At 44.0% G+C, this 144,179-nt stretch overlaps 1 protein-coding gene across 4 annotated transcripts; it reads left to right on the top strand.

Annotated features, from left to right (window-relative positions):
• Positions 1-27,190: 27,190 nt before the first annotated feature.
• LOC139537851 (glutamate receptor 1-like) lies at positions 27,191-140,308 on the top strand. 4 transcript variants are annotated; one of them, XM_071339694.1, is made up of 16 exons: positions 27,198-27,705; positions 27,903-28,037; positions 56,558-56,797; positions 81,191-81,378; positions 82,877-82,930; positions 97,689-97,847; positions 97,949-98,116; positions 98,982-99,086; positions 102,894-103,004; positions 104,651-104,857; positions 107,428-107,936; positions 126,591-126,789; positions 126,936-127,183; positions 131,884-131,998; positions 133,597-133,731; positions 137,155-140,308. In XM_071339694.1, exons 1-16 carry the CDS (start codon positions 27,621-27,623, stop codon positions 137,299-137,301), a joined length of 2,805 nt encoding a protein of 934 aa, XP_071195795.1. In that variant the 5' UTR covers positions 27,198-27,620; the 3' UTR covers positions 137,302-140,308. The 4 variants fall into 4 exon arrangements, 3 of the variants coding, with proteins under 3 accessions (XP_071195796.1, XP_071195795.1, XP_071195794.1); XM_071339693.1 differs by lacking the exon at positions 131,884-131,998 and adding an exon at positions 131,202-131,316 and having other exon boundaries at positions 27,200-27,705; XM_071339695.1 differs by lacking the exon at positions 137,155-140,308 and having other exon boundaries at positions 27,191-27,705; positions 133,597-133,740.
• Positions 140,309-144,179: the final 3,871 nt, after the last annotated feature.

Raw genomic sequence — 144,179 nt, 5'->3', positions numbered from 1 at the left:
CACACAGGACACCGGATAAGACAGGAGAAGTACTCCAGATATAACCAACTGACCCTAGCCCCCCGACACATAAACTACTGCAGCATAAATACTGGAGGCTGAGACAGGAGGGGTCAGGAGACACTGTGGCCCCATCCGATGATACCCCCGGACATGGCCAAACAGGAAGGATTGAACCCCACCCACTTTGCCAAAGCACAGCCCCCGCACCACTAGAGGGATATCTGGTGGTCTTCCCTAGCTGGCCGTCCCCTCCCCCCTCTCTCCTCTCTCTCTCTCCTCTTTGAGGTCTTCCCTGGCTGGCTGTCCGCTCCGCTCTCCCCTCTCTCTCTCCTCTCTCTCTCTGAGGTCGTCCCTAGCTGGCCGTCCCCTCCCCCCTCTCTCCTCTCTCTCTCTCCTCTTTGAGGTCTTCCCTGGCTGGCTGTCCCCTCCGCTCTCCCCTCTCTCTCTCCTCTCTCGCTCTCTGAGGTCGTCCCTGGCTGGCCGTCCCCTCCCCCCTCTCTCTTCTCTCTCTCTCCTCTTTGAGGTCTTCCCTGGCTGGCTGTCGCCTCTGCTCTCCCCTCTCTCTCTCCTCTCTCGCTCTCTGAGGTCTTCCCTGGCTGTCCGTCCCCTCCCCCCTCTCTTCTCTCTCCTCTTTGAGGTCTTCCCTGGCTGGCTGTCCCCTCTGCTCTCCCCCCTCTCTTCTCTCTCTCTCGCTCTCTGAGGTCTTCCCTGGCTGGCCGTCCCCTCCCCCCTCTCTCTTCTCTCTCTCTCCTCTTTGACGTCTTCCCTGGCTGGCTGTCCCCTCTGCTCTCCCCTCTCTCTCTCCTCTCTCGCTCTCTGAGGTCTTCCCTGGCTGTCCGTCCCCTCCCCCCTCTCTTCTCTCTCCTCTTTGAGGTCTTCCCTGGCTGCCTGTCCCCTCCGCTCTCCCCTCTCTCTCTCCTCTCTCTCTCTCTGAGGTCTTCCCTGGCTGCCTGTCCCCTCCGCTCTTCCCTCTCTCTCTGAGGTCGTCCCTGGCTGGCCGTCCCCTCCCCCCTCTCTCTTCTCTCTCTCTCCTCTCTGAGGTCTTCCCTGGCTGGCCGTCCCCTCCCTCCTCTCTCTCTGAGGTCTTCCCTGGCCGGCCATCTCTCTCTGAGGTCTTCCCTGGACGGCCGTCCCCTCCCCTCCCTCCTCTCTCTCTGAGGTCTTCCCTGGCTGGCCGTCCCCTCCCTCCTCTCTCTCTGAGGTCTTCCCTGGCTGTCCGTCCCCTCCCCCCTCTCTTCTCTCTCCTCTTTGAGGTCTTCCCTGGCTGCCTGTCCCCTCCGCTCTCCCCTCTCTCTCTCCTCTCTCTCTCTCTGAGGTCTTCCCTGGCTGCCTGTCCCATCCACTCTTCCCTCTCTCTCTGAGGTCTTCCCTGGCCGGCCGTCCCCTCCCCTCCCTCCTCTCTCTCTGAGGTCTTACCTGGCTGGCCGTCCCCTCCCTCCTCTCTCTCTGAGGTCTTACCTGGCTGGCCGTCCCCTCCCTCCTCTCTCTCTGAGGTCTTCCCTGGCCGGCCGTCCCCTCCCCTCCTCTCTCTCTGAGGTCTTCCCTGGCCAGCCGTCCCCTCCCCCTCTCTCTCTGAGGTCTTCCCTGGCCAGCCGTCCCCTCCCCCTCTCTCTCTGAGGTCTTCCCTGGCTGGCCGCCCCTTTGAACAGACTGCATGCCAGAACTGAACTCCGTCTGCCGTATGTAGAGGAAAGCGAGCTCAACAGACTGGAAAACTGCAAATTATTTTTGGCAGGGAAATGAAGTGTGAGCTACAGAATTGTGTAAACATTGCAATTAGTTACCTTTTGAGTTCCACTCCATTGAACACGTGACTGGAAGTCATATTGCACATTTTCAAAACAGATCAAAGCGTTTTCAGTCACAGATGTTTACTTCTCATTGTCCATATGAGTTGACACTATGACACAATGTAAAACATCATTACAGTTATAAGTTAAATCTAACAATAAGAATTTCAATCACGCTCATAAAATACACAAGTACTGAAAAGTGAGCGCATATTGAATAGTCAGTATTTAAAAAAGAGCACAAATAATTTTAATAACACCTTTATTAAATAGTTGCTTCCCAAACTATTAACGCTGTGCCATCAGCAATTAGATTTAGATTGGACGGCTGACAAAGTGCATTGTTTAAATATTAATTTAAGAATTAATTTTAATGTTTGATGGTGACACAAAGTGTGCACTTCACAGGACAACCCTGCTGACTGGCTTATCCTCACTGTGCACTGACTACACTTCCTGCCCTGCTGTCTCCACAAGAACCTCCAATATACAACCTGCAATATATAACATCTAATATATAACCTGCAATATATAACATCTAATATATAACCTGCAATATATAACATCTAATATACAACCTGCAATATACAACCTGCAATATACAACCTGCAATATGCAACCTGCAATATACAACCTCCAATATACAACCTCCAATATATAACCTGCAATATATAGCATCTAATATATAACCTGCAATATACAACCTGCAATATATAACATCTAATATACAACCTGCAATATACAACCTGCAATATACAACCTCCAATATACAACCTCCAATATATAACATCTAATATACAACCTACAATATATAACCTGCAATATTTAACCTCCAATATATAACCTCCAATATACAACCTCCAATATACAACATCCAATATATAACCTGCAATATATAACCTCCAATATATAACCTGCAATATATTACATCCAATATATAACCTGCAATATACAACCTCCAATATATAACCTGCAATATACAACCTCCAATATATAACCTGCAATATACAACCTCCAATATATAACCTGCAATATATAACCTGCAATATATAACATCCAATATACCCCTCCAATATACAACATCCAATATATAACCTCCAATAGATAACCTGCAATATATAACATCCAATATATAACCTGCAATATACAACCTCCAATATACAACCTGCAATATACAACCTCCAGCCCACGCAATCTCTAGCTTAAACAGACAGATTTTGATGGGAATGTTTTTATTATGCTAATGCGAACTTTACTTTGACTTAGTATACCTGTATATTGGAGGCGGTATATTGGATATTATATATTGGATGTTGTATATTTACAATCCACTGCATCCGCCAATGGTGGTCTTCCGCATCTGTAACAAGATTCAGGAAACTAGGCGTATGTCGCAAGTCATGACTTCACAGGAGAGCCGTTTGAACGTTAAAAAGAAATTGGGATCAAAATGCGTTTTTTTGGCAGAAATATCTCCTTGAACAAGTGAACTTTCATGTGCCTTAAAAACAAACTTGTATGCCATCTGTAAATACAAATACAATTGTTAAATTACGATGGTTAAGCCACAGAAAAAGCCAACAACCTTCCCACTAGCCACGATTGGCTGAGATAATGAGTGGACTGGACATGCCGAGAGATGAGTTCGGATTGGTCTGCCATATAAAAGGCTTCTGTCTATTTGACCTCATCAGTCTGTGTTGGTAATTCTGTCGAACGCAGCTTTTTAAAAAATGTATTGTGTAGTGGAGCTGCATAAGTTTTGCTCTCCACTTTCTGAAGGATCAAGTTTTGAATGAAAGCTAGTTTGTTAGCTAAAGAGATGGAGAAAACACCTGTCTCTGGATTACATCTTCGAACTAAGGGCAACCGTGGTATATGGCATTCCTGACAGGGAGATGCGTCCATCATGCATGATGATGTATACAGATAAGATAGTCTAGCGTTAGCTAGCTACATTTTCAGATGTTACACGTTTCTAATTTTAATTTAATTTCAAGCTAAACATTTACTGATAGCTAGCTATTGAGAGCCTAACATTAGCTAGCTAACATTGAACCTGGTTGGTTAGCTCCCAGCAATGTGACATTGTTGGCACTGTTCATTGTTGTTTAACTAGCTAACATTAGCTGGCTGGCTCGTTAGCTAACGTTACGTGACGTGTGTGAACTTACACTTTATTTACATAGCTAGGTTTATTGTTTACCTAGCTAGCTATATGTCTTAAGCTAAATTGTACTGTTAGCTAGCTAGCTAACGTTAGCTGGCTGGTTCCCTAGCTGACGTTATTATTCGTATTCCAGAGCCGTTTTCTTTTCTAGTTAGAGCCTAATGTTAGCTAGCTAACATTGAACCTGGTTGGTTAGCTCCCAGCACTGTGGCATTGTGGGCACTGTTCATTGTTGTTTAACTAGTTAACGTTAGCTGGCTGGCTCTTTAGCTAAAGTTACATGACGTGTGTACAACACCTGCATAATGAAATTGTTGCCAGCAGAGCTGGTTAGGCTATTTTCCTATTATCCAATCATGTTAATGTTGCTGGACCCCAGAAAGAGTAGCTGCTGCCTTGGGGATCCTTAATAAATGCAAATACAAATGCACTAATACACACCTGTTTTGCTGTAGAACGCCCACAAGCCTCATGAGATTCGGTACCAGTTTAAATTACTTCTGGCCGTACAACACCAGTCAACATTTTGGACACAGCTACTCATTCTTTGGAAAAACAGAGAGTCAAAAAATAAATCAAAAGGACGTTGTATAAACGTATAACAGATGTATAAATCTGTTATTCAATGAGTTTCTATGAGCTCCTTAGCAGTAAGGCCAAATTCAATGTTTCAATCAATTTATTAAAATATTTTTATACCTAAATGGTTCCTAAAATTCTAAATCAAATAACTAAATGATCCTTTGCATGACCATCTTAAACTCTCAGCGGGAAACCTCCAACACATTATTAATTGTCATATTACAAATTATTCATCACATTATTTTATGAATTATTAATCCATTTGCAACCACAGCATAAGCCTGGAATGGAGAGATGTGAGGTTGACTCTGGGTGTGTTTACATATCCGCTTCCTATAACATTTTTACGGGTCATGGCAAATTTGTAAAATATTTTGTATCTTTTGTTTTGTTTTTGTACACTCCCTTTGCTAAAGAGCTCAGCATGCATTTTTGTATCGAGGCCATCAGTTGAATATATCTGGAAATTGGTTCTTTTTGCTGGTGTGTATAAGGAACTCCGTTACGTCTCTGTGCTGTTGCTCAGAGTGAAGCATCCTGAAGAAGAGAAGGCTCTGTGGTTAGATGAGTGATTTACTGATGGAGCAGAAGAAAACAAGGATTGTCTGAGGAACCCAGGGGAGGATTGGCCATCTGGCAATTCTGACAAATGCCAAACAGTCTGGACCATTTTTTTGTTGAGTGGTCAGAGGGTTTAGAGATTGAGGTAGTCACCTCATACAAGTACTTGGGAGTATGGCTCGACGGTACACTGTCCTTCTCTCAGCACATATCAAAGCTGCAGTTAAATCTAGACTTGGTTTCCTCAAACGAAATCGTTCCTCTTTCACCCCAGCTGCCAAACTAATCCTGATTCAGATAACCATCCTACCCATGCTAGATTACGGAGACATCATTTATAGATCGGTAGGTAAGGGTGCTCTCGAGCAGCTAGATGTTCTTTTCCATTCGGCCATCAGATTTGCCACCAATGCACTCTATACTCCTCTGTAACTGGCCATCTCTGTATACCCGTCGCAAGACCTACTGGATGATGCTTATTTATAAAACCCTCTTATGCCTCACTCCCCCCTTTCTGAGATACCTACTGCAGCCCTCATCCTCCACATACAACACCCGTTCTGCCAGACACATTCTGTTAAAGGTCCCCAAAGCACACACATCCCTGGGTCTCCTCTTTTCAGTTCGCTGCAGCTAGTGACTGGAACGAGCTGCAACAAACACTCAAACTGGACAGTTTTATCTCAATCTCTTCATTCAAAGACTCAATCGTGGACACTCTTACTGACAGGCTGTTTTGCATGATGTATTGTTGTCTCTACCTTCTTGCCCTTTCTGCTGTTGTCTGTGCCCAATAATGTTTGTACCATGTTTTGTGCTGCTACCATGTTGTGTTGCTACCATGTTGTTGTCATGTTGTGTTGCTACCATGCTGTGTTGTCATGTGTTGCTGCCTTGCTATGATGTTGTCTTAGGTCTCTCTTTATGTAGTGTTGTGTTGTCTCTCTTGTCGTGATGTGTGTTTTGTCCTATCTTTATTATAATTATTTTTTCATTTTTAATCCCAGCCCCCGTCCCCGCAGGAGGCCTTTTGTCTTTTGATAGGCCGTCATTGTAAATTAGAATTTGTTCTTAACCTACTTGCCTAGTTAAATAAAGATTAAATAAAAAATAAAGACAGAGACACATTTTTTTTTATATATATATAAAGAGAAACAGGTGACATGGCCCACGGGCATGTTAAGTTTTATTTTATTATTTTTGTGCAACTTCTCTCTTATATTAATCTATAATGAGACTTTGGCTGGTCAGTGGGCATTGGTCGGCCCCCCTAGCAAGATGGGCAGGCCTTGTTTTCTGTTAGGCTTAGTTGAGGTCAAAGTGCAACGCGACATCAGCAAAGAGACCTGCTCCCACTCGGAAAGGGTGCCTGTAAATGCAGAAAAAAGTGCATTCTATCTTGTCACCTCACTCAAAACATCCTATGTTTTGGTCGGCTAAAACTATGATTTGGTCAAACAGTAAAGTGCATTATCCTTATGATTCCTGCAATGAAAGCTTCTGCCTAGTCTCCCAGTCTCTGCCGCTGAAACAAATCCCCACAGCATGATGCTGCCATCACCATACTTCACCGTAGGGATGGTGCCAGGTTTCCTCCAGACGTGACGCTTGGCATTCAGGCCAAAGAGTTCAGTCTTGGTTTCATCAGACCAGAGAATCTTGTTTCTCATGATCTGAGAGTCTTTAGGTGCCTTTTGGCAAACTACAAGCAGGTTTTCGTGCCTTTTACTAAGGAGTGGCTTCCATCTGGCCACTCTACCATAAAGGCCTGATTGGTGGAATGCTGCAGAGATGATTGTCCTTCTGGAAGGTTCTCCCATCTCCACAGAGGAACTCTAGAGCTCTGTCAGAGTGACCATTGGGTTCTTGGTCACCTCCCTTACCAAAGCCCTACTCCCCGAATGCTCAGTTTGGCCAGGCGACCAGCTCTAGGAAGAGTCTTGGTGGTTCCAAACTTCTTCCATTTAAGAATGATGGAGGCCACCGTGTTCTTCGGGATCTTCAATGCTGCAGATATTTTTTGGTACCCTTCTCGGAGCTCTACGGGCAATTCCTTCGACCTCATAGCTTGGTTTTTGCTCTTACATGCACTGTCAACTGTTGGACCTTATATTGACAGGTATGTGCCTTTCCAAATCACATCCAATCAATTAAAGGTGGACTCCAATCAAGTTTTAGAAATATCTCAAGGAAGATCAATGGAAACAGGATACACCTGAGCTCAATTTCGAGTCTCATCGCAAAAGGTCTGAATACCTATGTAAATAAGGTATTTCTGTTTTTAATATTTAATACCTTGCAAAAGTTTCTAAAACCTGTTTTCGCTTTGTCATTATGCGGTATTGTGTGTAGATTGCTTAGGACTTTTTTTTATTTCATGCATTTTTTAGCTGTAACGTAACAAAATGTAGAAAAAGTCAAGGGGTCTGAATACTTTCTGATGGCACAGTATATCCTAAGTCTTTAGCTTGGCGTTCATAACATATAAGGCTTAAGCAGACAGACATGCAGACAGGCAGACAGGCAGACAGGCAGAGAACAAGAAGAAGCACAGAGTGACAGCAGAGAAGATGCTGAGACAGACAGAGAACATGAAGAAGCACAGAGTGACAGCAGAGAAGATGCTGAGACAGACAGAAAACATGAAGAAACACAGAGTGACAGCAGAGAAGATGCTGAGACAGACAGAAAACATGAAGAAGAACAGAGTGACAGCAGAGAAGATGCTGAGACAGACAGAGAACATGAAGAAGCACAGAGTGACAGCAGAGAAGATGCTGAGACAGACAGAAAACATGAAGAAGCACAGAGTGACAGCAGAGAAGATGCTGAGACAGACAGAGAACATGAAGAAGAACAGAGTGACAGCAGAGAAGACAGCACAACACGGACGTTAACTAAATGTTTAAAGCAGAGGTGCAGTTATAGTGGTGAGTTGTATCTCCAGACAGAGGCATTTTACTCATTTAGCAGACATACAGGAGTAATTAGTGTTTAGTGCCTTGCTCAAGGGCACATCGACAGACGTTTCACCCAGTTGGCGATTTAAACCAGCAACCTTTTGGTTTCTGGCCCAATGCTTTTAACCACTAGGCTACCTATCGCCCTAAACAGTGATGTTTTTACATATTGTATTTGTTTTAAACATGAGTTGGTTAAAAAAGAGGATGAGGACCATGTCTCACCAGTACGGTGAAGGTGGCTAGTGTGGAAAAAATGCCAGGGCCAAATTCTTGTCCCAGTCCGCCCCTATCTGAATCACTCTTCTCTCTACTTTCAAGGTCCCCCCTCTTGTGCTGCAGCTAACCATCCCCTAAGCTACATATTTCAGCCTCGCTTTATTCTCTGCAAAATGGCTGACATGGGGAGGAACTTCAGAGTCAGCACTACAGCTTTTGGTTATAATAGGCAAAGGAATCAGTTCAAAAGCTACCACTACAGAGGCTGTCCTAAATATCCCTGTTGTTTGTCTAGTAACACACACACACACACATGCGTGTACACGCGTACACAAAAACACATGCATATTTGTGTACACAAGTACACAAAAACACACGCATATGCGTGTACACGCATACACACTAAAACATGTTTTCCATCTGCTCTTGTTTTTTCTTCTGTGATCCATCACTGAAACTAGCTTCCATTGAATTACAGTCATTTAGTTTTTATATGACTGATATCTTACCTCCAGCATAAAACTGCTGACTCCATTACCGTATTAATTAGGTGTTCCCACTGGACGCAGACAGTCAATTCACATCTATTCCATGTTGGTTCCACGTCATTCATTGAAATGACGTGGAAACATTGTTGATTCAATCAGTGTGTGCCCAGTAGGTCCATGATGGTGCGATGAGCTCCGGGGCAAAAAAACAGTACATTATGTAAAATAGGCAGAAACTGCTTCTCCAATAGAAATACCCCCATCACACTTGTAGGTGATGTCATGGAGACGTTGGCTAGCTAAGCTCATACCGCAGAAACACGTCATCGGGTCTAACGGTTCGTCTTGCGCAAAATTATCAAATCAAAAGGTACAAACTTTGATATTAAAGTTGTTTTTTGACGAAAATGGAAACGTGTCAGTGTGTCACATTCACGAGGTTGAAGTAATAACATGTTCAACTACTTATTAAGACATTGGCTCAAATCTAGGTTGTGCATTTAGATTTGGAGAAAATTAACAACTAAGAAATATTTTTTTCACTTCTCTCATTGACTTCTCAAACCCCAAACCCCGGCCTGGTCTGCTTGTTCTGTTTCGCAAACGTTCCCGTAAGTTTTGCAATGTTGCGCCTCTGGGTTTAGGAAAAACTCTGTGTCTGGGGTGACTCAGTTCTGGCTGCCAGATTCACTTAGTGCAGTATGTTTCTTCTTGTCACAGCCTGGTCTCATAGACTAGATATACTGTAACATAGTCAAATTCAATCCGGGGCACTCAAATTAGTAGGATGTAACGTTTGGTATGGTTACATAAGACAGAATGTTATTTAATCAAAAGCTAAATCAGGGTGGATGGGTGGGTGTACAGTATAACATGAACGCCTAGCAACCGTAAGGTTGTGTGTTTGAATCTCATCACGGGGACAACTTTAGCATTTTATCAACTTTGCAACTACTTACTACTTTTTAGCTACTTTGCAACTACTTAGCATGTTAGCTAACCCTTCCCCTAACCCTAACCTTAACCCCTAGCCTAGCTAACGTTAGCATTAGTGTCCTAGCTAACATTAGCAGCAACAAATTGGAATTGTTAACATATCATACATATTGCAAATTTGTAACATATCATATGAAATGGAGGGAGACAGATTTACTTTACTATGCTACGTCTACCCTCTAGTCCTGGTTGCTTGCCAAGCATCTCATAGAAAATACAAAGCTGAAAGAACAGAACCCTCTCAAAAAAGTTTCCTTACCTACCGCCTGTTGTGTTTGCAAAACTGCAGGTTCTGATCTGATTGTATGGGCTTCATTAGCAAGTCATCACAGCAGCAGCTGTCTGTCATGATGTCTCTATCTAATTTTGATCCTCCTCCTCCGCCTCCGCCTCCGCCTCCTCTACCTCTACACACGGCAGTTTTTCTGTGTGTCACATAGCCCAGGGTGCACCATGTTTATGCTCCAGCGCTGCACAGTCTGTTTGTAGTGCTATAAAGCTGAGAGTCATTACACCCCCCCCCCTGCCCCAGAGAAACTATAAAATAGCTTCAAAGAGTTCCACAGTTGCCATGACAACCTAAATAAAAGGAATTATATATGATTTAAGGACAAAAAAAGCAGATGAGCTGTAATTTCAAAGTAACCCATGGAGTCCTATCTATGCCAGGAGTTAATGTAATCTTGGTTTAGAATTCCACACAAGTGTTGTTTTTTTTTACCCGCAAATCAGCATGCTTTTACTTAATCAGGTTCCCTCTTATTATGGGGGAGGCCATGAATCATAGCCTTCCTTCTCATGGACATAGAATCAAAATATAGATTAACAAAGAGACCGAGAGTGGTTTTCCTGGCATTTCATTTTGCGCTTAAATTTTGTCTGTGCATGGCAGCACAACAGCTGTGACATCTATTGGTGGAACTTTCATTACTGAAAGTGTTCGCATTACCGCAATATAATGACTGACTCATACTGCCATCACAATCACTTTCATTGTATGAAGGAATAACTCTAAATAGCAGGTTGAACGTTGTGTATTTCCTACAGGCGCCCCCCCCAAAAAAAAAATACTCGAAGAAATATCAGAAAACATGTTACACCCGAGAAGCCAAGATCTGCCACTCATTGGCTGACTCAGTGATACTGTCTCATGAGGTGACTTGCTGTGCTCCTCTACTTCCTGTCTTCCATGACGGTGACAAAGCCTTCCCAGTCTTCTTCAATCAGCAGAGTCATTTGACATCTCTACACTTCACCGGTAAGGACACTGTCTTCCCCTCAGGCAGGAACAAGGAGGACGGAGGTCAAAATGTTCTGTCTTCCCCTCAGGCAGGAACAAGGAGGTCGGAGGTCAAAATGTTCTGGGGGTGTACATTAAGTAGTTCAAGGGAAATGTAACTTTAAAAAAAAGAAAATCTTATTTATTTCACCTTTTATTTAACTAGGCAAGTCAGTTAAATAACACATTCTTATTTACAATGACGGCCTACATCGGCCAAACCCGGACGACGCTGGGACAATTGTGCGCCGCCCTATGGGACTCCCAATCACGGCCGGTTGTGATAAAGCCTGGATGAACATGCACAGGATAAAGTTTTATTGTCTTCAGACCCCTAGACTTTTTCCACATTTTGATACGTTACAGGATGAAATTGTTTTTTCCCCCTCATCCATCTAAACACAATACCCCATAATGATAAGGCAAAAACAGGTTTTATTGTTAATAAATGTATAAAAGTAAAAACACTGAAATATCACATTTACATAAGTATTCAGACCCTTTACTCAGTACTTTGTTGAAGGACCTTTGGCAGCAATTACAGCCTCGAGTCTTCTTGGATATGACGCTACGAGCTTTGCACACCTGTATTTGGGGAGTTTCTCCCATTCTCCTCTGCAGATCCTCTCAAGCTCTGTCAGGTTGGATGGGGAGCATCACTGCAAAGCTATTTTCAGGTCTCTCTGGAGATGTTCAATCGGGTTCAAGTCCGGGCTCTGGCTGGGCCACTCAAGGACATTCAGAAACTTGTCCCAAAGCCACTCCTGCGTTGTCTTGGCTGTGTGCTTAGGGTCATGTCCGGTTGGAAGGTGAACCTTCGCCCCAGTCTGAGGTCCTGAGCGCTCTGGAGCAGGTTTTCATCAACGATCTCTTTGTACTTTGCTCCGTTCATCTTTCCCTCGATCCTGACTAGTCTCCCAGTCCCTGCCGCTGAAAAACATCCCCACAGCATGATGCTGCCACCACAATACTTCCCCGTAGGGATGGTACCAGGTTTCCTGCAGACGTGACGCTTGGCATTCAGGCCAAAGAGTTCAATCTTGGATTCATCAGACCAGAGAATCATGGTCTGAGAGTCCTTTTGGCAAACTCCAAGTGGGCTGTCATGCGCCTTTTACTGAGGAATGGCTTCTGTCTGGCCACTCTACCATACAGGCCTAATTGGTGGAGTGCTGCAGAGGTGGTTGTCCTTCTGGAAGGTTCTCCCATCTTCACAGAGGAACTCTGTAGCTCTGTTAGAGTGACCATCGGGTTCTTGGTCACCTCCCTGATCAAGGCTCTTCTCCCCCGATTGCTCAGTTTGGACAGGTGGCCAGCTTTAGGAAGAGTCTTGGTGGTTCCAAACTTCTTCCATTTAAGAATGATGGAGGCCACTGGTTCTTGGGGACCTTCAATGCTGCAGAAATGTTTGGGTACCTTTCCCCAGATCTGTGCCTCGACACAATCCTGCCTCGGAGCTCAACGGACAATTCTTCTGACCTCATGGCTTGATTTTTGCTCTGACATGCACTGTCAACTGTGGGACCTTATATAGACAGCTGTGTGCCTTTCCAAATCATGTCCAATCAATTGAATTTTCCACAGGTGGACTCCAATCAAGTTGTAGAAACATCTCAAGGAGGATCAATGGAAACAGGATGCACCTGAGCTCAATTTCGAGTCTCATAGCAAAGGGTCTGAACACATGTGATACTTTTTTATTTTATAAATTTGCAAACAATTCTAAAAAACATGTTTACGCTTTGTCGTTATAGGGTATTGTGTGTAGATTGATGAGGAAAACATTTAATTTAATACATTTTAGATTAAGGCTGTAATGTAACCAAATGTGGAAAAAGTGAAGGGTTCCGAATACTGTCAGAATGCACTGTATTGCAGGTATGTACTGGAGTGATAGTGGTAGGTATGTACTGTAGTGATAGAGGTAGGTATGTACTGGAGTGATAGAGGTAGGTATGTACTGTAGTGATAGTGGTAGGTATGTACTGGAGTGATAGTGGTAGGTATGTACTGGAGTGATAGTGGTAGGTATGTACTGGAGTGATAGTGGTAGGTATGTACTGGAGTGATAGTGGTAGGTATGTACTGTAGTGATAGAGGTAGGTATGTACTGGAGTGATAGAGGTAGGTATGTACTGGAGTGATAGTGGTAGGTATGTACTGGAGTGATAGAGGTAGGTATGTACTGGAGTGATAGAGGTAGGTATGTACTGGAGTGATAGTGGTAGGTATGTACTGGAGTGATAGAGGTAGGTATGTACTGGAGTGATAGAGGTAGGTATGTACTGGAGTGATAGAGGTAGGTATGTACTGGAGTGATTGAGGTAGGTATGTACTGTAGTGATAGAGGTAGGTATGTACTGGAGTGATAGTGGTAGCTATGTACTGGAGTGATAGTGGTAGGTATGTACTGGAGTGATAGTGGTAGGTATGTACTGGAGTGATAGTGGTAGGTATGTACTGGAGTGATAGTGGTAGGTATGTACTGGAGTGATAGAGGTAGTTATGTACTGGAGTGATACAGATAGGTATGTACTGGAGTGATAGTGGTAGGTATGTACTGTAGCGATAGAGGTAGGTATGTACTGGAGTGATAGTGGTAGGTATGTACTGGAGTGATAGAGGTAGGTATGTACTGGAGTGATAGAGGTATGTATGTACTGGAGTGATAGTGGTAGGTATGTACTGTAGCGATAGAGGTAGGTATGTACTGGAGCGATAGTGGTAGGTATGTACTGGAGTGATAGTGGTAGGTATGTACTGGAGTGATAGAGGTAGGTATGTACTGGAGTGATAGAGGTAGGTATGTACTGTAGTGATAGTGGTAGGTATGTACTGTAGCGATAGAGGTAGGTATGTACTGGAGTGATAGTGGTAGGTATGTACTGGAGTGATAGAGGTAGGTATGTACTGGAGTGATAGAGGTAGGTATGTACTGGAGTGATAGTGGTAGGTATGTACTGGAGTGATTGAGGTAGGTATGTACTGTAGTGATAGAGGTAATTATGTACTGGAGTGATAGTGGTAGGTATGTACTGGAGTGATAGTGGTAGGTATGTACTGGAGTGATAGTGGTAGGTATGTACTGGATTGATAGTGGTAGGTATGTACTGGAGTGATAGTGGTAGGTATGTACTGGAGTGATAGTGGTAGGTATGTACTGGAGTGATAGTGGTAGGTATGTACTGGAGTGATAGTGGTAGGTATGTACTGGAGTGATAGAGGTAGGTATGTACTGGAGTGATAGTGGTAGGTATGTACTGGAGTGATAGTGGTAGGTATGTACTCATGTAAACCGATAGTGGCTGGTAGCAGGATAAATACTAACGGTACTAATAATCACTATAATCACTATAGTAGCAGTGTATGTTGTGAGTGGGTGTGCCCACGGAGGTGTGTGTGTGTGTGTGTGTGTGTGTGTGTGTGTGTGTGTGTGTGTGTGTGTGTGTGTGTGTGTGTGTGTGTGTGTGTGTGTGTGTGTGTGTGTGTGTGTGTGTGTGTGTGTGTGTGTGTGTAGAGACCTGAGGAAGAGCATGGAGTCAGTTCATAGAGTCAGTTCAGGTAGTCTGTTCAGGTAGTCAGTTCATAGAGTCAGTTCAGGTAGTCTGTTCAGGTAGTCTGTTCAGGTAGTTGTTCAGGTAGTCAGTTCATAGAGTCCGTTCAGGTAGTCCGTTCAGGTAGTCCGTTCAGGTAGTCAGTGGGAAAGAGCGTGGGCAGTGGTAGTTAGCTATTCAACAGTCTTATGGCTTGGGGAAATAAGCTGTCTCGGAGCCTGGTGGTCCAAGACCCAATGCTCCAGTAATGCCGGACGGGAGAAGAGAAAACAGTCCATGGCTTGGTTGACTGGAGTCTGAAAATTTTTCAGGCATCAATGTCCTGGATGGCTGGGAGCTCGCCACCATTGATGGGTTGGGCTGTCCGCACCACCCTATGTAGGGCCTTGCGGTCGAGGGCAGTGCAGTTGCCATACCAGGCGGTGATACAACCAGTCGAAATGCTTTCACCACCTGTAAAGTGTCTTGAGGATCTGAGAGGCTGTGACAAATCAAAGGGAGAAGACGCTTTGTCGTGCCTTCTTTACAACTATGCTGTTGTGAGAGGACCATGTTATGTCCTCAGTGATGTGGACACTAAGGAACTTGAAGCTCTTGACTCTCTCCCCTGCGGCCCCGTCGATGTGGATGGGTGTGTGCAACCCCATGTTTCCTGTAGTCCACGATCAGCTCCTTGGTCTTACTGAAGTTGAGAGGGAGAAACTGTTGTCCTGGCACCACACGGCCAGGTCTCTGACCTCCTCCCTGTAGGCCGTCTCATCGCCGTCGGTGATCAGTCCTACCACCGTCGTTCCCGTCAGCAAACTTGATGATGGTGTCGGAGTCGTGTGTGGCCACGCAGTCATGGGTGAACAGGGAGTACAGGAGGTGGCTAATCACACATCTCTGGGGGGCCCACGTGTTCATGGTCAGTGTGGCGGAGGGGTAGTTGCCTACCCTCACCACCTGGTGTCGGCCCATCAGGAAGTCCAGCATTTGGTATTTGGTATTTTATTAGGATCCCCGTTAGTTGTTGCGATAGCAGCAGCTACTCTTCCTGGGGTCCACACAAAACATGAAACATGTCAAAATACAGAATATTAATAGACAAGAACATTTTAAGGACAGAACTACAATCATTTAAAACAAGGCAAATATAACTAAAAGGTTCTGTACTGACTCAATACTGAGATGAAACACAGAGGCCAACTATTCTAGGCCTACAGTATATTTCCATTTCCATATACTAAACTTACATTCAGTAGCATCTATCAGTACATACACTTACAATAGGTCAAATAGGGGTGAGGCGTTGTGCCGTGAGGTGTTGCTGTATCTGTTTTATAAAGCCAGGTTTGTTGTTCACTTGAGCAATATGAGATGGAAGGGAGTTCCATGTAGTCATGGCTCTATATACTACTGTATGTTTCCTTGAATTTGTTCTGGATTTGGGGACTGTGAAAAGACCCCTGGTGGCATGTCTGGTGGGGTATGTGTGTGTGTGTGTGTGTGTCAATGCTGTGTGTAAATTGACTGTGCAAAACATTTTGAATTTTCAACACATGAATGTTTCTTCTAAAACAAGAAGCAATGCAGTCAATCTCTCCTCTACGTTTAGCCAAGAAAGACTGGCATGCATGGTATTGATGTTAGCCCTCTGGTTACAGTGAAGAACAAGACGTGTCTGTTCTGGGACAGCTGCGGTTTTTCTAGGTCCTTCTTTGTAGCACCTGACCAAATGACTGGGCAATAATCAAGATAAGATAAAACTAGAGCCTGCAGGACTTGCTTTGTGGAGTGTGGTGTCAAAAACAGCAGAGCATCTCTTTATCACGGATATACCTCTCCCCATCTTTACAATCGTTGAATCAATATATTTTGACCATGACAGCTCTCAATTCAAATGTAACACCAAGTAATTTAGTCTTCTCCACTTGCTCAACAGCCACATTATTTATTATCAGATTCAGCTGAGGTCTAGAACTTAGGGTATGATTTGTAGCAAATACAATGGTTGTAGTTTTAGAGATGTTCAGGAGTCAGGACCAGTTTATTACTGGTCACCAATTCAATTCTAAAACTGACTGCAACTCTTTGTTTAGGGTTGCAGTGATTTCACTAGCTGTGGTTGCTGACGTGTATAATGTTGAGTCATCAGCATACATAGACACACAGGCTTTGTTTAATTCTAGTGGTAGGTCATTAGTAAAAATAGAAAAGAGTAGAGAGCCAAGAGAGCTTCCCTGCGGTGTTGAAGAGAGCTTCCCTGCGGTGTTGAAGAGAGCTTCCCTGAGGTACAACACAGGGGAGTTGCAGAGGGAGGTGTTCAGTCCCAGGGACCTGAGCAGGATCCAGTTGCAGAGGGAGGTGTTCAGTCCCAGGGTACTGAACAGGATCTAGTTGCAGAGGGAGGTGTTCAGTCCCAGGGTACTGAACAAGATCTAGTTGCAGAGGGAGGTGTTCAGTCCCAGGGTACTGAATAGGATCTAGTTGCAGAGGGAGGTGTTCAGTCCCAGGGTACTGAATAGGATCTAGTTGCAGAGGGAGGTGTTCAGTCCCAGGGTACTGAACAGGATCCAGTTGCAGAGGGAGGTGTTCAGTCCCAGGGTACTGAACAGGATCTAGTTGCAGAGGGAGGTGTTCAGTCCCAGGGTACTGAATAGGATCTAGTTGCAGAGGGAGGTAATTCAGTCCCAGGGTACTGAACAGGATCTAGTTGCAGAGGGAGGTGTTCAGTCCCAGGGTACTGAACAGGATCTAGTTGCAGAGGGAGGTGTTCAGTCCCAGGGTACTGAACAGGATCTAGTTGCAGAGGGAGGTGTTCAGTCCCAGGGTCCTGAGCAGGATCCAGTTGCAGAGGGAGGTAATTCAGTCCCAGGGTCCTGAGCAGGACCCAGTTGCAGAGGGAGGTGTTCAGTCCCAGGGTACTGAATAGGACCCAGTTGCAGAGGGAGGTGTTCAGTCCCAGGGTCCTGAGCAGGACCCAGTTGTAGAGGGGGGTGTTCAGTCCCAGGATCCACTAGCGTAGCACACACCCCTGCAGCCCCCGCAAGGCAGGGGGTGCCCACAAGCTTTGGTTGGGGTCTCCCTGGAAGTCAGGCCCCCCAGATACCATGAAAGACATTTTTACAATTACAATATTTTCTCTCAGCCTCATGGTAAAATGTCTAGAATAGCAGGACATTAGCTCAGAGATTCTTGAAAGTCGGGACAATACTTGTTCGGCAGGGTAACTTTATTGTCATAGTTTAATGTTTTGTTTGTTGCATTTAGGGTATTTATAACGGAAAAGATTTGTTTTTGGATTTTCAAAATACTTTCAATATTATACATTTTTATGTCGTCGGCTCTATGCCTGGAAATGCCCTTGTCCAAATCTTCCCAATTTCAAACTCTCCAAAAAGTGTTTACATTTTTTTTTAAACTGGCAATAATGGATTTTAACTGAAAAATATTTTATGTAGTTTCTTGCAATAGCCCTCTGTGACTATAAAGAATATTTCCCTTAAAACTGTGATTCCTAAAAAATTTCTCCGGAGATTTGGTCAACTCCGTCGAATTTGTCAAAAATCCTAAATGAATCAGGAATGAGCAGGGCCAGCTATACCATAAGGACCCCTTATTCATGTCCTCTACATGTAGTACAACAAGACCACTCATGGTCTGTCAAGTTTTCTACTTTTGATAGATTTAAACAAACAATAATCACCATGGTCACAACCGTAAACTGTCAACTCCCTCTGCCTCATAGATTCAGATATAATTGAACCAAAATTCATATACTGTTACATTTAATTATGTTTTAGAGTCATAAAACAACTGAGGAAAAACACAATTGCTACACTCTATACCACTTGAATGACATTGAAAAATGACATTTTTGTCAACTCTGAAAGAACTGATTGAATGGTTTTGTTTTTATTGGAGATTTTAAAATGAATAATTGTCCATATTTTACAATGTTTTGTATTTAACTTTTATTTTTTAGAGGAAAAATTGTGTCTGTTTTGAGTATCTGTTGTCAGCTATGTCATTGGCTTGTCAAGGCCGTTACTGATGGAGTCATTTTTGTTGTTGTTACTATTTGGAAAAAAATATTTGATCACTGATCTGCAACATATTTTAACAATAGAAGTAGGTTATTTGTTGTGCTAGACCTACAAGATAACGATTGCTTTATGAAACTTGTTTTATGTTCTAAAATGTAGAAAAACATGGCAAAATGTTCACGAAATTAGCCCTGTAGACATGTAATAGTGATGTAGGTTCATGCTCTACAACATCCGCAGAGTACGACCCTGCCTCACACAGGAAGCGGCGCAGGTCCTAATCCAGGCACTTGTCATCTCCCGTCTGGATTACTGCAACTCGCTGTTGGCTGGGCTCCCTGCCTGTGCCATTAAACCCCTACAACTCATCCAGAACGCCGCAGCCCGTCTGGTGTTCAACCTTCCCAAGTTCTCTCACGTCACCCCGCTCCTCCGCTCTCTCCACTGGCTTCCAGTTGAAGCTCGCATCCGCTACAAGACCATGGTGCTTGCCTACGGAGCTGTGAGGGGAACGGCACCTCAGTACCTCCAGGCTCTGATCAGGCCCTACACCCAAACAAGGGCACTGCGTTCATCCACCTCTGGCCTGCTCGCCTCCCTACCACTGAGGAAGTACAGTTCCCGCTCAGCCCAGTCAAAACTGTTCGCTGCTCTGGCCCCCCAATGGTGGAACAAACTCCCTCACGACGCCAGGACAGCGGAGTCAATCACCACCTTCCGGAGACACCTGAAACCCCACCTCTTTAAGGAATACCTAGGATAGGATAAAGTAATCCTTCTCACCCCCCCCCCCCCTTAAAAGATTTAGATGCACTATTGTAAAGTGGCTGTTCCACTGGATGTCATAAGGTGAATGCACCAATTTGTAAGTCGCTCTGGATAAGAGCGTCTGCTAAATGACTTAAATGTAAAAAAAAAAAAAAAAAAGAAGTGTGGATATTTGTATTACATATTTGAATAATTTAAAGTTATAAATAAACAAACGAGTCCTTTAAAAACTCGTTGGACAATAATTGTAAAAATTAAATGTATTTTATGGTGGACGGAGTTGACATGAATCCAGTTAGTTGTATTTTATGAAGAATCATTTTTTTTAATTAGGAGGTGGTTCCTTTACGTGTGATAGTTGATATTTTGCTCTATTAAAAATATAAATATCATTAAAAAAAAAATGTATTAAGACAAATATGTGTGGAAAGAAGTCTCCCATCTTTCAATAATCTCTGAGCTCTAAACCAGCAACTTTTTCTCTCAGCCTCATGGCAAAAATGTGTAAAATAGCATGAGATTAGCTATATACTGCACATTTATCGCTCTGCCCCATAGAATAAAAAAACATATATCAATTTGGGGGGCTTGGTCGGACATTGCGGGGGTCCCGCGAATCTGCGCAATGCCACTGCCAGGGTCCCGAGCATGGTGACAAGTTTGGAGGGCACTATGGTACTGAACGCTTCGCTGTTTTCGATGAACAGCATTCATCGTAACAGAGATCAGCTCTCAGATCCTCTCTCACGTTGGGCTCCTAAAGGACTCTGATGACGGGTAGCATTTTCTGTTTCTTTCATGGTGTTTCTCTGACCTTTAGTGTTGACCCACTGATCTGACACAATGTGGATAAGCAATGCCGACAGAGGAGGATTACTATTCTCAAGCACTCTGTGAATGCTGGTTACTATTGGGTTGTTGCATATGATTTCAATCACTTTCTGACTGCACTCCCTTTTAATTTGAACGAAACCTTCCATACATGTTTGCCCATTGTAAAAGTGGTCAGGAAGTGACTTTTTGGACCTGAATGCAAAAACATTCAGGAGATGGAGGTGCTCCATTTTGACCCACAGTTGACCCATTTTGCATACCCCACCCTACCATGAGACATTCATGTCCTCATCATTGAAAAAGATAAACGACTGAGTTTGATATCATTTTAAAGTTTATGAACAGGTTTGTCAAACTATTTGAAAATGTTTTTATACAAATGTTATACAAACCTTACAAATGAAAGCATCCCGACTCGTTGTATCGCCATCTTTCATATTCATATGGAACGACCCTATTGGCCACTGAGAACTATGTAACTGCTGAGAGTGTAGAGAGTCAGTTGTGAAGTGAAGCATTACAAACAATGCTATAACAAAACTCACATTATCACGCTTGTAAAAGTGAAACCAACCTATAGGTCATTGTTAATGGTTCTGCTGATGTTTTATTTATGTAACCTTTATTTAACTAGCCAAGTCAGTTAAGAAACAAATTCTTATTTACTATGATGGCCAAATCCAGACGATGCTGGGCCAATTGTGCGCCGCCCTATGGGACTCCCGATCACGGCCGGTTGTGACACAGCCTGGGAACGAACCAGGGTCTGTAGTGACGCCTCAGACCGCTGCACCACTCGGGAGGCCTGATAATATAAGCTTGGGGAAACCTCTGTGACTTAAACTGCAGGGGGCTGCCATAATCAACATCCACATCTTCAGCACCCGGGCAAACAGTGGGTTAACTGCCTTGCTCAGGGGCAGAATGACATATTTTTACCTTGTCAGCTCAGGGATTCAATCAAGCAACCTTTCGGTGACTAGCCCAACGCTCTAACCACAAGGCTACCTGTCGCTACACAGAGCTGTAACCCTGTGTAACGTATGTCTCTTTATGCCAGGTCTTGGATGACGTCAACAGACAGACCAATCTATCCACTGCTTGTGAGTTAGTATTCTTAGGGAACACAAGACATGATACATTGAAATACATCACCATACTTCCATTGTTGGGTAACACACGTGTACATCAGAGGAGGCTGGTGGGAGGTGCTATAGAAGGACAGCTCATTGTAATGGCTAGAATGGAATCAATGGAAAGAGAGTCAAGCAAGTTGTTTCCATGTGTTTGATGTGTTTGGTACGATTCCATTCAAGCCCTTAAAATTAGTATTTCCTCCTATAGCTCCTCCCACCAGCCTCCTCTGGTGTACAGGTCTCCAGAGTATGTAAAGTTCTCTGGTGTGAGGTAAATAAACAGTCTTCAAGCACTGGGAGGAGTGCTGATTTGATAGTTGCGTTTCTTCTGTTTCACATAGTATTTTTCTGACTAAATCAATCCACTCTCATTGTAGCAGTACACTCAGTACAAAAACCATAGTCAGACCTATCCTCAGTTATTCATTATACTGTAGTTTGTGTATAAATGGCCTGAACTTAAAACTCTCAGAAGCACAATCAAAGGTTCTCTCTCTCCTTCTCACATCAAGGACTGAACAAGAAAAGCTGATGTAGCTCGTCCTTCACAGACATATTTGACAGTTTGATTCTTACACACCATCATCCCATCATGCCATCTTCGGGAAACAATTCTGTGCGTCTCATTTTGAGACAAACACTTCCTCTTGCCTCCAGCAAGAAAAAGATGTGACAGTTGAGATACCGAAACAAAATGGATCTGAAAGGAGGAAGGTTTTTTTTTGTGTTTTGTTTTTGCACCACACACTACTTTGTGTAATAATGACGAGAATGACCCGTTGTGTTTTCTGTACGGGGCGAATTCACTGAGACCTCCCACTAGGCACAGTGGGAGGTCGCCAGTTCAACATCTAGTTTTGATTTACATTTGGTTGAGTTATCAACAAACGTGAATTCAACGTGAAATCAACCAAAACAAATTATGTCATTGGATTTTAGGTTAAAAGTTGGGTGAATTTAAAAATATATATTTTTTAAAGTCCGTTACATTGATGATTTTTTTTCCAAATCCAATCAGTTTTCCACGTTGTTTCAACATCATCGCATTGCATTTTGGGGGTTGAAATAACGTTGATTCAACCAGGATTTGCCCAGTGGGTTCCTGCCTCACTGTCTGCTTTTCAAAGGTTTAAAGCTTTTAACAGTATAATGGAGCTGAAAGTGTGACCTCTGAGCACCAGTGGATGAGTCTTGCTCTTTCACCTTTCTCATAGGCCAGGGAAAACAGCCAGGGGGTCTGAGGATGAGGATGGGCGGGAGATAAAAATGCTTTTAATGCGCTGTGAACAACAACAACAAAAAAAGCACAATCAATATGACAAATGGTTGAAGAATAATGGATGTCAGCTGTTCAGATGGTTTGTTTCATTATTCATCTGTTTAATATTTCATCCATTGGCCTCTTTTCATAAATGGGCACCGCATGGAAGTACTGTCGTGCCCCGGGACTTGACAAATTACTGCACATGATGTACAAAATGGGCCTGCCTGTCTGTGACTATTTTGTCGTGGCCGATCGCCAGCCTCAGATTCAACCAGTCTTCCCATGAGTGATTGCAGCGGTCAACTGGTACGATTAATGCATGTGCTATTGAACCTGCAACAAAGAAACTTGTGCTTACTTACTTATGACTTACTTTCAGTCTTTTGGATGGTTATGTTAATAAACAAGTGTCCTGACTCTCTATGGTCACTAAAGATCCCTTGGCACTTATCGTAAGAGTAGGGGTGTTAATGTCCTGGCTAAATTCCCAATCTGGCCCTCATACCATCACGGTCACCTAATTATCCCCAGCTTCCAATTGGCTCATTCATCTCCTCTCCTCTGTAACTATTCCCCAGGCCGTTGCTGTAAATGAGAATGTGTTCTCAGTCAACTTACCTGCTCTTCAGACTAAGAGGTCAGTAGGATTTACCCAGGAGACAGTTCAAATCCTGGATAGTTCATTGAGCAGCAAACACATTATCATATAATGCATTACCATCCCATGATCTTTAGCATAGAGGGTGAAGCGGCAGGTAGCCTAGTGGTTAGAGCGTTGGACTAATAACCAAAAGGTTTCAAGATTGAATCCCCGAGCTGACAAGGTAAAAATCTGTCGTTCTGCCCCCTGAACAAGGCAGTTAACCCACTGTTCCTAGGCCGTCATTGAAAATAAGAATTTGTTCTTAACTGACTTGCCTAGTTAAATAAAGGTCAAATAAATGGTGATGCTTACTGTATGTTGTTGCCAGTTTTGAGGGCTAAACACATGGTCTGATGTTGAAATCTTACACACCTGTCCTATATCCTAGGTTCCTATTGGACTATTTTCTTGTTGATTTTGCTTGCTATAGGAGGCTTTTCAGTGCTAACTAAATGACACAAAAAGTAAGCCAAAACTCAATTATTCAATTTAGAGTATTAATGTATTATTTATGAATATCAATTATATATTTGTTTTGTTTTTCAACAGACTCTCAACAACTAGATAAGGCATATTCCTGGCACTTGCTTCAGAAGCCCAATTACCATGAGAGAGCACAAGTGAATTCCCTCTAAAACAGCCACGACATAGAAAATGTCCAATTCCACCCTGGTGTTACTACTTATGTGTAAAGTGAATATTTAATCAGTAAAAGCCTGTAATTGTAAACTAAGAAGACACTGTTAAGTAAAATGGCATTTCCAAAGCAACATTTATTTTTTTTTCCCTACAGTATGTAATCTAATAATCTCACAGTGGATAGCGCTCATGCATCCTGCTCTCTTAATTACTTAACAACAAGCTCAGCGTTCTATCTGTTGCACGGCTATGAAAGAGGGTGTTCCGCTATCCAGGAACACATCTTATCCAAGTGAATATTACAGATCTTGAACAGATCTTGAACAGTAGTAAGTTTTTAAGTTCCTCGGCGTACACATCACGGACAAACTGAATTGGTCCACCCACACAGACAGCGTTGTGAAGAAGGCGCAGCAGCGCCTCTTCAACCTCAGGAGGCTGAAGAAATTCGGCTTGTCACCAAAAGCACTCACAAACTTCTACAGATGCACAATCGAGAGCATCCTGTCGGGCTGTATCACCGCCTGGTATGGCAACTGCTCCGCCCACAACCGTAAGGCTCTCCAGAGGGTAGTGAGGTCTGCACAACGCATCACTGGGGGCAAACTACCTGCCCTCCAGGACACCTACACCACCCGATGTCACAGGAAGGCCATAAAGATCATCAAGGACAACAACCACCCGAGCCACTGCCTGTTCACCCCGCTATCATCCAGAAGGCGAGGTCAGTACAGGTGCATCAAAGCAGGGACCGAGAGACTGAAAAACAGCTTCTATCTCAAGGCCATCAGACTGTTAAACAGCCACCACTAACATCGAGTGGCTGCTGCCAACATACTGACTCAACTCCAGCTCACTTTAATAATGGAAATTGATGGAAATTTATCAAAAATGTATCACTAGCCACTTTAAACAATGCCACTTAATATAATGTATATGTATATACTGTATTCTATATCATCTACTGCATCTTGCCATCTTTATGTAATACATGTATCACTAGCCACTCTAAACTATGCACTTTTATGTTTACATACCCTACATTACTCATCTCATATGTATATACTGTACTCTATACCATCTACTGCATCTTGCCTATGCCGTTCTGTACCATCACTCATTCATATATCTTTATGTACATATTCTTTATCCCTTTACACTTGTGTGTATAAGGTAGTAGTTGTGGAATTGTTAGGTTAGATTACTCTTTGGTTATTACTGCATTGTCGGAACTAGAAGCACAAGCATTTCGCTACACTCGCATTAACATCTGCTAACCATGTGTATGTGACAAATAAAATGTGATTTGATTTGATACTATTGGTTTAAAGGGAGTGTTTGTAATATCATTAGTTCTAGTTTCCATGAAACAAATCAAGTTTCTTTAAAAAAAAAATCAATTAAAACAACATTTCTTTGGGGATTTAAAACATCCATTATCAACTAAGAAAATACAAAGTGATAGTCACTTGTGCGTGTGTGTTTTCCCAATTACAGGCATCATACTGTTATCATGTGCATAACTCAAGATGACAGTATAGCCCGGTGAGGTACAGTCAAGGCATTGGTTCTGCGAGCTAACACAAGTCTTCAAGTATGACTTAATTAAGGTTATACTCTTCCTGCAGGAGTTGTTCACCAAACCATCTGTGCTACATATGAAGTGACAGTGATACCTTGCATTCCTCCTCTTACTCATCTCATCACTCATTCTATACTGTCCAGTACCATGGTGACATTCCTGTGGAGGTGACATGTACACACCCACCCCTACGTATTCTCTCTAAACACATCCACAAGTGAAAACATATTCCTTCTTACCAAATACTGTTTGTGTTCTAACAAATAAACTGGAATGTTCATCTTGCTGAAATGTATATCTTCTTCGCATTTTTGAATTTAACAATGGCTGACTCTCTGGTTGTGAAACTCTGTGATTCATTGTTGTGGTGAAAATGCCATCTTCACTCTCTATTACTGTCACCTATTTACTGATGACTCATGATTCACAATATGCAACAAATCTGAATCTAGAATTCAAGGTGAGGAAATGTGTTTGAATGACACTGCATCTTGCATAACGTGTTAGGAATACCACAACACAACATGCCATGGATGTAAACACAACAGAATGGGCTTTTACAGTCATGTCTGAGATCTAGAGAAAATAATGGGCCCACAGCTAGCGAGATTGATTCCAACAGTGTTTAAATTCCTCAGGTTTGTAAATGCATTATGTCATTCTGCATTTAATAGATGCTGTGAATGCACAAGGCCTTCATCCTTTATTCATTGTCTGGTTTTCAACTGTTGAAAACCAGGAAGTTTGGGATTTAACATTAGTCCATTTATGAGCTCGTGCTGTGAGGTTGCTATAGAATTGTGCCGTAGATGCACGTGACAACGTTGTTTTAAAATGTTGTTTTACTGCTAGCATGGTGACAGTACACACTCAGCACTGTGGATAAACATATGTAAGAGATTAGTATTAGTATTTGTTATCCAAGTAGGTCTATCACAAAGCCAGTAGCCCATGAAATGTTTCTCCCATTTGCAAAAACCTATAGCGCCAATAAATATTCTGCTGTCCAAAAAGAGCAGTCTCTAAAAATCACTTTTGTATCCGTGTCGCTCTCCTGATCTAAAGGTCATAAGACTACAGACACGAGAACAGTGGTAGAGCCAAACGAGGCAGTAATGAGGCTATTATCAGGCCAACACGTCGCCTGTTATGGCGTTCATTCATTTCCGATGTCCTGGATTAGAGCGCGCGCAAAGAGTTGATCTCGAGTCGGCTGCATATCAAGACAAAGCCGCAGTCTTGTTGTCTGATTTCTGATGTATAGGCAGAATTTAAACGCTGTGCCGTATATATGTTATTAGGTGACAGAACAGTTGTGAGGGTCAGGCCTATTTATATACTGTATCTTTCGAGAGATGTATGACTGTAAAATATCGCATGTGAAAATACTCCGTATTTATTATTTTACAGTCGGTCTACACCTTGATGTCCATCGCAAAACAGCCTCGTTAGGCTATACATTTGTGTTCTGTAACCTAATAATAACATGTATGTGTCATAAAATAGTTAACTATATATGTCATTGTTTTCACTAAACTTGTGTACATACGACGTAATTAACGAGTTAACTATATGTGTCATTATTTTCACTATACTTGTCAACATAAAATGTAATTAACCGGTCGATTTAGGTTGCCATTTACGACCAATCATAGACCGGTAATGAGCTGCTTGCACAATCATTATGCCATGAACGTCTTGGCAACTCCACTACTGGTTTATTAACACAGTCTGGGCAAGGGATTTGGGCATTCCCAGTTCTGTAACGATTTATCTAAGCGTAATTCTCATAACGATACTGTGTGAATACGGTGACAGAATGTTCAGAAACCCATCACGAGCTCCCATTTAATGCTGACATAATCGAAGCTCCGCAGTTCATATCTAAAGCAGGTAGGGCTCCGTCTGCTTGTGTATTGACACCGTCATTATCTTTAGCTCTGCGCGCACCGCAGACAGCGAGAGAGAGAGCGCCAGGGAAGGGAGAGAGCGGTTGTGACTCAAGCTCTGCGAATTCAGTTAGTCTACTACAACCATGAATGCATTGTGAGTGGCTTGTGGGCAACAGAAGCAGACCTTTATTTGGAATTTGTTTATTTTTTCGTCGCCAATGCAAAAGGAAATATGCAGCGAAGACTTACCTTGGTCTTTGTTAGTTTTTGTGTTGGGTTTTGCTCTGGTTCAAGTTTCCCAAGTAATATAAATATAGGTGAGTATTATCAACACGGCATGCTTATTATATCACTACTGCGTCCTGTCAGTTTGACATCTAAACTGCTGCGTAATTCCAAAGTTGCAAGACAGTCCCCATTCGTCTTATTTTGTAATAGGCTACGTTAAAATATTCGTTGTTTGATGACAGTTGATGTGAACCCTTTTCAATGATGGCCTTTGTCTTGCACACAGGGGGATTGTTCCCAAACGGCTCCCACGAATATGAGGTTTTTCGGTTTGCACTCTCTCATCACCAGGATATCCCCAAACTGGTACCACAAGTGGACATGGTCGACACAGCAAGCAGCTTTGCTATGACATATGCATGTGAGTTTAGCCTTTATCTCCCTTAATAATGAACAGCACATGTACAGATGCCATATCTTCATTTGATCATCCTGTTGTTGCAGGAATTTTCCTGCATAGCTGGAAACGCTAACGTGTAGTGTATTCGAGGTTAAACCAGGTTAGAAGCCTTTTGCATAATCATTTCCAATTTCAAATTTCAGACTTGATTTGCCCAAACCCCTACAAAAAAATGTCCATTAATTATAATCTACATAACAATGCACATTAACTGTTGCTGCAGGATCATTTTCCTGTTGTGTGAAACTGGCTCAAATTAAGATATGGCATCTGTCATTTTTTTTTAAATGTGTATTTATTAGGGATCCCTATCAGCTACTCTTCCTGGGGTCCAAACACATTGAGGCACTTACATCACACATAAAACCAAAAATAAAACAGTACAGTACATATAACATTATTATACCACAACATATCTACAATACAACATGTATAATACCACCATACAACAATATTACAATGTACGTGTGTGTAGAGTGTGTGTGCTAGCGTGTGTGTGTAGAGTGTGTGTGTAGAGTGTGTGTGTAGAGTGTGTGTGTAGAGTGTGTGTGTAGAGTGTGTGTGTAGTGTGTGTGTGTAGTGTGTGTGTGCGTTTGTGTCTCTTCATAGTCCTTGTTGTTCCATAAGGTGTAGTTTTATCCATTTTTTAAAATCAGATTTGTACTGCTTTCACGAGTTAATTGATTTGAAATAGAGTTTGTAGTCATGGCTCTGTGTAGTACTGTGCGTTTCCCAGAGTCTGTTCTGGACTTGGGGATTGTGAAGAGACCTCTGGTGGCATGTGTTGTGGGAGTATGCATGGGTGTCTGAGCTGTGTGCTAGACAGCTCTATGTTTTTCAACATGTCAAGTGCCTCTCACAAAGACATGTAGTGATGCAGTCAATCTCTCCTCTACTTTGAGCCAGGAGATATTGACATGCATGTCATCGATGTTGGCTCTCCGTGTACACTTACGGGATAGCCGCGCTGCTCTTTTCTGGGACAACTGTAATTTGCCTAAGTCCCTCTGTGCCACTTGACCATATAACTGGTCAGTAGTCCACGTGCAACAGAACTAGGGCCTGTAGGACTTGTTTTGTTGATAGAGATGTCAAGAAAGCAGAACATCACTCTCCCCATCTTAGCTACTGTTGCATCAATATGTTTAGACCATGTCAGTTTATTTAACTAGGCAAGTCAGTTAAGAACAAATTCTTATTTACAATGACAGCCTAGGAACAGTGGGTTAACAGCCTTGTTCAGGGGCAGAACAACAGACTTTTACCTTGTCAGCTCGGGGATTCGATCTAGCAACCTTTTGGTTACTCGCCCAACACTCTAACCACTAGGCTACCTGCCGCCCCAATCCAGGGTTACTCCAAGCAGTTTAGTCTCCTCAACTTCGTCAATTTACACATTATTCATTACCAGATTTAGTTGAGATTTAGGGTTTAGTGAATGGTTTGTTCTTTGTAATTGACTAACTGACTGCAGTTCTTTGTAATTGCACTGAATAGTGTTTTCACTTTGATGACAGTTAGTGTTTGAGGTGTTCAAATGCCATCTCCATTGCATTAACATCTGTTGCTTTACTAAATGTCAATGAGAGTGTCAGTAACCTCTTCTCTAACATTCTGTCATAATGATTTTTTCGAGGTACAGTAGGAAATTATCCGGTCTAGGCACTCATTTCCACGAATCTGCAGTTTTCTAAAAGATTAGAACATTTTAAGGCACCATCTGTTGGCGTCATGCAGTTACTTTTTGACTTTCATGTCGCGTCTATAAGATAGCGCTTTTCAAAACGCATCCCCGTTGGCCAATAATGGTTCATTTAGGCGCCAAAAAACAACGGAGATATTATTTTATTGATCATAGCAGTCATGAAACGTGTGAATCAACAGGGGGAGTTGAGCTGTATCAGCGTCATTTTGTGGAAATGATGTGAAATAGCACATTTAGGGAACCATATTTATGCCAATATGACGTTTATCTGGAAATACTTGACGTATCAAATTGACTACATTTCCTATGTGTCTCAATTGAGTAACATAGAATAAACACATTTCAGGCACTCCCTGAGTTCCCGCAAGCTTCCAATAATTGTAACCTTTTCAATGAGAAAGTGGAAGATGGAATGTGGGAGGAAACATTAAAATTGCACACAGACAGCAAACCCAACGGTACGGACATTTTCCTGTGGACTCGTAATTTCAATTGACATGTGAAAGAGGCGGCTTGCAGTTGAAGACTTGGTATTCTGATCCTGGGTCCTCACCTCTCATCTCCTGGAGATATTATATTATGATTGGATGAGTTTTATGACTTGCTTTAGACACAGTGACCAGTCAGTGTTGATTTGGTTTTTGAATGTATCCTGATTGGCTGATCTCTCTCTCTTCGGAAATTCACTTTTTGTGCAACCTACTTAGAGTTAAAGAAACTTTAAGGGAAAAGATAAGGGGGAAATTAACTGAAGGTATTTTATGCAACCGGGCCCTGGGCTCTTATTAAAAGAGCTCAGTGATTCAGTGTTGTTCCTGCCAATGCCTCCTCATTCTAGACATTAGTATGAGCCGCTTATGACATCAGGATTTGCATTAGGAAGGAATAGCAGCGTTTCATCAGTTGATTTAAAAAGACACAGACAATCTGGAAATGACCTGAGCGATTGTAACGGTGTTCCTCCTCCCCTTCATACGAAGAGGAGGAGTAGTGATTCGACCAAAATGCAGCGGGTTTTGAATACATAATGATTTATTAAATCAATCGACGAGACACGAAAACAAACACTGGGAAGGATTACAAAATAACAAAAAACGAATGTAGACTGACCTACACCATGAGTACTTACATAAAACACGAAGCACGTAGGAACAGGTACAGACTATAACAAACGAACGAACAAACAAACGCTACAGTCCCGTGTGGTACGCAGACAGACACGGAAGACAATCACCCACAAACAAACAGTGAGAACAACCTACCTTAATATGACTCTCAATTAGAGGAAAACGCAAAACACCTGCCTCTAATTAAGAGCCATACCAGGCAACCCAAAACCAACATAGAAACAGCAAACATAGACTGCCCACCCAAAACTCACGCCCTGACCATCACACACATACAAAACAACAGAAAACAGGTCAGGAACGTGACAGCGATTCAGTTTGTTTTCTCATTTTCTTCTTCAGTCAACACAACGGATCATAGTCGTGAGCAACATCATACTTCCTTGGCTGTATCAGACAGGGGGGGGGGGGGGGGCAACCTATTCATGGGTTTCACAGATTCGTCACTCCATTGATATGGACGTTATCAGTACGACTGACTCCCATTGTGACTGTGTTGCCCCATGCATTGTGACTGTGCTGCCACAGGCATTGTGACTGTGCTGCCACAGGCATTGTGACTGTGCTGCCCCAGGCATTCTGACTGTGCTGCTCCAGGCATTGTGACTGTGCTGCCCCAGGCATTGTGACTGTGCTGCCCAGGCATTGTGACTGTGTTGCCCCAGGCATTCTGACTGTGTTTCCCCAGTTATTCTCAATGGGGGCCAATGATGATTTTGACTTAAGAACACTAAAGTGGCTTGGCAATACAATCATATTTCTAAAGTAAGCAAATAATTCACAGAAACCCTTTTTTTGTCATCAGTAAGATATTGTCATATTTACTTTAGACAGATGGCTATGTTACCATAATATAGAAACCATCATCATTTTAAAAAACTAATTGAGTTGCCCAGGGTGAGGGGGAGGAATGACAAGGTACGGAGAGCCATATTAACAGTTACAATAATAACCATATATAGTAGAACAATAATAACATCCAATGAATATATTAGGACCATTAACTAGGCTACCAAGGACTCAGAGACACCATTTGGATGCCTACCAAGTTGAAGGATTCATGTGGAATGTATGAGGTTATTCAGGCTAATGTGTCTGCATGCGTCACACACACAGTCACAGCCGTCTACATCCAGGGTCTCAGAAAATGCAGACACAGCTTCCTGCTTCTCCCAGGCAGCACAGCATCACTCACCTGGTAGAGAGCTCCGAGACACATGGCAAATTCAGTTAGTGGACAACGGACAGTTTCTTGTGCCACAAATGACCTGAGGTGTCCCACATAGCTACAAGTCGGTACCAATAATCCTTAAAGACTTAAACATTTCCATGAACACTTGATGGCTCCAGTGCGGACTTTCTAGCCACCTAAATGCCACCCATAAGGAGGTGTATAGGTTGAAGCAGAGAGGAAGAGGTGACGCGAGAGACAAAGCAAGAGGTTTTACTCCGCCCAAAATCTGTTCACAAAAAAATAAGCCCACAAAGTGAGTAATTTTTGCATGGAGGTCAATGAGAGAGTGTCGAATTTGGCCAACAAAAATGGAATTGCTAATTTTCTACGTGAGGCTTATTTTGGTCGAAAATAAGTTTTGTAATGGTTTGGTTGTTACGAATGCACTGATTTAAGTGGACACACGTAGCATTTCGGCAACTTTGAAATACAAACTTTATATTGGAGTTGTGGCTGTTGTCATAGAGATAGATAGAAGACTCATCATGGATATAATCCATTTTAGCATGTACATTGCCATTGAGGGCTTCCACCATTTAAAAGTAGTCAACTGGGTGGGGATTCTTATAAGTTGGGAGCAATCAGCCAATGAAGAAGAAGAACATTTACTACTTTAAAATGGAGATAGCCTCAATGGCACTGGCTATGCTGTCACAGATGCTATAATGGAACTGTTGTTTACATGCGTATCTGCCCTCTCATTGGCTAGAATCGTCCCACCTGAGCAGCAGTAAAATAACAATAGCGAGTCTATATACAGGGGGGTACCGGTACAGAGTCAATATGCGGGGGCAGCAGTTCATTGAGGTAAGATTTACATGCAGAGACTAGTAACAACAGAGAGTAGCAGTGGTGTAAAGAGGGGGAGAGGGGGGGGGAATGCAAATAATCTGGGTTGCCATTTGATTAGGTGTTCAGGAGTCTTATGGCTTGGGGGTAGAAGCTGTTTAGAAGCCTCTTGGACCTAGACTTGGCACTTTGGCGCTTTGGTTGAAGCCATAATGTCATGCTCTGTATCCTGACATCAAGCCTATAGAGGGCAGTGTTGGGGCTAACACTAAATAAGTGCTGATAGTTACAGTGTATTCTAGTCCAGTAAAACCAAGTGCTGCTTGTCTCACTCTCATACAGAGAGAGAGAGAGGGGGAGGGAGGGAGGGAGAGAAAGGAAGGGAAGGAGGGAGAGAAAGGAAGGAAGGGAGGGAGAGAGAGAGAGAGAGAAATGGAGGGAGGGAGGGAGAGAGAGAAATTGAGGGAGGGAGAGGGAGGGAGGGAGGGAGAGAGAGAAAGGGAGGGAGGGAGGGAGAGAGAGAGAGAGAAATGGAGGGAGGGAGGGAGAGAGAGAAATTGAGGGAGGGAGAGGGAGGGAGGGAGGGAGAGAGAGAAAGGGAGGGAGGGAGAGAGAGAAATGGAGGGAGGGAAGGAGAGAGAGAGAGAGAAATGGAGGGAGGGAGGGAGGGAGGGAGGGAGGGAGGGAGGGAGGGAGAGAAATTGAGGGAGGGAGAGGGAGGGAGGGAGGGAGGGAGAGAGAGAAAGGGAGGGAGGGAGAGAGAGAAATGGAGGGAGGGAAGGAGAGAGAGAGAGAGAAATTGAGGGAGGGAGGGAGGGAGGGAGGGAGGGAGGGAAATGGAGGGAGGGAGAAATGGATGGAGGGAGGGAGAGAGAGAAATAGAGGGAGGGAGGGAGAGAGAGAGAGAGAGAGAGAAAGGGAGGGAGGGAGGGAGGGAAATGGCGGGAGGGAGGGAGAGAGAGAGAGAAATGGAGGGAGGTTAGGGAGAGAGTGGCACAGCAGTTCAACAGGGACATGATTATCTTTCTAGACAAACCCGACATTCCCCCAAGCCAATTTAAAGTTAATGTAATGCCATCTTACCCTTCTGCAATCACCCAGTTTGCTCCCTCATTTCTGTTTTTAAGGGTGTCACATTTTACTGTTTATTCAAAAGACTGGTTTCCCTTTGCCAGAGAAGGTTGAGAAACCTGTTTCAATGATTGAATGTAATACTGTAGTTCAGTAATCAATGGTGTCTAGAATTATCAATCGTTTCAGAGGCACACACAGATAAAGATGGATAGTGTAGAACGGAATATGGTTTATCAGTCTTGGAGTATTTTTTTGTGGAATTACACATTGTACTGGAAGATAATTCTCATTGAATGAAGAAGTTTCCTAAGAAACAACTGACTGTGGTTTTAATGGGAATCTGGGCATGCACTCTTAATGTGTGCATCAGCTGGTGTTTTATCACTGGATGAACTGATAAACAGACATGTCACTGTAGGTGTTTTATCACTGGATGAACTGCTAAACAGACATGTCACTGTTGGTGTTTTATCACTGGATGAACTGCTGAACAGACATGTCACTGTAGGTGTTTTATCACTGGATGAACTGCTGAACAGACATGTCACTGTAGGTGTTTTATCACTGGATGAACTGCTGAACAGACATGTCACTGTAGGTGTCTTATCACTGGATGAACTGCTGAACAGACATGTCACTGTAGGTGTTTTATCACTGGATGAACTGCTGAACAGACATGTCACTGTAGGTGTTTTATCACTGGATGAACTGCTATACAGACATGTCACTGTAGGTGTTTTGTCACTGGATGAACTGCTATACAGACATTACACTGTAGGTGTTTTATCACTGGATGAACTGCTAAACAGACATGTCACTGTAGGTGTTTTATCACTGGATGAACTGCTGAACAGACATGTCACTGTAGGTGTCTTATCACTGGATGAACTGCTAAACAGACATGTCACTGTAGGTGTTTTATCACTGGATGAACTGCTATACAGACATGTCACTGTTGGTGTTTTATCACTGGATGAACTGCTAAACAGACATGTCACTGTAGGTGTTTTATCACTGGATGAACTGCTGAACAGACATGTCACTGTAGGTGTCTTATCACTGGATGAACTGCTAAACAGACATGTCACTGTAGGTGTTTTATCACTGGATGAACTGCTATAAAGACATGTCACTGTTGGTGTTTTATCACTGGATGAACTGCTATACAGACATGTCACTGTAGGTGTTTTATCACTGGATGAACTGCTATACAGACATGTCACTGTTGGTGTTTTATCACTGGATGAACTGCTATACAGACATGTCACTGTAGGTGTTTTATCACTGGATGAACTGCTAAACAGACATGTCACTGTTGGTGTTTTATCACTGGATGAACTGCTATACAGACATGTCACTTTTGGTGTTTTATCACTGGATGAACTGCTAAACAGACATGTCACTGTAGGTGTTTTATCACTGGATGAACTGCTATACAGACATGTCACTGTTGGTGTTTTATCACTGGATGAACTGCTAAACAGACATGTCACTGTAGGTGTTTTATCACTGCACTGGATGAACTGCTGAACAGACATGTCACTGTTGGTGTTTTATCACTGGATGATCTGCTATACAGACATGTCACTGTAGGTGTTTTATCACTGGATGAACTGCTAAACAGACATGTCACTGTAGGTGTTTTATCACTGGATGAACTGCTATACAGACATGTCACTGTTGGTGTTTTATCACTGGATGAACTGCTAAACAGACATGTCACTGTAGGTGTTTTATCACTGCACTGGATGAACTGCTGAACAGACATGTCACTGTTGGTGTTTTATCACTGGATGATCTGCTATACAGACATGTCACTGTAGGTGTTTTATCACTGGATGAACTGCTAAACAGACATGTCACTGTAGGTGTTTTATCACTGGATGAACTGCTAAACAGACATGTCACTGTAGGTGTTTTATCACTGGATGAACTGCTAAACAGACATGTCACTAGGTGTTTTATCACTGGATGAACTGCTATACAGACATGTCACTGTAGGTGTTTTATCACTGGATGAACTGCTAAACAGACATGTCACTGTAGGTGTTTTATCACTGGATGAACTGCTATACAAACATGTCACTGTAGGTGTTTTATCACTGGATGAACTGCTAAACAGACATGTCACCGTAGGTGTTTTATCACTGGATGAACTGCTATACAGACATGTCACTGTAGGTGTTTTATAACTGGATGAACTGCTAAACAGACATGTCACTGTAGGTGTTTTATCACTGGATGAACTGCTATACAGACATGTCACTGTAGGTGTTTTATCACTGCACTGGATGAACTGCTAAACAGACATGTCACTGTAGGTGTTTTATCACTGGATGAACTGCTATACAGACATGTCACTGTAGGTGTTTTATCACTGGATGAACTGCTAAACAGACATGTCACTGTTGGTGTTTTATCACTGGATGAACTGCTGAACAGACATGTCACTGTAGGTGTTTTATCACTGCACTGGATGAACTGCTGAACAGACATGTCACTGTTGGTGTTTTATCACTGGATGAACTGCTGAACAGACATGTCACTGTTGGTGTTTTATCACTGGATGAACTGCTGAACAGACATGTCACTGTAGGTGTTTTATCACAGGATGAACTGCTATACAGACATGTCACTGTTGGTGTTTTATCACTGGATGAACTGCTATACAGACATGTCACTGTTGGTGTTTTATCACTGGATGAACTGCTGAACAGACATGTCACTGTAGGTGTTTTATCACTGCACTGGATGAACTGCTGAACAGACATGTCACTGTTGGTGTTTTATCACTGGATGAACTGCTGAACAGACATGTCACTGTAGGTGTTTTATCACTGGATGAACTGCTATACAGACATGTCACTGTAGGTGTTTTATCACTGGAAGAACTGCTGAACAGACATGTCACTGTAGGTGTTTTATCACTGCACTGGATGAACTGCTATACAGACATGTCACTGTAGGTGTTTTATCACTGGATGAACTGCTAAACAGACATGTCACTGTTGGTGTTTTATCACTGGATGAACTGCTATACAGACATGTCACTTTTGGTGTTTTATCACTGGATGAACTGCTAAACAGACATGTCACTGTAGGTGTTTTATCACTGGATGAACTGCTATACAGACATGTCACTGTTGGTGTTTTATCACTGGATGAACTGCTAAACAGACATGTCACTGTAGGTGTTTTATCACTGCACTGGATGAACTGCTGAACAGACATGTCACTGTTGGTGTTTTATCACTGGATGATCTGCTATACAGACATGTCACTGTAGGTGTTTTATCACTGGATGAACTGCTAAACAGACATGTCACTGTAGGTGTTTTATCACTGGATGAACTGCTATACAGACATGTCACTGTTGGTGTTTTATCACTGGATGAACTGCTAAACAGACATGTCACTGTAGGTGTTTTATCACTGCACTGGATGAACTGCTGAACAGACATGTCACTGTTGGTGTTTTATCACTGGATGATCTGCTATACAGACATGTCACTGTAGGTGTTTTATCACTGGATGAACTGCTAAACAGACATGTCACTGTAGGTGTTTTATCACTGGATGAACTGCTAAACAGACATGTCACTGTAGGTGTTTTATCACTGGATGAACTGCTAAACAGACATGTCACTAGGTGTTTTATCACTGGATGAACTGCTATACAGACATGTCACTGTAGGTGTTTTATCACTGGATGAACTGCTAAACAGACATGTCACTGTAGGTGTTTTATCACTGGATGAACTGCTATACAAACATGTCACTGTAGGTGTTTTATCACTGGATGAACTGCTAAACAGACATGTCACTGTTGGTGTTTTATCACTGGATGAACTGCTATACAGACATGTCACTGTTGGTGTTTTATCACTGGATGAACTGCTAAACAGACATGTCACCGTAGGTGTTTTATCACTGGATGAACTGCTATACAGACATGTCACTGTAGGTGTTTTATCACTGCACTGGATGAACTGCTAAACAGACATGTCACTGTAGGTGTTTTATCACTGGATGAACTGCTATACAGACATGTCACTGTAGGTGTTTTATCACTGGATGAACTGCTAAACAGACATGTCACTGTTGGTGTTTTATCACTGGATGAACTGCTGAACAGACATGTCACTGTAGGTGTTTTATCACTGCACTGGATGAACTGCTGAACAGACATGTCACTGTTGGTGTTTTGTCACTGGATGAACTGCTGAACAGACATGTCACTGTTGGTGTTTTATCACTGGATGAACTGCTGAACAGACATGTCACTGTAGGTGTTTTATCACTGGATGAACTGCTATACAGACATGTCACTGTTGGTGTTTTATCACTGGATGAACTGCTATACAGACATGTCACTGTTGGTGTTTTATCACTGGATGAACTGCTGAACAGACATGTCACTGTAGGTGTTTTATCACTGCACTGGATGAACTGCTGAACAGACATGTCACTGTTGGTGTTTTATCACTGGATGAACTGCTGAACAGACATGTCACTGTTGGTGTTTTATCACTGGATGAACTGCTGAACAGACATGTCACTGTAGGTGTTTTATCACTGGATGAACTGCTATACAGACATGTCACTGTTGGTGTTTTATCACTGGATGAACTGCTATACAGACATGTCACTGTTGGTGTTTTATCACTGGATGAACTGCTAAACAGACATGTCACTGTAGGTGTTTTATCACTGGATGAACTGCTATACAGACATGTCACTGTAGGTGTTTTATCACTGGAAGAACTGCTGAACAGACATGTCACTGTAGGTGTTTTATCACTGGATGAACTGCTATACAGACATGTCACTGTTGGTGTTTTATCACTGGATGAACTGCTATACAGACATGTCACTGTTGGTGTTTTATCACTGGATGAACTGCTAAACAGACATGTCACTGTAGGTGTTTTATCACTGGATGAACTGCTAAACAGACATGTCACTGTAGGTGTATTATCACTGGATGAACTGCTGAACAGACATGTCACTGTTGGTGTTTTATCACTGGATGAACTGCTAAACAGACATGTCACTGTAGGTGTTTTATCACTGGATGAACTGCTGAACAGACATGTCACTGTTGGTGTTTTATCACTGGATGAACTGCTATACAGACATGTCACTGTAGGTGTTTTATCACTGGATGAACTGCTATACAGACATGTCACTGTTGGTGTTTTATCACTGCACTGGATGAACTGCTAAACAGACATGTCACTGTAGGTGTTTTATCACTGCACTGGATGAACTGCTGAACAGACTTGTCACTGTTGGTGTTTTATCACTGGATGAACTGCTGAACAGACATGTCACTGTTGGTGTTTTATCACTGGATGAACTGCTGAACAGACATGTCACTGTAGGTGTTTTATCACTGGATGAACTGCTGAACAGACATGTCACTGTTGGTGTTTTATCACTGGATGAACTGCTGAACAGACATGTCACTGTAGGTGTTTTATCACTGGATGAACTGCTAAACAGATATGTCACTGTTGGTGTTTTATCACTGGATGAACTGCTGAACAGACATGTCACTGTAGGTGTTTTATCACTGCACTGGATGAACTGCTGAACAGACATGTCACTGTTGGTGTTTTATCACTGGATGAACTGCTGAACAGACATGTCACTGTAGGTGTTTTATCACTGGATGAACTGCTGAACAGACATGTCACTGTAGGTGTTTTATCACTGGATGAACTGCTATACAGACATGTCACTGTTGGTGTTTTATCACTGGATGAACTGCTATACAGACATGTCACTGTAGGTGTTTTATCACTGGATGAACTGCTATACAGACATGTCACTGTAGGTGTTTTATCACTGGATGAACTGCTGAACAGACATCTCACTGTTGGTGTTTTATCACTGGATGAACTGCTATACAGACATGTCACTGTAGGTGTTTTGTCACTGGATGAACTGCTATACAGACATGTCACTGTAGGTGTTTTATCACTGGATGAACTGCTAAACAGACATGTCACTGTAGGTGTTTTGTCACTGGATGAACTGCTATACAGACATGTCACTGTAGGTGTTTTGTCACTGGATGAACTGCTAAACAGACATGTCACTGTAGGTGTTTTGTCACTGGATGAACTGCTAAACAGACATGTCACTGTAGGTGTTTTATCACTGGATGAACTGCTAAACAGACCTGTCACTGTAGGTGTTTTATCACTGGATGAACTGCTAAACAGACATGTCACTGTTGGTGTTTTATCACTGCACTGGATGAACTGCTAAACAGACATGTCACTGTAGGTGTTTTATCACTGGATGAACTGCTAAACAGACCTGTCACTGTAGGTGTTTTATCACTGGATGAACTGCTAAACAGACATGTCACTGTAGGTGTTTTATCACTGGATGAACTGCTGAACAGACATGCCATTGGATTATTTATGCAAATTGAGGTATTAGTCACAATGCCCTCCAGTGAAAAACAACATTACCATAATCTGCCATTGAGGATATTTACAATTAAGACAACAAACTCATACATTTCCTATGTGCTGTTGGTAGTGAGGCATGTTTCATTTAGATTCCAACTTTCTATGTTAGCACCAATATTGTCCTTATCGGCAATTTACAGATTGGTTGAGCGAAGAATGGAAATAATTGCCGGGGTATTTTCTAGTCATTTGTTTTGTGTTTGCATAAAAATACATCATGTCACACAATGTTGGGCAATCCCCCAAAACAGACTGAGCTTGGTGTGATCCGTTTGCTTCTTGTGAGATAAGTTGACTTTGATGAGTGACAGTGGAGCGGCTAACTGAGTGTCTCCACCTTGGCAAGAAACCATTCCAGTTGGATTATCCCCAATTAGATATACATGGTGTAGTGCTATCACTAAGTTGAAGACAATTCTTTCGGCTGTAGGAGAAACTGACCTGTAGCCTACAGCGTGTGTGTGTGTGTGTGTGTGTGTGTGTGTGTGTGTGTGTGTGTGTGTGTGTGTGTGTGTGTGTGTGTGTGTGTGTGTGTGTGTGTGTGTGTGTGTGTGTGTGTGTGTGTGTGTGTGTGTGTGTGTGTGAAATCCAGAACTAAGCCTGTGTGATTGCCCTGATATACTGTAGCTTGAGATGGTTGCATATAAGTGATGTCGCTGTCTCTATGGAGCTTGTGCCTTTTATGTGAATCGTTTAGCGGGGCCTTGCCTCAACAAACCCATTCAATCTATTATTCATTGTATCATAACTAAACAGATTTTTTTCTTCAGTTAAGAGTAGTGAATATGTGGAATTAACTCTGGTGTAGAGTGAAAGGGGAGTTCAGTTGTCAAAAAAATCAATTTAAGTAGGAAGGGGATTGCCAGTGTTTAGCAGAAGCAGTACACGTGTTCTCCTGTGGTTGTAATCACACAAAGGAATTCTATTTTTAGGCCTGTAATGCTTTAGATTAACATGTCGAGGAGATTAGCAGGTATCCAGATGATAGCCAGCCTCAAAAGGCTGGTTGTGGCAAGACATTCCCACTGGGCACACACTGGACCAATGATAGTATACCTAGTTTCACGTTGAAACGATGGTGTCCTCTGGGAAAATCAGATGTCAATGTAGCTTACATAAACCCAACCTCACTCCAAATGTACTTTCAACATACAGCTTGTGTAAGAAAAGTTAGGCGTTACTTTTCAACTTTTCAATATTATTAAGGTAGTCCGTACAAAGGAGTATGGAAGCTGATCAGTTTTTAAAGTTGTTCAACACAGCTGACGGTTCCCCGGGCGCCGAAGACGCGGATGTCGATTAAGGCAGCCCCCCGTACCTCTGATTCAGAGGGGTTGGGTTCTGCCAGTCACGTTCTGTTAAAGGTCCCCAAAGCACACACATCCCTGGGTCGCTCCTCTTTTCAGTTCGCTGCAGATAGCGACTGGAACGAGCAGCAACAAACACTCAAACTGGACAGTTTTATCTCAGTCTCTTCATTCAAAGACTCAATCATGGACACTCTTACTGACAGTTGTGGCTGCTTTGCGTGATGTATTGTTGTCTCTACCTTCTTGCCCTTTGTGCTGTTGTCTGTGCCCAATAATGTTTGTACAATGTTTTGTGCTGCTACCATGTTGTGTTGCTACCATGTTGTTGTTATGTTGTGTTGCTACCATGTTGTTGTTATGTTGTGTTGCTACCATGCTGTGTTGTCATGTGTTGCTGCCTTACTATGTTGTTATCTTAAGTCTTTCTTTATGTAGTGTTGTCTCTCTTGTCGTGATGTGTATTTTGTCCTATATTTCTATTGTATTTATAGTCTTTTTTAATAATCCCACCCCCCCCCGTCCCCGTCCCCACAGGAGGCCTTTTGCCTTTTGGTAGGCCGTCATTGTGAATTAGAATTTGTTCTTAACTGATTTGCCTAGTTAAATAAAGGTTAAATAAAAAAAATAAAAAAATGTAATGCAGAAGACACATTTCAGTTGAAAGCATTCAGTTGTACAACTGACTAGGTATCCCCCTTTCCCTTTCCCGTGTTTCCAAAGCTAAGCAGTGTATGTAGAGGTACTGTAGGTATCTGGATGATAGAGGTATTCTCACTGCAGTGCATTACCCCTCTTTATACCAGTAGGAGTCAGTGTTCAGGAAGGAATCGTTGGACTCTGGCTTCAGTCTTTATTTAGGTTCACGACATGATGTTGGAACAATGACGTTGATTTAAACATACCATTTTAATATCAACATTGAAACAAGGTAAATAACATATGTTTAATCAAATATGAAATTGAACATATTTTCAGTCACCCAAAATACTGTATATTGAATATAGGATTAAAAAGATTTTTGACGTTTCTATGTGAAATGTTCAATGCAATTTATACATAGTTCTGAAGATTATGTTGACATTAGATAGATGTAACAATCCGTTAGTCAGGTTAAATCAATCTATTTAAGTTGAAGATTTACCCTAATTTCAATGTTTAAAATGCAGGTTGAAATGAGATGAAAACAGTACTGGTTGATAACTTTTGTTTTCCTCGTTGATTCCAATACGTTGACAAATCACGTTGAAACAATGTAAATTCAACCACTGTGTTCCAAGTGGGTTGTCAGTTGGTAGAAAATGACAAGAATGTGATTCTGTGGGAGCAGCATTCTTGATCAGGAGCCAGAGCCTGTGGTGTTGTCCAGCGGGGGCCTGTGGTGTTGACCAGCGGGAGCCTGTGGTGTTGTCCAGTGGGGGCCTGTGGTGTTGTCCAGCGGGAACCTGTGGTGTTGTCCAGCCAGAGCCTGTGGTGTTGACCAGCGGGAGCCTGTGGTGTTGTCCAGCGGGAGCCTGTGGTGTTGTCCAGCGGGAGCCTGTGGTGTTGTCCAGCGGGGGCCTGTGGTGTTGTCCAGCGGGAGGCTGTGGTGTTGTCCAGCGGGAGCCTGTGGTGTTGTCCAGCGGGACCCTGTGGTGTTGTCCAGCGGGAGCCTGTGGTGTTGTCCAGCGGGAGCCTGTGGTGTTGTCCAGCGGGAGCCTGTGGTGTTGTCCAGCGGGAGCCTGTGGTGTTGTCCAGCGGGAGCCTGTGGTGTTGTCCAGCGGGAGCCTGTGGTGTTGTCCAGCGGGAGCCTGTGGTGTTGTCCAGCGGGAGCCTGTGGTGTTGTCCAGCGGGAGCCTGTGGTGTTGTCCAGCGTGAGCCTGTGGTGTTGTCCAGCGGGAGCCTGTGGTGTTGTCCAGCGGGAGCCTGTGGTGTTGTCCAGCCGGAGCCTGTGGTGTTGTCCAGCTGGGGCCTGTGGTGTTGTCCAGCGGGAGCCTGTGGTGTTGTCCAGTGGGAGCCTGTGGTGTTGTCCAGCCGGAGCCTGTGGTGTTGTCCAGCGGGGGCCTGTGGTGTTGTCCAGCGGGGGCCTGTGGTGTTGTCCAGCGGGAGCCTGTGGTGTTGTCCAGCCGGAGCCTGTGGTGTTGTCCAGCGGGAGCCTGTGGTGTTGTCCAGCCGGAGCCTGTGGTGTTGTCCAGCTGGGGCCTGTGGTGTTGACCAGCGGGGGCCTGTGGTGTTGTTCAGTGGGGGCCTGTGGTGTTGACCAGCTGGGGCCTGTGGTGTTGTTCAGCGGGAGCCTGTGGTGTTGTCCAGCTGGGGAGAGCACTGAGCTCTAGGCATGGCACGACCCGTCCCTCAAGGGTAAAGGCATTGAAGGCTACATGTTGTTGCCCTCTACAGTGCACATGTGCTGCACTCCAGGTATAGATATTGTGTGGCCTTAACCTCCTGGCCTGCTCTTATAGTTTGGGTGATTTGTATTCTTGTCAGTCTCAGACTACTGTCTCTCTATTGTGTGCCATAGATTCCCGTAGCACACGCTCCAGTGCTCTAGCAGGTATATTGCACTGGTCATCCCCAAAGCCAACACTTCCTTTGGCCGCCTTTCCTTCCAGTTCTCTGCTGCCAATGACTGGAACAAATTGCAAAAATCTCTAAAGCTGGAGTCTTATATCTCCCTCTCTAACTTTAAGCATGAGAGCAGCTCAGACTGTACACAGTCAATCTGTAAATAGCACACCCGACTATCTCATCCCCATATTATTACTTACCCTCTTGATAAATTGTATTTATTTTCGCCTCTAGGGCCTATTTATTGCCTACCTCCCTACTCTTCTACATTTGCACACACTGCACATTGATTTTTCTATTTTTATTTTATTTTGTGTTATTGACTGTACGTTTGTTTATGTGTAACTCTGTGCTGTTGTATTTGTCGCACTGCTTTGCTTTATCTTGGCCAGGTCGCAGTTGTAAATGAGAACTTGTTCTCAACTGGCCTACCTGGTTAAATAAAGGTGAAATAAAAATAAAAAGTCATTGTCTCCTGCCTAAAGGTGTGGCTAGAGTAGTGATGAATGAGTGACGTGTCTGGTGCAGCAGCAGCATTTTTTACATTGATTCTAAACAAAGGCACCTCATTGTTTATGCCTAGAAAAGCAATTGATTTTGGTAACTCTTGAGGTCCAAGGGAATTCATGCACAATATGTCTGGATAAAACAAAGTGAGCATGTTGTCAAATTATGAATGTGTGTGTGTGTGTGTGTGTGTGTGTGTGTGTGTGTGTGTGTGTGTGTGTGTGTGTGTGTGTGTGTGTGTGTGTGCGTGCGTGTGTGTGTGATTCACATGAAGAGGGCATCTGGACTAATCCTTCACAAGTGCAATTCCAATGTTCCTGTATACAGTCAGTCTCTCTCAGTTTGAGCATATGGTAACATCTGTTTTTAGGAGCCTTGTATTTTTCGGTGGGGGACACAGTGTTTTTTCAGTACATGTGTAGGACTATGCGTTCCAGCAGTACGAGACATGCACAAATAAATTCAGTCCGGGCCCCTATTCACTGACCCACACTAGTAGCACGTCGTGCCAGGTTGTCCAGTGTCTTTCATCGGTCAGAGATTGCTTGTGGTCATCCTCTCAACTCATGTCACCTCCTTCACGATGGTGACATGCAGCCAGGCCAGATGTCCCAGTCATGTCACTCAACCACAGCCCCACAAGAGCCTGCGTGATGATAGCAGGGTTTATATTATACACACGGAGAACAGGAAGCCTCTCTCCATCTCCCCTTCCCTCCTTCCCAGGGGCTTTATAACTAACAGTCATTCCTGACTGTCTTTCTCCACACATTGCCTTTTAATGAAAGGTGTCCTTGAGTGTCCTGAATGGCATCTGCTATATACAATGTATTATTAGTAGTAGTAGTAGTAGTATTTCTATTATTAGTAGTAGTAGTAGTAGTAGTATTTGTATTATTATTATTATTATTAGTAGTAGTAGTATTGTTGTTATTGCTATTATTATTATTATTGTTGTTGTTGTTATTATTGTTATCATTATTATTGTTATTATTGTTATTGTTGTTATTGTTATTATTGTTATTACTATTGTTGTTATTGTCATTATTAGTATTGTTATTATTATTGTTTATTATTATTACTATTGTTGTTATTATTGTTATCGTTATTATTGTTGTTATTATTATTGTTGTTATTGTTATTATTATTGTTATTGTTGTTGTTATTGTTATTATTATTGTTGTTATTGTTATTATTGTTATTATTGTTAATATTATTGTTGTTATTGTTATTATTGTTGTTGTTGTTGTTATTAGAACCATCACTTAAGGTTCTGAATCACATAGCACCTACAGGTTGTGAGGCATCGTGTTTGAAGCTAGGACCAGCTGCAGGCCCTGTAGCAACTATTAGCAGCTCTGGGTTATTTAGAAATAAAGTGCTGTCACACTTGGGCATTTATCCCTCTGTGTGTGGAATAGGTTGGTTTTAGGGTGTTTCTGTGTTGATTGTATGTGACAGATATCTCATTAGCTTGATAGAATTTGCCGACAGGAACAGGACCAAGGCCAGAGAGGACATGACGAGGACAGCTGGTCTCTGGAGTGCTAGGTTGTTCAGATATCCTGTCTGTTTCTTCAGTCTGCTCAGCGTAAACTGTTACAGTATATGACCTCTTTAAGTCTTTGGCTATACATAGTATGGCTGGTGGCCATATTCCAGACTTCTGTAGGGATGTGAGCTAAAGGGGGAACGCAGCACATTAACTGACATTATGTCTGTATCAAGGTTATAATATATATGTGTTTTAATATATTAAAAAAATATATATATATATATTTTTTTTTTAGAACTGAGATGCTAGTTTTTATTTAATTATAGTTGTATACAAATATTTCTAATGAGTTTTTATATTTTTTAGTTTCATTTATAGCGGTAGGGACATTCTGTAAAGCATACCTGGGAGGCTAGGAGACATTGTGCTGTATAGTGTTTTTGTTTTGTTGGGGGGGGGATTTCACTTCCTGCAACTGGGGGGCAGCAATACATAAGGTGATGAGTCAGATCACAGGTTAGGTTTAAATTAAAAAGTCAATCTCAATGTGACTTGGATTTAAAAGACTGGTGCTAAAATATGATTGAAGGAAACTCTCTCTCGCCCATGTTTACACCACTGATGTATAGGGGTTTACACCAATCCAATGCCTTTTTAACTTGTGAGAAGAATCAAGTTAGCTGCCTAGCTGTTTTATCCCTGTTTAGCTAGTGAGAGTGATGCACAAGAGAGCTCTATTTGAAACATCACCCTCTACTGGCAGCATTTACACACCACATTCAGTAGTTTGAAAATCCCCCCAAAACTCAATTGAAAACCCCATTTGATTTTTGCCCCAAAAAATTGAACATAATTCATGATGGTTTTTATTTTAGTTCGTTTTGGAGTCTAATATAATAGTCTCAGTATTGTTTTAGTTTTTCAAACAGGTTTGTTAATTATTTTATTTCAGTTTTTGTATTAGTTTCAGTTTTAGTTTACTATAATAACCTTGGTCTGTATCCTTCTTACACTGGGTAAATTACAGATGTAGTATCTTTATTTATTAAATATGTAGTATCTTTATTTATCTTAATTTATTCATCTTATAAAAAAATGTTAGTGTATTTGATGTTTTTAAAGGCTTCTGATGTCAGACTTGATTTTCCCTGAAGATTTTCTTTTTAACCCCTACAAAATTGCCCATTAATGATAAATTCCCATGAATTATGCACCCATTATATTAGAGGGGGCTCAAAGTACGTAAGGATAGAGGGAGGGGTTATCTGGAGGGGGGCTTTGCCCCTTTTGGAAGTCAGAGAATTTAGAATCTTTCAAACACCTGAAACAGCTTTTTCCTGCAATCTAGAGACATAATTATTATGCCTAATTCTATGTAAAAAAAAAAAAATGTGAAAAAATTCTGCGTAGGTTATCTAAGCATACCTCATTACCTGTTCAATTATCAATTTAATTAATTCTGAACTTCTAAGCCTTTTAAGTTTAGTACAACTGCCACACTGGTACATAGCATCATAACCCAATAATTAAAGACATTTTAGTATTTTCTAAAGTCTAGCAACCTTGCCAGCAGGCATGACAGCTAAGATCGTTGGAGACAAGCTACTCTAACTTGATCGAAAGCCTGAAATAGCTTGGTAGTTAGTTATGAGATTGGGAGATTGGGAATTTATGTAGCTGACTAGCTGAAGCCAACTCCAAGCCAAATTGGTTGCTAGTATTACAGAGAAACAACAAAACACTTTTGTTTTATTTATTCATCAACAAGGAATCAATAGGCTACGTACCTCCTGTAAATCCTGTCCATCACTAAAATCAAATCAAATGCTGTGTCTGTCACTCGAAACTCTCTCCTGGCGATACTGTCTGCACTAGAGTATCTAGCATCCTGCTAACATATTTTTGCTCCTTGATGCACCTAGGAAGCAACCACTTACTAGGCAGACTAGGGGGGGGGGGGGGGGGGATAGCTATAGTCTGGTGTAATCTGGCTCTAATGATAGTGTAGCTATAGTCTGGTGTAATCTGGCTCTAATGATAGTGTAGCTATAGTCTGGTGTTATTTGGCACTAATGATAATGTAACTATAGTCTGGTGTAATCTGGCGCTAATGATAATGTAACTATAGTCTGGTGTAATCTGGCTCTAATGATAGTGTAGCTATAGTCTGTTGTAATCTAACTCTAATGATAGTGTAGCTATAAAATTGTGTAATCTGGCACTAATGATTAATGTAGGTATAGTCTGATGTAATCTGGCTCTAATGATAGTGTAGCTATAAAATGGTGTAATCTAGCTATAATGATAATGTAGCTATAGTCTGGTGTAATCTGGCGCTAATGATAATGTAACTATAGTCTGGTGTAATCTGACTCTAATGATAACGTAGGTATAGTCTGGTGTAATCTGGCTCTAATGATAGTGTAGCTATAGTCTGTTGTAATCTAACTCTAATGATAGTGTAGCTATAGTCTGGTGATATTTGGCACTAATGATAATGTAACTGTAGTCTGGTGTAATCTGGCGCTAATGATAATGTAACTATAGTCTGGTGTAATCTGGCTCTAATGATTGTGTAGCTATAGTCTGTTGTAATCTAACTCTAATGATAGTGTAGCTATAAAATCGTGTAATCTGGCACTAATGATTAATGTAGGTATAGTCTGATGTAATCTGGCTCTAATGATAGTGTAGCTATAGTCTGGTGTAATCTGGCTCTAATGATAGTGTAGCTATAGTCTGGTGTAATCTGGCTCTAATGATAATGTAGCTATAGTCTGGTGTAATCTGACTCTAATGATAGTGTAGCTATAACATTGTGTAATCTGGCACTAATGATAATGTAGGTATAGTCTGGTGTAATCTGGCTCTAATAACAGTATAGCTAAATAATGGTGTAATCTGCCGCTAATGATTGTGTAGCTATAGTCTGGTGTTATTTGGCACTAATGATAATGTAACTATAGTCTGGTGTAATCTGGCTCTAATGATAGTGTAGCTATAAAATGGTGTAATCTGGCACTAATGATAACGTAGGTATAGTCTGGTGTAATCTGGCTCTAATGATAACGTAGGTATAGTCTGGTGTAATCTGGCTCTAATGACAGTGTCTTTGGTTGATATGTTGTGAGAATGATAGAGCACCACATCTCACCACAATAAACTCAGTAACATATCATTTTTTTTGTGTGCCAAAGCCTGCGGAACATGAGGGGATTACCATTATTACAATTCACGTAAAGAGCCTGAGTTTCGCCCTAAGAAGTGAATTGTATTGAGCTCTGGCTCTGCTTCATGATTAGGTCTGGCTCCAGTTCTTGCCTGGAAAAGTGGCTTGTCTCGATGCTCTTAAAAGTCAATATGCATTATCACTGTTGTCAACACGCCGTGCTTCCGCAATGATAAGGTTGCATAAGACTGTCCCAACTGGACGGACAGTCTTTATTTGATCCTCTCTGTAGCCAAAGCAAATCTCACCAGCTAGAGAGCAGGCTGCCAGACGAGAGAGCCTCAGCTGCCCTCAGCTGGTTTTCACTGGGGAGCCAGAGAATCAGAGAGGATCATTCACTTTCAGAGCATTCTGTATCTCCCAAAAACCCCTCAGGAGAAAAACCTGTTTTTCTCACTGCTGAGTGCAGGCTGTGGTGCAACCAACCTCCATCGAGCACAATCCAAGGTCCGCTATCATGAATAGCCCACTGGGCACAAACTGGTTTAATCAACATTGGTTTCAATGTAATTTGTCAACGTATTGTGACGTGGAATGTACCCGTGGAAAATACATTGGAACTGTTGTTTTGTGAAATGTCAACCACATGATTATGTCATCATGTTAACCAATTTTCAACATAGACAAACCTTGTATAAAAAAATCTTGAATGTGTACCTTTGAAACAACATCAAATCATCAACGTAATATCCACTAAAATCCCCAAATAACAATAAGCTGAACAGCACCTCCTGCTGGAGAGTTGATTTATCTACAGCCATCCAATTTAGTCTCCCATCCAGGGTTTTTAAACAAGCCCAGCTTTGATATTTGTCACTGATTTACCAGTGCTGAGAAACCTCCACTTAACAGATTCACTGTTCTTGTCAAAGTCATCCCAAAGGGTAAGTTGAACAGAGCAAATGAAATATAATCACACTTTATCAATTATATATTATCAATGGGGCTATTTAGGCCTATTTGGCATTTGGGAAGTAATCAACATCTATTGTTTAAATTCCGTCCAGGATTAAACAAAAAATAGACAATACATATATTCTGAGTATACAAAACAATAGGAACACCTGTTCTTTCCATGACATAGACTGACCAGGTGAATCCAGGTGAAAGCTATGATCCCTTATTGATGTCACTTGTTAAATCCACTTGAAATCAGTGTAGATGAAAGGGAGGAGACGGGTTAAAGAACGATTTTTAAGCCTTGAGACGATTGAGACATGGATTGTGTATGTGTGCCATTCAGAGGGTGAATAGGCAAGACAAAATATTTAAGTGCCTTTGAACGGGGTATGGTAGTAGGTGCCAGGCGTACCGATTTATATAGAGAACTGCAACGTTGCCGGATTTTTCACGGTCGACAGTTTCCCGTTTGTATCAAGAATGGTCCACCATCCAAAGGACATCCAGCCAACCTGACACATCTGTGGGAAGCATTGGAGTCAACATAGACGAGCATTCCTGTGGAAGGCTTTGAATTGAGGCTGTTCTGAGGGCAAAAGGGGGGGGGGGGGGGGGATTTAATAGTAGGAAGGTGTTCATAATGTTTTGAACACTCAGTGTATTTATTCAACTTTAAAATGAGTAACACATCCCTGGCCACATTTTGAGGTTACTGTAACAATAAGTGTCTTCTTATGAAATCATAGATGTTCAATGTTCAAGATGACCTAGGTCTGTGGAGATCTTCACAAAAATGCTACAATAGTCTGTGCAGAATCTCAAATGACAATGACCGCATGCATCAAGTACGGTTGAAGTCGGAAGTTAACATACACCTTAGCCAAAATACATTTAAACTCAGTTTTTCACAATTCCTGACAATTAATCCTAGTAAAAAATTCCCTGTCTTAGGTCAGTTAGGATCACCACCTTATTTTAAGAATGTGAAATGTCAGAATAATAGTAGAGAGAATGATTTATTTCAGCTTTTCACATTCCCAGTGGTTCAGAAGTTTACATACACTCAATTAGTATTTGGAAGCATTGCCTTTAAATTGTTTAACTTGGGTCAAACGTTTCGGGTAGCCTTCCATAAGCTTCCCATAATAAGTTGGGTGAATTTTGGCCCATTCCTCCTGACAGAGACAGGTTTGTAGGTTTGTAGGCCTCCTTGCTCGCACACGCTTTTTCAGTTCTGCCACAAATGTTCTATAGGATTGAGGTCAGGGCTTTGTGATGGCCATTCCAATACCTTGACTTTGTTGTCCTTAATCCATTTTGCCACAACTTTGGAAGTATGCTTGGGGTCATTGTCCATTTGGAAGACCCATTTGCGACCAAGCTTTAACTTCCTGACTGATGTCTTGAGATGTTGCTTCAATATATCCACATCATTTTCCTGCCTCATGATGCCATCTATTTTGTGAAGTGCACCAGTCCCTCCTGCAGCAAAGCACCCCCACAACACGATGCTGCCACCCCTGTGCTTCACGGTTTGGATGGTGTTCATCGGCTTGCAAGCCTCCCCCTTTTTCCTCCGAACATCACGATGGTCATTACGGCCAAACAGTTCTATTTTTGGTTCATCAGACCAGAGGACATTTCTCCAAAAAGTAAGATCTTTGTCCCCATGTGCAGTTGTAAACCGTAGTCTGGCTTTTTTATGGCGGTTTTGGAGCAGTGGCTTCTTCCTTGCGGAGCGGCCTTTCAGGTTATGTCGATATAGGACTCTACTGTGGATATAGATACTTTTGTACCTGTTTCTTCCAGCATCTTCACAAGGTGCTTTGCTGTTTTTCTGGGATTGATTTGCCCTTTTTGCACCAAAGTACATTAATCTCTAGGAGACAGAACACGTCTCCTTCCTGAGCGGTATGACGGCTGCGTGGTCCCATGGTGTTTATACTACTGTTTGTACAGATGAACGTGGTACCTTCAGGTGTTTGGAAATTGCTCCCAAGGATGAACCAGACTTGTGGAAGTCTAAAAAAAAGAATTCTGAGGTCTTGGCTGATTTATTTTGATTTTCCCATGATGTCAAGCAAAGAGGCACTGAGTTTGAAGGTAGGCCTTGAAATACATCCACAGGTACACCTCCAATTGACTCAAATGATGTCAATTAGCCTATCAGAAGCTTCTAAAGCCATGACATCATTTTCTGGGATTTTCCAAGCTGTTTAAAGGCACAGTCAACTCAGTGTATGTAAACTTCTGACCCACTGGAATTGTGATACAGTGAATTATAAGTGAAATAATCTGTCTGTAAACAATTGTTGGAAAAATTACTTGTGTCATGCACAAAGTAGATGTCCTAACCGACTTGCCGAAACTATAGTTTGTTCACAAGGAACTTGTTGAGTGGTTGAAAAACTAGTTTTAATGACTCCAACCTAAGTGTAAGTTTACTTCCGACTTCAACTGTATTTATAATCTAAATTTGAATCTAAATTGCAATCCAGGGTTATTTGGTTTTGCTATTAGATGAAGCACAGTCATAACACTTTAAATTGTTGTATAAATTGACAAAATATCTGAAATTGTATTCCCATTTAAACTTTGCTGTGCTTTTAAATGTTTGACAGCGCAGTGATAACACATTTGATTGACAACTAAACCGAAAATCAGATATTGATTTTCCATTGGAATTTGGTTGTACTTTTAGGTGGTTGAAGCATTGTGGTAACAGATTGGGAATTCAAACGTTTGACTGTCTTTTTGAGTGGGTGAAAATAGATTGTAATCTCATTGATCAACGTATAAAACCAAATGTTACCCAATTCTCCACGTTGAAATTATGTGGTGTGCCCAGTGGGATGAATTTGTTATAGCTAGAGTACTCTACTTAAATACACTGGAGGGTGATGATAAAGAGATTAAAGGTACATGGGACAAGGATATAAAAGAACTGTCGAGTCTTGTATTGCCTTTGTATCTCCTGGCGAGAAAGATGTGTATCTTGAAAATAATAATAAAAGAGTCTTCTGGTATCTTTTGCATTGGAGGAAAAATGGCCCTGGCTGTTACAAGGATAAATGTGGTTGTGATTTAGATAGGAACAACATAGCATACGCAGTAAAGACTAAAAAAATCTGCACAAAATACAGATGTGGAATCTTAATTTGATCACCAAAAAAATGTGGTTTGAGGTTTAAAAAGGCTTCTGAAGTTTGTAATTTCCACTTTGAAATTTCAGACTTGATTTTGCCCTTAAGAAAAATGTACAATCCCTGCAAAAAATATCCATTCATTATAATCCACATAATAATTCCCATTTCCTGTTGCTGCAGGAAAAAAATTCCGCTGTAACAAACTGGCTCAAACTAAGGTCCAACATCTGTATAATCAGAAAGAAACGAAATTCAAATCCGCTTAATACGAGTAATTCCAATTAGGTTTATTTTTGAAGTTCAAACAATAACAAAGCGTTCTCCCTGTGAACACAGGTGCAACAGAGAAACTTTTACAAGCTCTCCAGATCAAGTCTTCATCTTGTAGATTTGAATCACTGTTTTGGTTTTCTTTCTTCACTGAACAGCCATGTCTAGATGAATAAAGACAGCTGACTTGCTAGCAGGTGAACAGCCATGTCTAGATGAATAAAGACAGCTGACTTGCTAGCAGGTAAACAGCCATATCGAGATGAATAAAGACAGCTGACTTGCTAGCAGGTGAACAGCCATGTCTAGATGAATAAAGACAGCTGACTTGCTAGCAGGTGAACAGCCATGTCTAGATGAATAAAGACAGCTGACTTGCTAGCAGGTAAACAGCCATATCGAGATGAATAAAGACAGCTGACTTGCTAGCAGGTGAACAGCCATGTCTAGATGAATAAAGACAGCTGACTCGCTAGCAGGTGATATACATCAAAGCGTTCTATATAGATATAGACAGTGTGTATACGACACCTTTGCTGCAGTTCTTTATCATATAATATTATGGCAGCAGCTCCTGTCTTTTCAGATCCCTACTTCTATTGGATAACAAGCAAACCACTTGCAGAGAGAAGCCACAATGAGTGACAGTGCAGAAATGATTGAGCCTCACTATGGAATGAAAGAAAAGATATACACAGACAAATAGAGATGTGAACAAGATAAAAACAACACCTTATTAAGAGCATCAATGAATGGTTGCAAAGATAGCTGTCACCACCAATGGCACTACGTTGCATTCCTGTTGTGCCAATTACCCCATCTCTTCTCACTGTTCTCATTCAAATAGCACTGCATTTATTTTTATAACCCGGTTTATACAGTGCTGTGAAAAAGTATTTGCCCCTTTCTGATTTTCTTGATTTTTGCATATTTTTTATACTGAATGTAATCAGATCTTCAACCAAAACTAATATTAGATCAAGGGAACCTGCATTTACAAATAACACACAAAAAATATATACTTATTTTATTTATTTAATTAACAAAGTTATACAACACCCAATTCCCCTGTGTGAAAAAATGATTGCCCCCTTACACTCCAAAAAGTGGACTCAAGTTTGTCTAAAAGCACATGGAAGCACCTGGATGATAATCAAGACACTTGGGAGAACGTTCCATGAAGAGATGAGTCAAAAGTAGAACTTTAACGACGACATGGGTCCCATTATGGCAATCAAATCAAATCACATGTTCACCTCTCCTCTTTCCTTTTCCTGTACACCTAACCCTACCATAACCCTACCCTAACCCCACCCCACCCTACCCTAACCCTACCCTTACCCTTACCCTTACCCTAACCCTACCCTTACCCTTACCCTTACCCTTACCCTAACCCTAACCCTACCCTACCCTAACCCTGCCCTTGCCCTTACCCTAACCCTACCTTACCCTAACCCTAACCCTACCCTTCCCTAACCCTACCCTATCCCTAAACATAACCCCAACCCTACCCTAACCATAACCCTACCCTAACCCCACCCCACCCTACCCTAACCCTTATCCTAACCCTTACCCTAACCCTAACCCTAACCCTACCCTTACCCTAACCCTAACCCTACCCTAACCCTGCCCTTACCCTTACCCTACCTTACCCTAACCCTAACCCTACCATAACCCTAACCATTCCCTAACCCTACCCTATCCCTAAACATAACCCTAACCCTACCCTAACCATAACCCTACCCTAACCCTACCCTTACCCTAACCCTACCCTACCCTAACCCTACCCTAACCCTACCCTAACCCCACCCTACCCTAACCACACCCTACCCTTACCCTACCCTAACCCTACCCTAACCCTACCCTGATCCAACCCTACCCTAACCCAACTCTACCCTAACCCTAACCCTACCCTACCCTACCCTAACCCCACCCCACTCTACCCTAACCATACCCTACCCTAACCCTACCCTTACCCTAACCCTACCCTACCCTAACCACACCCTACCCTACCCTACCCTAACCCTAACCCTAACCCTACCCTAACCCTAATCCAGGTGGATAGCAACTTGGTATGGATAGCACTTGGTATGAACGGTATGAACGGTAAAGAGGAGGATAAAGCATTGACAGTGGGAGTAGTGAGGGCCTAATTAAGAGAGCTGGAGGGGCCACCGACACGAGGAGGAAGTTCAATATAAAACAATGTATTTATTTGTTCAATCGTGTTTTGTCGTTTTTTAAAATATTTATTTGTATTATATCAAGCACTTTAACATAGCACTTATCTTTGTACCACTTAATCTCTTCATCCCTTGGTGTGATTTCCAATTATGTACTTATTGAATTATTTATCTATTAATTTATTGATCCAGTTTGCATGTTTTATTATACAAAATGTGTTTTAAAATGAAACTTGTTTACCCCTAGCACATTATCAACAATTGTCTTCCCCATGTTTGTTGAACTGTGATGCGTGACCCCTCGGAGCTCTCACGTTTTCATGTTCTCCCACCCTCTCCAGGCCGGTCTGATGTACTTTATAGAAACAGGGCAGAAAGTTGCAATAGGCCCGTGCAACCCAAGGTTTAATACCAGCATAAACAGAAACTCTCATAAACCTAACATGTTCATCTTTCCTCCTCTTTTACTTTTCCTCTCCACAGTTTGTTCACAGTTTTCCAAAGGAGTCTATGCCATCATTGGATTGTATGACAGGAAGACCATGAACATGCTCATGTCGTTCTGCGGGGCTCTCCACGTCTGCTTTGTGACACCCAGTTTCCCCATAGAAACCAACAACCAGTTTGTGATCCAGCTGAGACCAGAGCTTCAGGAACCCCTCATCGCCCTGATTCATCACTACAAATGGACCAAGTTTGTCTACATGTATAGCTCTCATTCAGGTACTGGTCATCATTCTCTCATGTTTCTTTGTGTCTTTACAAGTGGAACCTCTTGAGCAGGTTAAACTATACAGTAGACTTGACGTCAACATACTCTCCCAATACACTGGTAGAGCACAGTTGGACTGATGTCAAGCTCAAGCATCTCTGCAAGTGTTATTGTAGATATTTTTCAAGTAGCCTAGCTGTTATTTAGTCTTTGTGGATATGTTGTGGATACTTGTTAGATGTACCCTATCTCGGGTTCAGGGTGACATTAATTGAAATGGTGTATAGTCAGACTAGTCCATATTAAAGTTTGCTTTACTATTTTGTCTCTAACTATGTTGCCGTACTGTATATGGTATGATATATTGTCCTACAACATCTGTGGATGTGTTTGAGTTTGGTTTTCTTAGCTGTTAAATCTACAGTATTATTTGTTATTCTTAGCTGTTAAATCTACAGTATTATTTGTTATTCTTAGCTGTTAAATCTACAGTATTATGTGTTATTCTTAGCTGTTAAATCTACAGTATTATTTGGTATTCTTAGCTGTTAAATCTACAGTATTATTTGTTATTCTTAGCTGTTAAATCTACAGTATTATTTGGTATTCTTAGCTGTTAAATCTACAGTATTATGTGTTATTCTTAGCTGTTAAATCTACAGTATTATTTGGTATTCTTAGCTGTTAAATCTACAGTATTATTTGGTATTCTTAGCTGTTAAATCTACAGTATTATTTGGTATTCTTAGCTGTTAAATCTACAGTATTATTTGGTATTCTTAGCTGTTAAATCTACAGTATTATTTGGTATTCTTAGCTGTTAAATCTACAGTATTATTTGGTATTCTTAGCTGTTAAATCTACAGTATTATTTGGTATTCTTAGCTGTTAAATCTACAGTATTATTTGGTATTCTTAGCTGTTAAATCTACAGTATTATTTGGTATTCTTAGCTGTTAAATCTACAGTATTATTTGGTATTCTTAGCTGTTAAATATATTGTTTGTTATTCTGCCAGAAGCTCCTCTACATGTGTAAGCTGAATTCTGTAAACTGTATTTCCTCAATGCACATTTTGTGCTTGGATGGGCATATATGACTGCAATGGTCTCCTATGGGAAATGAGCCCGTGGTGCGTGTGTACCTCTTCAATTTGCAGCCACTCAACTGTGACCTTCACTCATCTTCAGTGCCTTCAGAAACAGATGCAGCTAGAAGGATATGTTAACTGTTGCTGACTTCTTCATGACAGATCTGAGATCCCCACCTGTTGCCTGGATATAGCATTGCACAGTCGGTGGTTATTTATTTAAGCCTTTTAGGAAACTTCACTCCAATCTTAATGTCAGTGACTCTGTGTCTGTGTTATATGTGTGTACGTGGGGTTACATGACATATGTACTCTTCAGGACATGACCAGACATTAATCACGGCTGTTTTTCTGTTTAACGCTGAAGCCAGAACTCAGGGTGTTTCCCTTAAGGTATAATTTCCCTTGCCTATTGGAATTGTTTAAGGGCGTTGTATTGAGCCAGTTAAACATTTCCTTAGGTACGGACATAATTTAAGGGTTTTATGGTAGTTTGAAGGCATGTAAATGCAGAAAGAGTCTCTGGTTACCATGGAGACGACCTGATTCGCTGAATGAGTGTCTCATCAAAGAGATCGCTTTTATTTTGGGAGATCGCCAAATAAAACTTCTACATTCAATACAGGAGAAACAAATTGATTAAGAAGATAACAAAACATTTATTTTAGTAACTTTTCTCTCAACTTTTTTTCTATTACATTCTAGCACGTCAAGCTAACTTACAGCGTAGGTAGCTAGCTAGCTTTGTAGCTATGGATTGTGCAACTTCCAATGTTTAGCTACCTAGCTAACTTGCTGGTTGATGTTTTCCTTTTGAAACCAGGGCAGAAGAAAGCAACATTCACCTCCACAAATGCTGTTTACATTGATATCCATACTGAATGAAGCACTTAAGGGACCTCATAGGGAACCCTTAACTTTTTCACTTAATTTAAGGGGGAAATTTACCATACAATGTGTTGTGCAACTGTCTTAAAGTTAAGGAAACTTTAAGTGAAAAGATAAGGGGGAAATTAACTTAAGATGCTTTATGGAACCGGGCCCTGCGCTAGAGAAGCCACATAGCCCTGCTCAGTATTGTGACACCTCAAGACTAGACTCCAGAGCATAGTTTGGTAACTATACGACAAGACATGGTTCCCCTTAGGTGCTAAGTAGTACAGTGTGATTGCTCTCACAGACTACAAGATGACTATAAAAGGTTTTACGTGTACTTTTGACTTTTTGATGTATGTAGCTACTGTGATGGGTTTTATCCTTTGTTCTCTAGAACTGGAATCGAGTTCCCTGGTTCCTCTTCTGACCGACTGCATCCCACAGTGCAGTCCCAGGGGGGGAGTGGGTGGTGGGTAGCTCCTCTTCTGACCGACTCCATCCCACAGTGCAGTCCCAGGGGGGGAGTGGGTGGTGGGTAGTTCCTCTTCTGACCGACTGCATCCCACAGTGCAGTCCCAGGGGGGGAGTGGGTGGTGGGTAGTTCCTCTTCCTACCGACTGCATCCCACAGTGCAGTCCCAGGGGGGGAGTGGGTGGTGGGTAGTTCCTCTTCCTACCGACTGCATCCCACAGTGCAGTCCCAGGGGGGGAGTGGGTGGTGGGTAGCTCCTCTTCTGACCGACTGCATCCCACAGTGCAGTCCCAGGGGGGGAGTGGGTGGTGGGTAGCTCCTCTTCTGACCGACTCCATCCCACAGTGCAGTCCCAGGGGGGGAGTGGGTGGTGGGTAGCTCCTCTTCCTACCGACTCCATCCCACAGTGCAGTCCCAGGGGAGGAGTGGGTGGTGTGTAGTTCCTCTTCCTACTGACTGCATCCCACAGTGCAGTCCCAGGGGGGGAGTGGGTGGTGGGTAGCTCCTCTTCTGACCGACTGCATCCCACAGTGCAGTCCCAGGGGGGGAGTGGGTGGTGGGTAGTTCCTCTTCTGACCGACTGCATCCCACAGTGCAGTCCCAGGGGGGGAGTGGGTGGTGGGTAGCTCCTCTTCTGACCGACTGCATCCCACAGTGCAGTCCCAGGGGGGGAGTGGGTGGTGGGTAGGTCCTCTTCTGACCGACTGCATCCCACAGTGCAGTCCCAGGGGGGGAGTGGGTGGTGGGTAGCTCCTCTTCTGACCGACTGCATCCCACAGTGCAGTCCCAGGGGGGGAGTGGGTGGTGGGTAGTTCCTCTTCCTACTGACTGCATCCCACAGTGCAGTCCCAGGGGGGGGAGTGGGTGGTGGGTAGTTCCTCTTCCTACTGACTGCATCCCACAGTGCAGTCCCAGGGGGGGAGTGGGTGGTGGGTAGCTCCTCTTCTGACCGACTGCATCCCACAGTGCAGTCCCAGGGGGGGAGTAGGTGGTGGGTAGTTCCTCTTCCTACCGACTGCATCCCACAGTGCAGTCCCAGGGGGGGAGTGGGTGGTGGGTAGTTCCTCTTCCTACCGACTGCATCCCACAGTGCAGTCCCAGGGGGGGAGTGGGTGGTGGGTAGTTCCTCTTCCTACCGACTGCATCCCACAGTGCGGTCCCAGGTGGGGAGTGGGTGGTGGGTAGTTCCTCTTCCTACCGACTGCATCCCACAGTGCAGTCCCAGGGGGGGAGTGGGTGGTGGGTAGTTCCTCTTCCTACCGACTGCATCCCACAGTGCAGTCCCAGGGGGGGGGAGTGGGTGGTGGGTAGTTCCTCTTCTGACCGACTGCATCCCACAGTGCAGTCCCAGGGGGGGAGTGGGTGGTGGGTAGCTCCTCTTCCTACTGACTGCATCCCACAGTGCAGTCCCAGGGGGAGAGTGGGTGGTGGGTAGTTCGTCTTCTGACCGACTGCATCCCACAGTGCAGTCCCAGGGGGGGAGTGGGTGGTGGGTAGCTCCTCTTCCTACCGACTGCATCCCACAGTGCAGTCCCAGGGGGGGAGTGGGTGGTGGGTAGCTCCTCTTCTGACCGACTCCATCCCACAGTGCAGTCCCAGGGAGGGAGTGGGTGGTGGGTAGGTCCTCTTCCTACTGACTGCATCCCACAGTGCAGTCCCAGGGGGGGAGTGGGTGGTGGGTAGTTCCTCTTCCTACCGACTGCATCCCACAGTGCAGTCCCAGGGGGGGAGTGGGTGGTGGGTAGCTCCTCTTCTGACCGACTGCATCCCACAGTGCAGTCCCAGGGGGGGAGTGGGTGGTGGGTAGTTCCTCTTCCTACCGACTGCATCCCACAGTGCAGTCCCAGGGGGAGAGTGGGTGGTGGGTAGTTCCTCTTCTGACCAACTGCATCCCACAGTGCAGTCCCAGGGGGGGAGTGGGTGGTGGGTAGTTCCTCTTCTGACCGACTGCATCCCACAGTGCAGTCCCAGGGGGGGAGTGGGTGGTGGGTAGTTCCTCTTCTGACCGACTGCATCCCACAGTGCAGTCCCAGGGGGGGAGTGGGTGGTGGGTAGTTCCTCTTCCTACTGACTGCATCCCACAGTGCAGTCCCAGGGGGGGAGTGGGTGGTGGGTAGTTCCTCTTCCTACTGACTGCATCCCACAGTGCAGTCCCAGGGGGGGAGTGGGTGGTGGGTGGTGGGTAGTTCCTCTTCTGACCGACTGCATCCCACAGTGCAGTCCCAGGGGGGGAGTGGGTGGTGGGTAGTTCCTCTTCCTACCGACTGCATCCCACAGTGCAGTCCCAGGGGGGGAGTGGGTGGTGGGTAGTTCCTCTTCCTACCGACTGCATCCCACAGTGCAGTCCCAGGGGGGGAGTGGGTGGTGGGTAGTTCCTCTTCCTACTGACTCCATCCCACAGTGCGGTCCTGGGGGGGGTGATTAGATTAACCCTTGTCTTCCTGCCTTGCCATCTCACACATATGTTTGCTATAGTAAAAATGAAGACAAATCTATCATTTCACAACAAAAGCTCACCATCTTAACCTAGACAGGGTCCATATAAGAACCAAGATCCACTTGAGCAACGACTGCATACAGGTGTTCAAAAATGTACACTGTACACAAATAGAGACTGCGGGAATGTAATTTGCGTTTGTGCGACATTTGAGAGAAGCTGTGATAGGCAGATCTGTGAGACCAGCAGAAAAAGGGGGCTGATAGAAGCCCAGGCTGCTTTCCCTGCCAATCCCAACGTTTCACTTGCTTATCTGCACTGCTGCAGTGGCGTGATGCGTCGCTAACACTACACAAATAGAGCACAGCGTTTCTCTCTCTCTCTAGTTTATCTGCAGGTTAGTCCCAGCTAACAACAAGCATTCCCATAACTTTGGAGAATGTTCCCTTAAGAGTCTCATTAGGCCATTAGCTAATGTTTTCATAGGAATGTTCCCATGATGTGCAAGGAATATTTCCAATAGACCATTCTCTTATTTGTCAAATATAACTTATCATGTTCTCAGAACTTAAGATGTTAATGACCTAGACATGTTTCATTGGAACGTTGCAAGAACATTCATGTGTCCGGTTTTCTGTGGGTTAGGAGAATATGCCATCAATGTCCCACCAAACATCAAATCAAATCAAATATTATTTGTCACATACACATGGTTAGCAGATGTTAATGCGAGTGTAGCGAAATGCTTGTGCTTCTAGTTCCGACAATGCAGTAATAACAAACGAGTAATCTAACCTAACAATTCCACAACTATTACCTTATACACACACACGTGTAAAGGGATAAAGAATATGTACATAAAGATATATGAATGAGTGATGGTACAGAACGGCTTACTCAAGATGCAGTAGATGGTACAGAGTACAGTATATACATACACAGAACATACACAGAACATGGTTGCCACGTTCTCAGAACATAAGATATTTCATGTTCTAGTTTTATGGGAATGTTGCAAGAACATTTGTATCAAACAAATATTTCATTACACATAATGTCTTGTTACTGTTGCCGAGTATATCAAGGTCCTGATTGGTGAACCGCTGATGTAACGATCGTCGTCCTCGTCTGATGAGGAATAGGAAGGATCGGACCAAAATGCAGCGTGGTACATGTCCATGTTAAATTTATTAAACTGAACACTGAATACAAAATAACAAAGGTGAAACAACGAAAAAACAAAACAGTCCTATCAGGTGACACAACACAAAACAGGAAACAACTACCCACAAACACAGGTGGGAACAGGCTACCTAAGTATGGTTCTCAATCAGAGACAACGATTGACAGCTGCTTCTGATTGGGAACACAGAAATACAAAACATAGAATGCCCACCCCAACTCACGCCCTGACCAAACCAAAATAGAGACATAAAAAGGAACTAAGGTCAGAACGTGACAGCTGATCCATTCATAGGTGTTTGTCTGTTGGCAAGGATAGGGATACTCACACCAACAGTGTTTTTAACATTGTGTTTTAAACTTAAATATTTAACACACTTTGACATACATGATTACATTGTGCATGTTCATTTATACTTTATAATTATTATTCAAGGGTTCCTCACCTGGAATTTGAATTCACAACCTCTTGGTTCACCGTACTCTGATCTATCTGCTACGCAACCATGTCTGTGTCAGATGTCAGTCAATCTGACTAGTCTTTTATCATTGATTTGAATGACATACTTCAGCAATTTAAGAGCTTTCTGTATAGTTGTCTAATGTTAGTGGGGCATATTAACCTGTTTTTAAATGATACACCTGAATCACTATGATCAATAATAGTTTTTCTTTAGTGTACTTTTAACAGAGCTGAGATTTACTTCAAAGTGAATTTACCTTGGTGCTACCACCTATCAGGCTGTTTCAGATCTAGTGCCTAGGGAGGAGGGGTTAGTGTTTCTTCTGGACCTATCAGGCTGTTTCAGATCTAGTGCCTAGGGAGGAGGGGTTAGGGTTTCTTCTGGACCTATCAGGCTGTTTCAGATCTAGTGCCTAGGGAGGAGGGGTTAGGGTTTCTTCTGGACCTATCAGGCTGTTTCAGATCTAGTGCCTAGGGAGGAGGGGTTAGTGTTTCTTCTGGACCTATCAGGCTGTTTCAGATCTAGTGCCTAGGGAGGAGGGGTTAGGGTTTCTTCTGGACCTATCAGGCTGTTTCAGATCTAGTGCCTAGGGAGGAGGGGTTAGGGTTTCTTCTGGACCTATCAGGCTGTTTCAGATCTAGTGCCTAGGGAGGAGGGGTTAGGGTTTCTTCTGGACCTATCAGGCTGTTTCAGATCTAGTGCCTAGGGAGGAGGGGTTAGGGTTTCTTCTGGACCTATCAGGCTGTTTCAGATCTAGTGCCTAGGGAGGAGGGGTTAGGGTTTCTTCTGGACCTATCAGGCTGTTTCAGATCTAGTGCCTAGGGAGGAGGGGTTAGTGTTTCTTCTGGACCTATCAGGCTGTTTCAGATCTAGTGCCTAGGGAGGAGGGGTTAGGGTTTCTTCTGGACCTATCAGGCTGTTTCAGATCTAGTGCCTAGGGAGGAGGGGTTAGGGTTTCTTCTGGACCTATCAGGCTGTTTCAGATCTAGTGCCTAGGGAGGAGGGGTTAGGGTTTCTTCTGGACCTATCAGGCTGTTTCAGATCTAGTGCCTAGGGAGGAGGGGTTAGGGTTTCTTCTGGACCTATCAGGCTGTTTCAGATCTAGCGCCTAGGGAGGAGGGGTTAGGGTTTCTTCTGGACCTATCAGTCTGTTCCAGATCTATTGTCTAGGGAGGAGGGGTTAGTGTTTCTTCTGGACCTATCAGGCTGTTTCAGATCTAGCGCCTAGGGAGGAGGGGTTAGGGTTTCTTCTGGACCTATCAGGCTGTTTCAGATCTAGCGCCTAGGGAGGAGGGGTTAGGGTTTCTTCTGGACCTATCAGTCTGTTCCAGATCTAGTGCCTAGGGAGGAGGGGTTAGAGCTTCTTCTGGACCTATCAGGCTGTTTCAGATCTAGTGCCTAGGGAGGAGGGGTTAGGGTTTCTTCTGGACCTATCAGGCTGTTTCAGATCTATTGCCTAGGGAGGAGGGGTTCGGGTTTCTTCTGGACCTATCAGGCTGTTTCAGATCTAGTGCCTAGGGAGGAGGGGTTAGAGTTTCTTCTGGACCTATCAGGCTGTTTCAGATCTAGTGCCTAGGAAGGAGGGGTTAGAGTTTCTTCTGGACCTATCAGGCTGTTTCAGATCTAGTGCCTAGGGAGGAGGGGTTAGGGTTTCTTCTGGACCTATCAGGCTGTTTCAGATCTAGTGCCTAGGGAGGAGGGGTTAGGGTTTCTTCTGGACCTATCAGGCTGTTTCAGATCTATTGCCTAGGGAGGAGGGGTTAGGGTTTCTTCTGGACCTATCAGGCTGTTTCAGATCTAGTGCCTAGGGAGGAGGGGTTAGGGTTTTTTCTGGACCTATCAGGCTGTTTCAGATCTAGTGCCTAGGGAGGAGGGGTTAGAGTTTCTTCTGGACCTATCAGGCTGTTTCAGATCTAGTGCCTAGGGAGGAGGGGTTAGGGTTTCTTCTGGACCTATCAGGCTGTTTCAGATCTAGTGCCTAGGGAGGAGGGGTTAGGGTTTCTTCTGGACCTATCAGGCTGTTCCAGATCTAGTGCCTAGGGAGGAGGGCCTAGGATTTCTTCTGGACCTATCAGGCTGTTTCAGATCTAGTGCCTAGGGAGGAGGGGTTAGGGTTTCTTCTGGACCTATCAGGCTGTTTCAGATCTAGTGCCTAGGGAGGAGGGGTTAGAGTTTCTTCTGGACCTATCAGGCTGTTTCAGATCTAGTGCCTAGGGAGGAGGGGTTATGGTTTCTTCTGGACCTATCAGGCTGTTCCAGATCTAGTGCCCAGGGAGGAGGGCCTAGGGTTTCTTCTGGACCTATCAGGCTGTTTCAGATCTAGTGCCTAGGGAGGAGGGCCTAGGATTTCTTCTGGACCTATCAGGCTGTTTCAGATCTAGTGCCTAGGGAGGAGGGGTTAGAGTTTCTTCTGGACCTATCAGGCTGTTTCAGATCTAGTGCCTAGGGAGGAGGGGTTAGAGTTTCTTCTGGACCTATCAGGCTGTTTCAGATCTAGTGCCTAGGGAGGAGGGGTTATGGTTTCTTCTGGACCTATCAGGCTGTTCCAGATCTAGTGCCCAGGGAGGAGGGCCTAGGGTTTCTTCTGGACCTATCAGGCTGTTTCAGATCTAGTGCCGAGGGAGGAGGGGTTAGGGTTTCTTCTGGACCTCACTATACTGGCCCAATAAGCACATGCCCTCGAGATATCCCTTATTGGGACAGTGGTTAGGGTGTTAGTCATGGATGCTGGTGGCCTGGAGATATCCTTTATTGGGACAGTGGTTAGGGTGTTAGTCATGGATGCTGGTGTCCTGGAGCTATCCCTTATTGGGACAGTGGTTAGGGTGTTAGTCATGGATGCTGGTGGCCTGGAGATATCCCTTATTGGGACAGTGGTTAGGGTGTTAGTCATGGATGCTGGTGTCCTGGAGCTGTCCCTTATTGGGACAGTGGTTAGAGTGTTAGTCATGGATGCTGGTGGCCTGGAGATATCCCTTACTGGGACAGTGGTTATGGTGTTAGTCATGGATGCTGGTGGCCTGGGTTTGAGACCTGCTAGGGGAGTCACCCTACTCTCACTATATGTTAATATTACCGTTTTGAATGTTGTCAGAATAGTTATTATCATATTGTGTGTAGATTTCTCCTCTTTCATGCGTTTCTGGGACTTTAGTTTCCAACGTTGTGCCTTTGTGCTCAACCTCCAGATGCTTTTTGGGGTTTGATGTGATGTTTCTGGCAAAGAGAACAATGCTGCCTTTGTAGTGTTTGCATTTGACAAAAATGTTGTTCTCTTTCTCCTTGATTAACTCAAAATAATGAGAGCATTTCATGTTAAAAGCATAGTGTGTGTGAGAGTTTCCCTAACCTCACCAACATACAAAAGGAGCTGTGAATAGATTTGTGGTTCACCAATCAGGGCCTTGATGGGCTTGGCAACAGCAACAAGGTGTGATGTGTAATTCATTTTTATGTTGTTAGGGGGAACATTTATTTTGGACCATCAGGCGACCTCTTGACAACTGATACACAGAAATGTTCTTGCAGCGTTCCCATGAAACATGCCTAGAACATTAATATCTCATATTCTGAGAACATGGCAACCATGTTTTGTGTATGTTTGATGTGACGTTGATGGAATATTTTCCTAACCCTCAGAAAACTAGACACATGAATGTTCTTGCAATGTGCCAGGATATGCTTCTAGAACCTTCATTTTGTACATTCTAAAAACATTGCAACCACATTCTAGAGAAGTTCTGCTTGACATTAAGGGAATGTTCTCCTAACTTTAACACCAAAACATGTTAAAAAGGTATTTAGAAGGTTTTTGTTAACATAGATATAATGTTCCCCCAACTAATGGAAAACTGGACACTCAAACATTAGGGGAAAATTACGGTAACATTACAAAAACGTTGTTTCTCCTTAATATTGTTAGCTGGGATGCTGCTCAGTGGGCGATAAAGCTGGTTTGCTTTCTGGTGTGAGACGAGTCCACAGCTGCTGAGACAAGCTCTATGTGCCTATACAGAGATGGCAGGAAGTGTATTGCAAGGCCAGCAGTGGCAGTTTAAAAATTGGATCCGACACACTGTTTTAATTAACATGAAATGCCCTTTGCAGGATCACTGTTACTTCTTACAAAACTACTTTTGTCATCTGTTGCGTAATCCATGTCGCCACTAAAATTTGAAAAACATAACTTTATCTGTTTCTATATATTACTGTAAAAATTGCAAGGACTTTTTAAACCATTCAGTGTCTCTTGGAACATAACATATTTTGTTCCCTCTGCTAATGAATGCAAATGCAGAAATATTATACATAGCACACACCACTAGGAGTCTCTCCTTGTCAGGTCAGATGGTCAGCCTTGTGCATCAGTAATGCATAATGTAATTGATGTGTCATTTGCATACGAACTCAAAGCTGTGGGCTCCAGTGAAGTATCATCCAAACAAATGGAATGAGGAAGCCGCTTGTTGTGGCTCCAAATTTACCATCTCCATTTGGTTTTACTTTAGTATTGTTTTGTATATTATATTCATTTTGTTAATGTTTATGCAAATCCAATTCAGGGCATAAAGATTAGTGTCTATATTTATCATTTTCGTCTCTATTGACCGAAATGTAATTTTATCCAATTCCTTCAGCACAAAGCTCTTGTTCTTTAAGAGATAATTGTAATGAGGGCTTTGGTACTGAGTTCACCTACTGGTTGATTCAGATGACATATGCTACTATAAACAACGGAAACCAGACAAATCAACAACAACAAGAACAACAATAATATATCTAATGCACGTCGGAACTAAAACAATTATGTCTCACTTGGTTATCGCCAAGGAGTCTCAAATGACAAACATTTTATTGCAGTAGTAGACTTCATGAACATACATAATGATAATTCCAACTTCGTTGTTGTGTTGTTGTTGTAAAAAAAAAAAAGAAGAAAGGCCACTACTCTCAAGCGAACTATGTTCTCACCACCTACATCAGTTGCCAATCACCTAGCGCAATGGATAGGTGTGAGCTTTAATAAACAAAATGTAGTTTGAATGTGGGCTTCACATCCTGCTGTCCTTTTTTGCCTTCCCGGTTCACTATTTTCTCAAAAACTGTGCATCCGTGGTTTTATGTAGGATGCTGAAGACCAAAGATGATCATAGGTTTGACTAAATAAAACAAATTATTTGAACAACAATGTCCAGCTAGTGTGGTTTCAAATAAAATAATTTTCCAAATTTAGCCAGGATTTAATCCTGTGCCTATGGTGTCTGGAGGATTCCTAATCCTCCACCCTATCTCCTGGGCTACCGTTCAGGAACCACAGCGGATGGTACTCCACAGGGGGAGAATCTCACTCACCACTGCTTTACAGGCTTAGCCACCTGTCAAGTGAAAGTAAGTGAAGAATATCTGAATATCTAGAGTAAGTTTGGAAGTGGTGTCCGGTGCAGGTCGATGTTTTGAAAGACTATCTAGAGTAAGTTTGGAAGTGGTGTCCAGTGCAGGTCGATGTTTTGAAAGACTATCTAGAGTAAGTTTGGAAGTGGTGTCCAGTGCAGGTCGATGTTTTGAAAGACTATCTAGAGTAAGTTTGTAAGTGGTGTTTGGCGCAGGGTGATGTTTTGAAAGACTATCTAGAGTAAGTTTGTAAGTGGTGTTTGGCGCAGGGTGATGTTTTGAAAGACTATCTAGAGTAAGTTTGTAAGTGGTGTTCAGCGCAGGGTGATGTTTTGAAAGACTATCTAGAGTAAGTTTGTAAGTGGTGTTTGGCGCAGGGTGATGTTTTGAAAGACTATCTAGAGTAAGTTTGGAAGTGGTGTTTGGTGCAGGGTGATGTTTTGAAAGACTATCTAGAGTAAGTTTGTAAGTGGTGTTCAGCGCAGGGTGATGTTTTGAAAGACTATCTAGAGTAAGTTTGTAAGTGGTGTTTGGCGCAGGGTGATGTTTTGAAAGGCACAGTGGGATCCAACAAAGCTTTTATCACGTGTAACTGCCTGTCACCTTTTTGAATTGAATTTAACTTAAATTCAACTTTTTAAACTCGCTTTGACATATTAACAAAGAACTTTGTATCCATAATTTGATCATTACCTATAACAACTAGAGCTGTTTAAATTAATACCACTTTGGCAAGAGGTCGGCGCTCTTTGTCCAGCAGTTCCTACAGCTGTCAGATGATAGTGCGGTGACTGGCCTTACTGAGTGGATAGGACATTAGCCCAAGCTATTTAAGAGGGATGTCACACCGGGCACAAATTATTGTCTAGTTCTGTTTTTCCTGCCGAGGGGTACCCTATACCTTCACCCAGGGGGGAGTAGTTCAAAGTCTGAGTCTGTCTTGGGTAAAAAATATTTTGTGATAGTACAGTCAACATTAAAAGATCCCAGCTTTTTGAGAAAGTACAGCCTTTGTTGACTCTTGTTGTAGATCAGGTCTGAACATTTACTCCACTGAAGCTTTTTGTCCAAGAGGACACCCAGATATTTGTATTCCTCTACAATCTCTATGTTCTGACCTCTGATAGATGTTGCAGAGGTAGGTGTTGTACGCTTCCTGAAGTCTATGCACATCTCTTTGGTCTTGTTGGTATTGAGGAAGTGTGATTCGTCACACCACTCTACAAAGTCATCTAGGACTGGGCCATGGTGTTCGTCATCATGCAACATGCTGATCGAGGCAGTGTCATCAGCGAACTTAACGAGGTGTCTGTCAGGATGGAAACTAGTACAACTATTAGTGTACAAGATGTACAGGAGTGGGGACAAAACACATCCCTGAGGAGAACCTGTGTTGGTGTTGCGTATGTCCGACATATGGGGACCTACTTTGACCCGCTTTGACCGCTGGCTCAGGAAGTCCAACAGCCACAAAACCAGCCCCCCCCCCCCCCCCCCCCCCCCATCTAAGGAGAAGTCCCTTATGAGTCTGTGCCAGAATGTAAGGCTGGATGCAGAAGAAAAGTCAAGAAACAGAAACCTGAAATGGGATTTGGAACCCTCTAGATGTCTACAGACCATGTTAAGGAGAGTAAGAATGGCATCATCAACTCCTGTGCTGGGCTGATAGGCAAACTGAAACGGGTCGAGGAGCTTCTGGGTGGCGCTGAGAATATAACTTTACAATATGATAAATAATACATTATTTATCAGGTGGATCGTTTGCAGGTCAGAGCTGAGGGTGCCAGGGTGGTGTATTTAAATTGCATTGAATACTTTTGTTTTAGATGTTTTGTTGTTGCTGCTCAGCAGTGGCGCTTTGTTGGAGGTTTTCTGTGTTGGTCAGAAATGTGGAGGATTTCTGTGTTGGTCAGAAATGTGGAGAATTTCTGTGTCGGTCAGAAATGTGGAGGATTTCTGTGGTCAGAAATGTGGAGGCTTTCTGTGTTGGTCAGAAATGTGGAGGATTTCTGTGTTGGTCAGAAATGTGCTTTGAAAATAGCCACACTCTGGCCCTGAGGTAAAGGCACAATGGGAGCCTCTTTAAAGTCAGTATTTTGCTGACCTCGGCTACTACTGCACATGTTACACACACGTGAAGTGCTTACGACATCGAAGATCATAGCACTACGGTGTCTTCATTTATTTATTTGAAATTAAAGTGCTTTCATCTTGTTCTAAAGACATGTCCAAAGAGTACAGTACACCTACAGTACCGGCATGTACACGATCGCAACTGTAGAGTGCTGCTGTCTGAACCGTTGTTGTCTGTTGTGAAGAAATGTCTGTCTTGAACAATGCATCTACAGTAGGAGTTCGTTGAGGCAATATATTTAGATCATAGATAGTACACACTTAGCTGAACACTTTTATCATGTCAAAACGATCAAATTTACAATTTGATCATGAATAAGGATCTTTCCCCAGTACTTATGATTCAAGTCTAGCTGAGCCCTGCATGCAAGCTTCTGTCAGATGCATACAAGCTTCTGTCAGATGCATTCTGTCAAGTGGATTTCTCACTTCTAAGGCCTTTAGTTGGGATCATTGTTAGAGAATGCTCAGAGGAAGCACTGTCATTTATCAATGCAGACATATTACTGTAATGTACATTCAAGGTAATGATGAATATGTTGCTACTCTGTATCATTAATTACATCTGACCCTGTACTGTACATTCACAGTAATGATGAATATGTTGCTACTCTGTATCATGAATTACATCTAACCTTCTGTGTTTCTATCGTGCTGCAATGCGCCTCTGCCCATAAAAACAACGTCCTCTCTGGGCAGCTTTAAAAATAAAGTAGAAAACTGTTTGATGTCTTCTGTGCCCATATGAATGATCTCTACGATGTAACTGAAATGATGAAATAGATGTTCTTCTTCTTGGTTTTTATGTTTTATTATCTCTCTGTCATACTGTGTTCAACCGTGTCGGATCTTGACTAGACATCTTGTCTCAAGAGGACCACAATGGAAATAAGTCCCAGACTGTATTGTGTGTTATCCTTCATGATTTAACAATGGAAATAAGTCCCAGACTGTATTGTGTGTTATCCTCCATGATTTAACAATGGAAATATGTCCCAGACTGTATTGTGTGTTATCCTCCATGATTTAACAATGGAAATATGTCCCAGACTTTATTGTGTGTTATCCTCCATGATTTAACAATGGAAATAAGTCCCAGACTGTATTGTGTGTTATCCCCCATGATTTAACAATGGAAATATGTCCCAGACTGTATTGTGTGTTATCCTCCATGATTTAACAATGGAAATAAGTCCCAGACTGTATTGTGTGTTATCCTCCATGATTTAACAATGGAAATATGTCCCAGATTGTATTGTGTGTTATCCTCCATGATTTAACAATGGAAATATGTCCCAGATTGTATTGTGTGTTATCCTCCATGATTTAACAATGGAAATATGTCCCAGACTGTATTGTGTTATCCCCCATGATTTAACAATGGAAATAAGTCCCAGACTGTATTGTGTGTTATCCCCCATGATTTAACAATGGAAATAAGTCCCAGACTGTATTGTGTGTTATCCTTCATGATTTAACAATGGAAATATGTCCCAGACTGTATTGTGTGTTATCCTTCATGATTTAACAATGGAAATATGTCCCAGACTTTATTGTGTGTTATCCTCCATGATTTAACTCATGTGCCTATATGGCTTTTTTAAGTTTTATGTGTGCTTGTTTTTTTAAATGGTCGAATTAATAAACTAACAAAAACTAAAAGTGCTGTAATACATTACCAGTGTCGGGATTAGGTACTTGGGAAAGTAATATATTACATATTGGTTAACAAAAGTAACGTTACAATATTACTTTTTCAGGAAAGTACCACATTATATTTAAGCAATAAGGCACAAGTGGGTGTGGTATATGGCCAATATACCACAGCTAAGGGCTGTGCTTAGGCACGACGCAATGCCTGGATACAGCCCTTAGCTGTGGTATATTGGCCATATACCACAAACTCCTGAGGTGCCTTACTGCTATTAGAAACTGGTTACCGACGGAATTAGAACAGTAAATAGTTGTTGTTTTGTCATACCCGTGGTATACGGTCTGATATACCACAGCTTTCAGCCAATCAGCATTCAGGGCTCGAACCACCCAGTTTATAATACTTGTTATATTACTTTCTTGAAAGAAATATAAATCTCACCGTTTGTTTGACTGTATGAGGAAGCGACGCGAGCCGCGCACGCTCTACCAAAGATAGACTACTAACTCAGGTTTTATCACTAGTTTCTCCTTTCATCTGTGGCGCTGCTTTCCTGTGCTAGTCTACAAGTGCTCTGCCATATATGGGCTGCTTAATTAGCCGTATACACCCAGCTAGCAATGAGGAATCGGCCCAGAAGCGGTCCTCTTCTGGGGGGCCGGAACTGATTGAATTGGCCTGGAATCAGGTGTTGGACTCGGCCCGGAATTAAAATGAATGACTGCCCAGAATCGGCCCAAATACATCGGGCCGTTTCCGTCTACCTGAATTTGCCGGCATCTTACCAGAATCCCCCCAGAAGTGTCCCGATGCAAATTTAAATAAATGTATACAAAATTACCCGATTTAGTAATTTTAAATGTTACTATTATACATTTTATACAGACAAATTATACCCATCCACAAAAAAACTATTGTGTCGGAGGAAACACTGTACACCTGGTGACCGTGTGAGCATGTGCCTGGCCCGCCACAGGAGTCGCTACAGCGTGATGGGACAAGGACGTCCATGCCAGGCAAACCCTCCCCTAACTCGGACGCCGTTGGGCCAATTGTGCAATCCCCGCCTCCTAGCCATAAGTAATACGGCCGAAGGCGGCCCAGACTCGGGTCACATGACGTCGGCCGAGTCTGACTTTCAGCCGAGTGTCCCGACTCTCAGCCCAGATCCACTGTGCTAGCTGGGTAGTATACTGTAAGCCAAACATCTGTACAGATTTCTTATCTTTTCATTCAAAATCTTTCCCTCGAGCCGCCGGTTCTGGTTATAGACCGCACGTGCACAGACCCATAGAGTTGTATAGAGGGCATACTTGCCACAAGACGGGAAAGCCCTCTATGGGCTTTGCTATCACAGCAGCGATCAATGGCAAAGATCAGAGGTGCTCCCTTTATATATTTCTAAGGACTGCAGCTGTCATGACATTTCTCCAAACAGCCTTTCTCCGCTCGCTCCGAGAACTAAATGAGGAAACAAGTTGAGATTGGATTCATGGAAACACACGCCCGGTATAGATATGATTCTGAAAGGAACACACGCCCGGTATAGATATGATTCTGAAAGGAACACACGCCCGGTATAGATATGATTCTGAAAGGAACACACGCCCGGTATAGATATGATTCTGAAAGGAACACACGCCCGGTATAGATATGATTCTGAAAGGAACACACGCCCGGTATAGATATGATTCTAAAAGGAACACACGCGTTATTTGACAAAGTAACTGTAGTAATATTACCCAATTCAGGAAAAAGTTAGTAATCTGATTATATAACGTGTTACTTTTGTAACACGTTACCCAAAACACTGTACATTACTGTGTTCAGAAAGTATTCGTACCTCTTGACTTGTACCACATTTTGTTATGTTACAGCCTGAATTAAACATTGATTAAATAAAATAATTTCTCACCAATCTACACACAATGCCCCATAATGACAAAGTTGAAATATGTTTTCAGATTTTTTTGCTCATTTTTTGTAAATGAAATACAGAAATATCTAATTGACATAAGTATTCACACCCCTTTGCTATGAAACTCCAAATTGAGCTCATGTGTATCCAATTTCCTTGAGATGTCACTACAACTTGATTGTGGGCCAATTCAATTGTTTGGAAATGACAGGAAAAAACCACACCTGTCTATAAGGTCCCACAGTTGACAGTGTATGTTAGACCAGAAACTATACCATGAAGAATATCTCCGAGATATAATTGTGATGAGACATTTATCTGGGGAAGGGTATAAAACAATTGAAAGTTTCCAAGAGCACAAACTGAGCAACCAGGCAAGAAGGACCTTGGTCAGGGAGGTGACCAAGAACCCAATGACCACTCTGACAGAACTACAGAGTTCCTTGGCTGAGATGGGAGAACATGCCAGATGTCTCTACAGCACTTTACCAATCTGGGCTTTATGGGAGAGTGACCAGATGGAAGCCACTCCTGAGAAAAAGGCACATGGCACATGGAGTTTGCAAAATTGCTTGTGAAAGACTCTGAGACCACAATGCAAAGATCCTGTGGTCTAATGACACAAAATGTTTACTCTTTAGCCTGAATGCAAAGCGCTATGTCTGGAGAAAACCAGGCACAGCTCATCACCTGTCTAATACCATCCCTACCGTGAAGCATGGTGGTGGCAGCATCATGCTATGGGGATGCTTTTCAGAGGCAGGGACTGAAAGACTGGTAAGGATATAAGGAACAATAAATGGAGCCAAATACAAGCAAACCCTTGATGAGAACCTGCTTCAGAGTGCAAACGTTGAACAGGACAATAACCCAAAGCACACAGCCAAAGCAATGCTGAAATGTTTCAGAACAAAAATGTGAAAGTCATTGAGTGGCCCAGCCAAAGTCCAGACTTTAATCCCATTGAAAATCTGTGGAAGACTTGAAGATTGATGTTCACGGTCGCTCCCCATCTAATTTAACAGAGCTTGAAAAAATCAATAAGGAAGAACGGGAGAGAATCCCCAAATCTAGATGTGCAAAGCTGATACAGACATACCCAAGACGACATAAAGCTGATACAGACATACCCAAGACGACATAAAGCTGATACAGACATACCCAAGACAACATAAAGCTGATACAGACATACCCAAGACGACATAAAGCTGATACAGACATACCCAAGACAACTCCAAGCTGATACAGACATACCCAAGACGACTCAAAGCTGATACAGACATACCCAAGACAACATAAAGCTGATACAGACATACCCAAGACAACACAAAGCTGATACAGACATACCCAAGACGACGTAAAGCTGTAATCACCGCCAAAGGTGCTTCTACAAAGTATTGACTCAGGTGTGGGAATAACTTATGTAAATTAGATAGTTCTGTATTTCATTTTCAATAAATTAGCAAACATTTACAAAAAACATGTTTTCACTTTGTCATTATGGGGTATTGTGTGTAGATGAGTGAGACAAACATATTTTTACTCCATTTTGAATTCAGACTGTAACACTACAAAATGTGGAATAAGTCAAGGTGTATTAATACTTTTTGAAGGCCCTGTATATGGGGGAATACTGATGAGCCAGGGTTATAGATAAGGGGAAGGAATGGCATTAATTCAGATGGTTCAGCTGCATTCACACGTCATCTGTCTAAGTTCTAAGTCATGTTCCTCAAAGAGAGAAGAAGAGAGGTGAGGAAGGAAGGAGGGGGGGAGAAGTTCTTTCCACTTCATAGATCTTTCTCACTGTCATCACCCCGGACTCCAGATTAACCCAGTGCAAAAAATACTCAGCATTTCCATTTCCAGTATTGAAAGGGGGGAACCGTCGTTTTCAAACTCAGGGCTCTTGGGAAAGCAGATATGAAGCAGCACATTTACTTTGGCTGAGGAGAATACACAGGCATTCAGGCAGCAGCACCTTAGCCTGGCTGTCACAGTTTTAGGTACGGTGACAGTGATTTCAGGTGACTGCCGTGAAAACAACCGGAGCAACTCTGCCTCGTACACAGTCTTCTGTGTAGCACTTGAAATCCTCTGTTCTCTATATGCAGCAGTGCTGTGCTAAACAAACCACTCCTGATCACAAAAGCATTACACCTTTATAATACCAGTTTATTTACGAATCTGCTTTTAAAGAAAAGAGTACACGTGTGTTCAATAGAAGCTGAGAGTAGAGGAAATCAACTGAGGCTTCACTGGATACGTTCAGTCAACTCAAGTGCTTCTGTAAGTCACAACGTCATTGGAGCTTGCCCCATACAGCAGGTGAAGCCAAGAAAAGAGGTGTAAAGAAAGAATGTGTAAAGAAAAGAGATGTAAAGAAAGAACGTGTAAAGAAAAGAGGTGTAAAGAAAGAATGTGTAAAGAAAAGAGATGTAAAGAAAGAACGTGTAAAGAAAAGAGGTGTAAAGAAAGAATGTGTAAAGAAAAGAGATGTAAAGAAAGAACGTGTAAAGAAAAGAGGTGTAAAGAAAGAATGTGTAAAGAAAATAGATGTAAAGAAAAGAGATGTAAAGAAAGAATGTGTAAAGAAAAGAGGTGTAAAGAAAGAATGTGTAAAGAAAAGAGGTGTAAAGAAAAGAGGTGTAAAGAAAGAATGTGTAAAGAAAAGAGATGTAAAGAATGAATGTGTAAAGAAAGAATGTGTAAAGAAAAGAGATGTAAAGAAAGAATGTGTAAAGAAAAAAGGTGTAAAGAAAGAATGTGTAAACAAAAGAGATGTAAAGAAAAGAGGTGTAAAGAAAAGAGGTGTAAAGAAAGAATGTGTAAAGAAAAGAGATGTAAAGAAATAATGTGTAAAGAAAAGAGGTGTAAAGAAAGAATGTGTAAAGAAAAGAGATGTAAAGAAAATAGATGTAAAGAAAAGAGGTGAAAAGAAAAGAGGTGTAAAGAAAAAAGGCGTAAAGAAAGAATGTGTAAAGAAAATAGATGTAAAGAAAGAATGTGTAAAGAAAAGAGATGTAAAGAAAACAGATGTAAAGAAAAGAGATGTAAAGAAAAGAGGTGTGAATTACATTTTAGTGACTACAAAGGATCAAAAGAAAAGTTAATATAAGGATAATTTTACTCGTCAATTGTTACCCAAGGTCCAACTGAAATACTGACTACTGCTTTATCCCAACCTCTGAAAGACACTGGTACAGTACATATACAGGCTGGAGAGGTTGGATCAGGGCACTGTTACATACATATAGAGGTTGGATCAGGGGACTGTTATATACATATAGAGGCTGGAGCAGGGAACTGTTACATACATATAGAGGCTGGAGAGGTTGGATCAGGGGACTGTTATATACATATACAGGCTGGAGAGGTTGGATCAGGGGACTGTTACATACATATGGAGGCTGGAGCAGGGAACTGTTACATACATATAGAAGCTGGAGAGGTTGGATCAGGGGACTGTTACATACATATAGAGGCTGGAGCAGGGAACTGTTACATACATATAGAAGCTGGAGAGGTTGGATCAGGGGACTGTTATATACATATACAGGCTGGAGAGGTTGGATCAGGGGACTGTTACATACATATAGAGGCTGACAAGGTTCGATCAGGGGACTGTTATATACATATACAGGCTGGAGAGGTTGGATCAGGGAACTGTTACATACAGTACATATAGAGGCTGGAGAGGTTGGATCAGGGGACTGTTACATACATATACAGGCTGGAGAGATTGGATCAGGGGACTGTTACATACATATACAGGCTGGAGAGGTTGGATCAGGGAACTGTTACATACAGTACATATAGAGGCTGGAGAGGTTGGATCAGGGGACTGTTACATACATATACAGGCTGGAGAGGTTGGATCAGGGGACTGTTACATACATATACAGGCTGGAGAGGTTGGAGCAGGGAACTGTTACATACATATAGAGGCTGAAAAGGTTGGATCAGGGGACTGTTATATACATATAGAGGCTGGATCAGGGGACTGTTACATACATATAGAGGCTGAAAAGGTTGGATCAGGGGACTGTTATATACATATAGAGGCTGGATCAGGGGACTGTTACATACATATAGAGGCTGGAGCAGGGGACTGTTACATACATATAGAGGCTGAAAAGGTTGGATCAGGGGACTGTTATATACATATAGAGGCTGGAGCAGGGGACTGTTACATACATATAGAGGCTGGAGTAGGGGACTGTTACATACATATAGAGGCTGGAGCAGGGGACTGGTACATACATATAGAGGCTGGAGCAGGGGACTGTTACATATAGAGGCTGGAGCAGGGGACTGTTACATACATATAGAGGCTGGAGCAGGGGACTGTTACATACATATAGAGGCTGGAGCAGGGGACTGTTACATACATATAGAGGCTGGAGCAGGGAACTGTTACATACATATAGAGGCTGGAGCAGGGGACTGTTACATACATATAGAGGCTGAAAAGGTTGGATCAGGGGACTGTTATATACATATAGAGGCTGGAGCAGGGGACTGTTACATACATATAGAGGCTGGAGCAGGGAACTGTTACATACATATAGAGGCTGAAAAGGTTGGATCAGGGGACTGTTATATACATATAGAGGCTGAAAAGGTTGGATCAGGGGACTGTTATATACATATAGAGGCTGGATCAGGGGACTGTTACATACATATAGAGGCTGGAGCAGGAGACTGTTACATACATATAGAGGCTGGATCAGGGGACTGTTACATACATATAGAGGCTAGAGCAGGGGACTGTTACATATAGAGGCTGGAGCAGGGGACTGTTACATACATATAGAGGCTGGAGCAGGGGACTGTTACATACATATAGAGGCTGGAGCAGGGAACTGTTACATACATATAGAGGCTGGAGCAGGGGACTGTTACATACATATAGAGGCTGGAGCAGGGAACTGTTACATACATATAGAGGCTGGAGCAGGGGACTGTTACATACATATAGAGGCTGGAGCAGGAGACTGTTACATACATATAGAGGCTGGAGCAGGGGACTGTTATATACATATAGAGGCTGAAAAGGTTGGATCAGGGGACTGTTACATACATATAGAGGCTGGAGCAGGGGACTGTTACATACATATAGAGGCTGGAGCAGGGGACTGTTATATACATATAGAGGCTGAAAAGGTTGGATCAGGGGACTGTTACATACATATAGAGGCTGGAGCAGGAGACTGTTACATACATATAGAGGCTGGAGCAGGAGGCTGTTACATACATATAGAGGCTGGAGCAGGGGACTGTTACATACATATAGAGGCTGGAGCAGGGGACTGTTACATACATATAGAGGCTGGAGCAGGGGACTGTTACATACATATAGAGGCTGGAGCAGGGGACTGTTACATACATATAGAGGCTGGAGCAGGGGACTGTTACATACATATAGAGGCTGGAGCAGGGGACTGTTACATACATATAGAGGCTGGAGCAGGGAACTGTTACATACATATAGAGGCTGGAGCAGGGGACTGTTACATACATATAGAGGCTGGATCAGGGGACTGTTACATACATATAGAGGCTGGAGCAGGGGACTGTTACATACATATAGAGGCTGGAGCAGGAGACTGTTACATACATATAGAGGCTGGAGCAGGGGACTGTTACATACATATAGAGGCTGGAGCAGGGAACTGTTACATACATATAGAGGCTGAAAAGGTTGGATCAGGGGACTGTTATATACATATAGAGGCTGAAAAGGTTGGATCAGGGGACTGTTATATACATATAGAGGCTGGATCAGGGGACTGTTACATACATATAGAGGCTGGAGCAGGAGACTGTTACATACATATAGAGGCTGGATCAGGGGACTGTTACATACATATAGAGGCTAGAGCAGGGGACTGTTACATATAGAGGCTGGAGCAGGGGACTGTTACATACATATAGAGGCTGGAGCAGGGGACTGTTACATACATATAGAGGCTGGAGCAGGGGACTGTTACATACATATAGAGGCTGGAGCAGGGAACTGTTACATACATATAGAGGCTGAAAAGGTTGGATCAGGGGACTGTTATATACATATAGAGGCTGAAAAGGTTGGATCAGGGGACTGTTATATACATATAGAGGCTGGATCAGGGGACTGTTACATACATATAGAGGCTGGATCAGGGGACTGACACACTGGGCGCCCGTGGAGCAATTGCTGTGGGAGATTAAGTGACTTGCTAAAGGGGAACAACAGCAGGCAATGACATCTAGGATTTGATACCAGCAACCCTCTGATTGCTCGCTCACTTCCTGAAAGATGCTTTCCCTGTCAGACCCAGGATTCAAACTGGCAACCCTCCGACTGCGAGCTCGCCTCTCCCGAGTGGTGCAGCGGTCTACGGCACTGCATCTCAATGCTAGAGGCATCACTACAGACCCTGGTTCGATTCCAGGCTGTATCACAACCGGCCATGATTGGGAGCCCCATAGGGCGGCGCACAATTGTCCCAACGTCGTCCGGATTAGGGTTTGGCCGGGGTAGGCCTTCAATATAAATTAGAATTTGTTCTTAGCCGACTTGCCTAGTTAAATACAGGTTAAATAAATAATACAAATAAGCGCTAGGCTACCTGCACCCCGTCACCTAAGTGGGGTTTACTCTACCTAAGTAAAGTACCTAAGTGTGGTTTACTTTACCTAAGTAAAGTACCTATGTGTGGTTTACTTTACCTAAGTAAAGTACCTGTGTGGTTTACCATCAAATATAGACTAATTAGCATGTACCTTCGGTGTTTGTCTTGTAGGCCTGACAGTGCTGCAGAAGATTCTGGATACGGCAGCAGAGAAGACGTGGCAGGTGACATCGGTGAACCTGGACAGTGGTATGGATCAGGTGGCCTTCCTGAAGGTGGTTCAGGACCTAGAGAAGAAGAAGGAGTACAACATCATCCTGGACTGTGAGCTGGAGAGACTCAACTTGATCCTCAACCTGGTAAATAACATCAGATTGATAGACGGTCCAGTAATGAAAAAGGGGGAGGTGACTATTGAGAGCTTAATGCATGAAGAGATGATCCGTAAACTAGACATGATTAGTTCAGTAATTGGATTGGATGGGTTCACTCCAACAAGAAGACCATGCAGCTAGAGTAACAAAACAATTCTTCCTCCTCTTACTGAGTTTTACAACTCAAACTATTGACAAAGGTTCAGTTACAAGGGTTCACTTTGAACACTGTGTGGTATTGTTATAGTGTCTCTGTTCTATACTGGACCAGTCTCAGGGGGACAGTGGAGGGAAGTTTGTAATGAAGACAAAGATAGATGTGTATGACTTGGATTCCATGCTGCTGCTGGAAGATCATCAGCCAGTTCTCCAGGGACAACATTGTTCCCTGGTACCATTTATATATTGTACTATAAATGGAATCACCACAGTGAGTAGATCTGGACTAAAACTATTCAAAAACCTAGCTAAAGAAACATTCATAGCAGACTTTTTTATAAATGTAGTCTATCTTGTTTTTAGGAGGGATAACAGTTCCTTTGAGCTATTTTGAATATGTAAAATCTCTTTAGTCCCGTTGGGCCAGTAACCGAGAGGTCGGTGGTTCAAATCCTTAAGCCGACTCGGTGAAAAATCTGTCGATTTGCCCTTGAGCAAGGCACTTAACCCTAATTGCTCTTGTAAGTCGCTTTAGATAAGAGCTTCTGCTAAATGACTAAAATGTAAAAATGTCATGGTTTCTGAATAGCAGAGAGCTAGTGAAATTAGTATATTCAAAAACATGTAGTTTACAGATAAGCATTTAGAAATATGGTCAGGCTCAATTATCCCTGACGGCTGCTTCATTCTGTCTCCCAGAGGCGATCCCGGGCCTATCCATCACAGGTGTACTAGTGATTTTGATACAGATTGTGAACATGTAGTCATTAAAGCTCTAATTGGGCTTCCCACAGTGACAGATGCCAAATCCTTCCCAGCCCTCCACGGCGAGTTGTTCCAGCTGCCCCCGTTCTGCTGAGCACTGATATTTTACTCAGACATGCAGGCAGAGACAGGAGATGAGTAATTCATTTCCTCAAAGACAGGAACAATTAGCTCCTATTTGGGAGGAACGCGATACATTTTTTTTTATTTAACATTTATTTAACTAGGCATGTCAGTTAAGAACAATTTCTTATTTACAATGTGACTTAAGGGTTGCATGTCAGGAGCATGGTCTAACCCCGGCCAAACCCAAACCCGGACGACACTGGGCCAATTGTGCACCACCCTATGGGACTCCCAATCACAGCCAGATGTGATACAGCCTGGATTCAAACCAGGGACTGTAGTGACGCCTCTTGCACTGAGATGCAGTGCCTTAAACACCTGCGCCACTCAGGATTAATGGGGCACTTAAATCGACATCTGGAATGAAATAGCTTTATCTTCATTGACGTGTTGCAAAATGGACATAATTTCCCCTTTTTATTATGCTTTCCAGATCGCTGCTCAGAAGAAGAACCTAAAAAATTACCACTACATATTGGCAAACCTGGTAAGTCTAGCCCTCTCTGAAACAATTGAAGCTTTAATGCAACATGCAGGCTCCAATGTATTTCATTGTCATTTATTTTCAATCCATCTGAAATGTCTTCGTTGTAGATATTGCTGGAACTCCCAGTCAAGAGAACTCTACTGTGGAATTGCTAGGAATTTTTTTTTGTTTGTTGTTCTGATCACGACGCTACTGACGCCCCTATTGAGAAGTAAAAGAACACTGTACCTTCATCCCCACTGAACGATTACAAACATGTAAGCACAACTGTAGTTTCATCTGTTGCAGAATTGATGGAAACCGATTGTTTAGACTAATCTATGGTGGCGTTGTTCCATGTATTGGTCCCTCTTCATCTTCTCTGTATCTGACAGGCCGTAGAGCTTCTGCTTGTCTGTGCAGAACACAATGTAGACAGATTGCTGATTACTCGCTGAGCAAGTATATTATCATTTCTACTCTTTTAAGGCAATTGTAGGGCTCTGAGCTTCTTTGTGTGTGTGTGTGTGTGTGTGTGTGTGTGTGTGTGTGTGTGTGTGTGTGTGTGTGTGTGTGTGTGTGTGTGTGTGTGTGTGTGTGTGTGTGTGTGTGTGTGTGTGTGTGTGTGTGTGTGCATGGGCGTGCTTGTACATGCTTACACTATACTTGCGCATATATATATATATATATTTGGTATATGAATGTGTGTGTGCTTTTGTCCTTTACGTAACTAAACAGAAGTTAGTTTTCCATTATTATCAACGGGCTCAATTCATTGCTTCATGTTAATATTCATTGGCCACCAGACCTAATGAGTTCCTAGATACCAGCAATAGTAGGTAGGGACTCTGTTCGAATGATTCTGCATTCCACACATATCCAGTTATACTGAAGCATAGTTGCCTCGTAGGTCATTCTATGTCTAGGGTTGCCAGTCACGTTTGCATAGCTTCATATAGAGATCAGAGGTCAACTGTCACCCATGAAGCAACAAGCTAGCCTCTATTTTAAATCAAATCAAATTGTATTAGTCACATGCGCCGAGTACAACAGATGTAAACCTTACAGTGAAATGCTTACTTACAAGTCCTTAATTAACCAACAATGCAGTTTTAAGAAAAATACCTAAAAATATATAAATAAATGTAGCAAATAATTAAAGAGCAGCAGTAAAATAACAATAACGAGGCTATATAAAAATTATTTGTGCAGTTCAAAGTGAGTAATCGCTGTTCTGATGTTGTCACGTTCTGACCTTAGTTCCTTTTTATGTATTTATTTTAGTTTGTCAGGGTGTGAGTTGGGGTGGGCATTCTATGTTGTTTTTCTATGTTTTGTTCTGTGGGTTATATTTCTAGGTGTTTGGCCTGGTGTGGTTCCCAATCAGAGGCAGCTGTTTATCGTTGTCTCTGATTGGGAGCCATATTTAGGTAGCCTGTTTTTCATTGTGTGTTGTGGGTGGTTGTTTCTGTTTCGGTGTTTGCACCATTCGGGACTGTGTCAGTTTTCATTTGATTCTCTTGTTCTTTTTTGTATTCATTCTTGATTAAACATTTATTATGGATACGTACCACGCTGCATTTTGGTCCTCCTCTCCTTCCACCAACGAAAGCCGTTACAGATGTCCAGAAGCTCTTTCCGGTCATAAGAGACGGAAGCAGCAACATTATGTACAAAATAAGTTACAAACAATGCGGAAAAAAACTAACAAAATAGCACGGTTGGTTAAGAGCCCATAAAACAGCAGCCATACCCTCCGGCAGCCATCTTTCTATGTTTGCCTCTCACGTTAGCATAGCTTCATATAGAGATCAATCACCCGAGCCACTGCCTATTCACCCTGCTATCATCCAGAAGGCGAGGTCAGTACAGGTGCATCAAAGCTGGGATTGAGAGACTAAAAAACAGCTTCTATCTCAAGGCCATCAGACTGTTAAACAGCCATCACTAAGACATTAGAGGCTGTTGCCTGTAGGCATAGACTAGGAATCACTGATCACTTTAAAGGAATGGAATACTAGTCACTTTAATAATGTTTACATATCTATCAGTACTCATCTCATATGTATATACTGTATTCTATAATATTCTACGGTATCTCATTCACTTAATAATGCTTACATATCTTGCATTACTCATCTCATATGTATATACTCTATTCTATAATATTCTACGGTATCTCATTCACTTAATAATGCTTACATATCTTGCATTACTCATCTCATATGTATATACTGTATTCTATAATATTCTACGGTATCTCATTCACTTAATAATGCTTACATGTCTTGCATTACTCATCTCATATGTATATATTGTATTCTATACTATTCTACAGTATCTCATTCACTTAATAATGCTTACATATCTATCATTACTCATCTCATATGTATATACTGTATTCTATAATATTCTACAGTAACTCATTCACTTAATAATGCTTACATATCTATCATTACTCATCTCATATGTATATACTGTATTCTATAATATTCTACGGTATCTCATTCACTTAATAATGCTTACATAGCTATCATTACTCATCTCATATGTATATACTGTATTCTATAATATTCTACGGTATCTCATTCACTTAATAATGCTTACATATCTTGCATTACTTATCTCATATGTATATACTGTATTCTATAATATTCTACTGTATCTTAGTCCGTTCTGCTCTGACATCGCTCGTACATATGTATATAGTCTTAATTAATTTCTACTTAGATTTGTGTGGATTGGGTATATGTTGTGTAATTTGTTAGATATTTCTTGTTTAGATATTACTCCACTGTCAGAGCTAAAAGCACAAGCATTTCGCTACACCCGCAATAACATCTGCTAATCAAAATGTATGTGACCAATAAAATGTGATTTGATTTGATCTGATTTGAGATCTGAGGTCAACTGTCGTCCGTGAAGCAACAAGCTAGCCGCTTGCTCTAGTGGTATGTCGTCTTGTGTTATACACAGTACTTCACCTGGAGAGGATGCTGTATGTTTGGCTTAAGGGTTGCATGTCAGGAGCATGGTCTAAACATGCACTCCAGAGGGCTCAACTCAAGAAATCTAGAAACATTTGTTGTGCTAGAACACATGAAGTGGACTGTGAAATACAGGGGGGGGAAACGGTGACTTCACCGGCAGGATTGTTAAATTCATAACTGGATTGTGCCGTAGGAAACATAGATAATAATGATTATAAAGGTGGCAAGATGCAACACTCCGCGGTTCCTTACCATTTGAACCATTTGCCAGATGGGGCACACACACACACACACACACACACGCACGCACGCACGCACGCACGCACGCACACACACACACACACACACACACACACACACTCATTCACATGCACACACACACACATGCTCACACACACACTCACATGCATGTGCACACACACACGCACGTGCACACACGCACACACGTGTGCACACACACACACACACACACACACACACACACACACACACACACACACACACACACAAACACACTCATACTCCCTCTGTTTATTGATTAAGTATGGTCTATGTGTCAGGACCCGGTGCGAGAAACAGTCACTAAATCGGCAGAACCCAGAAGATGAGGCAGACACAGCAGTACTAGAGATGGTGGTTTAATAAAAAAAAGACATCTTCCAAAATACAAAGAAAATCCACAAAGTGGTAAAAACAGCAAGGGAAAAACAAACCTCAAAAGACTAATACAAAATACAAAAGAACAAAACCAGAGAACCTCTGGAAAATCCAACAAGAGAAAAATATATGTTCACAACAAGGCTTGGGCTGGGGCTGGGTGCTAACATACAAACACTGAGCAAGGAACTGAGGAACACACAGGGATTAAATACTAACAAGGGAACGACATACAGGTGCAAACAATAATTAGAGCAAGGGAAAAACAAAAGGTACAAAAAAAAGGTGCAATGGGGACATCTAGTGACAAAAAACCAGAACAGTCCTGTCCAAAACCTGACAGAATCCCCCTCCTAGGAACGGCTCCTGACGTTCCTACCAGCCTTCTCAGGGTGGAGGGCCCTGAACTGACGAATGAGGTCAGGGTCCAGTATGTCCTTGGCAGGAACCCAGGAGCGCTCCTCGGGACCGTAGCCTTCCCAGTCCACCAGATACTGCCAGGACCGCTGCACCCGGCGGGAGTCCAGTATCCGGTGGACGGTATAAGCCGACTGGCCTCCGATGACACGGGGCGGAGGGGGAGGTCTGCCTGCCGGAATAAGGGGAGAAAAAACAACAGGTTTTAATAAAGAAATGTGAAATGTGGGATTGATTTTAAGGGATCTGGGTAAGTGCAGGCGAAAAGTAACGGGATTGACTCTCCTGGCAATCTTAAAGGGTCCGATGAATCTCTGGGACAGCTTGCGAGACTCCACCCGTAGCGGTAAGTTTTTTGTTGAGAGCCATACTCTCTGGCCGGGGTACAGGGTAGGACCGGGACGGCGACGTCTGTTGGCTTGTCGTTGGTACTGCTGTGAGGAACGCAGAAGATTAAGACGGGCCTTCTTCCACGTAAGCCGACAGCGTCTGATGAACCTCGAGGCTGAAGGCACTCTGACTTCTGCCTCTTGGTCCGGGAACAATAGAGGAGCATAGCCAAACTGACACTCGTGCGGGGATATACCAGTGGAGGAGGAGCACAAGGTGTTGTGCGCGTACTCGGCCCAAACAATGAAGGATGACCATGTGGATGGGTTGTTGGAAACCATACATCTGAGGGTGGTTTCCAGCTCCTGATTCATCCTCTCAGTTTGGCCGTTGGACTCCGGATGGTACCCTGAAGATAAACTGGCCGTGGCCCCTATGAGTTGGCAGAAGGCCTTCCAAAACCTTGAGGCGAACTGGGGACCTCTGTCGGAAACCATATCTTGCGGGATGCCAAAGACTCGGAACACATGGTTAATCACCAACTCAGCTGTTTCCTTGGCAGAAGGTAATTTGGTCAAGGGAACAAACCTGGCCGCCTTAGAAAACCTGTCGATGATGACTAGGATCGTAGTATTACCATGGGACGGAGGAAGGCCAGTAATAAAGTCCAGCGAGATATGGGACCAGGGTCGGTGGGGAATAGATAAAGGGTGAAGGAGTCCTTGAGGGCGGAGGTGAGAAGATTTGCCCTGGCAGCACACGGAACAGGCCTTGACGAAAGTGGCAACGTCTTCTTTTATGGTGGGCCACCAGAACTTACGCTGGATGAACTCCAAGGTGCGACCTACGCCCGGGTGACAGGTGAGGCGAGAGGAGTGCCCCCACAGAAGGACTTGGGACCTTGCTGCCTTGGGAACAAACAACCGATTAGCAGGACCTCCTCCAGGGCCCGGTTCGATGGCTTGAGCTTGTTTCACGGTATCCTCCACTTGCCACGAGATCGGAGCCACGATCTTAGCGGCAGGAAGAACAGTCATGTCAGTATCTTCTCGAATGGCAGGAGAGTAGACTCGTGACAAGGCATCCGGTTTGAGATTCTTCGACCCGGGTCTATAGGTGAGGATAAACTGAAATCGGCTGAAGAAAAGAGACCATCGAGCTTGTCTGGAGTTCAACCACTTCGCCTGCTGGATATACTCCAGATTTTTGTGGTCCGTAAGCACTTGAAATGGTTGAGAAGCCCCCTCGAGCCAGTGTCTCCATTCCTTCAATGCCATCTTAACCGCTAGGAGTTCACGATCCCCCACATCGTAATTCCTCTCGGCCGGGGTAAGCCGGTGAGAGAAGAAGGCGCAAGGATGAAGCCTCTTGTCTTCACCCCTCTGAGACAGGACAGCTCCAACACCAACCTCTGATGCGTCTACCTCCACCACAAAAGGTTCATCCGCCGTCGGTAGTGTCAGGATGGGAGCAGAGAGGATGCGCTGCTTGAGTCCTTGGAAGGCCGTCTCAGCTTCTCTTCCCCACAGAAACCTTGTGTTGCCACCCTTGGTTAAAGCTGAGAGAGGGGCTGCCACCGAGCTGAAGTTCTTGATGAACTTGCGGTAGAAGTTAGTGAAGCCCAGGAAACGCTGAACTTCCTTAACCTCTCTGGGATAGATGGGACGCTTGCGTCCCAACAGCCATGTCAAAATGTAGAGCGCCAAATTCAAAAAAATTATATAAAATTAAACTTGATTAAATCACACATATAAGATATCAAATTAAAGCTACACTCGTTGTGAATCCAGCCAACATGTCAGATTTCAAAAAGGCTTTTCGGCGAAAGCAAACGATGCTATTATCTGAGGATACACCATAGTAAACAGAGAGAGAAGCATATTTCAACCATGCCGGCGCTACTCAAAACGCAGAAATAAAATATAAAAAACGCATTACCTTTTATGAGATTCTTTTGTTGGCACTCCAATATGTCCCATAAACATCACAAGTGGTCCTTTAGTTCGATTAATTCCGTCCATATATATCCAAATTGTCCATTTATTTGGCGCCGTTGTACCAGGAAAAACAGCGTTCAATTTGAGCAAAATCACGACACAATATCTAACAAAAAATTACCTCTAAACTTTGCCAAAACATTTCAAAGTACTTTTGTAATACAGCTTAAGGTATTTGTAAACGTTAATAATCGATCAAATTGAAGACAGGTCAATCTGTTTTCAATACAGGATATCAACAAACTCACGGAACATTTCATTTCTTGCCCAAATCTCAAACATAAACAAACGACGTCACTCCACTTCCGGGTAAATATCGTTTTCACCTCACTATGAAAAAACCTTAACAATTTTCCATACAATGGCGACATCCAGTGGAAGCAGTAGAAACTGCGCATTTACTGATTAGAATTCTGGTTTGCCCAACACAATCCATTGAACATAGAGGAACTGAACAATAAAAAAGTTAGTCTACAAAGTTTGGCTACAAAGAAAAACCCTGCTCCCGCCGGCGAGGTGGATGGACGCATGAGGCCTGCTGCCAGAGCGTCCTTTATGTAGGTATCCATAGCAGCTCGTTCGGGAGGAGATAGGGAAAAGATCCGACCCCTGGGGGGGCAGGTGCCCGGAAACAGGTCGATGGGGCAATCGTAAGGTCTATGGGGTGGTAGTTTGGTGGCCCTCTGTTTGCTAAATACCGGTTTGAGGTCATGGTAACACTCGGGAACTCGGGACAGGTCGATGGATTCTAGAGACTCGGGAGGGGAACTCGGGGAACTTGGGAAGATACAAGTGGCTTGGCACGTAGGACCCCACTGCTTGATAGTGCCCACAGACCAGTCGATGTGAGGGTTATGGCTGTGAAGCCAGGGGTATCCAAGGACGAGAGGGAACTCGGAACACGAGGTCAGATGAAAGTTCATCACTTCCTGGTGTTGGGAAACTGAAAGACGCAAGGGGGTAGTGACACGAGTGACAAGTCCAGATCCCAAAGGGCTTCCTGTCACGTTCCTGACCTATTTTTATGTTATTTTGATTATGTTTAGTTGGTCAGGGCGTGAGTTGGGGTGGGCATTGTATGTTGTGTGTGTTTGGTTAGTCTATGGGTGTTGTATGTGTATGGGATAGTGTTTGTTAGGTTGTCTAGTTATGTCTATGGCTGCCTAGATTGGGTCTCAATCAGAGACAGCTGTCATTCATTTGTCTCTGATTGGGAGCCATATTTAAGGTAGCCATAGGCAGTAGGCTTTTGTGGGTGTTTGTTTCCTGTGTCAGTGTTTGGACCACACAGGACTGTTTTGAGGTATGTCACGTTTGTTGTTTTGTAGTTTGTAGTGTTTTCTTGTTATTTACATTAAACATGTACAATTATCAATCCGCATCTTGGTCCGATCCATGCTCCTCCTCGTCTGAGGAGGAGAACGACTTTGACAGCCATTACAGAAACACCCACCACAACAGGACCAAGCGGATTGAGGAAGGAGGGCAAGAACTAAAGCAATGGAGAGAGGAGGAATGGAGTTGGGAGCAAATTTTCAATGGAGAAGGACCCTGGGCTAAGGTGGGAGAGAATCGCCGCTCTCGGGAGGAGAAGGAGGCAGCCACAGCCCAGGAGCGCTGGTATGAGGAGGCAGCACGTATGAGAGGCTGGAAGCCCGAGAGGCTCACCCAAAAATTTCTTGGGGGGGGGGGGGGGCTAAAGGGGAGTGTGGCGAAGCCGGGTAGGATACCTGAGCCAACTCCCCGGGCTTGCCGTGGAGTGAGAGGGCGTCGTACTGGTCAGACACCGTGTTATGCGGTAAAGCGCACGGTGTCCCCAGTACGCGTGCTTAGCCCAGTGCGGGCTATTCCACCTTGCCGCACTGGGAGGGCTAGGTTGGGCATCGAGAAAGGATGCCATGAAGCCGGCCCAACGTATCTGGCCTCCAGTACGTCTCCTCGGGCCGGCGTACATGGCACCAGCCTTACAGGTGGTGTCCCCGGTTCGCCTGCATAGCCCAGTGCGGGCTATTCCACCTCACCGCAATGGCAGGGCTACGGGGACCATTCAACCTGGTAAGGTTGGGGAGGCTCGGTGCTCAAGAGCACGTGTCCTCCTTCACGGTCCGGTATATCCGGCGCCACCTTCCCACCCCAGCTCAGTACCATCAGTGCCTACACCACGCACCAGGCTTCCAGTGCATCTCCAGAGCCCTGTTCCTCCTCCACGCACTCTCCCTATGGTGCGTGTCTCCAGCCCAGTGCCTCCAGTTCCGGCACCACGCACCAAGCCTCCTGTGCGTCTCCAGAGCCCGGTACGCACTGTTCCTTCTCCCCGCACTCGCCCTAAGGTGCGTGCCCTCAGCCCGGTACCTCCAGTTCCGGTACCACGCACCAGGCCTAGAGTGCGCCACGAGAGTCCAGTGTGCCCTGTTGTTGTTCCCCGCACTAGCCTGAAGGTGCGTGTCCTTAGCCCGGTACCTCCAGTTCCGGTACCACGCACCAGGCCTACAGTGCGTCTCAGCCGGCCAGAGTCTGCCGTCTGCCCAGCGGCGCCTGAACTGCCCGTCTGCCCAGCGGCGCCTGAACTGCCCGTCTGCCCAGCGGCGCCTGAACTGCCCGTCTGCCCAGCGGCGCCTGAACTGCCCGTCTGCCCAGCGGCGCCTGAACTGCCCGTCTGCCCAACGCCGTCTGAACTGTCCGTCTGCCATGAGCCTGCAAAGCCGCCCGTCTGCCATGAGCCTGCAAAGCCGCCCGTCTGCCATGAGCCTACAGAGCCGTCCCCGAGACAGGAGCCGCTAGAGCCGTCCGCCAGACAGGAGCCGCTAGAGCCTTCCGCCAGACCGGATCAGCCAGAGCCTTCCGCCAGACCGGATCAGCCAGAGCCTTCCGCCAGACCGGATCAGCCAGAGCCTTCCGCCAGACCGGATCAGCCAGAGCCTTCCGCCAGACCGGATCAGCCAGAGCCTTCCGCCAGATCTGACCAGCCAGAGCCGTCAGCCAGCCATGACCAGCCAGAGCCGTCAGCCAGCCATGACCAGCCAGAGCCGTCAGCCAGCCATGACCGGCCAGAGCCGTCAGCCAGCCAGGATCCGCCAGCCAGCCCGGAGCTGCCATCCCTCAGCCCGGAGCTGCCGTCCCTCAGCCCGGAGCTGCCGTCCCTCAGCCCGGAGCTGCCGTCCCTCAGCCCGGAGCTGCCGTCCCTAATCCCGGTGCTGCCCCTTATCCCGGTGCTGCCCCTTATCCCGATGCTGCCCCTTCAGTTAGGTGGGTTTAGTTGGAGGGTGGTCATTGGGTGGGGGATACGGAAGCGGGGAGTGACTATGGTGGTGTGGGGACAGCGTCCAGAGCCGGAGCCACCACCGTGGACAGATGCCCACCCAGACCCTCCCCTAGACTTTTGGTGGTGCGTTCGGAGTACGCACCTTGAGGGGGGGGTTATGTCACGTTCCTGACCTATTTTTATGTTATTTTGATTATGTTTAGTTGGTCAGGGCGTGAGTTGGGGTGGGCATTGTATGTTGTGTGTGTTTGGTTAGTCTATGGGTGTTGTATGTGTATGGGATAGTGTTTGTTAGGTTGTCTAGTTATATCTATGGCTGCCTAGATTGGGTCTCAATCAGAGACAGCTGTCATTCATTTGTCTCTGATTGGGAGCCATATTTAAGGTAGCCATAGGCAGTAGGCTTTTGTGGGTGTTTGTTTCCTGTGTCAGTGTTTGGACCACACAGGACTGTTTTGAGGTATGTCACGTTTGTTGTTTTGTAGTTTGTAGTGTTTTCTTGTTATTTACATTAAACATGTACAATTATCAATCCGCATCTTGGTCCGATCCATGCTCCTCCTCGTCTGAGGAGGAGAACGACTTTGACAGCCATTACACTTCCATCCAACGTAGTAACCCTTATGGGGTCACTTAGAGATTCAGAGGGAACGCCATTCTCCTTCGCCCAGACACCATCCATGAAGTTACCTGCGGCTCCAGAGTCTACCAAGGCTTGAAGGGGAAGCTCGTGGTTGTCCCAGGAAAGGGTAACTGGAATGAGCAGGCGGGAGTTGGATGGATGAGAGGAGGTTATGTTTCCCGTTACCGTCCTCCCAGGCCTGCACGGGAGAGTGCGTTTTCCCTGGAGCCCGGGACACGTGGAGAGGAAATGGCCCGGTTTGCCGCAATATAGACAGCATCGCTCCCTCATCCGGCGGTCTCTCTCAGCCTGGGAGATGCGTCCAACCTGCATGGGTTCCGGTGGAGTCAGCGGGGATAAAGGTGGAGACTCGGAGCTGGGACCTATAGGAGCTAGGGTGAGAGATCTACGGTTGAGCTCTCTCTCTCTCAGACGCTGGTCTATGCGTGAAGCCAACTTGATCAGGGACTCGAGGTTGTCCGGTGGTTCCCGAGTGGCCAGTTCATCTTGGATGGTGTCGGAAAGACCCTTCAAAAAGCACACTGTGAGCGCCTCGTCATTCCAGCCACTCGCTGCTGCCACCGTGCGGAACTGGATGGCATAGTCCGTCACGCTGCGCCGACCTTGGCGGAGAGTCAGGAGCTGTTTGGCTGAGTCAGGACCGCTGGTAGGACCTTGAAACACTCGCTTGAATTCTTCAGCAAAGGTAGAGTAGCTGGCACAGCAGGGACTTTGGGCATCCCACACAGCAGTAGCCCAGGCTAGGGCTTTTTCCGACAGCAGGGTGATGATATATTCTATCTTGGACCGGTCGGTGGGATATGACGAGGGTTGCAGCTCGAAGGAGAGAGAACATTGGGTGAAAAACCCCTTACAACCACTCGGATCACCTGAGAACCGTTGGGGAGGCGGCAGACGAGGTTCAGCCAGGGGGTTAACTGCCACGGGCACTTGAATCTGATGAACTGGAGCAGAAGCGGTTGCAGGAGAAAGTTGATCAGAAATCTGCTTTATGGAAGTCATCATCTCCGACAGAAGTTGAGAATGTCCAGCCATTAAGGCCTCTTGCTGAACCAGAGCAGCTTCGTGACGTTGGACAGTCCCCTCGTGGTGGGACAGCATGGGAAAAAAGTCCTGGGTACTGGCTGCCTCTGGGTTCATTTTAATGGCTCAGTGTTTCTATCAGGACCCGGTGCGAGAAACAGTCACTAAATCGGCAGAACCCAGAAGATGAGGCAGACACAGCAGTACTAGAGATGGTGGTTTAATAAAAAAAAGACATCTTCCAAAATACAAAGAAAATCCACAAAGTGGTAAAAACAGCAAGGGAAAAACAAACCTCAAAAGACTAATACAAAATACAAAAGAACAAAACCAGAGAACCTCTGGAAAATCCAACAAGAGAAAAATACAGTGGGGAGAACAAGTATTTGATACACTGCCGATTTTGCAGGTTTTCCTACTTACAAAGCATGTAGAGGTCTGTAATTTTTATCATAGGTACACTTCAACTGTGAGAGACGGAATCTAAAACAAAAATCCAGAAAATCACATTGTATGATTTTTAAATAATTAATTTGCATTTTATTGCATGACATAAGTATTTGATCACCTACCAACCAGTAAGAATTCCGGCTCTCACAGACCTGTTAGTTTTTCTTTAAGAAGCCCTCCTGTTCTCCACTCATTACCTGTATTAACTGCACCTGTTTGAACTCGTTACCTGTATAAAAGACACCTGTCCACACACAATCAAACAGATTCCAACCTCTCCACAATGGCCAAGACCAGAGAGCTGTGTAAGGACATCAGGGATAAAATTGTAGACCTGCACAAGGCTGGGATGGGCTACAGGACAATAGGCAAGCAGCTTGGTGAGAAGGAAACAACTGTTGGCGCAATTATTAGAAAATGGAAGAAGTTCAAGATGACGGTCAATCACCCTCGGTCTGGGGCTCCATGCAAGATTTCACCTCGTGGGGCATCAATGATCATGAGGAAGGTGAGGGATCAGCCCAGAACTACACGGCAGGACCTGGTCAATGACCTGAAGAGAGCTGGGACCACAGTCTCAAAGAAAACCATTAGTAACACACTACGCCGTCATGGATTAAAATCCTGCAGCGCACGCAAGGTCCCCCTGCTTAAGCCAGTGCATGTCCAGGCCTGTCTGAAGTTTGCCAATGACCATCTGGATGATCCAGAGGAGGAATGGGAGAAGGTCATGTGGTCTGATGAGACAAAAATAGAGCTTTTTGGTCTAACTCCACTCGCCGTGTTTGGAGGAAGAAGAAGTATGAGTACAACCCCAAGAACACCATCCCAACCGTGAAGCATGGAGGTGGAAACATCATTCTTTGGGGATGCTTTTCTGCAAAGGGGACAGGACGACTGCACCGTATTGAGGGGAGGATGGATGGGGCCATGTATCGCGAGATCTTGGCCAACAACCTCCTTCCCTCAGTAAGAGCATTGAAGATGGGTCGTGGCTGGGTCTTCCAGCATGACAACGACACGAAGCACACAGCCATGGCAACTAAGGAGTGGCTCCGTAAGAAGCATCTCAAGGTCCTGGAGTGGCCTAGCCAGTCTCCAGACCTGAACCCAATAGAAAATCTTTGGAGGGAGCTGAAAGTCCATATTGCCCAGCGACAGCCCCGAAACCTGAAGGATCTGGAGAAGATCTGTAGGGAGGAGTGGGCCAAAATCCCTGCTGCAGTGTGTGCAAACCTAGTCAAGAACTACAGGAAACGTATGATCTCTGTAATTGCAAACAAAGGTTTCTGTACCAAATATTAAGTTCTGCTTTTCTGATGTATCAAATACTTATGTCATGCAATAAAATGCAAATTAATTACTTAAAAATCATACAATGTGATTTTCTGGATTTTTGTTTTAGATTCCGTCTCTCATAGTTGAAGTGTACCTATGATAAAAATTACAGACCTCTACATGCTTTGTAAGTAGGAAAACCTGCAAAATCGGCAGTGTATCAAATACTTGTTCTCCCCACTGTATATGTTCACAACAAGGCTTGGGCTGGGGCTGGGTGCTAACATACAAACACTGAGCAAGGAACTGAGGAACACACAGGGATTAAATACTAACAAGGGAACGACATACAGGTGCAAACAATAATTAGAGCAAGGGAAAAACAAAAGGTACAAAAAAAAGGTGCAATGGGGACATCTAGTGACAAAAAACCAGAACAGTCCTGGCCAAAACCTGACACTATGTAACGAGACGTGATCTTAGTTATCAGCCTGTGAAGACTCCTTAATCTTCCAACAGTCTTCTTATTATTTATAGCCTCGGAGGGGTAAGAATGGAATATGTGATCTGTGACTTTTTATCATTCAAATAAAGCATTCAAAGATCGTTTTCTGAAGCCTGGTTCCGAGGCTAGCTGCAGCGTGACTCCAGCTGGGTAAGTTTAATGTAGTTAGACGTTCTTACTCTGGAGACGCAGGTAATTAAATGCAAACGAGGGGAGCCGCTCCCACTTGGTTGTCCACCATATCCCTAAGTCAATCAAAGATAGCACGAGGAACAATTCCATTTGAAGATCCGGAATAACCTCCGACAAGCAGATTTGTAATTACATGTCCTTGTTCCACTTGTGTCATAACCTATCACTGCTAAACCCTTATTACAGTATAATTACATAGTATTTACATAGTAATTACATGTAACTACTATGTTATAAATATCATGTATTACTATTTAGTTACATATTCATTAGTGTACATTTAAGGTGAAGTGTTACCGAAGTCCCATTTTGAAGTTGTCAGGCTGTGTGTCTGATGTGTGTTTTAATGGACTGTACACACTTCCTTGAATGCTCAGAGACTGTGGCAGTGCTGTCCTGTGTTTGACTTGATTCTATCTTTGCACGACTATAAGTAGTCATATTTTGTCAAATCAAAATAGTAAAAGAGGGCAGATGCAGTTGAAAAGACAATCTGCTTGTCAAACTGTAGAATAGTGGTTTTCATTTCCTGCTTCATAGATTTGTAGTGATTGCCTGGACCTGCCCACTGGGCACAGACATCAGTTCAACGTCTAGTTTTGATTTACATTTGGTTGAGTTGTCAACTAACGTGAATTCAATGTGAAATCAACAAAAACAGTCACCATGTCAATGGATATAGGTAAAAATGTGGCTGAAAATATTCAAAATTCCCTTTACGTTGATGACTTTATTCAAATCCAATCAGTTTTCCCATGTTGATTCAACGTCAGCACATTAACTTTTTGTTGTTGAAATGACATGGAAACAGCGTTGATTTCAACAAGTTTTTGCCCAGTGGGGTGACTTCTCAAGTGGGGTTGATCAGCTGATTAGCAGCTTGAAGAAAATCCAAGCTTTCAATACCGGCACTCTGAAAAAACACTGTCATCCAATGATCAGCTCCAACCTTACGGCCATGTTTGCTTCTGTTATGTTTACTTAACTTAAGTTTGCTTCTGTTCTATGGTAAGAATTTGATTCCTTCTTTCTCAGGGATTTTTGGACATGAACTTCACTGAGTTCCAGAAGAGTGGTGCCAACATCACCGGGTTCCAACTAATGAACTACTCAGACGAAAATGTCAGCAAGGCCATAAAGGAGTGGGTGGACTTTGACAGCAAAGACCTTAAGCTACCCAAGAGAAGACTGAAGGTATGATCAAACTGTCTCAGAGATCGTTCCATTCATGTTCTCAAGGTTTCAATAAACATATATCAGCCTCTAATGTTGCCTCCTCGGACTTACCCTCTTAGTACACAGGAGCCCTCACATACGACGGAGTGAGCGTCATGGCAACAGCCTTTCAGAACCTCCGGAAGCAACGTATTGACATCTCCCGGCGAGGCAACGCTGGCGAGTGTCTGGCCAACCCACCAGCTCCCTGGGGCCAGGGTATCGACATCCAGAGAGCCTTACAGCAGGTAGGCAGATAGCACCACTCACTCCACAGCCACAGACAATAGAAGGACTAGGCTTCAAACTCAACGCTAGCTGCACAGGCAATTAATCATGTATGACTATGAGAAATACTGTACAATAGAAAACAATACTAGCTTAATTAAGTACTATTGTGTTAAACCCTCAGTTAAATGCAAACGTGTGAGCTATATGTACAGTACAGTAATCCTTAAATAGTTATCTTGTGACCTGTAGACTTGTAGGATTTCAAATATTATGTTAGACATCATACAATGTCAACACAACCAGCTGGTAATATTGGAATCCTGAAATAGCAATCTTGTGTTCTAGAGATAAGAAAAGGACATTTCTGCAGTTTTTGCGTCTAGCTATAATATAATCAGACAGTATTGTGTAAAAGATATATTATATCGGTGGTCGGCAACAGACGGCCCGCAGGCCAAACTGGCCCGCAAGGGATTTTTTGGGGGGGGGGCTCACCAAAGTTTTTAATGATTTAAAAAAATATATATATATAGGATTTTAGCTTTTGGTCAAAAAGGACTGATAAATCACCAGGAAATCACAAAAATGTAGTGTAATTTAGGAAATCTGTTTCCAAGTATTCCCACCAATATAAAAAGGAGACGTTATAACTTCATCAAAGAGGTCTCTTTTCCCCCGACCATCCGCTCAGACAAAAACCGTCCTGCAGATGAATCTAGTTGCCTACCCTTGTATTAGGTGTTGATTTCTTTGCGTACTGTAGCTACTTAAAATGACTTGAGCGTTATTCGTTTTCCAGATTCCAAGGTTGCACAGATACAGGTCTCAGAGAGTTAACAGTTCTTCATACCAATCCTGGTCAATATCTGGTTTGTCCTACAGGTTCGAATTGAGGGCTTGACTGGCCATGTCCAGTTCAACGAGAAAGGCCATCGGACCAACTACACGGTCAGCGTCATGGAGCTGAGCCCGAGTGGACCACTGAAGGTGAACTGGGACTTGTCCATAACCTCTAGAATTATCAATCAACCTCTTTTTATCCTCCTTGGAGGGAAATCTGTTGTGTTAGATAGTTAGATAGGATACTGTATGACACTTGACCTTACGAGTAGGAGTAATTCATCAGAGAACATCACCCTCAATGGACTCATCTTCTCAACTGTCATTTTCTGTACACATTATTTTCATCTTAACTACAAATCCTTTTTTAAGACACTTTGTTAAAAAAAAAACTTGACTAGTCATTCACTAGCATTGTGCCCAGCAACAAGAACCTCTGGAGCAAAATTGAACCGCTGGAGCAACATTGAACCGCTGGAGCCACATTGAACCGCTGGAGCCACATTGAATCGCTGGAGCCACATTGAACCGCTGGAGCAAAATTGAACCGCTGGAGCCACATTGAACCGCTGGAGCCACATTGAACCGCTGGAGCCACATTGAACCGCTGGAGCCACATTGAACCGCTGGAGCAAAATTGAACCGCTGGAGCCAAATTGAACCGCTGGAGCCACATTGAACCGCTGGAGCCACATTGAACAGCTGGAGCCACATTGAACCGCTGGAGCCAAATTGAACCGCTGGAGCCACATTGAACCGCTGGAGCCACATTGAACCGCTGGAGCCACATTCAACAGCTGGAGCCACATTGAACCGCTGGAGCCACATTGAACAGCTGGAGCCACATTGAACCGCTGGAGCCACATTGGCTTTGCAAAAAATGTATGTCCAATGTTCACATCATACCAGTATGTGACATATTTGTTTTCATAGCGCAGTTGTAGGATTTTCATATTATTTATTCATATGCGAAGAATTTGTTTGTCAATCAGAAAATGATTTACCCTAGCTCTTCGAGTTTCTAATATATCCATTTATATTTCATATGAGAAAATGCACAGCATATCAGAGTAAATGAGCTCAGCAAAAAAAGAAAGGTCCCTTTTTCAGGACCCTGTCTTTCGAAGATAATTCGTAAAATCCAAATAACTTCACAGATCTTCATTGTAAAGGGTTTAAACACTGTTTCCCATGCTTGTTCAATGAACCATGAACAATTAATGAACACGCACCTGTGGAACGGTCGTTAAGACACTAACAGCTTACAGACGGTAAGCAATTAAGGTCACAGTTATGAAAACTTAGGTCACTAAAGAGGCCTTTCTACTGACTCTGAAAAACACCAAAAGAAAGATGCCCAGGGTCCCTGCTCATCTGCGTGAACGGGCCTTAGGCATGCTGCAAGGAGGCATGAGATCTGCAGATGTGGCCAGAGCAATAAATTGTAATGTCCGTACTGTGAGACGCCTAAGACAGTGCTACAGGTAGACTGGACGGACAGCTGATCGTCCTTGCAGTGGCAGACCACGTGTAACAACACCTGCAGAGGATCGGTACATCCGAACATCACACCTGCGGGGAAGGTACATGATGGCAACAACAACTGCCCGAGTTACACCAGGAACACACAATCCCTCCATCAGTGCTCAGACTGTCCGCAATAGGCTGACAGAGGCTGGACTGAGGGCTTGTAGGCCTGTTGTAAGGCAGGTCCTCACCAGACATCACCGGCAACAACGTCGCCTATGGGCACAAACCCACCATTACTGGACCAGACAGGACTGGCAAAAAGTGCTCTTCACTGACGAGTCGCGGTTTTGTCTCACCAGGGGTGATGGTCGGATTCGCGTTTATCGTCGAAGGAATGAGCGTTACACCGAGGCCTGTACTCTGGAGCGAGATTTGGAGGTGGAGGGTCCGTCATGGTCTGGGGCGGTGTGTCACAGCCTCATCGAACTGAGCTTGCTGTCATTGCAGGGAATCTCAATGCTGTGCGTTACAGGGAAGACATCCTCCTCCCTCATGTGGTACCCTTCCTGCAGGCTCATCCTGACATGACCCTCCAGCATGACAATGCCACCAGCCATACTGCTCGTTCTGTGCGTGATTTTCTGCAAGACAGGAATGTCAGTGTTCTACCATGGCCAGCGAAGATCTCGGAGGGTTGGATCGGAGGGTGAGGGCTAGGGCCCCCCCCCCCCCACACACACACAGAAATGTCCGGGAACTTGCAGGTGCCTTGGTGGAAGAGTGAGGTAACATCTCACAGCAAGAATTGGCAAATCTGATGCAGTCCACGAGGAGGAGATGCACTGCAGTACTTAATGCAGCTGGTGGCCACACCAGATACTGACTGTTACTTTTGATTTTGACCCCCCTTTGTTCAGGGACACATTATTCAATTTTTGTTAGTCACATATCTGTGGAACTTGTTCAGTTTATGTCTCAGTTGTTGAATCTTGTTATGTTCATACACATATTTACACATGTTAAGTTTGCTGATAATCAACGCAGTTGACAGTGAGGACGTTTCTTTTATTGCTGAGTTTACATGAATGCAACCAGCGGCTCATTGGCTATAGTACTCAGTGAACCAGAGTCTCATTGGCTATAGTACTCAGTGAACCAGAGTCTCATTGGCTATAGTACTCAGTGAACCAGAGTCTCATTGGCTATAGTACTCAGTGAACCAGAGTCTCATTGGCTATAGTACTCAGTGAACCAGAGTCTCATTGGCTATAGTACTCAGTGAACCAGAGTCTCGTTGGCTATAGTACTCAGTGAACCAGAGTCTCATTGGCTATAGTACTCAGTGAACCAGAGTCTCATTGGCTGTAGTACTCAGTGAACCAGAGTCTCATTGGCTATAGTACTCAGTGAACCAGCAGCTCATTGGCTATAGTACTCAGTGAACCAGCAGCTCATTGGCTATAGTACTCAGTGAACCAGAGTCTCATTGGCTATAGTACTCAGTGAACCAGAGTCTCATTGGCTATAGTACTCAGTGAACCAGAGTCTCATTGGCTGTAGTACTCAGTGAACCAGAGTCTCATTGGCTATAGTACTCAGTGAACCAGCAGCTCATTGGCTATAGTACTCAGTGAACCAGCAGCTCATTGGTTATAGTACTCAGTGATCTTGCATACTGTATTTGGAGCAAATTCCTCATATCATTTGGTATGCAAGGTACTTGTACATAAAGATGACTCTCTTTAATGTTATCACAACACAGTCTTACAACCTGAGAGTAAGATAATCTGTCCCTGACGTACAGTAGGAGGCGTTGGTTATCACTGAGTATAGCGTAAGGACTAGCTAGGGGATTAGCCATGTGACTTAATGGATGTTCTTATGCCCAAACAAAGAGGTGTAATGGGTTTGCACTCAATAAATATATTGCATAAAGCTTACTTCATTATTCAAATTGTTCTCACTGTATCAGGGATAGCGTACACTGTCGTCTTTACAGCCTTCTTCAGTGTGTAGGTACAACTTTCTTTAATTCAAAACAGCATTTGTAGGGAACAGCAGATGGGTAGCAGGTGGTTCTAATCAGGGTTGCCTCTCATCTGCCAATCAGGGATGTGGCTTTTCTGGTCTACCTGTATACAAACTAGTCACAAAAAGATACACAATTATAGGGTACGGGAGCGGGCACGAAGTACAACTCACAAATCAATCACCCCAGGTGTCCGCTCGTCTAAATATATCACATCAATTGATGAGAGAGCCCACCACAAAGGACATCAGGCAAAGCCGTTAATACATATTTGGGGCCCTCATAAACGATATGCTAAATCTGATATGGACAGTGTTCTTATGCCCACGCTACATGTGTGTATAGGCTAATTGTGCTTCATAAGCCAGTGATATTAATATTTCTTACACTATAAATAGAAGTGTATGGTTTCCTCCGCTGTGTGTGTTGATACACTGTACCCTTTCTGACTGCAGGTGGGCTACTGGAATGAGAATGAGAACTATGTGAACACAGCTGTATACACACCGGTGGTTGAAGAATTCTTCGGACTGCAAAACAGGACCTACATAGTGACCAGTATCCTTGTGAGTCTCACTAGAATGAATGAATGACATGTTATTTTCGTGTGGAATCGCCAGTTGGCTACCCATCCCTTATGGGATTAACTGACACATGAACAAACATTACAATAATTCACTGTGATAATTTAGTAATACTTCTTCTAGCTTAACTGATAGGCTCAATGTTTGGATGCTGATAATGGGTTTCACTGACAAAAAAATAACAATTGTTTGAGGCTGTGTTTGATATGGCTATACTGGAAAATAGGGATTTTTAGGTTGGATTCACACAGGAATAGAAATTAGTGGCAACTATCCCAGAAAAATTGGACAGTGAATTTATTTAAACTTTTCATATCCAAATGGCAGGGTTTCTATTTGGTACAGCACATTCATCCATCTAAGAAATCCCTAAGACGGGCTATCATTACCAGTGGGTCAAGTCATCTACATGAGGGAGGGAAGGGGAGAGAGTGAAAAAGAGAGAGAGAGAGAGGGAGAAGGAGAGAGTAAGGGATGTGGAGGGAGAGAGTAAGGGATGGGGAGGTAGAGAGAGAGAGAGAGAGAGAGAGAGAGAGAGAGCGAGAGGAAGGGAGAGAGTACGGGATGGGGAGCGATAACCCTTGCGTGTCTCAAAATGCTTCTGGCTAAATCTGAACTCTGAAATAGTGTCCCTGTGAAACTATCTCAGCCCCACGATTTCCAGATTGTACTCTATGTTGTGTTCACCCGTGGCCTGGCCATGAGGGCTGTTTTCACAGCAGCTCTGTTCTGCTTTACCTGGAGGGCAGACCCAGAGCTCCACACAGCCTCTTTACAGTCATCCTGGCCTGGCCAGCCAGAAATAGCAGGAGCGCTGCTTGCCCATCAGATCTGAGTCACCCCACACTGAGGAGAAGGTGTGAGATTGTGTCCAGACCCCCAGGGGTGGCCAGTTCCTCACTATGAATAATGTCATTTGAAGGCCCCTTCGTATACACAAAGCAATTGACAGAAATTGGTGTGAAGCCCAATGGTTGTAAACAAGTTCATATATTATACCGTACCATGTACAACTTTTTTTATCCAGGGCCCCCTTTTTAACATTTGAAAAATGTCACAAATGCCTTCCCCAAATGTTATTCCGCTACCAAATATGTTTTATTATGGTAATTTATATGAACCCTCAATTTAAATTATATTCTTCTCTTTTACAGAAAGTGATTAGATCAATTGATAGCGACAGAGTATCAGATTACTTTCCAAGCAAAGTCAGATTTCTTTGACTCCTCAACTTTAGAAACGCGTAGCTCAGCTTCCAAATGTCATAAAGAAAAACCAAAGTTATTCTCATATGCATCCGAGGGACTTCTTCCTCTGGTATTTTACCACTTGTTTCTAGCACAACGCATCGCAGATTTATGTATCGTTTTAGATTAGTATAAACAATTGCGAATATATATATATTTTTTATATATATATATATATAATCTACGGTATGTACTTTTTTTTACCCCTCAAATCAAGGAAAGTCCCTGGAACCCCTAGAGTACATTATCCCAGAGAAAGCTGTACAGGAAAGCTTTATAAATGCCCCTTTTAAAAAATGTGTGAAAAATGAATGGCGAATGCGTGCAGAGTGAAGAAAACCAAGAAAAACAAACATCAATGTTGTCCTTCATGTTTCCTAGGAATCTCCATATGTGATGCTGAAGAAGAATCATGAGCAGCTGGTGGGGAACGATAAGTATGAGGGCTATTGTGTGGAGCTGGCCGCGGAGATCGCCAAGCATGTGGGCTATACTTATAAACTGGAGATCGTAGGGGATGGCAAGTACGGAGCCAGAGACGCTGAGTCCAAGCTGTGGAACGGGATGGTGGGCGAGCTCGTTTATGGGGTTAGTAACCATCTCATGAACACACTGGGCAACTCACTAGGCTCAGAGAGAGGAGAAATGTGTTAATTGTACAGTCTCAGTCAACACAGCTGTCCATGGAATTCGTCCAATAGCAAGGACACATTTTGAATGCAACCACTTTCGGGTTTATATACTGTAGTAGCTGTAACCGAAATGTTGCAGATGTGGTACAGTATCTGTCGTTTATACAACGGGTGGGTCTAATCCTGAATGCTGATTGGTTAGAACCGCATTCCAGCCGGTGTCTCTTCCACAAGTTACTACCGGCTAAGTCTATGACGGTAAAATGCCTATTTACTCTGTTCCATCTGACTGTGCAATCCACTGTCTCATCAGCCCAGCCAGGCAATTTATAAACTTCATCTTCACTATAAAAAGCATCTTGACATTATTTCACATTTCTTTTAGACTAACATGTAGTTTTCCAAGGACACACCATCTTTTATCTCAACCTTCACTCTAGCCTTTCCCCCCCAGTCAATATTCAAGATTTAATATTCATACAGACACGACTTTAAGCCTTAATCCTAACATAACAAATGTATGCAAAAGATGTGTGCAATGATTTCGTTAGTGAATGTTTGTCACATACTAAATACGTACAAATAAATTCAATGTGGCCTATAGTATAAATAGTGTTTCGTTGTGTTATTTTATAAGTCTGGAGCATATACAGATCTACATTGTACATTCCTTTGCAACTGTAGCCAAAGGACATACTGTAGCATAGTTTATTTCATTAGAATATTATGTAGGTTTGACACACATCCTTTGTGATAACAATAACATTGTGTTGGAGAAGTATTTCACAGCTTTACTTCAGAAAGGACGCAGCGTGTCCCTACAAGTTCTAAGATATATTCGGACAAAGGTCCTATACCTCTCACTTTACATATCCAGCAGCTTCCTCAATGTCAAAACACATAGCCACACAATTCAGATGGGCCTTGATAGGCTGCCAATGTTGAAGTGATAGTGTAACAAATAGTCAAAAGCTGTTGTCTGGTAACCAAAGATTTGGGCAACAGGCAACAGATTGAGAACAGTACCGTATCTGGATTTGTATTCCAGGAAGGCTGTTATTGAAACGTCCCTAACAGAACTGTCACTTCTCATATCTTCCATTGTTCATGTGAATCATGTCAAAACACTATTTCTCTGCCCTCAGGAACTTGAGATGAAAGATACGCTCCTAGTTTGGTCTAGGGTACAGTAGAATGTTTGTTCTGTCCTTACAATGACAGAGGTGCTGGGTGGACTCAACCAAATCAAGTCTAGCTTGGGGGGGGGTTTATTTTTCTCTCTCAGTGTTGTAAGCCTGATATTTCTTGAAAGCGATTCATTATTATTCAGCTTGAAAAGGCTCCGTGTTTATGTAAGCTGGAGAGTGATTTTAGAAAGTTGTCTTATGGGAACAGAGTTTACTATTACTGAGCCGTATGCTAATCCTTGCGATTTACATTCCTTCACATCACCTTAAAGGGGCAATCTGCAGTTGTTACATCTATTTATTTAATTTTTTTTACTTTTGGACCCATTGATCTTGAATAAAATTGCTTATTGATGCCTCATGAGCTTAGTTCAAACCCCATCAGAACCCAAAATATAAGCTTGTTTTACTCCATTATTATAAACAAAGTAAATGTAAACAGACACTATATAGCCTCAAGATATGGTTAAAACTATCATTTTGATGTCGTGGATGGTAAAGTCCTTGAATCGATAGCTCTGTCTATGAATTGAAAATGGTTACATTTATTTTTTCTTTATTTAACTAGGCAAGTCAGTTAAGAACAATTTCTTATTTACAGTGACTGCCTACACCAGCCAAACCTGGACGACGCTGGGCCAATTGTGCGCCTTCCATCCATAAAGACTTCAAGTGGATATGACAAAAGCATTTCCTTAAAGGGGCAATCAGCAATTGCAACAATAACAAAGCATTTTCCCAGCCCCTGCTTTGGTAAAAAGCAGCTGCTTGTTGGTTGTGATACAGCCTGGATTCAAACCAGGGTTTCTGTAGTAACACCTAAAGCACTGAGATGCAGTGCCTTAGACCGCTACGCCACTCAGGAGCCCTGGTTTCTTTAGCCACATCCCTCAGCTTTTTACCAAAGCAGGGGCTGGGAAAATGCTTTGTTATTGTTGCAATTGCTGATTGCCCCTTTAAGGAAATGCTTTTGTCATATCCACTTGAAGTCTTTATGGATGGAAGGACGAATACAGAGATGTATTTCTGAGTGTTGGGATACTGTTTGAAGGACAAATACAGAGATGTATTTCTGAGTGTTGGGATAATGTTTGAAGGACACATACAGAGATGTATTTCTGAGTGTAGGGATAATGTTTGAAGGACACATACAGAGATGTATTTCTGAGTGTAGGGATACTGTTTGAAGGACAAATACAGAGATGTATTTCTGAGTGTAGGGATACTGTTTGAAGGACAAATACAGAGATGTATTTCTGAGTGTAGGGATACTGTTTGTGAATGATACATTGAGGGAGAGCTACATAGATGAACACGTAATTCTCTCCTTGACTCCTAGAAAGCAGATGTAGCAGTAGCGCCGTTGACCATCACCCTGGTGAGAGAGGAGGTGATCGATTTCTCCAAGCCCTTCATGTCCCTGGGCATCTCCATCATGATCAAGAAGCCCACCAAGTCAAAACCTGGAGTCTTCTCCTTCCTCGACCCACTGGCCTACGAGATCTGGATGTGCATCGTGTTTGCCTACATCGGTGTGAGCGTGGTTCTCTTCCTGGTCAGCCGCTTCAGCCCGTACGAGTGGCAGGGGGACGACTCAGAGGGAGAGGAGGGCCAAGAGCAGCAGCAGAGACAGCAGTCGTCCAGTCCCAGGAGAGAGCCAGGACAGTCCCAGTCCCAACCAGGCCAAAACCAGGGCCAAGGACAGGGCCAGTCCCAGTCCCAACCAGGCCAAAACCAGGGCCAAGGACAGAGCCAGAGTGAGGGGCACACCAATGAGTTTGGGATATTCAACAGCTTGTGGTTCTCGCTGGGTGCCTTCATGCAGCAGGGCTGTGATATCTCGCCAAGGTAGGCAAACGTTTTTTTGACCCCCACTGTTACCTGTAGTGTTTCCACGAACAACATCCTTTCACACTATAATAGTCTCCCCACAGTGGAGCCGTGGAAGATGAGTCATCAGCAGAAAGGATACAGAGGCATCCTGCAGAACAGATCAGATCAGATCAGAAGACATCAGAACATATCAGAACAGATCAGAACAGCACAGATCAGAACAGATCAGATCAGAACAGCACAGATCAGAACAGATCAGGAACAGCACAGATCAGATCAGAACAGAACAGGACAGAACAGATCAGAACAGAACAGAACAGATCAGAACAGAACAGATCAGAACAGAACAGATCAGAACAGAACAGATCAGAACAGAACAGAACAGAATAGATCAGAACAGAAAAGAACAGACCAGAACAGATCAGATCAGAACAGATTAGAACAGATCAGAACAGATCAGAACAGAACAGATCAGAACAGGACAGATCAGAACAGAACAAGAGCAGAGTGACAGACTGACTGACAGTATGACTGGACTGGGCCTTCAGGAGCCTGTGTTCTTATCACAACCCAAGACAGCAGTCATGGGGTCCAGGCCAGACCCTGGTCAGGGGTTCCCTAGGCCCAAGCCAAGCCCCAGGGTCCAGTCCAGGCTGCTGTTGGAGCTGTGTGTAGTTGTGCTCTTATCAGGTCAGACGTGGACATCAGCAGAAGCTTCTCAGAGAAGAGAGACAAAGATATTCCCTAAAATAGGGGTATTTTTGGCACACAAAAGAGGGTGTATTTTTCATGTTGATTCTTGGTGAATAGGCATGTCAAATTCAAAAGAAGAATTGGAGAAATTAGATGGATTCAGATTCAGTTACGGTTCTTACAGGATTCCTTCCTTCCAGTGAGTTAACGTGAAAAGAACCCTTTCGGATGGATAACTTTACATTGTGCCTCCTGGATCTCGTTGAAAGAAAATATATTTTCATATATATTGGATTGCAACTGTTAAATAGTTAAGTAGTTATATAATTAAATAGTTATAGTTAAATAGTTATATAGTTAAATAGTTATATAGTTAAGTAGTTATATAGTTAAATAGTTATAGTTAAATAGTTATATAGTTAAATAGTTATATAGTTAAATAGTTATATAGTTAAATAGTTATAGTTAAATAGTTATATAGTTAAATAGTTATATAGTTAAATAGTTATATAGTTATATAGTTAAGTAGTTATATAATTAAATAGTTATAGTTAAATAGTTATATAGTTAAATAGTTATATAGTTAAGTAGTTATATAGTTAAGTAGTTATATAGTTAAATAGTTATATATTTAAATAGTTATATAGTTAAATAGTTATAGTTAAATAGTTATATAGTTAAGTAGTTATATAATTAAATAGTTATAGTTAAATAGTTATATAGTTAAATAGTTATATAGCGAGTGTGTCCACTGGGATTATTATAGACAAAAAAAAGCAAGATTATTTTTTATTTGTAAAACGGCCAATGACAGCCAAGCATTGATGATCATGTGACCAGCATAAGACCCTCAATATTTATTGGTAAAAGAGCATCAAGCCCATCACCGTGACCTTTCACCCTGTGAAGTTCATCATCATTTATTTAATCTGTAGCCTAATGAAGTGGTTTCCCGACCAGTCGTAGTGGGAGGGACCACACAACATATCAATCACATGACTCCCCAGTTTACTTTGATATAATGGTTATTATATCAATATTATTTTAATTAAAATATTAAAATATTATTTAAATTAAAATATTATTTAAAGCGCATAAAAGCGTTTCCACCCAAATTTCTCACGTAATTCATTTCCCCAAAAAGATCCCATCTTGTCTAGCGTGTTTTGTGGACATGTGGAAACATTTTTTTTAAACATTTTTTTTATATTTCCATCGGACCCGTCATGTCATTATTTTTTACCTGACTTTACTCGCATAAAAAAAAAAGGTTTAATAAAACCTGGTTAGTCTCACATCCTTTGTACTATTCGGCGTCTGACTTAAACCACAAGACTGATTTGAAGCTGGTTTCACTTCCTGGGTGGAGGTGGTGGGGGTGGAGTCACACCCGTCGGATACTTTCCTCTTGTTCAAATTAATCTTTATTAGTCACATGCGCCGAATATAACAGGTGTAGACTTTACCGTGAATTGCTTACTGACAAGTCCTTAACCAACAGTGCAGTTCAAGAAGAAGAAAATATTTACCAAGTTGACTAAAATAAAAAGTAACACAATAACAGTAACGAGGCTGTGATTTGACTATCAAATCAGTATTATTGAGCTGCCTCAAGGTTACCCTGAAAACTATGTCCCCATCAACCAGCTGTACAGGTAAGAGACAACCTCTTCATAGACATTCTACATTCAGGTAAGAGACATCCTCTTCGTAGACAGAATACATTCTCTATTCAGGTAAGAGACAAACTCATTATTTAAAAAAACGTGGGCCAGTTGTGTGCGACCCTGTGGGACTCCCGATCATGACCGGTTGTGATACGGCCCGGAATCGAACCAGGGTCTGCATTGACGCCTCTCAAATCAAATTTTATTTGTCAAATACACGTGTTTAGCAGATGTTATTGCGGGTGTAGCGAAATGCTTGTGTTTCTAGCTCCAACAGTGCAGTAATATCTAACAATTTCACAACATATTCCCAATACACACAAATCTAAGTAAAGGAATGGAATTAAGAACATATAGACTAAGATACAGTAGAATTGTATAGGAACTTAAAACTTTCCACCTTCTGTCCCGTCGATGTGGATAGGGGGCTGCTCCCTCTGCTGTTTCCTGAAGTCCAACGATCATCTCCTTTAGTTTTTTTAACGTTAAGTGAGAGGTCGTTTTCCTGGCACCACACTCCCAGCATCCTCACCTCCTCCCTTTAGGCTGTCTCGTCGTTGTTGGTAGTCAAGGCCACTACTCTAGTACTGAGATGTGCCACTTGGGAGACGTTCTACATTCTATGTTATATATTCTACAGCCTACATTCTATATTATACATTCTATATCCGGCTTTGGTGGTATCTACTGCAGATCTATGTGTGGCCTTATTCACTGCTCCCTTGCCACATGGCAGGACTACCATTATCATTATCACAATGCCTTGCCCCTTTGTTTCCAGCTAACCATACTGTACTGTGTCCTGCGCCCCTCCTGCCTGCCTGCCTAGCCTGACCCACGCCTGCCCCTTTGTTTCCAGCTAACCATACTGTACTGTGTCCTGCGCCCCTCCTGCCTGCCTGCCTAGCCTGACCCACGCCTGCCCCTTTGTTTCCAGCTAACCATACTGTACTGTGTCCTGCGCCCCTCCTGCCTGCCTGCCTAGCCTGACCCACGCCTGCCCCTTTGTTTCCAGCTAACCATACTGTACTGTGTCCTGCGCCCCTCCCTGCCTGCCTGCCTAGCCTGACCCACGCCTGCCCCTTTGTTTCCAGCTAACCATACTGTACTGTGTCCTGCGCCCCTCCTGCCTGCCTGCCTAGCCTGACCCACGCCTGCCCCTTTGTTTCCAGCTAACCATACTGTACTGTGTCCTGCGCCCCTCCCTGCCTGCCTGCCTAGCCTGACCCACGCCTGCCCCTTTGTTTCCAGCTAACCATACTGTACTGTGTCCTGCGCCCCTCCCTGCCTGCCTGCCTAGCCTGACCCACGCCTGCCCCTTTGTTTCCAGCTAACCATACTGTACTGTGTCCTGCGCCCCTCCTGCCTGCCTGCCTAGCCTGACCCACGCCTGCCCCTTTGTTTCCAGCTAACCATACTGTACTGTGTCCTGCGCCCCTCCTGCCTGCCTGCCTAGCCTGACCCACGCCTGCCCCTTTGTTTCCAGCTAACCATACTGTACTGTGTCCTGCGCCCCTCCTGCCTGCCTGCCTAGCCTGACCCACGCCTGCCCCTTTGTTTCCAGCTAACCATACTGTACTGTGTCCTGCGCCCCTCCCTGCCTGCCTGCCTAGCCTGACCCACGCCTGCCCCTTTGTTTCCAGCTAACCATACTGTACTGTGTCCTGCGCCCCTCCTGCCTGCCTGCCTAGCCTGACCCACGCCTGCCCCTTTGTTTCCAGCTAACCATACTGTACTGTGTCCTGCGCCCCTCCCTGCCTGCCTGCCTAGCCTGACCCACGCCTGCCCCTTTGTTTCCAGCTAACCATACTGTACTGTGTCCTGCGCCCCTCCCTGCCTGCCTGCCTAGCCTGACCCACGCCTGCCCCTTTGTTTCCAGCTAACCATACTGTACTGTGTCCTGCGCCCCTCCTGCCTGCCTGCCTAGCCTGACCCACGCCTGCCCCTTTGTTTCCAGCTAACCATACTGTACGGTGTCCTGCGCCCCTCCCTGCCTGCCTGCCTAGCCGGACCCACGCCTGCCCCTTTGTTTCCAGCTAACCATACTGTACGGTGTATATTATATATATTGTAATGACCTGACTAGATCATAAATGAACAATTGTCCAGACAGAGGCTTGAGTTTGCGAATTGACGGTTTATTAAACCAACTTTACACAGGCTACTGTTTGGGCCGTAGCACACGCCAAATAGATGACAGATAACCCACAAGCCAATCGTGACCTTCTCTTGTGAAGCCCAGACGTAAGAGAGAGAGAACAAAGGCTAAACCTGGTCTTAACTTCCAATGCTCCATCCCCCTGCCCAACCCCCCTCCACGCCACTCCGCCAACCACCAGGATGCCCGGCATCAGAACATTCCAGGCATTCCCGTGATTGGCAGATAGCAGGTTGATTGACATGTCGGACCCCGCGAACACTGGGTACTGGTCAGTACAACACAACCACCTCCTAGCCTAACACATAACACACAGCTGTCTGTGCGGGTCGCTACACAGCCCCCCCACCACAAAGTCCCTCGTCCCCGAGGGAACAAACAAAGTCTTTGAAGCGACCCGGAGGTCTCCTTTGCCTGCGTGGCCGTGATGGTCGCAGAGTGCCCCTCTGGGAACCAGGGGATGAAGGCAGGGATATGGGGGACAAGGAAGCGGGAACGGGTAATACAGTCCGTGGCTCTGGGGAACCACGCAGTGACACAGGGGGGGAGACAGGGGGAGTGGGCTGTCTGGAGCCTTGTCTGCGGCACCTGGGGGTGGGTGCCTGGAGAATGTCATTGCCAGAGAGGGGAATTGTGGGGGTTCCTGGGGTTTGGGGAGAAGAGGCCCCTCTGTATGGGGCTAACCTGTCCCGGTGCAGTGCCACCTTTCTCCCCCTGGGAGGAAGCTGCACCCGGTAAACAACCTCCCCTACCCTCTCCAGGATACTGCAGGGTCCCACCCAGTGACTGTCCAACTTGGGGCATCTGCCTTTTTTCCTTAAGGGGCTGTAGACCCAGACCAGCTCCCCAGCCACAAAGTGCCTTCCCCGGGTGTGCACGTCATAGTTCCTTTTCTGCCTCACACCTGCATTCACCAGCTGCTCTCTGGCGAAGGTGTGGGCTGTCTCCAGGCGGTCCTGGAGTCTCCGGGCATACTCCGGCCCCGGAGGAACATGAGGGCTATCCAGGGGCCGACCAAACGCCATCTCCGCAGGGGTGCGGATCTCTCTCCCCAGCATGAGGAGGGCAGGCGTGCAGGAGGTGGAGTCTTGGACAGCGGAGCGGCATGCCATGAGGACCATAGGCAGGTGCTTGTCCCAGTCACGCTGGTGTTTGGAAGAGACGATGGCCAGCTGCTGTCCAAGTGTTTTGTTGAAGCGCTCTACAAGGCCATCACTTTGAGGATGGAGAGGAGTAGTGCGGGTCTTGTGCATACCCAGCCTCTCACACATGGTGGCGAACACACGGGACTCAAAGTTTCTGCCCTGGTCGCTGTGGATGGACTCTGCAGCTCCAAACCTGCTGAACATCCCCGCTGTCAGGGCGTCGACGATGGTCTCTGCCTCCTGGTCAGGCAGAGCATAGGCCTCGGGCCATTTTGTGAAATAGTCCATGGCCGTGAGCACCCAGCGGTTTCCACTGTCTGTGGTGGGGAACGGCCCAACTACATCCACTCCCACCCTCTCCATGGGAGCCCCCACTGGGAACTGTTGGAGCTGAGCATGAGAGCGGCCTGGGGGGCCCTTTCTCGCTGTGCAGTTGTCACAGCGGCGACAAAAGTCCTCCACATCCCTCTTGTGCTGCCCCCAGTAAAAGCCCTGACGGAGACGGCGCAGTGTTTTTGTGACCCCAAAGTGTCCAGTCCCCACCCCCCCATGAGTACTCTGGAGCACAGCCTCCCGCAATGCTTTTGGGACCACCACCTGCCACCTCTCCTCTCCCGTAGCTGACTCCTTCCATGCCCGCTGTAGCACGCCATCAGCCAGCCGCAGTCTCTCAAACTTCGACCACAACCCTTTGGTCGCGAGTGAGAGCGCTGTCACCTCTTCCCATGGTGGCCTCACCTGCGCCTCTACCCACTGTAGCACTGGCTGTAGGTCTGTGTCCCGTCCCTGCTGCTGCCGCCATTCAGCCACGTCGACAGTCTGCAGCTCACAGCAGACAGGCCCGCTCGCCCGACACACTGTGGCACAGACACCCTCCTCTGCACGCAGCTCTCTCTCCCGTCCCTCTCTCCGTTCACAGTGGCGGCAGCCGTCTGCAGTACAGGGCCGACGGGACATGGCGTCGGCGTTGGAGTGGCGTGCCCCTGCCCTGTGCACCACCGTGAAGTCATACGGCTGAAGCTCCTCCAACCAGCGTGCCACCTGCCCCTCTGGCTCTCTGAAAGACATGAGCCACTGGAGAGCAGAGTGGTCAGTCCTTACAGTAAAGGGCAGACCACCCAGGTAGTACTTGAAGTGTTTGACGGAAGCCACAACAGCCAAGAGCTCCCGCCGGGTGACACAGTAGCGGCGCTCATGTTTGTCAAATGTTTTGCTGAAGTACGCCACCACTCTCTCCCCCTCTGGCCCCACCTGGGCCAGCACCCCACCCATGCCCACATTGCTCGCGTCTGTGTCCAGGATAAAGGGCAAGGTGAGGTCAGGGGGGGCGAGCACGGGGGCCTCGATCAGTGCACGTTTGAGGGTGTTGAACGCCTCCTCACACTCCACTGTCCAAGTGAAAGCCTTGTCCTTCGGCAGCAGGCGGTTCAGTGGAGCAGCAACGCTTGAGAAGCCCCGTACAAACCTCCTGTAGTACGAGGCCAGGCCCAGGAAGCTCTTCAGCTGACGCTGGTCGGTGGGGGTGGGCCAGTCTCTGACAGCCCCTACCTTGTCCTCCATGGTGCTGATCCCCTCCTTCCCCACTCGGTGGCCCAAGAAGGACACCTCTCTCCTCATGAAGTGGCACTTCTCGGGGTGGAGCTTCAGACCTGCGGCAGCCACCCTCTCCAGCACACGCCGTAGCGCCCCCAGGGCTGACTGGAAGGAGCTGCCATGGGCCAGGATGTCATCGAGGTATACCAGACACTGCTGTCGGGGGATGCCATCCAGCACCCTGTCCATCAAACGCTCAAAAGTAGCTGGAGCGTTGCACAGGCCAAAGCACAGGACCTTGAACTGCCAGTGTCCTCTGTTAGTGGAGAACGCAGTTTTGGCTCTGGCCTCTGGGGAGAGGGGCACCTGCCAGTAGCCACTGCGGAGGTCTAGTGAGGAGAACCAGGAGGACCCCCTAACCAGGTCCAGCGACTCATCGATACGTGGTATGGGGTATGAGTCCTTCCTAGTTACCTCATTCAGCCGCCTGTAGTCCGCACAGAACCTCAGCTTACCCCCCTTCTTCGGAACCATGACGACTGGCGCCGCCCAGGGGCTGTCTGAGGGCTCAATGAAGTCTGCCCGCTGCATCTCTAACACAGCCTTGTCTGCCGCCTCCTGGCGTGCCAGCGGGATACGGCGGGGACGCATCTTGATGGGTCGAGCATCACCTGTGTCGATCTCATGCTGCACCAGATGAGTCTGACCCACCTCTTCCTCACTCAACGCAAAGCTGTCTCTGAATTCAAACAGCAACTGCCACAACCGTTCCTGCTGCTCGGGGTCAAGACCAACACAGTTCCTCCCCCATATCTCCCTCACTGCAGACAGTGTCCTCTCCTCTCCCATCTGGGGCAGCTGGGCTGGGGGGGCGCGGCCCGGGCTCACAGAGGGCTGTGTCATGGAGGTAGCTGGGGGAATGTAACACACCGCCGTAGGTGACAGGGGGACTGGGGAAAAGTCACACACAGCTGTGGGGGAGGGGGGGCAGCCATGAGTCTCTGCTGCTTTAACTGTTGGAGTAAAGGGTTTGTTGGGTTGAGTGAATGTGACATTAGGGGGGGCCATGGTGACTTCCGGTCCTCCCTGGAAGCTCAGTGTGCCCCTATTTAGGTCTAACTGGCAGCCTGTGCTCCTAAGAAAGTCCAACCCCAGGATACAAGGGTCCTGCACAGCCGCCACCCACACAGGATGACGCACAGTCCTGCCCCCTACTGTCAGAGTCATTATTCCCTTCCCTTTCATGGGTGCCAGCTCACCTGTGACTGTGCGGAGCTGCACAGTTGTAGGCTCACACTGAGTCCAACCTGGCACAATATCTGGCCTCACCAGGGTTACTGTGGACCCAGTGTCCACCAGGGCGGAGCAGGGCACCCCCTCCACAGTGACAGGGACATGACAAAAGTCCCCAACACAGGTCCGGCCCACCACAACAACAGGCTCCATCCGCTTGCCCTCGTCTGCTTCTGGGGGAAGTGGAGCCTTGCTTCCCCGTCTGTGCCGGTGGGCTCCTCCTGAAGATGATGGTGGTTGGGATAGAAAGCCAGGGGTCCGCACTACCCGGTCTATGCGGACCCCGAGCCGTTTCCCTGAGCTCTGGGGGACATGGGGCAATCTCGGCGCAGATGGCCTGGCTGGCCACAACCCCAGCAGACCCTGGGACCAGGGCGTGTGTTTCGTGCCGCCTGTAGCGACACAGCACGAATGAGTTCTGTCATTTCGGCCACCCATGCAGGCTTTTCCGGCTCCGGGCTGCTCTGCCCCCCAGCTCGCACAGAGGGTGTGTCTCCCTGCACCCCCACCAAAGCCCCAGCTGAAGCCCCAGCCCACACCAGCTCCCTCTCCAAAGCCATCTCCAAGGCTGTCTGCAATGACTCAGGATGAGCCAGCTGGGTCTGTATGCGCAGCTCCGTAGGAGAGAGCGCCTGTATGAACTGGTCCCGTGCTAGCTCGCTCTGCACGGAGGGGGGCATGTGAGCATATGCCCGCCGAGAGAGGCTCTCAATGTCATTAGCTAGCACCCGTAGAGGCTCTCCAGGCTGCCTGCGTCTATTACTCAGTTCGGAGCGCAGTAGCCCGGGCTGTACACACTGTCCATAGCGCCTCCTCAGTGCTCCCACTAAAGCACCATAATCATGTCTGTCCTCGGGGCTAATCAATATCAAACAGGCCAGAGCTTCATCCGTGAGGCATAAAGCCAACTGCAGTGCCCTTTCTTCATCCGACCACCCCCTAAAATGAGCTAACAGTTCAAACTGAGCATGAAAAGCTTCCCAATCCGCCTTACCGGAATACTTCGGGGTCTTAACAGATACGGACGCAGCCGGGAACTGGGCGCCGCCATGTTTGTTTACATCCTGAGCCCCAGATTCCTCGTCACGCCGCGTCGACGTCACCACTTCGGTCCGCCCACCAGAATCCGCGCGAAATACAGTCGACGAAGCACTCATGCCCGCTTCAGCCGCCATCGCTCTAACGTCCTCCCTCAAGCGGCCTCTGCGCTCCGACGCCCTGGCGATCTCCTCAGCCAGAACCCCCGACGTCCATTCACACGCACCTCTTTGGCCATAATCGTCCCCTACCTCCACCTTCACTTTCGGATTCCCTCGAAGCATTTTCAATCCCCGTTCTCACCTACGGTAGCTAGCCACATAAGTCAGCTAGCTAGCTGGCTAACTTGTATCAACGTTTTCACTTCTGACACCAATGTAATGACCTGACTAGATCATAAATGAACAATTGTCCAGACAGAGGCTTGAGTTTGCGAATTGACGGTTTATTAAACCAACTTTACACAGGCTACTGTTTGGGCCGTAGCACACGCCAAATAGATGACAGATAACCCACAAGCCAATCGTGACCTTCTCTTGTGAAGCCCAGACGTAAGAGAGAGAGAACAAAGGCTAAACCTGGTCTTAACTTCCAATGCTCCATCCCCCTGCCCAACCCCCCTCCACGCCACTCCGCCAACCACCAGGATGCCCGGCATCAGAACATTCCAGGCATTCCCGTGATTGGCAGATAGCAGGTTGATTGACATGTCGGACCCCGCGAACACTGGGTCCTGGTCAGTACAACACAACCACCTCCTAGCCTAACACATAACACACAGCTGTCTGTGCGGGTCGCTACAATATTATGATTATTATTATTGTATATTATTATATTATCAATTTATTCCTTCATAAAGTCATGTGGGGATTCATTACTAGATCATTAGTTCAGGTCAATCTGGTGACATTCCTCCATTCCCACTGCCTCCTCCTCCTCCTCCTCCTCCTCCTCCTCCTCCTCCTCATTATAAAGTAAGGCGCCTGGGTGCTTGGCTTGCTCTAATTGCTGGCTCCTCAGTCACTGCCTGACATTTAGGTGGACATGTGTATCCTTCTGCTTTGAGGGAACTAATGAGTTCAAATTACATTACATTTGCAGAAAGCTGCCTAATGGGCCCAAATTAGATTACATTTGCAGAAAGCTGCCTGTGACAGATGTTGTTTTCTCGGTCATAGATGCATCCAATTTAACCCAGCCAAAAATGTTAAGCTTCAGGAGAAGAACTCTTTAGCGCTGGCCGTTCCAAGGACAATCCAAGTCTTACTTTGTCTTAGTTTGTTCTGTAAAAGCTTATTTTCCTCCCCCATTTCTCTGTCTCCCTATACTGACCAACGAGGCACAGTCGTGAACTCCAGATTGTTGATTCCTCCAAATGAAATCATTACAAAGACTTTGATCTTATATCTTCTCTTCGCTTGTCTTCTCTGCAGCTTTCTGTTTTAACACATCAGTTTCCCCTCTCCTCAGTTGACTAGGGAGCAGTCTCTCTCTCTCTCTCATTCTCTTTCTCTCTCGCTTTCTCTTTCTCTCTCGCTTTCTCTTTCTCTCGCTCTCGCTCTCTCTCTCTCGCTCTCTCTCTCTCTCTCTCTCTCTCTCTCTCTCTCTCTCTCTCTCTCTCTCTCTCTCTCTCTCTCTCTCTCTCTCTCTCTCTCTCTCTCTCTCTCTCTCTCTCTCTCTTTCTCGGTGTCTCTCTCTTTCTCTCTTTCTCGGTGTCTCTCTCTTTCTCTCTTTCTCGGTCTCTCTCTCTCTCTCTCTCTCTCTCTCTCTCTCTCTCTTTCGCGCTCTCTCTCCTGTGTGAATCATTTGGGTTTCATGGTCTAAGCCTCTTGGCGGGCTGGTGATTTGACTTCATCTCCCAGGCTGTCAGAGGAAGGGAGACCTGACAAATAGAGGAGGGGAGACCTGACAAATAGTGGTGATTCACCTCCCTGCTACCTCATGGGGTTATACAGTAATGGAGAAACTCAGTGGGATAAGGACCTCTTTACCCATGAGGCCAGAGCACAGATGAGTTACATTCATGTCTCAAACACATAGTGACTCTCTTAATCAGTCATGCATCACACTAGGTAATACTTGTAGCCTACACCTAGCCAGCTAGCCTCCTAGCCACCGTGCTTCTACACCTGCACATTTTTGCTGTTTGGGGTTTTAGGCTGGGTTTCTGTACAGCACTTTGATATATCAGCTGATGTAAGAAGGGCTTTATAAATACATTTGATTTGATACACAGGATGGCTTTTATAAGAACACCTCTCCACTCTATTTTGAAGAGTCTTGTGAGAATCTACATTCACTTTATTAAGTACACCAATCTAGTACTGGGTCGGACCTCCCCTTTGCCTCCAGAACAGCCTGCATTCTTCGGGGCATTGGAAACGTTGCTCAATTGGCATCAAGGGACCTAACATGTGCCAGGAAAACATTCCTCACACCATTACACCACCTCCACCAATCTGTACCATTGAGATACTGGAACCGGCTCGGCCTGACACCGACGATCATACCACCCTCAAAGTCGATTAGGCTACTGGTTTTGCCCATTCTAACATTTAATCGAACAGTAACTGAATGCCTCGATGCCTGTCTGCCCGATTTATATGGCAAGCCACAGCTACATGACTCACTGTCTGTAGGAGCAAACCATTTTCGTGAACGGGGGGGGGGGGGGGGGTGTACCTAATAAACTGGCCACTAAGTGTTTAGTCATGTGCCTTCTTCAGTATTGCGAGAATCTACAGTATATTCAGGTAGCTTCTTCAGCACTGTGAAAGCGTGAGGGCACTGCATCTCTGAGGGAGTCTAATTTGGAGCAGATAGGTGCCACTAGGTGGATAGGTGCCACTAGGTGGATAGGTGCCACTAGGTGGATAGGTGCCACTAGGTGGATAGGTGCCACTAGGTGGATAGGTGGCACTATGTGTCACGTCCTGACCATAGTTCCAGGAAGAAAGCCGTTACACTATGAAAGGTCACCTGAAGGTCAATATGAATAGAAAGTTCAACTTGCTTCTCACACTGGTGTGTTCAGTGAGCTGACCTGCAGTAAAACAGCTCAAATGTCATATATCGATAGCAGCTCTGAGGAAAGAACAGTTTAAAGAACTGGCCGGCCAGCTGCGTTTGGCGGGATGCTATTTGTCAGAGAATTCAGGAACTGGGAGACCTGCCGTGTTGATGATAATCTCCAAACAACCAGATCGAAACATAACTTTGAAGAACAAGAGCAAAGGGAGATGGAAGGAGCAGCTTTGTGGGCAGACCCCAGCTATTTATTAATGATAGCATGTGTCTGATCTCTGTAAATGTCACCACTGCCACTCAGAGAAGGGCTCGTCATGTAGCAACTCAACAGAAGCCACTAGACGCCCAGTTTAACTTCTGAGGTAAATGTCTGCGTGCCATTTTAAGTGCACACTTATTACAGATTATATGTCATTATCTTATTGTTATTAGACATGATTATGCCTCACAGACATGCAGCTGTTAGCAGCGTTCTTCAAACTGCACCCAGAAACATAAACATGGTGTCCACGAGATCATCACACTCTGGGGAAGTAGATAAAGAGACTCGTTGCCAAAATACCAAAGTATCTCTTTAATCTTTTTGTTCTCCACTGTGCAAAGCCGATGGGATTATTTCCCATTCACAGAGATAATCAAATATGAAATAGCGTTTTACTAATGGCTGGCAAGATCAAGGCAGTCAATACCGCCTCCCTCCAATCGCTCCATACCTCCCTCCATGACTCCCTCCATACCTCCCTCCATGCCTCCCTCCATGCCTCCCTCCATACCTCCCTCCATACCTCCCTCCATACCTCACCCCATGCCTCCCTCCATGCCTCCCTCCATACCTCCCTCCATACCTCCCTCCATACCTCACCCCATACCTCCCTCCATGCCTCCCTCCATACCTCCCTCCATACCTCCATCCTTGCCTCCCTCCATACCTCCCTCAATACCTCCATACCTCCCTCCATGCCTCCCTCCATGCCTCCCTCCATACCTCCCTCCATGACTCCCTCCATGCCTCCCTCCATACCTCCCTCCATACCTCACCCCATACCTCCCTCCATGCCTCCCTCCATGCCTCCCTCCATGCCTCCCTCCATACCTCCCTCCATACCTCCCTCCATGCCTCCCTCCATGCCTCCCTCCATGACTCCCTCCATACCTCCCTCCATACCTCCATCCATACCTCCATGACTCCCTTAATGCCTCCCTCCATACCTCCCTCCATGACTCCCTCCATACCTCCATGACTCCCTTAATGCCTCCCTCCATACCTCCCTCCATGACTCCCTCCATACCTCCCTCCATGCCTCCCTCCATACCTCCCTCCATACCTCCCTCCATACCTCACCCCATACCTCCCTCCATGCCTCCCTCCATACCTCCCTCCATACCTCACCCCATACCTCCCTCCATGCCTCCCTCCATACCTCCCTCCATACCTCCATCCTTGCCTCCCTCCATACCTCCCTCAATACCTCCATACCTCCCTCCATGCCTCCCTCCATACCTCCCTCCATGACTCCCTCCATGCCTCCCTCCATACCTCCCTCCATACCTCACCCCATACCTCCCTCCATGCCTCCCTCCATGCCTCCCTCCATGCCTCCCTCCATACCTCCCTCCATACCTCCCTCCATGCCTCCCTCCATGCCTCCCTCCATGACTCCCTCCATACCTCCCTCCATACCTCCATCCATACCTCCATGACTCCCTTAATGCCTCCCTCCATACCTCCCTCCATGACTCCCTCCATACCTCCATGACTCCCTTAATGCCTCCCTCCATACCTCCCTCCATACCTCCATGACTCCCTCCATACCTCCCTCCATGACTCCCTCCATACCTCCCTCCATGACTCCCTCCATACCTCCCTCCATACCTCCCTCCATACCTCCCTCCATGACTCCCTCCATGCCTCCCTCCATACCTCCCTCCATACCTCCCTCCATGACTCCCTCCATACCTCCCTCCATACCTCCCTCCATGACTCCCTCCATACCACCCTCCATGCCTCCATTGCCCCCTCCATACCTTCCTCTTTACCTCCCTCCCTACCTCTCTACATACTCCCTCTATACCGCCCTCCCTCCATACATCCATGCCTCCCTCCATGCCTTCCTCCCTCCATACCTCCATACCTCCCTCCCTCCCTCCTTCCTTCCATCCCTCCATACCTCCCTCAATCCCTCCGTACCTCCCTCTATACCTCCCTCCATACCTTCCTCCATACTTCCCTCCATCCTCTCCATACTTCCCTCCATCCTCTCCATACCTCCTTCCATACCTCCCTCCATCCCTCCCTCCATTCCTCCCTCCATACCACTCCTGCTGTACAGCAGACTGATGCCTCCCTGGTACTGCTAGACTCTGCTCAGGGAAGATAGACGCTCCTGTCTGCTTGGATGTGTGTTTGCTACTGCGTTTTTGCCCTGAGGGGGATCTCACTCTCAGCCTCATACGCTCCACTTTCACCGCTGGAGGAATGTGTGCTGCACCTCTAATGTTACTGTAACTTTTCACAGCTCATTAAAGTCATTTTATGGACACAATATCTCATACTTACGTATGTCATACAGAGGTTTCTGAAGATAGATGAGTTATGAAAGGGTTAAGATTAGTTTTAAATAATTAGCCAGGGAGATACACTACACGAACAATAGGTATGTGGACCCCTGCTTGTCAAACATCTCGTTCCAAAATCACGGGCATTAATATGGAGTTAGTCCCCCCTTTGCTGCTGTAACAGCCTCCATTCTTCTGGGAAGGCTTTCCACTAGATGTTGGAACATTGCTGCGGGGACTTGCTTCCATTCAACCACAAGAGCATTAGTGAGGTCGTGCACTGATGCTGGGCGATTAGGCCTGGCTCGCAGTCGGCATTCCAATTCATCCCCAAGGTGTTTGGTGGGGTTGAGGTCAGGGCTCTGTGCAGGCCAGTCAAGTTCTCGACAAACCATTTCTGTATGAACCTTGCTTTGTGCACAGAGGAATTGTCCTGCTGAAACAGGAAAGGGCCTTCCCCAAACTGTTGCCGCAAAGTTGGAAGCACAGAATCGTCTAGAATGTCATTGTATGCTGTAGCGTTAAGATTTCACTGGAACTAAGGGGCCCGAACCATGAAAAAGAGCCCCGTACCATTATTCCTCCTCCACCAAACTTTACAGCTGGCACTATGCATTCCTGGCAATCCGCCAAACCCCGATTCATCCATCGGACCGCCAGATGGTGAAGCATGATTGATCACTCCAGAGAATCAGTTTCCACTGCTCCAGAGTCCAAGGGCAACGAGCTTTACACCACTCCAGCCGACGCTTGGCGTTGCACACGGTGATCTTGGGATTGTGTGCGGCAGCTCGGCCGTGGAAACTCTTTTCATGAAGCTCCCGACTAGTAGTTATTGTGCTGAAATTGCTTCCAGAGGCAGTTTGAAACTCGTTAGTGAGTGTTGCAACTGAGGACAGACGTTTTATTTTTTTAAAGCTCGGCAGTCCCGTTCTGTGATCTTGTGTGGCCTACCACTTCGCGGCTGAGCCTTTGTTGCTCCTGGACGTTTCCACTTCACAATAACAGCACTTACAGTTGACCGGGGCACCTCTAGCAGGGCAGATATTTGATGAAATTACTTGTTGGAAAGGTGGCATCCTATGACAGTGCCACGTTGAAAGTAATTCTACTGCCAATGTTTGTTTATGGAGGTTGAATGGCTGTGTGCTCAATTGTATACACCTGTCAGCAATGGATGTGTTTGAAATAGCCGAATCCACTAATTTGAACGGGTGTCCATATACTTTTGTTTATATATTGTATCAATTTAAGGAGAGAAAGGTATAAGTGTGTTCATATGTACAGTACGTATGTGTGCACACAGTGGGGAAGGGTCAGTGTATAACCCGGACCAGTCCCCTTTGCCTGTGTGTCTGCAGTGAGACGTGGTGGTGTACGGGTCAGAGCTCTCTCTTAGTGTGACCAGACGCCCCGAACGCTCCTCTTCCTGCCCCAGGCAGGCCCTGTCACTTCAATTCTATTGTTAAACACACACACACACACCCCAAACACAACGCCCAGCCATCCCATAGCTAAAACATTTACACACTCTCATACATTCTACTCCTTTAACAGTACATACAGTACACACACACACACACACACGGACACAAACAGAACCCTGCGGGCCTCACAGCCCTTTCCCTGTACAGAGGTGACCCAGAAACCCTCAGTGTTATGACATGCTTAACAGTGTTTAACAACGGTTCTGTCAAAAATACAGATCAGCGTCACATCTGAACTGTGTTGCTGCAGTTGCAGTGTTCTGTTCAAGCAGAACAGACTGACAGAATGCAAGTTTTGGACTTCAGCATCGTCTCTGGAGACTCGTTACCCGCCCCAGACTTGGCTGACAGACCTACGGACATAACCCTGCCTCCCGCTGATGAGCTCAAATATTTGGAGAGGACAGTTCACCATGACGGAGTATTGTGTGCGTGTGCGCGCGTGTGTGTGTGTGTGTGTGTGTGTGTGTGTGTGTGTGTGTGTGTGTGTGTGTGTGTGTGTGTGTGTGTGTGTGTGTGTGTGTGTGTGTGTGTGTGTGTGTGTGTGTGTGTGTGTTTTTATGTGTTTGCTCTAGCACGCACTTGGGAAATGATTTGTCATTTTAAAATGTATTGTGGTGATGTGCATGGTTACCTCATTACCTCTTATTTGTAATTTAAAGTAGTGTTATAACTATCCACATTAGTGTCAACCCTGTTTACCAGTTAGTTTGCATTGAAATAAATGAATGGCTATTTTAGAATCGTTCCCTGCTGCTAACATGCTGGAGGTGTAACTGTACGACCATCGGGAGTTTTTATCCCGTCTCGTTGTGGTGGGCTGGACCTAGAGAATCCCCTGTCCAGTTCTTGGTGGCTTAAACTATTGGCAGGCTGTTTCTCTGGAGATCAACTTGTTGGCTGGCTAGGGCCGAGGCTTCAAAAGATCTCTGTGCCTGCAAGCTGTCATGAATTGAATTTTGAAGGGCTTATTGTTTGTGCTTTCCTTTTGCTGGAGTTTCCAATGGCCCATTCTCACATGCTACCCTCTAACCCCTAGTCTTAGGCTCACTCTGTTCTCGCTGCTTTTAAATTCTCTTTTAGTGTGTGAGCTGCATTGTGTACAAGGGATTCAGGGCAATAAAAGGAGGTTTTGTTCAGCGAAGCTTCCAAGAGGAACGGTTTCTGAATTTGGAAACAGGTCTGTGGGTGAGGATGTCCTTCTCCCTGAATTGGCTGGGCAAATCCAAATACTGGAGCTTATCCTCTGTTTTGCATAAAACAACACAAAACAACAATTTGCTATTTTTACAGCAATTTTTTTTCACACAATTTCTCTGCTTTAGTTAGTGCTTTGCTGCTTCCGAAAGAGGAGTGTCGTCGTTGAGAAATCTGCATTGACACTCAGGAGATCCTACAACGCTGAACGCCATTTTCTACAGATCTATCCGTCTTTCCCTGTCAGCCCACACAACTTTCATGTTTTTTTTTTTACGCCTGCTCAGACTGAAATTGAGAGGATTGTTTCATACAATGCATACTAATTGGGTGGGTGCAGCCTACAAAGGACAATCCAACAATGTGTGTTTCTGTTTTGTAGCGCCGCTGTCGGAGCAGACGTGATGCAGCAGCTGTCTCTGCTGTAGTTCAGAATACATTTGTAGCAGAGCATAGATTTAGGCCAGGAATGGGGTCAGGTCTTTTTAAAGGTACAATTATCGCAATGATTTGATCGCAAATATTCACATATAGTGTATGTTTGTGTGAACAGATAGAGCTTATTTTGTAAAAAAAAAAAAAAAAAAAAAAAAGTACAACACTCACAATCAATCAAACAAGGAAAAGCAATTAATACACATGTCTCTATACCTGTGGCATTGTGAGAAACTGAGTGATTATCCAAGTGATTGAGTGATTATCTGTATAGTGTCAACAGAAAGCAATGTATCATTGTGTGCCAAGAAACGATTAGTGTTACTCTTGAAGCATTGCTTTATCACTTCCCTCACTCAACACATCCACTTTCCTTTGCTTCTATCTGAGATGGCAATGTTTTGGATTGTTAGAGACTCCTCTCTCTCTCTTCTCTCTAGGTCCCTCTCTGGTCGCATTGTAGGGGGAGTGTGGTGGTTCTTCACCCTCATCATCATCTCCTCCTACACGGCCAACCTGGCTGCCTTCCTCACCGTGGAGAGGATGGTGTCGCCCATAGAGAGTGCTGAGGACCTGGCCAAGCAGACAGAGATCGCCTATGGTACTCTAGACGGAGGCTCCACCAAAGAGTTCTTCAGGGTAAAGCTGAAGCTCTAGATGTCATCACTCTGGAAAAGCATCAACTGTTATGAAGTGGCTCCAAGTAGTTTTTGACGAGGCGGTTACATTTCTCATAGAGCATCTATATACAGTATTTTACCCATTATTGTTTTTTTGCACCTTAGAGATCGAAAATAGCCGTATTTGAGAAGATGTGGTCGTACATGAAGTCTGCTGACCCGTCAGTGTTCGTGAAGACCACAGACGAGGGCGTGGTCCGGGTCAGGAAGTCCAAAGGGAGGTACGCCTACCTGCTGGAGTCCACCATGAACGAGTACATCGAGCAGAGAAAACCCTGTGACACCATGAAGGTCGGGGGGAACCTGGACTCCAAGGGTTACGGAGTGGCCACGCCCAAGGGATCAGCACTAAGGTATTACAGTGTGTAGGCTGGTCACGTCACCGTGACGATCCGCCACACATGTTATGTTTTACATGTGAATGCCAAATGCACCCTTGAGGTGAGTGAGGTTACACTTGCAAATTATCCCACTTATGTAAAGTAAATAATAATTAGTGAAGAGACTATTTCTTTAATAAATGAAGCATGATGTTGTATATCAATTTACAATCTGTGGGCAAATGATGCACATTTTAGTCTGTTTCAGTGATAATGCTAGTTAATGTAATGATATAGTGAGATAAAGTCTCATTCAACTATTCTCTACTTCTGATTTGTAACCACTCTCATCAGACGTCTAGAACGTGTGTGTCCCCCACCCCCCCCCACTGTCTCAACTCAGTCCATGTCCCCCCCCCCCCCCCCACTGTCTCAACTCAGTCCATGTCCCCCCCCCCACTGTCTCAACTCAGTCCATGTCCCCCCCACTGTCTCAACTCAGTCCATGTCCCCCCCCCCCCCCCCCACTGTCTCAACTCAGTCCATGCCCCCCCCCCACCCCACTGTCTCAACTCAGTCCATGTCCCCCCCCCCCCCCCCCACTGTCTCAACTCAGTCCATGCCCCCCCCCCCACCCCACTGTCTCAACTCAGTCCATGCCCCCCCCCCCCACCCCACTGTCTCAACTCAGTCCATGTCCGTCCCCCCCCCACTGTCTCAACTCAGTCCATGTCCCCCCCCCCCCACTGTCTCAACTCAGTCCATGTCCCGTCCCCCCCCCACTGTCTCAACTCAGTCCATGTCCCCCCCCCCCCACTGTCTCAACTCAGTCCATGTCCCGTCCCCCCCACTGTCTCAACTCAGTCCATGTCCCGTCCCCCCCACTGTCTCAACTCAGTCCATGTCCGTCCCACCCCCCCCCACTGTCTCAACTCAGTCCATGTCGTCGTCCCCCCCCACTGTCTCAACTCAGTCCATGTCGTCCCCCCCCCCACTGTCTCAACTCAGTCCATGTCGTCCGTCCCCCCACTGTCTCAACTCAGTCCATGTCGTCGTCCCCCCCCCCACTGTCTCAACTCAGTCCATGTCCCCCCCCCCCACTGTCTCAACTCAGTCCATGTCCCCCCCCCCCCCCCACTGTCTCAACTCAGTCCATGTCCCGTCCCCCCCACTGTCTCAACTCAGTCCATGTCCCCCCCCCCACTGTCTCAACTCAGTCCATGTCCCGTCCCCCCCCCACTGTCTCAACTCAGTCCATGTCCCCCCCCCCCACTGTCTCAACTCAGTCCATGTCCCCCCCCCCACTGTCTCAACTCAGTCCATGTCCCCCCCCCCCCACTGTCTCAACTCAGTCCATGTCCCCCCCCCCCCACTGTCTCAACTCAGTCCATGTCCCCCCCCCCCACTGTCTCAACTCAGTCCATGTCCCCCCCCCCCCACTGTCTCAACTCAGTCCATGTCCCCGTCCCCCCCCCACTGTCTCAACTCAGTCCATGTCCCCCCCCCCACTGTCTCAACTCAGTCCATGTCCCCCCCCCCCACTGTCTCAACTCAGTCCATGTCCGTCCCCCCCCACTGTCTCAACTCAGTCCATGTCCCCCCCCCCACTGTCTCAACTCAGTCCATGTCCCCCCCCCCCACTGTCTCAACTCAGTCCATGTCCCCCCCCCCCACTGTCTCAACTCAGTCCATGTCCCCCCCCCCCCACTGTCTCAACTCAGTCCATGTCCCCCCCCCCACTGTCTCAACTCAGTCCATGTCCCCCCCCCCACTGTCTCAACTCAGTCCATGTCCGTCCCCCCCCACTGTCTCAACTCAGTCCATGTCCCCCCCCCCACTGTCTCAACTCAGTCCATAAAGTGGAAGCATGACTGTTCAGACCCTTACTTTCTTCAGACAGACACTGGTTATAATACCATTTTGTAATGTCTTGCTCCTTGGAATAACTAAGAACACTGGGGGTAATAACTGTTACGAAAATGTAAATTCAGTCTTGATAGATAGTAAATGAAAGCTATTTAATTAAATTAACTTTAAATTGCACCCTGATGTTATTACCTGCATCTTTTTCTTTTTTTTTATCTCAGAACTTCTAGAGATGTGCACTTTGGTAGTAAATATCAAAACGTCATTTTCCCAAGAAATAGCACTTGAATTAGAATCCTAGGTTTTAGTTATTACCTTTTCTGTACGTCTCCTGTGATTTAATTACCATTTTATTTTAGTACCAAAAACCAATTATGAACCAGTGTTTTACAAGTTATTTCAGGGTGAAGGCACCCAGTTAAAACTTTTTTTGCAAGATTCTGCTATTTACGTTTAGGAACTCATCTGTTTCACCACTTTTAATGCACCTGTGTTCAATCAGATTTTATTGTCCCCATATTAACAGGCCCATCTTAATGGGCTGCAGGCCCCATTCACAAAGCACATAGGCTTTATCAATCGCACCTAGCAAGCCTTTTTGATCGATCACTCGTGTTGTTTACCTTGATTTTTAGTCTACCAATATCTTTATCAAGGTGACAGAAAGAGTGGTGTTTCACAAAGGCTTTCTAGGTACCACTCAATGTCAAGTGTGATGGCTGGTCCAGACTGGGCTTTGACGGACTCATACATGCTCTGAGACTAATTGTAGTTTCACCCTGTGGCTGTGGGTTCAAATTACGCACATTCCAAAAATCTTGAGCTAATTCTGTGAATTGGTGTTTTTATGGATTTATGTGTATACGATTGATATTTTCCTATTCTACGGTACATTCTCTAAAGTTGAGCTAAAAATGAGCTCTTGAAAAATAACCATCTAAAACGTGTTTAAACCAAACAGTGATCCCCATGCCACAGTGTACTAGCCTATATTTGCACTTTAATGAGAGTTTGTGTATGTTGATAGTAGAAAATGATGTTGAAATGACTGCTGTGTGAACTGTAACAACTTTGCCACATCAGATACATACTATTCTATATGAGCTTTAAGGTTTTGATGATTTGGAAAAAAAATCTCTTAACCATCAGCTCTAAATGTGTTGCTGCGTCATATTCGGACAACACCCTTATCCGCTATCATAAAGTTGTAAACTGTGATCAGTTCTCCATAATATTTATGAAACAGAAATGGACTAAGAGTCCTTCGTTGCTATGTATCTAATGTGGCATACCATTACATCTCACCCTTGTCTTGCCTTCTTTACCTGTTGACAACAACAAAAATAATCTTCTTCCTTTCTGTTTTATTCCTGACATGTTTTCCCCAACATCATCGTCACATCACTTTATTTTGTCAGTCGCATCACAAGAAAACTGCCGCTCTCAAAGACAAAAATGCTACTAAAATCCTAATAGAGGATTGTGGATTTATTTGACTCATCCATTAGGCAGACGGAACTCTTTCTTTCTCTCTGAATAGAGAAAGAATTCCGGGGTTTTGCTGAGAAAGACTCTAGCTTGCTGAGGTTCATGCTGACATAATGTTTCCATTAGTCTACTGTACAGCAGCACCTTCTACCATGTTAGTTATGAGAGGGTTGTCCATAATGGACCAGCAACAGCAAAGGGTGAAGAGAATGGAGCACAATGCCCAATATCAGTAATGCCTTGGATAGTGCTCCCTGACCACAAAAATAACACAATGAATGATGATATCTGACAAAAACTGAATATTGAATCGACAAGTTGGCTGTTTATGCCTTTTCCTTATCCAAGGAACTACTTATTCTAGTTTTTAACTGAAATACATACCCATGTAACCAATCCAAGACATTTTCTGATATTTATATAGTTCTCCTACCTAGAATCTTTTTCTTGCTTGGTAAAATCTGTCATGGTTTAGCCATGTAGTATTATTTTTATATACAGAACTAGAAACAAATGTTTATTTTTTAATCTTACAGTGGCAGGCACATTATTAGTAGCCTTGTTTTTTATTAATGTTTCATTATTCTGATAACAGTACCTCCTTTTTGCTATTTAGACTTTTTTCCTGAACTACCTCTGCCACACCGTATCACATCTCCATAAATGCTGACCAGTATTATTCTATTATCATTTCAAGAAACCCAGTAAACTTGGCAGTGTTAAAACTGAACGAGCAGGGCCTGTTGGACAAATTGAAAAACAAATGGTGGTACGACAAGGGCGAGTGCGGCAGCGGGGGAGGTGATTCCAAGGTCAGCCCCAGTATGAGAAACCTAGCGGGTAACCACGACGATGGGGGGTAACCGGCAACGTACCTTCAAAAAAACACATCGGCTGCAAAACCACAAATCCCCCTTCGTCCTTGTTGACGTTAGTTTGTGTAAGATTACAACTATATTGAATGATGAATTCTTTAAAAACGTGCCGTTTACTTTCAAATTAGTTGCATTAGCAATCCCCCCCCCCCCCCCAAAATAGCACAGTTTCGTGTATGTTTTCTCAAGTACTGTCTTGTTAAAGCAACAATAATTGACAGGTTTGCATATCCGAGTGTTTACATTTTGCCGGTTACCCAAAGTGATATAGTAATACACATCTTGCAATAGGGGGAAAGGACACAAAGCTAGATGGAGTATTAATGCATATCACTTTGGCAGTGACAGTTTCAAGTTGTGATTGTGTTTTTATTTTTTATTTTTTTATCTGTCTAGACATGTACGTAGAACATATCTAGACATAATAATGGGTGTCTGTTTACTATGTACTGAATAACATAAGATAACATGGGTGATGTTATTTATGTCATTTCCTGGTTGAAGAATCCCCGTAAACCTAGCGGTGTTGAAACTCAATGAGCAAGCCATCTTAGACAAACTGAAAAACAAATGGTGGTACGATAAGGGAGAGTGTGGAAGCAAGGACTCCGGAAGAAAGGTTGGTCCTATACTTAACACCAAGATTGAGTATTAGCACTTCTGTAAGGTCCCTCGTCCCCCCTCCCTAGCACTCTTTCTCTTTCTCTCCAATCTGCCATTTACACAAACTGATGTCCTTATAACTGTGATTCATGTCAGCCCTGGAACTCCAGACACCTTTAGTGATTAGTGATAATTGCTGTGTCCTCACATGCTATGGATGAGTCAGTGGCCCGTAATTAGATCTTGGTAAATGCTTGTTTCGTCTAAACCAAAAAAGTAGACCTAGGGTTGTATTCTATTCTACAAAATGTGTGTAGCTAATGATGATGAACCAATTACAAGGATAACAATTGAAACTGTATAGTGTAGGAATAACACAGTTACTGTCAGTGCTAATACCCTTTCTTTTCCTGTGTCTGGGATATTCTACAGACATCTACAGGCCAAGTATTCACAGTTTTCTGAATGAATAGAAGTTAGATTTATTTGTGATTTTAACTTTCCAAGTCAAATGAAGAGACACGGGTAAATGACAGCGTGGAGAGAAAGGCCCTTTATACAAGACCTCCTCCAGAACTGGGATCTCCTCTCCTTTAGTGCTGTTTTCCTTGTCTCTGTCTTTAGACAGTGTGCATGCTATTGGTTGAGACCCAAGACACGGCCAATCTGCCACCAAACCCAGACCACGCATGTCACAGATGTGCGCAACCCCTCTTGCGATGTCACGGCAACCACGGCTTGTCGAATCAATTGCCCTCCCTTATCTGGTGCATTTACTTAAAAATCTAATTATATTTTATAAAGATACCCCTACCTATGACGTAAACCTATAATAAAAAGAAGTTGACCTTTCCCTCTTGCATGGTTCCACTCTATGAAAATTCAGTCTTGTAATGTTTTAGAATACACACCACAAACTACATATCATTCTGATAGTGTGAAACGCTCTCCCTTGAAAAAGAGATTCTCATCTCATGGGACTTCGTGGTTTAGTAAATGATCAAAAACCAGCGAGGCGATATAGAATGAAATGAATGTAAGTGTTTTAATGCATATTTGATTTTGAATGACTGGACATTATGTCTGGTATAAAAGACACATTAGTCAGCTACTTCTAAAGATATGTTCACCCCAAGCCTGTTACTTGTGCATGACTCTGCATGTTTCTGTCAGTCTTAGATATGTACTGCATCAAGTATGTTGTTGATAGTGGTCAGTTAAATTAGAAAGATATGTCAGTACCTCTCTAGGGGATAAACAATAACCTGTTGATTTATCATGAAGGTACACTTACCGGTATGTGCCATGTAAGTTCACTAGGACAGTAGTGAGACCAGTAGTTGAATGGTTATATTACACTATCTTTATCCTATAGAGACCAGTAGTTGAATGGTTAATTACATTATCTTTATCCTATAGAGACCAGTAGTTGAATGGTTAATTACGCTATCTTTATCCTATAGAGACCAGTAGTTGAATGGTTATATTACGCTATCTTTATCCTATAGAGACCAGTAGTTGAATGGTTAATTAGGCTATCTTTATCCTAGTGTGTTGTGTTGTGTCTCTTGGGCATGGTCCGGTGCGTCTCACCCTGTGTCTCTGTGCCTGTAGGACAAGACCAGTGCCCTGAGCCTCAGCAATGTGGCTGGGGTGTTCTACATCCTGATTGGAGGGCTGGGGCTGGCCATGCTCGTGGCCTTGGTCGAGTTCTGTTACAAGTCCAGGATCGAGTCGAGGAGGATGAAGGTAAGCTAAGTGGAGGACGGCAGGCCGTGACCCCGACTCTCCAAATGTGTCTCAGGGGGAGTTGGGATGTGGAAAAATATATATTTTCAATTCACACGTGCGTATTAATACACACTTGTACAGATGTAGGTTCTTAATTTGATTATTTTGTTGATGAGAATTTTCCTGCACAGCAGGAAATGCAAGCTAGTGTAATCAAGATTTGAAAAGGCTTCTAAAGTTTGTAATTTACACATAAAAAAAAATCTGACTTGATTTGTCCTAACGTAAAATGTACCAACCCTTACAAGAAAAGTCCATTGTTTATAATCCACGTAATAATTCACATTTCCTGTTGCTGGAGGATTATTTTCTTGCTGTAGCAAACTGGCTCAAATTAAGATCCTACATCTGTACATGTGTGAACTAGAACAAATATAAGCACCCTCTTAATGATTATTTATATATTATTTAAACCTTGAAGTCGTGACAGAGGCTCTATAATATAATAATATACAATATGTATGACTCTTGGCAATCATTATTATATATTTCTGCCGCCTATATGACTCACACAAATATGCTGTTAAAACCCCTGAACTACAGAGATACTGTTTAAACCCCTGAACTACAGAGATACTGGTGTTACATCCGTTGTTGGAATGAGACCAAGGTGCAGCGTGGTAGGCGAACATCTTACTTGTATTTAAAATGAACACCAAAAACCAACAAAATACAAAACGAACGTAAAGTTCTGCAGGCTATACAGCAACTAACAAAATCAAGATCCCACAAACTAAGGTGGGAAAAAAGGCTGCCTAAGTATGATCCCCAATCAGAGACAACGATAGACAGCTGCCTCTGATTGTGAACCATACCAGGCCAAACAAAGAAATAGGAAAACTAGATTGCCCACCCAAATCACACCCTGACCTAACCAAATAGTAAAATAAAAAGGGTCTCTAAGGTCAGGGCGTGACAACTGGTCATCCCCCTAAACCATCGGACTGAAGACTAAAGCACTTTGTCAGGCTCAGAGCTGTTTCAATGAAGGGTCCATGTAGTCAGCTATTGACCCTACAGCTACTAGATGAGTTATGTGTGTGAGGAGAATATGTGACACTACTTCTTAGTTATACAGTATTCATTATTCTGTTGTGTACTGTATCGTGTGAGGTGTAGAGACACCTGGCTTTTGTTTGTCATCTACATCTTTGATGACGTAGGTTTGATTGAAAACAATGGCATAATAGCTGCTAGATGCACGTGATCATGCTACAGTATCCACCAAGTTCCTATTTAGATCAAAGATGTGGGTATCGTTTCATCTTATCAGATAATTAGTTCAGATTTGTGTATGACTTTCATTTGCAACTTCTCATTAACCTCATGAACTTAATGCCACATTTTTGTTCTTCAATATATGTTTTTTATAATACATTTTCAAAAATGAATGTCCAAATATCAGTAGATTGTAATTAGATGGGTTGTTTACTGCAGCAGAAGACATGAAACCAGGGACTTTCTTTGCATATGAGCAACAGAAGTGATTTAATGTCATGATGATATCTTAATGTGTAAAGTATACATCCCGGCTGTACAGTACATATTCAGCTCCATCGTAAACAGCCATTCCGTTGAAAATGTTTACATGTCATGTCGACAGCGGAATCACGTAAGTCCTGTGTTTAAAGTATCTCAGCCACATATCGCTGCTGTGAGTAGACCAATTAGTCTGCATCAGCCGAAGAGCATAATCCTCAGGATCTATTGAAGTGTACTTGATTTAAATCATTTATACACTGAGGATGTACAAGCCAACATCCAGATCATTAGCTCCAGTTTCAAGCCTACGGGTGTTTCATTATGTTAAACTAATGCAAAAGAGAGTAGGCTGGGAGCTAGTGCCACACGGTTCTGCTGGCGTTATTGTTACGGGTTCGGTCTCATATTTTGCACGGTACACTTATTGTCTCTCCACTGTGTGAGATAATCAGAGAGAAATGAGCAGAGGGAACGAGTGTCATCTTTCACAAGAGATTACCAAGGAAGAAAATACATTGCGTGACTCATAGCACAGAAGTCAGGATTGTCTGTTTGCAAATTTCTGTTTTATACCAAGTAACTGAACCAATAATGACTGTTTCAAGTACATTTTTGTTTATTAATGCAGGAGAGTTCAGTAGATTAACTCAGTATAGTTCAGTAGATTAACTCAGTATAGTTCAGTAGATTAACTCAGTAGATTAACTTGGTAGAGTATAGTAGATTAACTCAGTAGATTAACTTGGTAGAGTATAGTAGATTAACTCAGTAGATTAACTTGGTAGAGTATAGTAGATTAACTTGGTAGAGTATAGTAGATTAACGCGATAGAGTATAGTAGATTAACTCAGTAGATTAACGTGGTAGAGTATAGTAGATTAACTTGGTAGAGTATAGTAGATTAACTTGGTAGAGTATAGTAGATTAACTCGATAGAGTTCAGTAGATTAACTCAGTAGATTAACACAGTAGAGTATAGTAGATTAACACAGTAGAGTATAGTAGAGTAACGCGATAGAGTTCAGTAGATTAACTCAGTAGATTAACACAGTAGAGTATAGTAGATTAACACAGTAGAGTATAGTAGATTAACGCGATAGAGTATAGTAGATTAACTCAGTAGATTAACACAGTAGAGTATAGTAGATTAACTTGGTAGAGTATAGTAGCTTAACGCGATAGAGTATAGTAGATTAACTCAGTAGATTAACTTGGTAGAGTATAGTAGATTAACTTGGTAGAGTATAGTAGATTAACACAGTAGAGTATAGTAGATTAACACAGTATAGTAGATTAACTTGGTAGAGTATAGTAGATTAACGCGATAGAGTATAGTAGATTAACTCAGTAGATTAACTTGGTAGAGTATAGTAGATTAACTTGGTAGAGTATAGTAGATTAACGTGATAGAGTATAGTAGATTAACTCAGTAGATTAACACAGTAGAGTATAGTAGATTAACTTGGTAGAGTATAGTAGATTAACACGATAGAGTATAGTAGATTAACTCAGTAGATTAACTTGGTAGAGTATAGTAGATTAACTTGGTAGAGTATAGTAGATTAACTTGGTAGAGTATAGTAGATTAACTTGGTAGAGTATAGTAGATTAACTTGGTAGAGTATAGTAGATTAACACAGTAGAGTATAGTAGATTAACACAGTAGAGTATAGTAGATTAATGCGATAGAGTATAGTAGATTAACTCAGTAGATTAACTTGGTAGAGTATAGTAGATTAACTTGGTAGAGTATAGTAGATTACCTCAATAGAGCTCAGTAGATTATCTCGGTAGATTCACTCAGTATAGTTCAGTAGATTAATTCAGTAGAGTTCAATAGAGTCAATGGGTAACTATCACGTGTTGTTGTTGTGTAACTCCTTGTGTTATCCCATGCAGCAAATCATCGATGCAGCCATGCTGAGTTCCACCCTGAGCCGGATGACCAGGACAGGGAGCGGCGGCGAGAATGGACGAGTGGTCGCCCACGACTTCCCCAAAGCGTCACAGACTCTCCCCTGCATGAGCCAGGCCGCGGGTATGTGATGGGGCAGTCCTTCCTCTGAACAGACCCCACCAGAAAAGAGGAAAGGAAAAGAGAGGGGGGGGAAAGTGTTGCGCTGCGGCTTGACTACTGCCAATCGGATTCACTGACTGCTCACTCTGAAGATAGAAACAACAAACAAAATCACTTTTGTAAAGAGACGGTTTATTTGGATCTTTTCTGCTGCAATAAAGATGGCTGTCTTGGACTTTAATAGATGGCATACTTTTGTGTATCAAAAAAAAAAAAGACAAGCTCTTCCCCAACAATAGTGACACTTTTTGCACTATGTCAATTCAGTTTTTCCTGTCGACAATTCAGTTTTTTTACCTGTCGACAATTCAGTTTTTCCTGTCTACTACTATCATTAACAGTCATGAACAGCTACAGTGGAGTCTGAAATAATTGAACCCCTTGATAAAGATGAGCAATAATGTATAAAATAAATAATTCAAATACTTAGCTATATTGTATGCAAGAAAAATAATTAGGAAATGATTTGATTTTATACTAATACAATAGCTTGGAGAAAGAGATTTTGTTTAACAAGTTTACTACTTTCTTTTCTCAAAAGGCAAGGGTCAAACCGATTGACACCCCTAAAGATTCTTATAAATAAAGTAGTCAAACATTTAGTATTTAGTCCCATATTCCTAGCACGCAATGACTACATCAAGCTTGTGTCTCTACAAACTTGTTGGATGCATTTGCAGTTAGTTTTGGTTGTGTTTTAGATTATTTTGGGCCCAATAGAAATGAATGGTAAATAATGTATTGTGTCATTTTGGTGTCATTTTTTATTATAAATAGGAATAGAGTATTTTCTTAACACTTCTACATTAAATGTGGATGCTACGATGATTACGGATAATCCTGAATGAATCGTGAATAATAAAGTTACAGAGGGTCAAAGATCATTCCCCAAAGCCATGAGGTTAGCATGTTTTGGGGGTATGACCTTTTGAGTAAACAATATAGCTCAGCATTTTAATTATTTATATTATACAGTCATTAATGCTTAGCTGTATCAAGGGTGTCAATCATTTTGCCTTAAACTGAACAGTGATTTTGTTCCTTGTGACACAAAAATTCAAGCATTTCCAATTCCAAACATTTGCCTTTCAACCTATCTATAGGTACATACAGTATGTCGAGTAAAACGACTGCTGACTGTTTTCACACATCACATAGGAACGGATGATTTCTGTATTGTTTCTCATATGAGCCACTTTGTCAACGTCACTGCATTGAAATTTCATTCCGACTTACGGATTTCCTCTCTAATATGCCCAACACCTGACATGGAGAATACATTTACATTTTGAAATTACTACAAAACTACACATTTTTGTGCAGCTATGACATATTTCCCAACCATTTTCCCTATTGTGTTCCCTTGTCATATAAATATGTTAAACCACCAGTTTGTAGGTCATTACCATTTAGAGGAGTGAGTCGTTTAGCAGACTCTCTTATCCAGAGCCACTTACAGTAGTGAATCATTTATCAGACTCTCTTATCCAGAGCCACTATAGTAGTGAGTCATTTAGCAGACATCTTATCCAGAGATACTACAGTAGTGAGTCATTTAGCAGACACTCGTATCCTTACAGTAGTGAGTGCATTTTTGTACTTTTTTTCATACTGGTCCGCAGTGGGAATTGAACCCACAACCCTGGCGTTGCAAGCACCATGTTCTACCAACTGAGGATTTAAAGGATTTAAAACAGAGTACAGATAGAACAGACAATATAATTTCTACCTGCTGTTCCATTCCGCATGTTTCCATTAATAGTTCAGAGTTGAAGTATGAGCCATTGATAAAGATAGGAAAATGTTCCAATGCGCTGGTAAGTAGATGGCAGTAGAATATCTAGTGGTATAAAATCTTTGACATTTTTATTTTTGTATTTTTTATTTAACCTTTATTTAACTAGGCAAGTTAAGAACAAATTCTTATTTACAATGACGGCCTACCAAAAGGCAAACGGCCTCCTGCGGGGAAGGGGGCTGGGATTGAAAAATACATAAAAATATAGGACATGAATGAGATGACTAATTGAGTGGCGTTGAAAATGAGATGGTATGAGAGGATGACACAATTAGCCCACAAATTAGGGTGTGCCATTTTCATTTTACTCTACTAATCCACTGATGTTTCAGGCTTGTTAACCTACATTGATGTTTCAGGTTCAGGCTTGTTAACCTACCAATGATCTAACCTACATCACCTAACCTAAGCTTACCTACCTTCATGTGGACATATGGATGGTGTTTTTGAAAACAAAAAAAGGCATATGATTTAAGACAACTGTACAATTTCACAACTTTTTGGATCTACAGTACAAAGACCGTACAAGCACAAGAACACTCTTAAAATGGACACTGCACGGTCGTATTTGTACTGTAACATGTTATTGTACTGTGAGGGACAGCATCACATGGTCCGTTGAGCAGCCATCCATAGTATGTCACTATCCCATCACCCAATATGTTACTGTACGACTCAGAGGGTCATCGTCTTCTATTCATTTTCTCCCTATTTGTCATCCTCTTTGGCATAGCACATTAAAAGTGTCACACAACTAAAACTTTTTTTTTTGTACTGTACCTTAATAAATTTGTTTTAAAAAATAATAATAATATCCACATTTGTATGGTAAGAATTTTTATGTAAGACACCCTGATGATGTTGAAATTATGTTCCATTCTGTTGACCAGGTTCAGACAGTTTTGTTCAAAGCGATTCTCAGTCCAATAGATTTTGTGCATATAAAGTGAGATTACATTTATATTGTCCCTTTAAATAATACTTTGATCTGGCACTACTTTGTTTAATTTACTTCTCAAAATGCAAGAGAAAATCTACCTTATGTCTTTGTGTTCACCTCTGTCTCAAGAGATAGCTTTTAGAAAAAGACTAATGCAAAAATTTGGATTTCAATAGGTGGGGAGAGAACTTTGTTGAGTAACAGCGCTCTCAATAAATTCTAAACTTTTGTAACCACATGCCCTGGTTCTCTTTTTTCTTTATTCAGCGCTCTGCTTGGTCTGGAGAGAATAGGATGGTGAGGCTAAGAAGTGAAAATAGTCCTGGGGAGATGGAGAGGCAGAGAGAAAGAGAGGCTCCTCTTGTGTTTATTTCTAGTGTCATTAAATCCGTGAACTGAAGACGGGTAATTGTTTGAAGATTGCCTTTTAGAATGTTCACAAAACATGTCCTGATGGAGTCTCTTGAATTGGAGTTATCAAGTGGATCCATTACTTCGTAGAGTAAAACTTTGTCTTGACTCTCTCTCCTCATTTCCCCTCCTTTGATTTCCGCATGTATGAGCCACTTTACAATTCCCACCAGGTGGGTTAACCCTATTGGCTTGATGCATAGAGTGTTTGCCTAGGTATTCATCCCCGCCCCCCCCCCCCCCCCCCTTTCACTACAATAGATACAGTATCCTCATGGTTTTCCTTTCACACGCTGTGAGTCTTCCTGTTGAACCAGAGTGGGGTAGGGACCAAAGGGTTAGTTGAACCAACCCTCGTTTCTAGGAAACCATAAACAAAAATAATCATTAGACCAAATATTTAGCAAGAGGTCATACTTTTATGGAGTCTCTGTGAAGGAAGAAACCACATGGTAAAAAGTGGTAAGCAAGTTAGGTAAAAAAAAAACGGATTTTCACCAGGTCAAATGAATTGATTGTGTTAGAGGTTTCATGATGCTTGTATCTAAACCAAAGTAGATCATTTTAAGATTGTTTTATACATCAGTTGGGGTCTTTATAAGCTGCAATATGATGTCCTAAATCTAGCAGGTCCTAGACCTAGCCTTGGGGTAAATTGAGCCAATGACCATGAGGTAAGTTGAGTCACCATACCCCATACAAATGACGATTACATTTCTTCAGTTTTATGCATAGTATGCGTAGTACTTTTGCAATGTGTCATGCATATAACTTCAATATAGTGTCTTTTCATTGTTACAGAGCAGACATAATCATGCTACGTGTATCCAAACATAAAACAAGCAGGGGTCTAGTCCCCCTTGAGGTTCTTCAGAGAGAAGCCAAGGAAGTGAGAGAAGGGAAGAAGTCCATTTGAACAGCAGCAAGAGATGAACAAATAGACTGAATGACACTGAAGAGGTACATTAACAAAAAAGACTATTAACATGTACCTGTGTGAAAGAGAGGCTATGATAGAGTAGCAGAGACACACCAGGTCTTATATGATGACATGGAGTCTCAGCTTGATAAAGAGAGGCTATGATAGAGTAGCAGAGACACACCAGGTCTTATATGATGACATGGAGTCTCAGCTTGATAAAGAGAGGCTATGATAGAGTAGCAGAGACACACCAGGTCTTATATGATGACATGGAGTCTCAGCTTGATAAAGAGAGGCTATGATAGAGTAGCAGAGACACACCAGGTCTTATATGATGACATGGAGTCTCAGCTTGATAAAGAGAGGCTATGATAGAGTAGCAGAGACACACCAGGTCTTATATGATGACATGGAGTCTCAGCTTGATAAAGAGAGGCTATGATAGAGTAGCAGAGACACACCAGGTCTTATATGATGACATGGAGTCTCAGCTTGATAAAGAGAGGCTATGATAGAGTAGCAGAGACACACCAGGTCTTATATGATGACATGGAGTCTCAGCGTGATAAAGAGAGGCTATGATAGAGTAGCAGAGACACACCAGGTCTTATATGATGACATGGAGTCTCAGCTTGATAAAGAGAGGCTATGATAGAGTAGCAGAGACACACCAGGTCTTATATGATGACATGGAGTCTCAGCTTGATAAAGAGAGGCTATGATGGAGTAGCAGAGACACACCAGGTCTTATATGATGACATGGAGTCTGAGCTTGATAAACATATCAAGAATTCTGCAGACCAGTTTCATGGGATTAGTAGCCTTTAATGCAAAGAACTTGCCTAGGAATTGGCATGTCGAAAACAACAACCTTGTCCCAGAAAACTGGTAAAGAAATGGAAAGGTAAGTGATATTTAACAGAGAAATCTACACTGAGTGTACAAAACATTAAGGACACCTTCCTAATATTGAGTTGCATCCCTCCAAGGAGGCTTCCAAGAGACTACTTTTTCTTTGGACAAGCTATGTTTTCAAAAATCTTATGTTTACATGAATTCTGATTATTTCCAGGGATACACAACATCCTGAAATGTATTTAAATATCTTTGTTAGAAAGAATACTAGATTTCCCTTGACGTAGGGATGCTGAACGTAAAAAAAAAAAAACGTTCCCCATTGTTCACAATAAATACAAAACACAGGAAATATCCTGAGGGATTCTTCTGGTTTTAAAAGGAGAGAAAAGGGTTCAGAGTCACAATGCAATCTTAGATTTACCTAGAACCTAGATGGGTTCTTCAGCTGTCCCCATAGGAGAACCCTTTGAGGAACCTGTTTTGGTTCCAGGTAGAACCCTTTTTGGTTCCAGGTAGAACCCTTTTTGGTTCCAGGTAGAACCCTTTTTGGTTCCAGGTAGAACCCTTTTGGATTCCATGTAGGACCCTTTCCACAGAGGGTTCTACATTGGACCCAAAAGGGTTCCACATGGAACCAAAAAGGGTTCTCTCTGGAACCAAAAGGGATTCTGCTATGGGGATAGCCGAAGAGCCCCGTTTGGCAGTGTCACGCTGGTATGAATGATTCGGGAGACAGGCGCAGGAAATGCGTAATAGTTTTTTTTATTCAGCCCAAATTACGGCGTGCCGTGTAAAGGCACGGGGACGAAGACCAAACAAACACGTAACAAAAACACAGGGTTGAAACCCAAACAAAAGAGTGAGGAGTACCTCAAATAAATAACACAAGCGCACAATGATACCACACTGGACGAGACCCGTAATCATCTGCGCAAGTCACAAGGGCACGAAAGCCAAAATCACACAGCACAGGTACTCACACGCACCAACGGACATTGTAACAATAATAGACAAGACCACGGAAATCAAAGGGCACATATATACAGTACACATACTAATCCGTGGGAATAGGGGACAGGTGTGCGTGATAAAAGTTCCGGAAGGAGCCGTGACAGGCAGGCTGTTTTAGAATTTCTCTCTCAGTGTTCGTTTCTTTCTGCTCTGTTTTCTGTGTGAGGGTTTTTACTCTTGAAACAAAATAAATAAACAAAATTGCCATATGCCTCAAAAATCGTTGACCTTTGTTCTTTGTTTTGTGAACTGTTGGGCATCATAGAGCGTAACACACCATTAATCACTGCACTGGCATCAGGAGGAGAGACACTAAAAAGGAGCTGGCAATTAGTTGAGAAGCCCCTAATTATGAGTTATCGGCTCATTACATTACATAGTTACCTCATTAAAAGTCTTGTAGTGTCACAGGGCTAAGTCACTGGTTCAATCTGCTCTTGGTACTTAAATATTTTAATTAGATTGTCTGCTGATTTAGATTGTATTATTATCACGAGTTCTCTATTGAGTGAGGATGTTGCTTCATTCCTTGGTTCATTAGTGAAATCATCACCATTTATAGTGTCTAAAAAGTAGTCTCTCTGGGGCGGCAGGTAGCCTAGTGGTTAGAGTGTAGGGGCGGCAGGTAGCCTAGTGGTTAGAGTGTAGGGGGGGGGGGCAGGTAGCCTAGTGGTTAGAGTGTAGAGACGGCAGGTAGTCTAGTGGTTAGAGTGTAGGGGCGGCAGGTAGCCTAGTGGTTAGAGTGTAGAGGCGGCAGGTAGCCTAGTGGTTAGAGTGTAGAGGCGGCAGGTAGCCTAGTGGTTAGAATGTAGGGGCGGCAGGTAGCCTAGTGGTTAGAGTGTAGGGGGGGCAGGTAGCCTAGTGGTTAGAGCGCTGGGGGGGCAGGTAGCCTAGTGGTTAGAGCGTT

The sequence above is a fragment of the Salvelinus alpinus genome, chromosome 13 (assembly GCF_045679555.1).
Source record: "Salvelinus alpinus chromosome 13, SLU_Salpinus.1, whole genome shotgun sequence".
Lineage (NCBI taxonomy): Eukaryota > Metazoa > Chordata > Actinopteri > Salmoniformes > Salmonidae > Salvelinus > Salvelinus alpinus.
The sequence above is the reverse complement of the archived record's forward strand: the minus strand, read 5'-3'. Positions and strand labels throughout refer to the sequence as shown.

Bases quoted from the DNA above. Each gene is read 5' to 3' on its own strand.
- LOC139537851 (XM_071339694.1), top strand. From the start codon at position 27,621: ATGCAGCGAAGACTTACCTTGGTCTTTGTTAGTTTTTGTGTTGGGTTT. The intron at 104,858-107,427 runs GTTAGTAACCAT...CTTGACTCCTAG, and splicing joins TGGGCGAGCTCGTTTATGGG to AAAGCAGATGTAGCAGTAGC. The intron at 127,184-131,883 runs GTATTACAGTGT...TCCTGGTTGAAG, and splicing joins CCCAAGGGATCAGCACTAAG to AATCCCCGTAAACCTAGCGG.